General features: G+C 41.0%; 3 protein-coding genes across 3 annotated transcripts; 2 read left to right on the plus strand and 1 right to left on the minus strand.

The window, feature by feature from the left end:
* The first annotated feature begins 22,948 nt into the window (after positions 1 to 22,948).
* On the plus strand, positions 22,949 to 48,783 carry SYTL4 (synaptotagmin like 4). Its single transcript, XM_069463153.1, has 16 exons — positions 22,949 to 23,058; positions 23,312 to 23,527; positions 23,666 to 23,775; positions 24,009 to 24,111; positions 33,115 to 33,216; positions 33,693 to 33,768; positions 34,717 to 34,807; positions 34,920 to 35,023; positions 36,828 to 36,920; positions 38,085 to 38,263; positions 38,902 to 39,004; positions 39,523 to 39,684; positions 43,526 to 43,634; positions 45,496 to 45,595; positions 46,352 to 46,560; positions 48,423 to 48,783. Exons 1-16 carry the CDS (start codon positions 22,949 to 22,951, stop codon positions 48,569 to 48,571), a joined length of 2,016 nt encoding a protein of 671 aa, XP_069319254.1. The 3' UTR covers positions 48,572 to 48,783.
* A 4,201-nt stretch (positions 48,784 to 52,984) lies between these two features.
* Positions 52,985 to 74,103, minus strand: SRPX2 (sushi repeat containing protein X-linked 2). Its single transcript, XM_069463963.1, has 10 exons — positions 74,022 to 74,103; positions 69,593 to 69,673; positions 61,633 to 61,824; positions 59,336 to 59,512; positions 58,918 to 59,044; positions 58,632 to 58,753; positions 57,360 to 57,539; positions 56,890 to 57,023; positions 54,552 to 54,673; positions 52,985 to 53,465 (listed from the first exon to the last, which is right to left on the minus strand). Exons 1-10 carry the CDS (start codon positions 74,101 to 74,103, stop codon positions 53,285 to 53,287), a joined length of 1,398 nt encoding a protein of 465 aa, XP_069320064.1. The 3' UTR covers positions 52,985 to 53,284.
* A 12,055-nt stretch (positions 74,104 to 86,158) lies between these two features.
* On the plus strand, positions 86,159 to 98,404 carry TSPAN6 (tetraspanin 6). The gene is made up of 9 exons (XM_069464237.1): positions 86,159 to 86,245; positions 87,100 to 87,118; positions 87,248 to 87,285; positions 87,594 to 87,668; positions 89,048 to 89,146; positions 89,546 to 89,680; positions 90,040 to 90,123; positions 90,837 to 90,941; positions 98,273 to 98,404. The coding sequence occupies exons 1-9, from the start codon at positions 86,159 to 86,161 to the stop codon at positions 98,402 to 98,404; spliced, it is 774 nt and encodes a 257-aa protein (XP_069320338.1).
* Positions 98,405 to 103,039: the final 4,635 nt, after the last annotated feature.

Below are 103,039 nucleotides of genomic sequence, written 5' to 3' on the forward strand. Positions count from 1 at the left end.
CACATTATCTCCTGGGGGAGGTCAGGAGACTGGGCAAGTAAGCCAGACTGAGGGTCTCTCAAACATCGATCTGTTATTAACTGAGGACTTTAAAAAAAAAAACCCACCTTAAGTTCCTGAGGGTAAGATGTTCCCTTTTCCCAATATTTCCATATAGGGCAATACCGCCAGAATATGAAGAGACAGTATAACAGTAGTGGTTAAGAGCAAGCTTGGACTCTGGAATTAGACTTCCTGGGTCCAATAAACCAGACTGTCACAGACTGTGTGAACTTGGGCAAGTCATTTGGTCGATTTTGTGCCTCACTTTCCTCATTCGTAAAATGGACATAATAATATAGTACCTACCTCATAGTGTGATTATGAGGACTAAGTAACTCCATGTATGTAAAGTACTTAAAAAGGTACCTGGTACATAGTAAGCATTATAGAAGTGTTAGCTACTGTCATCATCATCTTCAGCTTCTCCAGTTGGTGGATCTCTTTTTTTTTTTTTTTTTATAAAGATCTATATAAAGATCTTTTTTTTTTATTAGATGTCCATATAATTTCTTTCTATTTTTTTAGTAGAGACGGGGTCTGGCTCTTGCTCAGGCTGGTCTCGAACTCCTGAGCTCGAACCATCCACCCGCCTCGGCCTCCCAGAGTGCTAGGATTACAGGCGTGAGCCACCGCGCCCGGCCGGTGGATCTCTTAAAAGGAGCTAAAACTGCAAAATGTCTTCTCAGCGCATGCAAACCCCACTTTTGTAGAACCTATTTTGAAAAGGATTGTAGGGAGCCAAAACCTCAGTGTAAACAAACAAACAAACAAACAAACCCAAAAATCAGATTCCTATAAAATTGAGAGCTAGTTATAAAATCTTGTTGTTAGGGAAAAATAAAATGCAACTTTGCTACCGTAAAACTGTTGAGAATGGACTTGGTGAGGCCAGGCCCTGGGGCATGTTATGTGAGGCTTAGACATGTTCCATGGATGGGCCGATGAGGGATCTAGACCTCAGCTGACCGCTGGGAAGCCTCAGTTGCCCTTTGGTTTTGGAGCCTTGATTCTGACTGTACCACTTTGTCCCTACTCTTTGTTTTTCTTCTTTTTGATTCTATTTTTTAAATTTATGATATTTTGTTATATTTTATGTATCTTTGTAAGTCACTCTAAATCCTGTCTGGAACAGTACATAAATAAATATCACTTAAACTGATCATATCAAATTACTAACATTTGCTTAATATTTATGCTTGTCAGCCTACCTCCATGCAGAGTGGTGCAGTGACTTTCCATCTGGGCAAGAATACTGATTAGATTTCTCAGATTTCATAGAAAGATGTCAAAACAGCCATATGCTCATATATTTTCCAAAACATATGGTTAATAATAATTAAAACTAAACAGCTACCAGGAAATATTGGGTGCTTACTCTAGGCCAGGCACTATGCTATGCCTTTTACTTATGATGCATACTTGAATCCTTACAGCCTTAGGCAGGAGCTCTTATTATTAATCGCCATTTTTATAAATGGGGAAACTGAGGACTCAAGGAGGTTAAATAACTTGCCCAAAGTTCACACAGCTAAAAAGTAGTGAAGCTGCAATTTGAACCCAGACAGTCTGGCCCCAGATCCAGTGTTTTTAAGCACTATTTGATGCTATAGTGAACTTAATTAGAAATCTAGCACATCAGAACTCCAAGTCCTAGTAGAAGAGGCTGTTCCTGTGTTATAGAACATTCACAGGTCCTGCAGATTTTCCCTCCATGTTATGTCTTCAATGTGCCTCTTTCCATCTCTACTGCCACTGCCCTCCACTCTTAGCTTAGCTCTTGTCATCTTCTCCCTGGATTTAGACCACAGCCTCCTCAAATCCATATTCTGTAAAATTGCGAGAGTGCTCTAAAAGTCCTTGCCTTACCTAAAACTCTGCAATGGTTCCTCTTGTCAAAAGCTATTAATAATTAGCCATGTTTCTGAACATGGCATCTCAAGATCCCCCTGCCCCGTGTGATGTGATCGCCACCTGCCTCTTCCATATCCTCCCTTACAATTTACCACGCAGCATCACTACACTGCTTGCTCGTACCATGTTGCTTTATGTCTACATGCTTTTGTAAATGCTATGCACTTTGGCCGGAAAGCTCTCTTTCTCCTGCTCATCCAACTGTACACATTAATTTACAATAGTTCATGTGCTGCTACTGGATATCGTCTTTCTAGTTCCCTTTCCCTAGGCTAGATTAGGTGCCCCACTTTGGTATTCTCATAATATCCCACACATATATTTCTTTGTTTACCGTGTCATTTTAGGATTATCTATTTAAGTATCTCCTTCACTAGACTGTGAACTCTTTGTGGGCATGGAGTATGCTTTACTTTTTTATCCTTAGTCAGCACATAGTTGGCCCTCCTAACTGGTTAACATTCTGTAAACAGTACAGAATGCAGAGCTCTAGGCCAAGGAAACAAATAGAATTTTGAAGGCCTGAAACCATACAGACATTCAGAGATAACTACTAGGATAGAAGAGGGAGGTCTCACAGGAGATCTTTGGGGCCAGATAAATTTAAATTATTTAATCTAAGAGCCAAAAGAGATTTGGGGAGATGGGATTAGGGGTCTGAATCCAAAGAGAACTTTGAAACTTCTGAGAAGCTAGACTTAGCAGCTCTGCAATTTGAATCTGCCCAGGCTTTGTCTGAGTAGCCTGGACTAGATACTAAGATAAATTTTAATAAGCATATTTAGGCTGGGCATGGTGGCTCAAGCCTGTAATCCTAAGCACTCTGGGAGGCCGAGGTGGGAGGATTGCTCAAGGTCAGGAGTTCAAGACCAGCCTGAGCAAGAGTGAGACCCCATCTCTACCAAAAATAGAAAGAAATTAGCTGGACAACTAAAAATATATAGAAAATATTAGCCGGGCATGGTGGCACATGCCTGTAGTCCCAGCTACATGGGAGGCTGAGGCAGAAGGATTGTTTGAGCCCAGGAGTTTGAGGTTGCTGTGAGCTAGCCTGATGCCATGGCACTCTAGCCTGGGCAACAGAGCAAGACTCTGTCTCAAAAAAAAAAAAAAAAAAAAAAAAAAAAGCATATTTATTGTTTTTCTAGCAGAGACATCACCCTAAAATTGAAAGGGACAGTTGATATAATAACCAACACAGTATCCCAATGTAAACATCTTATTGACTATAAGCAATGTTGGACACTCACTCAGATGTTAACCAGTAAGATGTTATCCGTTGGTTCTTTTGTACATAGGTGACTGGATCCAGATAAGGGAAGCCTGCATCCCTGGGAGCTTGCTTTTTGACATGGAGTGTTTCTATTTTCTTTATGTTTTGCAGATTCACCACATACCTTGGATTTGGTCTCATTTGTCTGTGCTCTAAAATCAACTCTCTTTTACCTTTAGATTATCAAATAACTAGTACTATCCCCCCCCCACACACACAGTGGGTGCTGGATTTTGGAAGCCTTTAGAGCTATGTTTCACCCATCTGTTTGAAACCCACACACATAATATGTATTAGTTCTGATAATGCTTAAGACTGGTGTGCTTCAGATATTGTGATTGCCTTGGTCACAATTAGTTAATAGAGTTCACTTTGGAACGTGTCTTATGGCAGCACAAATTCTTATTTATTATGGTATATGACTTGCATCAGGACAACTGTATTACAATCATAATGATTTATTCTCTCCTAATTAGCATACAGCATATCTATAGGCAAGCAGAATCACAGCATATGACAACCTGTAGAGCAGTTTCCCTTGACCCACCTTTAAGCAAAGGGGTTCCCAACTGTTTTGATCACTTACCCTTATCACTCAAAATTTTGATCATCCCTAAAATATGTATATTTATTTATAAGCTATATATTTACCATTATAAATATTTACCATTAATATAAAGCATTACAAAAATAGAAATAAAACAGGATAAGAGATGAAATGAACACTTTAAAATTAATATTTATTAATAGTACAGTAACCTTTGCTCTCATTTTAACAAAAGCAGTGACATTAAATGTGCTTTATTTAAACAAAATTGTGGTTTATGATATATCAACTTGAATATCTAATTCTAACTTCTGTTTATTTTTATGATTAATTTTAATGAGGTATCAACCTCACAAAGTGTATAAATTTAAAAATAAGTAAGCAAAGGACATAAACATTTTTCAAAATAGAACATACAAATGGCCAATAAGTATATGAAAAAATGCTCAACATCACTAATCATCAGAGAAACGCAAATTAAAACAACAATGAGATATACTCTCATATGGCTATTATTAAAAATCAAAAAATTACAGATGTTGGTGAGTATACAAAGAAAAGGCAATGCTTATACACTGTAGATGGGAATGTAAAGTAATATAACCTGTATGGAAAACGGTATGGTGATTCCTCAAAGAACTAAAAATAGAACTACCATTCAATCCAGCAATCCCACTACTAGGTATCTACCCAAAGGAAAAGAAATCATTGTATCAAAAAGACACCTGCACTGGAATGTTTATTGCAGCACTATTCACAATAGTGAAGATATAGAATCAACTTAAGTGTCTATCAGTGGATGACTGGATAAAGAAATGTGATTATATATACATATATATATATATATGAAATACTATTCAGCCTTAAAAAATAATGAAACAATCTTTTGCAGCAACATGGATGGAACTGGAGGCCATTATCTTAAGTAAAATAACTCAGAAACAGAAAGCCAAATATTGCATGTTCTCACTTATAAGTGGGAGTTAAATAATGTGTACAGATGGATATAGAGTGTAATAATAGATATTAGAGACTTGGGAGGGAGGGTAGGAGGAGGTGAGCGATGAAAAATTATGTTGTACAATTTGGGTGTTGGTTACTTGAAAATCCCAGACTTCATCACTGTGTGCTATATCCATGTAACAAAACTGCACTTGTACCCACTATATCTATAAAAATAAAAAATTAAAAGAATAAAAATAATTTTAAAGAGAAGTGCATTATTGGATGCAGTTTACTAAATAGTCATACTCATATTATAGTTCCAGGCACCAATTATACAAACGTTTTGTTGCTGTTCTGTCTTCCCTGTTCTGAGCATGCTGTCTTTTTACATTTTTAACAAATTGTTCAAAACTCACTGAAATTCTTCATTTGAAAGATTTAGAAGGTGAAACACATCTTTCAGACAACAAAATTATGTAGTAATGGAAACATTTCAAATCTACTCCGTATTGTTTATTCTCTATTTTAAAAAACCTTGACATAAAATATTTTACTGTTTCAATTAATTTAAAACCTCTTAGTGCCTTATAGGTATTCTGAGATTGGAAAATGTATGATTAAAAGAAGAAAGTTAGTTATAATTTAATCTTAAAATTTTAAAAAACAATTTTATTAAGGTATACTTAACATACAATAAACTATACATATTTAAAGTATATAATTTGATAAATTTTGACATCTGTATATATCCATGAAACATCACCAGAATCGAGATATTGAACATAACTATCACCCGCAAAAGTTTCCTTGTGTCATGTTGTAATCCTTCCTTCTTGTCCCTCCCTCTACTATTCCCCTCCCCTGCCCCCTGGCAACCAGTGATCTATTTTCTGTCACTATAGATAACTGCATTTTCTAGAGTTTTATATAAATGAAATCATACAGTATGTGTTCTTTTTTGCCTGACTTCTTTCAGTCAGTATAATTATTTTGAGATTTATTCATCATGCTGTGTGTGTCAGTAGTTCATTCCTTTCTATTGGTATTCCATCATTTGGATATACTACAATTTGTTTATCCATTTACCTCTTAGTGGACATTTGGGTTGTTTCCAGGTTTTGGCTATTATAGATAATGTTGTTGTTAACATTTACATGCAAATCTCATGGGCATATGCTTTTGCTTTTCTTGGGTAAATACCTAAAGTGGGAAGGCTGGGTCATATGGGAGATGTATGTTTAACTTTTAAAGAAACTTCCAAGCTGTTTTCCAATGTGGTTGTACCAGTTTACATTCCCAGTGTTGTATATGAGAGTTTCAGTTGCTTCAAATCCTGGCCAACACTTGGTACATTTTTAATTTTAGCCATTCCAGTAAGCGTGTAGTGATAGCTCATTGTGGTTTTAGTTTGCATTTCCCTAATGATTAATGATGTTGAGCATCTTTGCATATGCTCATTTGCTAATTGTATATCTTCTTTGGTGATGTATTTGTTCATATCTTTTGTAAATTTAAAAAAATTTTTAAATTATAGACTGTTCTTTTTATATTCTAGATACAAGTCCTTATCACATATACTATTTGCAAATATTTTCTTCCAATATATGGCTAGCCTTTCAATACATGAGTAGATTAATAAAATGTCCTTTTATTTTCTTATAATTGTCTTTCAAAGAACAGAAGTTTTAAATTTTGATGAAGTATACTTTATCAAGTTCTGGATCACATTTTAGGTGTCATAGCCAAAATCTTTGCATTTTTTTTTCGTATGGATATCCAGTTTGTCCAGCACTTGTTGAAAAGACTGCCTTGTACCTTTATTAAAAATCAAGTGATTATAAACACAGAGATTTATTTCTGTACTCTCTGTCCTGTTCTATTAATCTATTTGTCTATCTTCATGCTGTTATCACATTCACTTGATTACTATGGATTTATAATGGTCTTGAAGTCAGGCTGTGTAAGTTCCAAATTTGTTCTACATATGTTTTGAACCTCACAATATATTGTTATTATTTTTCATTTAAACAGTCAATTATATTTTAAAAGATATTTACATAAGAAAAAAGTATTTTACTCACATAGTTACCATTGCACATGTCCTTCATTCCCTTTTGTAGACCTATATTTCTATATAGTATTATTTTCCTTCTGCCTGAGGGACTTCCTTTAACATTTTCTTTTATTGTGCAGGCCTGCTGGTGATTAATTCTTTCAACTTTTGCATGTCTAAGAAAGTCTTTATTTCACCTCTGTTTTTGAATGATATTACACTGGGTGTAGAACTCTAGGTTGATGGGTTTTTTTTTTCCTTTACACTTTCATTGTTTCCAAATATAAATTTGCTTTCATCATTATCTTTGTTCATCTGTATGTAACTTGTCCGTCTTGCTGCCTTGCCACTCAGGCTACTTTTTAAATTTAATTTAATTTAAAAAAATTTTTATTTTAGGGACAGGGTCTCGTTCTTGTCACCCAGGGTGGAGTGCAGTGACATCATCATAGCTCATTGTAGCCTCAAACTCCTGGCTCAAGTAATCCTCCCATCTCAGCCTCCTGAGTAGCTAGGACTATAGGCATGTGCTGCCACATCTCATTAATTTTTCAAAAATTTTTTGTAGAGACAGAGTCTTGCTGTGTTGCCCAGGCTGGTCTTCAATTCCTGGCCTCAAGCAGTCCTCTAGCCTTGACCTCCCAAAGTGCTGGGATTACAGGCATGAGCCACTGCACCCAGCTACTTTTAAGATTTTCTCATTGTTTCTTGCTTTAAGCAATTTGACTATGGTGTACCATATGGTGTAGTTTTGTTTATGTTTCTTGTGCTTGAAATTCATTGAGCTTCTTGGATCTGGGGGTTTATAGTGTTCATCAAATTTCAGCCATTATTTCAATAAATATTTTTTCAGTGCCCCTACTTCCTTTGGTGACTCCAATTACATGTATATACGTCAGCTTGAAGTTGGCCCACAGTTCATTAATTCTGTTCCTTTTTTTCAATTTTTTTTCTGTGTTTTATTTTGGATAGTTTCTATTGCTATGTCTTCAAGTTCACTAATCATATTGACTGTAATGTCTAATTTGCTGTAAATCCTACCCAGTGTATTTTTCATCTCAGACATTATAATTTTTATGTCTAGGCTTGATTTTAGTCTGTTTATATCTTCCCATGTCTCTATTTAACTTTTGAACATATGGAATACTGTTGTAATAACTGTTTTAATGACTTTGTTAATTCTAACATTTGTGTCAGTTCTTGGACATTTTTTGATTGATTTTTGTCCTTATTATGGATCATATTTTCCTGCTTTCTCACATGCCCATTAACTTTTCACTGGGTAATGGATATTGTGGATTTTACCTTGTTGAGTGCTCCATACTTTTGTATTACTGTAAATATTTTTGGGAATCTGTTCTGGAATGCAGTTAAATTACTTGGATACAGATTGATCCTTTCAGACTTTGCTGTTTAGATTTGTTAGGCAGGACCAGAGCAGTGCACAGCCTAGGGCTAATTATTTCCCACTATGGAGGCAAGACTCTTCTGAGTACTCTAGCTAGTGCCCTGTGAATAATGAGGTTTTCCAGTTTAGCTGGTGGACATAGGCATTATTCCTGGCCCTGTGTTAGTGACAGGCACTATTATTTTGAATCCTTTTAGGTGGTTCTTTCCTGGCCTAGAGTAGTTTCCTCATAGGCATATCATGGCCTGATCAGTCCTTTGCTGAATACTTGAGAGAGACCTTCTCCAGGTGTCTAAAGATCTCTTTCTCTTTCAGTGCAGCTCTCTCAGGTACTCTGTCCTATGAACTCCAGCCACCTGGGTTTTTCCAGACTCTCAGCTCTATCTCCTCAACTCAGGGAGTTCACCACACTCTACCTGGGTTCTTCCTCTCTGTACCATGGCCTGGAAACTTTCTTAAGACAGTAACCTGGGAAAATCAAAGCTTGTTGTTTCCCATTTCTCAGAGATCACAGTCCTTCATTGCCTGATATTCAGTGTTTTGAAACCCATTGTTTCATGTATTTTGTTTGTTTGTTATTGTTTCAGGCAGAATGAAAATTCATTCTTTGTTACTTCATCTTGGCTAGAAGTCTACTGACAGTTTATAATCCCCAGTTATCATGACCAATTATAATTTGTAGCCCAATTTCAATTCTCATCTTTCAAAAGTGCAGACACCATCACATTCCTTGTTTGACATAGCCAAATCACTTTTAAATACCTATGTTCAAAAGTATACAGAATCTGGCATGCCAATCTCATATAACTAATCAGTTTCTGTGTAAAACATAGTATCATTTGATAACAAGAGCAGTTTAATTCAGGGCTTCTTGGTTAAACTAGTATCCCTTGAAACACTCTGATTCACTTTTCATGTTCAATGACATGTGAATTTCATCAAAATTGTCTGTTTTCCTTAGCCCGAACAACAAAACACTTTTATCATATCACTTTGGTGGGACATGATAATCTATTAGAATTTATATGCAAAACCATCATATGATTACTTGTAAGTTTAGGAGAACAATTTAAAACCAGTTCAGCCTTTTTGCCCTTGAATATGGGTCAATTTTTAAGAAAATCTTCTGTCATTGGACTGTTGGCCAAGATGGCATACTAGAAGCAGTCTGCACACATGTCTCTCTAGGAGAGGATTGAAAACTGCAAGTAGATGCTCACCTACAGATGTACCCTTGGAGAGAGCATTGTAAATCATCAGAGATCTGATGGGAGATACTCAGATTGAAGGAGACAGGCACAGGGAGATCCACTCATCAAGATCAGAAAGTACCTGGGGGAGACCCTTATATGTGAGGAAGTGATAAAGAAGAGAATTCCAGGGCCCCATGCTCCCTGTGCAGACATTTTGACATGAGCTGTGAGCCTCCCCCCATCACTGGGGGCCTCTGTACTGATCAGGGAACTGCTTGGAGACTGTAAAGTTGCACTGGAGAGCAGGCTCAGCAGGGACCCATTGGCCTGGGTTCCCAGGTTGTCACAGCAGATGCCACTCAGAGCTCTCAGGTCTGGAGCTCCTGGTCTACACAGGGATTGGCTTCTCTGCAGCTACCCCAATATCACCCCTTGCCAGGCCGGGGAGGAAGCAGGGAGAGCAGACACTTTTGTACACCCCTGATTGGGAGTCAGGTGCACCCCCACCAGGGAGCTTGCAGAGAACTCAAGAAGTCCCATGGTAGTAGCCTCAGGAGGAAGTGTGTGAGGGGAGAGAGCCCCAGCCATCTAGCAGTCCAGTCCTCATGGCCCCATGCACTGACTGGTAGAACAAGCCCTGGCCCTGTGTACCGCAGTGCCAAGGCCCACACCCCTGTACAACTAGGTGCTTAGCAGAGGTCCCTGCAGACCTGCATGCCAAATGGTGGGCCATGTTCCTTGGCTTTGTGTGCCAGCTGGCAGGCAATGCCCCACACTGCAGGCTACATGGCAGCCCACACTTGCACAGATCTGCATGCTGTGTGGCAGGCCATGCCCCCTGGTTTTATGTACCAGCTAGCAAGCCATGCCTCATGGCCCCAAGTGCCAACCAGCAGAACAAGCCCCCTGGCCCTGTGTGCCAGCTGGTGGGCCATGCCCCCACAGCACTGCCTGATGCCACACCAGCAGTCCAGCTCTCCACCATGGACCTGATAGGCACAAGCTGCCCGCTGCTCTGTACTGCCATTACACCTAGACCTGGATGGAGTGAACATCCACAGCTCTGACACCTATAGTCACTGTCTAGATAGCCTCACCAAATAGCCACTTCCCCTACTGTGAAGAGACCCAGATAGAGCAATCTCCTGTAATGTCCACCTCAATGGAGTGGGGCTTACTTAGCCCTCTGTCCAAGCTTCCAACAGTGGCCTAGGGACCAACCCACCACTCCACACAAAGGTCCCACAGCACTGGCCCAGGTCCTGTGAACCACCCAGGCGCTGGCCAAGGCCACATGATGTGCTGAGGCACCTGCCAAGGTCCCACGACCCAGCCCAGTGTCAGCTACAGTCCCATGATGTGTCCAAGTGCCCCCAAAGGTTCCACAACCTGCCCAGGTGCCAGCCAAGGTCACAACACCTGGTTCTGTGCAGAGGGACTTGCATAACCCCCTCCCCGAGCCTCCAACACTGTGGCCTAGGGGCCAATCCACTAATCCGAACAAATATCCCACAGCATCAGCTTGGACTGTGACAACCGTAGGGGACTGAGATAATGCAGGAGAACAGCTGTGTTACAGGCTCTTTCCTGCTGGGTTAGTCCTCTGGAGTAGGACACAAAAGCATTACTTAGGGACCTTTCCTCCTTTTCACTAAGTAGGAGAGTTCCCAGAAAAGGAGAACACTGCAAACCTGTCAGTCCTAAGCTGAGAGAAGAGGTTTCAGATGAGAAGAAACGAACAAAAAATTCTGGCAGCATGAAAAAACAAGTCCCAAAAAGATCACACTAGATCCATAGCAATGGACCCCAAACAAAAAGAAATTGTCAAAATGTGAGAAATGGAATTCAGAATATAGACTGACACCTGCAGTCACTGTCTAGGTAGCCTTGCCAAATAGCCACTGCCCCCACTATGGGGAGACCCATGTAGAACAGTCTCTCACAACGTCCGCCTCAGTGGAAAGGGACTCACCCTGCCCCTTGCCCAAGCTTCCAACAGTGGCCTAGAGAACAACCTACCACTCCACACAAAGATCCCCCAGCACTGGCCCAGGTCCTGCAAACCACCCAGGCACTGGCCAAGGCCCCATGATGCACCAAGGCACCTGCCAAAGTCCCACAACAAGATGAATGGAATTAAAGAAAAAGTTGAAAACTAACACAAGGAAGCCAAAAAAATGTTTCAGGACATGAATGAAAAAATGAAAAACCCGCTATAGAGATAGACAACATAAGAAAGAATATAATAGTACTTAAAGAAATGAATCATTTAGGGAATTACAAAATATATCAGAAAGCTTCAACAGGCTAGACCTAGCAGAAGAAAAATATCTCAGAGCTTGAAGACAAGGTTTTCAACATAACCCAATCAGTCAAAAATGCAGAAGAAAAGAAGAATGAGCAATCACTCAGAGAAATATGGGACTATATGAAATGAGCCAATATACAAACTATAGGTATTTCAGAGGGAGAAAAAGAAAAGCAAAAAGCATGGAAAACATATTTGAGGGGATTATTGAGGAAAACTTCCCTGCTATCACCAGAGATTCAGATATCCAAATACAAGATGGATATAGAGCATCAGGAAGATTCATAGCAAATAGGACATCTCTAAGACACATACTCATCAACCTGGCCAAAATCAAAATGAAGGAGAAAATTCTACAAGCTGCAAGATGAAAGCAACAATTAACCTACTAAGGAAAACTTATCAGGCTAAGAGGAGACTTCTCCGTAGAGACCTTACAAGTCAGAAGAAAATGAATTGGAGCTCCATGTTTAATCTTCTTAAACAGAACAACTGTCAGCTAAGAATGCTGTATCCTACAAAACTAAGTTTCATAAATGAGGGAGGTATAAAGACTTTTCCAGATAAGCAAATAATAATAAGGGAATTTGTCACTACTAGATCTGCCCTACAGGAAATGCCCAAAAGTGCATTATACATGCAATAGCACAATAGATACCCAACAGCATGAAAATACCCAAAAGTTGTAGCTCACAGCTCTTATAAAACGATAGTTCATGGAACCAGAGAAGACTCTGTATAACCAAAGCAATCTTAAGCAAAAATAACAAATTGGGAGGCATCAATTTACTAGATTTCAAGCCATACTACAAGGCTATAGTAACTAAAACAGCATGGTACTGGCAGAAGAACAGAGACATAGACCAATGGAACAGAACTAAGAACCCAGATGTAAAACCATCCTCATATAGACATCTAATGTTTTTTTTGTTTTTTTTTTTTTTTTTTTGAGACAGAGTCTCGCTTTGTTGCCCGGGCTAGAGTGAGTGCCGTGGCGTCAGTCTAGCTCACAGCAACCTCAAACTCCTGGGCTTAAGCGATCCTACTGCCTCAGCCTCCCGAGTAGCTGGGACTACAGGCATGCGCCACCATGCCCGGCTAATTTTTTGTATATATATATTTTAGTTGTCCATATAATTTCTTTCTATTTTTAGTAGAGACGGGGTCTCGCTCTTGCTCAGGCTGGTCTCGAACTCCTGACCTCGAGCGATCCATCCGCCTCGGCCTCCCAGAGTGCTAGGATTACAGACGTGAGCCACCGCGCCCGGCCTAGACATCTAATGTTTGATAAAGCAGACAAAAACATACATTGGGGAAAAGAATCCTTAATAAATGGTGCTGGGAAAATTGGATAGCTGCATGTGAAGACTGAAACAGGATCTGTACCTTTCACCTCTCACAAGAATCAACTCACGGTGGATAACAGACTTAAACCTAAGGCATAAAACTATAAGAATTCTAGAAAAAAATGTTGGAAAAACTCTTTTAGACATTGGCCTAGGCAAAGAATTTATGAAGAAGACCCCCCAAGGGATCACAGCAACAACAAAAATAAATAAATAGGACCTGATCAACATAAAAAGCTTCTGCACAGCCAAGGAAACTATCATGAGAGCAAACAGACAACCTACAGAATGGGAGAAAATATTTGCATGCTACACATCTGATAAAGGGCTGATAACTAGAATCTATATAGAACTCAGGAAAATCAGCAAGAAAAAAATCAAACAACCCCATTAAAAAGTGGGCAAAAGACATGAACAGAAACTTTTCAAAAGAAGACAGACTAATGGCCAACAAACATATGAAAAAATGTTCAGCGTTTCTAATCATCAGGGAAATGCAAACCAAAACCACAATGAGATATCACTTAACTCCACAGATAATGGCTTTTATCAAAAAGTCCCCAAACAATAAATGTTGGCGTGGATGTGGAGAGATAGGAACACTCATACACTGCTGGTGGGACTGCAAACTAGTACAACCTCTATAGAATGCAATATGGATATACCTCAAAGAGATACAAGTAGAACTACCATTTGATCCAGCAATCCCATTACTGGGCATCTACCCAAAGGAAAAAAGACATTCTATAAAAAAGACACCTGCACTGGAATGTTCATAGCAGCACAATTCACAATTACAAAGATGTGGAAACAGCCCAAGTGCCCATCAATACGTGAGTGGATTAATAAAATGTGGTGTATGTATACCATGGAGTTCTACTTAGCCACAAAAAACAATGGTGATCTAGCACCTCTTGTATTATCCTGGATAAAGCTGGAACCCATTCTATTAAGTGAAGTATCCCGAGAATGGAAAAACAAGCACCGCATGTACTCACCATCAAATTGGTATTAACTGATCAACACTTATGTGTACATACAGTAGTAACATTCATCAAGTGTCAGGAAGATGGGAGGGGAGAGGGGAGGATGGGTATGTTCATACCTAATGGGTGCAGTGCGCACCGTCTGGGGAATGGACACACTTGAAGCTCTGAGTTGGGTGGGATAAAGGCAATATATGTAATGTAAACATTTGTACCCTCATAATATGCCTAAATAAAAAAAAACAGTAGCACAAGAGAGAAAACAAAACAATAAGGTATCCAACATGATGAATAGAACAGCATCCCACTATTAATACTAAAATTCAATCTGAATGTGCAGAACATTTGACCCCCAAACTACTGAATGGTCTGAATGCCCCACTTAAAAGACATAGACTGGCTGAATGGATGAACAAACACAACCCAATTATTTGCTGTCTCCAAGAAACACATGTAAACCAAAAGGAGTTATACAGACTCAAGGTAAAGCATTGGAAAAAAATATTCCATGCAAGTGGAAACCAAAAGCAAACAGATATAGCCATTCTCATATCAGATAAAATTGACTTTGAATCAACAATAGAAAAAAAAGGCAAAGATGGTCATTGTATAATGGTAAAGGGAGTGATTAAACAAGAAGACATAACAATCATAAATATATATGCACCTAACACAGGAGCTCCCAGTTTCATAAAGCAAATTCTGCTCAATCTAAGCAAAGAAATAAATAGTAGCATCTTAATGGCCAGGGACTTCAACACTTCACTGACGGAACTGGACAGATCATCAAAGAAGAAAATAAGTATCTTTACAAAACAAGCCCAAAAGGGTAGACACAGTTATTATCTTCATTTTACAAATGAGGAAATTGAAGTGCCGAGAGGTTTGCTAACTTACCCCAGGTCACAGAGTTAGTAAATGGTGAAGTTGGAATTCAAATTCAGGCAGTCTGGCTCCAGACGCCAAGCTTTTTTTTTTTTTTTTTTTTTTTTTTTTTTAATTTCAGCATATTATGGGGGTACAAAAGTTTAGGTTACATATATTGCCCTTGCCCCCTACCTGAGTCAGAGCTTCAAGCGTTTCCATCCCCTAGATGGTGCGCATCGCATTTATTATGTATGTATACACCCATCCCCTTCCCCCCCCACATCTGCCCGACACCCGATTAATGTTATTCCTAAATGTGCTCTTAGGTGATGATCAGTGAAACCAATTTGATGGTGAGTACATGTAGTGCTTATTTTTCCATTCTTGGGATACTTCACTTAGTAGAATGGGTTCCAGCTCTATCCAGGAAAATACAAGAGGTGCTATATCACCATTGTTTCTTATAGCTGAGTAGTACTCCATGGTATACATATTCCACATTTTATTAATCCACTCACATATTGATGGGCACTTGGGCAGACTGTAGGCTTTTAACAACAACTCTCATACTGCCTCAGAAAACAGAAACATTTTTCTCTCAGCTCTGTTACTGCTCTTCAGTTTCTATGGATTTAAGTTTAAACATACATAAATAGATTTTTAAATTTCAAAATATTATGGGGCTAAAAATGATTTTGGTTATATGGATCACTATTGTAAATAATAGATTTCTGAGTAAAGACATTTGCTAGACACTTATTGAACTCATACTTTGTGTCAGACACTGTGCCGAGCTCTTGGGGACTATGAGGTCCAGATACAGTACCTACCCTCAAGGAGGTCACATCTGGTAGAAGTTTCCAGTTTGAGTACAAGTACAGTATATTACCATCTTCATATTTATATGTGGCCTGCATGTTTGGGAGAAAGAGGGGTACTAGTGTGCTTAACAAATGTAACATGGCAAAATCTGTTGTATTTGCTGCCCAGTGCAGGGATATTACTTGGTGTTTTCCTGATTCACATCAGTTTTCATTTTGGTAACACCAAGAATCATTTTTTTTAAATTTCAGCTTATTATGGGGGTACAAAAGTTTATGTATATTGCCCATGCCCCTCCACCCTCCCGAGTCAGAGCTTCAAGCGTGTCCATTCCCCAGACAGTGCGCATCGCACTCATTATGTAGGTATACACCCATCCAACAATCAGTTTTAATCTGAGTATTGTTCTTACAAGGAATTATATATTTTTGGTAATCTTTTTTATATTCTAGGCCTTTGCCCAAGGTCATATAGCTAATAAGTAGCACAGCCAGGATTTGAACCCAAGTCTGTCTTATACCACTGTTTTCATTATTCTATGCTTCCTGTCGGTTTGGCCTCGTTTTTCATTTTTAAAACTTATCTTCAGAATTTGGAATAATTTGAGATAGTTCTTTCCTCTCTCTCTTGAAAACCAGCTCTGTTAATTTTAGAGTTAATGTTCATTCATTATTTCTTAAAATGTAGGATTAGGATATAGATTGGATATATCCAATTGGGTATGGAATTCTAATATATATGTTCATTAAATTAAGCTTATTGTGTTCTATTTGCTAATTTTTCATCTGCTGTACTATCTGTAATTGGGAAAGGTATGTTAACGTTCTATTTTGATGGTAGATTTTTTTTTCAGTTTCCCCCTTGCTTTTGTAAGTATTTGCACTAAAACATTATCCTAATGTTTTGGTAATAAATACATATAATTGCTAAGTAAACCACCTTTTGAAAAATATCTTTTTGTGAGCATGGGTCCCACAGGGATGCTATATTTAAGACACTTCATCTGAGTCTTGACACCCCAGGACTAACACGGAACAAATTGTCCATCAAAGCTCAGGTTCTGACACTCATGTTATCTGAGCTGTTGTCTTCTCAGTAGATAATCCTTGCCCTTTTGTCTGTCCACCTGCAACTGAATGTAAATGAAAGGTCTTAACAAGTTGGGCTTTGGTTTCTCTATTAAACCCTAGTATCCATAAATTGAAAGTATCTAAATGGTCACAGCTTTTCTAACTGCACATCTGTCTGTTTTTCTTATTGTAATTGTATGTGTGCCTCAATTATTTTCCGGAGTCTTGGTTTTCAAAATGTGATGTACCATTTACCATAAAAACATATTACTTAATTCATTGCATTAGAAAGCTTTATTTTTATTCCATATTTTCCTTTTTTAATTTCTAGCAAACATTCTATGCCATGGCATGGGGGTAGTGGTGGTAGTGAGGTAGGAGGCAAGTTATTTTTCTCTAAGATGTTAAGGATAGTTTTAGTCAGTCCCATTATGATTTCTTCTTTGACCTATGGGTTATTTAGAAGTATCTTTAACTTTTCAAAAAGTATTGGGATTAAAAATTATTTTAAACTAACTTCTTAATGTTCTTTTTTTTTCTTTTTTTCTTTTTTATTTATTTTTATTTCAGGATATTATGAGGGTACAAACTGATCTAGCACCTCTTATTTAACATTCTTGAAGTCAGAGACTGTGGTCTGTATAAGAATGATTTTTTTTTTAAATTTACTGAGACTTGCATTAAAACCTAGTACATGGTCAGTTTGGGGAGTAAATATTCCATATATGCTGAGAATGTGATTCTCCAATTGGATATAGAATTGTTCATATGTCCATTAAATCAAGCTCATTTTGTTGTTCAACTTGTCTATATATTTACTAGTTTTTATCTGCTTGTGCTGTTAATAATTGGAACAATAATTTAAAGAGGTATATTAATCTCCCATTTTGATGGTAGATTTTTCAATTTCTCTCTCTTGTTCCTTTATATAGTTGGAGATGTTTTATTAGTGCATTCAGGTTTATTATCTCTATAAAGTGATCTTTCATATCCTTTATAATGCATTTATTATCTTGAAGTTTTACTTTTAGATGTTAATATAGCTACCTCAACTTTCTTTTGGTTAGTATTTACCTGGTATGTCTTTTTGCATCTTTTATACTTTCAATCTTTCTTTAATTTATGTTTTAGATGTGTCCCTTACAAATGGCACATAGGTAGATATTTTTCTTTTATCCAGTCTGTTACTCTCTATATTTTAAAGGGTGAGTTTTGCTCTTAAGTGAGTTTTATATTCATTTGAACTTGTTTTTACCATCTTACCTTTTGTTTTCTCTCGTCTCAGTTTTTTCTATGCTTTTGTTCTCAATCTATTTTCGTATCCCCACTACTGATTCTTCAAGATTCCATCTCAAGCAAGCTGTCTGGTGATAGAGTTAGTGTTGGAAACAGCAGCAACCCATGGTGGAAGATGGGGCTGGAGGTGGGATATGGCTTTTCTGAAAGGAGTCAGATTGGCAAGTGATAGGGGAAAGGAGGCTGGGAGCTGATAGAGGCTGTGTCTGATGAATTTACAATTTTTTTTTTTACAAGTATGAGGCAAAGATGTCTGATGGGACTGGAGGGAAGGGAAGTAGGAGTGTGAGATGAATGAAGGCTTAAAATGGCAACTGAAGGGACTAGGTAAGGGGCATGTTTGCTCTCATGATAGTTTCCTTGGCTGTGTAGAAGCTTTTTAATTTGATCAGGTCCCATTTATTTATTTTTGTTGTTGTTGTGATTGGCTTTGGGGGTCTTTTTCATAAATTCTTTGCCTAGGCCAATGTCTACAAGAGTTTTTCCAACATTTTCTTCTAGAATTCTTACAGGTTTGTGAACAAATGCAAGTAACAGGATTTATGGGTGACAATGAGGGTCCAGCTGAGGTTTTAGACCAGAAATTATGTAGTACCTGGGTATGGCAAAGGACAAAGCAGGCTATAGCATTAGTACAGGTTTGGGATTTTCATGGGAAGTTATGGCAGAGGGATGAAGGTACATGGATGTGGAAGGTACTGGTGAGAGTGGTTCAAATGTTGAGCCATCTGGAGTCCAGGGTGGATAGGGAAGGAAGATAGATCACCAGCAGGCAAGTGGACCAAGAGAAAATAGAGGGCTCAAGAGACTGTGGTCTTGATGAGTTGAAGAACAGGTATAGTAGCAGTGAGCTATAGTTGGAAAGTGGGGATTCTTGAATTTAAGATTTCAGAAGAGAGCAGTTATGGTTGGTCAAGTCCACAAATGAAAAATAAAGGGAAGATGTACAGTGTTAGTAATTCCATTTTCTTATGTTTCTATCTTTATTTTCTCAAGGATCTTCTTATTCTCAGGCCTTTGATATTATCTGGTCTTGTTATTATGCTAATATTCCTTTTTCATCGCAATACTCTGCTACCTCTCCACAAGCACCAGTTTGCTAATAAATCTGGCATCGTTTTCATTTCTAGTGTGCCTGTTCTGTCTGTGCTTTTTAGCTGACAGGCAACTGGTAATACCTATTTTCTCCAGGAGCCACTGATTTTTGCCCAGTGTTTCAGCCATAATCACACATGTGGGAATTCATTTCCACAATGCTTTTGATTGCTCTGTTCAATATTTTATAATTGCTTGGGTCATGAGCCTGCCTGGACAGAGCCAGTAGAGCACTAGTTCTAGAATAGGATTGTCTGGGCTTAAATCCCAGCACCTTCACCTACGTGTTATTTATTCTTGGGCAAGTTAGCCTAACCTCACCTAAATCCTCATCTATACAATGGGTATAATAATAGTCACTCACTCTTGGTGTTGTGAGCATCAAATTAGTTAATATATGTAAACTACTTGTTTGGCATATAGCGAATTCTCAATAAATGCAACTGTTGGGGTGACTATGACAGTGATGATGATCAACAATATTGGCAGTATATACAACACTATGTACCATGGCTGGGTACGGTGGCTCACGCCTGTAATCCTAGCACTCTGGGAGGCCGAGGCGGGAGGATCGCTCGAGGTCAGCAGTTCAAGACCAGCCTGAGCAAGAGCAAGACCCCATCTCTACTAAAAATAGAAAGAAATGATTTGGACAGCTAAAAATATATATAGAAAAAAAATTAGCCGGGCATGGTGGCACATGCCTGTAGTCCCAGCTACTCGGGAGGCTGAGGAAGAAGGATTGCTTAAGCCCAGGAGTCTGAGGTTGCTGTGAGCTAGGCTGACGCCACGGCACTCTAGCCAGGGCAAAAGAGTGAGACTCTGTCAAAAAACAAAAACAAAAACAAAAACCACTTGTATCAGATACTGTGTTAGATACTGAGCCAGGTACATAGGAGAATATTGAAAAAGTCCTTGTTTCCTTGTTTTTATGGAGACTATATATTGTCCTTGGGGATAAGAACTAAGAAGACTTCCTTAAGGCTACCAAGGAAGGGGCCTGTGAAAGAGGCTTAGCATATTATAGTTGGATAAGGGACCAGGAAATAGATAAGTTGAGAAAATATTGAGGTTTTAGAAAGCTGTATAGCTTTTCTGTGTTGTTTATGCTTTCTATTATCTTATAGCTAATTAGTAAATAAATAAATAAATAAAGGGGCTTGTATAGTTTCAGGGAAAAGCAGAGAAGGTAAGTGTGATCTTTATTTCCTTCCTCACTCTCTATCTACCCTGGGCTCTTCAACTCCCATGACTACCAAATCTATATTTTGGATACAGTTTTTCTTCCTAAGGTCCAGCCCTGTGTCTTCAACTACTTCCTGGGCCCAATTAACCTGGATATCCAGTATGTAACACAAACTTAATGTGATTAAAATGAAACCTTTTGCCTTCCTTCCAAACCTGTTTTCTTTTCTTATATCTCTTATTGCTGTGAGGGCTATCATTAGCCAGTCAGTTGTTTAACCTAGACATGTGAGCTAGACATCTTTGACTTCACCTCCTTTATCTCTCTACCCAGTCATTTAATTCTGTCCATCCTACTTCTCAAACCTATTCTCTGTTTATTCTTTCTGCCTGTGTGCAGGCCTTTGTCATTTTAGCAGACTCAGCAAGTATTTGTACTCCAAATATGTGTTCCAAATGTGATCGGCCCTTTTACACACATTACTTAATTTTCTTAACAATCTTTGAGGTAGGTCATTTTGTAGATGAGAAACCATAGGGTAACAGAAATAAAATGACTTGTCCAATTATCTAGAGGCACAGTTAGTAAATCTAGGTTGTGTTTTGTCTGGACTATTGTAATAATCACTCTGCCTCCTTCATACTGTTTTCTTTTTTGAGATGTAAAATGAAGGTATGTGTAAAAACACATCAGAACTATATAAAGTAAAAAGTGAAAGTTGCCCCTTCCCAATTCTACTCCCCAAGAGAAACCAATGATGATGATTTTTGTTCTAGACTTTTCTCTGTGCATATACAAATGTTTAGATAAATACTTCATGAAAGAGATCATTCAGTATTATTCCATAACTACTTTTTTTTTACTCATGGACATATTTCATGTCAGTATGTACGAATCTACCATTTTTTATAGCTCTAGAGTATTCTATATGGATGCGTTATTTTGTTTAATGATTCCTCTTTTTTTTTTTTTTTTTTTTGAGACAGAGTCTTGCTCTGTCACCCCAGCTAGAGTACATGGGTGTCATCATAGCTCACTGCAACCTCAAACTCCTGGGCTCAAGTGATCCTCCTTCCTCAGCCTCCTGAGCAGCTGGGACTACAGGCATGCACCACCATGCCCGGCTAATTTTTTCTATATATATTTTTAGCTGTCCATATAATTTCTTTCTATTTTTAGTAGAGATGGGGTCTCGCTCTTGCTCAGGCTGGTCTCGAACTCCTGAGCTCAAACGATCCGCCCACCTCGGCCTCCCAGAGTGGATTACAGGCGTGAGCCACCGTGCCCGGCCAAGAATGCTTTTTTGTTCTTACAAATAATGTTGCAGTAACATTCTTCTGCATATACCCTTGCATGAGCATTTGTGTGAATATTTCTATGAGGTAGATTCTTAGAAGTGTTATTACTTGGTTAAGGAGTATGCCTATTTTAAAATATGTTATGTACTACCAAATTGCCCTTCAATTTGTCCTCTGAATCAATCTTTCATATGATAGCTAGGGTGATTTTTGTAAAATGAATTTGATCATGTGATTTTCCAGCATCAAAAAGCAATACCAAAGATGTTTGATGGATTTTTATTGTCTATACAATGAGTTTTAAAATTATTAATTTTTAAAAGCATTTAAGAGTTAGATAATCTGACCCCAACCTATCTTTCCTACCATTCTCCCCCACCAACAAATAAGTACTCTGTTTAATAGGCAAAATTCACCTCTTCTGTAAAACCTCGTATATATACAGCTCTCTCTCTCTCTCCCTTCTCTATGCAAGATAGAATTAGTTACTTCCTTCTCCAAGTTCCCATAGTACATAATTTATAATCCCTCTGATACATTGTACTGTATTTGTTGGTCTGTTTTCCCTGCTACTGTGAACTTCTTAAGGGCAGGAACTGTATCTTACTCATCTCTGCATCCCCCAGCACTTTGCACAATGCCTGTCAGAGTAATGCTCAACAAATGTTCATGAAATGGGGGAAGATACTCTAGAGGTAGTGCTAGTGAAATAAGAATTTTGGGAGGTAGAGTAGGTGCGAGTTTTGAAGTATAGCAGAAAGCTGACTGAATCCCTGGAACGTGGAAGCTGGTTGGGAATGGGGAAATGGGCTGAAACTGGCAGGAGTCCTCATATGCTTTTCCCCTCCACTACAGAGACCAGCTGCCTGATTATTTGGGTTAATAGACTTGGGATTTGAGAACATTTAAAGTAGTAAAAACTGGATTATTGAGGGCTCACTTGGTGGAGTGGGAGATTGACTCAGCTGTGCTATGCTCTTTCCAGACTAAGATGCTTATGCTAAAAGACCCAACCCTTTCCCAGACTCATCAATAACTTTTTCTTCTTGAAAAATCAAAGCCTCTTCATTTTGAAGGCATGATTCAGACAGGAGTAGGAATGGTAAATAGGTCAGATACTTCTACTTTGTCTCCTTAGCCTGGCTGAAGGGGAGAAGTAGCCTACTGAAAGGCTCTAAGGCTGAGGGCCTAATCTGGAGTAAATCACCTGTGTGAAATTGATTCTCTCTTTTCAGGCAACTCTGGTAGCTCTCCTTGTCTGGTTGCTTTGAAGAAAGAAGAGCAGAAGAAGTAGAATAAGTCATGTCAGAGATACTGGACCTCTCTTTTCTGTCTGAAGTAGAAAGGGATTTGATCCTCAATGTTCTACAGCGAGATGAGGAGCTCCGGAAAGCAGATGAGAAAAGGATTAGGTAAGAGTCCCAGAAAAATCATGGGATTTCAAGCTTTTGACCAATGATATCTGGGCTTTTTCTTATGTCTCCCAACTGACTTTCAGAGAAGCTTGTGTATATGACTTTACTGCTCTTTGTTGGGCCAAGCTGGGCTCTGAGTTTGTTGGTTTCACAGAACCAAATAGTCTTACTGTCTTTACCCCTCAGCCCCTCTCCATTCAACCCATGCAGATCCTGAATCCACTTGTGCTTCTCTTTTGGGTCTTGGCAGGCGCCTAAAGAATGAGTTACTGGAGATAAAAAGGAAAGGGGCCAAGAGGGGCAGCCAACACTATAGTGATCGGACCTGTGCCCGGTGCCAGGAGAGCCTGGGCCGTTTGACTCCCAAGACGAACACTTGTCGGGGTTGCAATCACCTGGTGTGTCGGGACTGCCGCATTCAGGAGAGCAATGGTATCTGGAGGTGCAAGGTGTGCGCCAAGGAAATGTGAGTGTCACCTATGGCTGAGTAGACAGAGGAGATGAGGCCCCAGCTGTTGTGAGAATTTCTTGCCTTAGCTTTTGTTGGTTGTATGGCAAGAGCCATTCTTTATCCATATATCATTTTCTTTTTTTTCCTTCCCAGAGAACTGAAGAAAGCAACTGGGGACTGGTTTTATGACCAGAAAGTCAATCGCTTTCCTTACCGCACAGGCAGTGAGATAATCAGAATGTCCCTGCGCCGCAAACCTGCAGGTACTGGACCTATCTAGAGATAGTTCCCTGCTGACCTTAACCTCAGTGATAGATCCTCTGGTATGGACTGGTGGTGTCTTAACTCAGTGGGCTCAGCCGGTTTGTGAGGAATATAAGAGATTGTATCACCTCCCCTTCTGCAAATGTGGTGTTTCAAGGGGAGATGCTACGAGAATTATTTCCTTTTCCCCTCTCATAATCACCACCCTGCCATGCTTTTGTCTGTCTTGAAGTGAATAAAAGAGAGACAGTGGGACAGTCCGTCCTTTATCAGACACAGATGGGTGATGTCTGGCCAGGAAGAAAGATCATTCAGGAGCAGCAGAAGGAGCACAGGTAAGAAGCAAGTGATCACTTAAAGAAGTACTAAAATGTCCCTTTAATTCTTTTATTATTCTTTTACTTTATTCTGTTTATAAAATAATAGATGTTTATCATAGGAAAAATTGGAAAGTACAGAAAAGAGTAAAGGAGGAAAAAAAATCCTTCCTAATCCTACTGCTCACACGTAAACATTAACATTTTGACATATTTCTTTGTTCTTTATAAGGACAATGTGAAGACAAATAAAAATAACATATACTCATTAAAAATTTAACCATTTATAGGAAGCAAGAAAGAAGAAAGCAACAAATCACCCAAATTCCCATTACCCAAGTTTTCACATTATGTGAAAATCACATTTCTATATATATAACTAGAAGGGTGACTGGATGGATAAACTGGAAAAAATTTGAATATTGTATCATAAATTAAAATCATTCTGTTTAATTTTACTTGAATTTAAGAGAATAAAATACTAAAAGGGGAGAATTGCTAATCTTCAGATAAATGTTTTTTTTAACCATAAAAGATATTAGTCATTAAATTCCTCTAAGCTTAAGAAAACATATTATGGGATACTTCACTTAGTAAAATGGTGATGGGAGGGCGGAGGAGGGGATGGGTATATACATACATAATGAGTGCGATGCGCACAGAATGGAGGATGGACACGCTTGAAGCTCTGGCTCGGGTAGGCAAGGGCAATATATGTAACCTAAACATTTGTACCCCCATAATATGCTGAGATAAAAAAGAAAAAAAATAAAAGAAAAAAGAAAAGAAGAGAAAAGAAAGAAAGCATACTATGAAAGCCATTATACAGTTAGTCATTTAGTGTTTGTTTTTTTTTTTTTTGGTAACAGCCTTATTGAGATATAATTTATGTACCATACAATTCACCCATTTATGGTATACAATGCAATGGTTTTTATTATACTCACAGAGTTGTGCAACCATCACCTCAATTAATTTTAGAACATTTTCACCACCTTAAGAAGAAACCCTTTACCCTTTAGCTATCACCCTGGCCCAACCTCTCCATCCTTCCCCATCCCTAAGCAATCACCAATCTATGTCTCTATATATTTACCTCTCCTGGATAATTCATGTAAATGGAATCATATGTGCTTCTTTATATCTGGCTTCTTTCACTTAACATAATATTTTCAAGGTTCATCCATGTTGTAGTACTTTATTCCTTTTTATGGCCAAATACTTCATTATATGCATATACTACATTTTATATTCATCTGTTGATGGACATTTGGGTTGTTTCCACTTTTTTGGCTGTCAAGAGTAATACTGCTGTGATCATTCATTATGAGTTTTGCGTAGACATATGTTTTCATTTCTGTAAGGTAGATATCTAGGAGTGGATTTAATGGTCACTTTTTTAAGTCTACCTGTTTCAGTATTAAACATTATCAGTGGACTCTGCTATGAAAGAGGAAGAGCTTTCTTACACTTCCTCTAAATTATTTTCCCCTATTCCCACTATTTGTTGAATAATTTGAACAATTTGTTGAATTTGTTGAATTTGAATAATTTGTTGAAATATTTGAAAAAATAATTTGAATAAATTATTTTTACTTTGTCAGAGTTTATAACATTTACATTTTGTTGTACAACCATAAATCATTGGCTTGTTTTACCTGTTCGCTTAGTTTTAGTTTCATATTTAAAAGGATTATATGCTTGCAATCAGGCCTTGTACCATGACTTCTCAATTCTTGAATTCTTTACTTTGATTTATTTCTTGGTTTTCTGGATTTCATCATTGGGAAGTTCCTTCAAGAAGGGCTTGTGGGTGCTATATTTATTGCATTCTTTCATGTTAAGAATATCTGCCAGGTGCCTTTATATTTGAATGGTATCTTGGCTGGATATTATTAATATGTTCTTAGGTCACATTTTCTTTCCCTCAGTGTGTTGTAGACATTGTTCCATTTTCTTCTGCCACTGAATGTAACTGTGAAGAAATCTGAGGACAACTTGACTCTTGTTTTTCTCCCCGTAGGTAACTCTGTGTGTGTGTGTGTGTGTGTGTGTGTGTGACAGAGAGAGAAAGAGAGAGAGAGAGAGAGAGAGAGGGAGATTAGACTTGCCTAAAAATCCCTTTTCTTTTTCTTGAAATTTAGTAACTTAAGGATGTAACTCAATGATGTTCATTCTGTGTCATTTTCCCTGATTGTTTTCAGGGATATTGGATTTTCTTATCCTCCATTTCTGCCCTTTTCTTTTATTGTCTAATGCAATGGAAAAAGAGAAAGAGGAAAGCAATTAACTATGATTAGCCCAACTCATTCCTCCATGCTAATTGTTTGTTTTTCAGCCATTTTCTTTCTCCTCTTCCCTCCCCTCTTCTCCCCTCCCCCTTCCTCCTTCCCTTTCTTACTTTTTGCTATTTCCAATATAATTATTTGAATAAATTATCTTATTTCAGTTTTAATTTGTTCCTTGCTCGCTCTAATCTTTTTTCTCTTAATTCATTATTTTATCATCTTGTGTTTGAACTCTTATGCTTTTTTGAATCTATATTCTTATTAAGTACCCTTATAGTATAAAGCACTCAGAAGAAACCTACTTATTTTCCTAGGATTATAGTCTTCTCCAGACTGGGTTCTTGGTCCATCCTGCAAATTGTTTCCATCTCTCCCCGCTTCATGGTTATTTATATATCTGCCAGATGATTAAATTTCATTTCACTCATGTTTAACATGGGAAGTTTTTTCTATATCTCTGTTTGCTCTGATACAGTATATGTGAACTCTTTTAGACAGGCTTCTCACCTCAACTTGAAACAATTTATTTCCCACATCCAGCTATACTTAAGTTTAAGGACTGAATGTTGCTTTCTATATACGTCTTTTCTTATAACCTAAGGGGAGGGGTGGAAGGCAACTTGGAGTCCTGGGTTTTGGTCTCTTGAAATTCTCTTACATGTCTTGGTCTAGGGCTTAGTTGTCCTGGCCTTAGGTGAATCCTCTAGTTTATACCAGCACCCTGGGAGATGACATTGTCCAGCAGTCTTGTCTGCCTCTTTTGAGGTCCCATAGTGGTACCCGAGTTACAAATTTTGAGGACTTTTGTTTTTCTTGACTTACCCCAGGACTCCCTACTCACTCGCTTAATCTGCACATTGCCACATTGGAAGGGATTAGTTAAGGAGCTTCACTGAGCTAAATCTTCTGTTTTCTTAGCCGTGATTTTTGTTTTTGAGACAGAGTCTCACTCTGTTGCCTGGGCTAGAGTGCCATGGCATCAGCCCAGCTCACAGCAACCTCAAACTCCTGGGCTTAAGCAATCCTTCTGCCTCAGCCTCCCCAGTAGCTGGGACTACAGGCATGTGCCACCATGCCAGGCTAATTTTTTCTGTATATTTTTAGTTGTCCAGCTAATTTCTTTCTACTTTTTTTTAGTAGAGATGGGGTCTCTCTCTTGCTCAGGCTGGTCTTGAACTCCTGACCTCCAGCGATCCCCCCGCCTCAGCCTCCCAGAGTGCTAGGATTACAGGTGTGAGCCACTGTGCCTGGCCAGCCATGATTTTTTTAAACTTTATGACTTGAGGCTTAATTTTTTCCTCATTTGGTTTCTTTTTTTTTTCTTTTTTTTTGAGACAGAGTCTCACTCTCTTGCCTGGGCTAGAGTGCTGTGGCGTCAGCCTAGCTCACAGCAACCTGAAACGCCTGGGCTCAAGCGATCCTCCTGCCTCAGCCTCCCGGGTAGCTGGGACTACAGGCACATGCCACCATGCCTGGCTAATTTTTTCTATTTTTAGTTGTTTGGCTAATTTCTTTCTATTTTTAGTAGAGACAGGGTTTTGCTCTTGCTCAGGTTGGTCTGGAACTCCTGACCTCAAGCAATCCTCCTGCCTCGGCCTCCTAGAGTGCTAGGATTACAGGCGTGAGCCACTGTGCCCGGCCCCTCATTTGGTCTCTGCTACTGAATTTTTGGCTTTGTGCATGCGTGTGTGTGTGTGTGTGTGTGTGTGTGCACTCACTTTCCCCCCTTTCTCTCAACCAAAGGGAAATGACTTTATCACATTTTATATGGTTGTTGAAAAACCATATAGAAATATATAAAGTATGTCCTCCAGTAACTTCACTTCCTCTGCTCTAGACAATTATTGGTAATAGTTCTTAATAGTTTTGGTGTATAGACTACCAAACTGTCTAAATGTACACATATGAGTTGGATTCCTAAATTTTTAATTTCTTTCTAAAAAAGGATCATACTGTATATATGTTAAGTGAAAAAAATAAAAGAAAAATTACTTTAAAAACTCAGTAATACAGACAATCCCATGGGTAATGAGCAAATGGACATTTCACCAAAGATACTATACAGATGTCAAATAAGCACATGAAAAGATGCTCAAAATCATTAGTCATTAAAGAAATGCAAATTAAAATCACAATAAGATACTACCATATGCCTACCATAATGGCTAAAATTAAAAAGACTGACCATATCAATTATTGGTAAGGATGTAGAACAACTGGAATTCTCATACACTGCTGGTGGGAATGTACAGTGGTGCAGCCACTTTGAAAAACAATTTAGCTGTGTCTTAAAAAGTTCAGTGTGTACCTACGTACCTTTTGATTAAGCCATTCCATTCCTAGGTATTTACTTAAGAGAAGTGAAAGCATATGTCCTTACAAACACTTATACATGAATGTTTATAGCAGCTTTATTTGTAATAGACAAAACCTAGAAACAACCCAAATGTCCAATGACAGGTGAGTAGATAAACTGTGGTTGGTTTATACAATGGACTACTCAGCAATGAAAAGGAACGAACTATTGGTATGTGCAACAATATGGCTGAATCTCAAAATAATTATGCTGAATGAAAGAAGCCAAACAAAAAGGAATATATACTGTATGATTCTGTTTTTATAAAATTCTAGAAAACGAAAACTAATTTTTATTGACAGAAAGCAGATCAGCATTTGCCTGGGGACGGGGGTAAGAAGGAAGGAAGGGATTAGAAAGGAACAGGAATAAACTTTTGGAAGTGATATGTATGTTCATTAACTTAATTGTGGTGATGGTTTCACAGGTGTATACATATGTCAGAACTCGTCAGGTTGCACACTTTAACATGTGCAGTTAATATCAATTATAACTCAAGGTGTAGAAGAAAAAAATTGTAGAAAAATATAACATGGACATCTTTCTTTATCAGCACCAAGGGTCTACTTCATTCTTTTTGATATGTGTATGGTATTTCATCATATATATGTACTGTGATTTTATCCACACAGCCTTGGGTGGGTGACTCATCTGTTCCAGGTGATGAGGCCCCCTTTATTCTTTGTGGATAAGGATAAGAATGGCTTTTATTTGCTGAACCTGATTAACACATCTGACATCATTGGTCAAAATGTAATTTCTAAAATCTATTGCTTCTGGCTGTCTGTGACCTCTTGTCTCATTGGACCCAGAAGACTCTTATTCATCCTAAACATGGAAACAGATTAAGTGACCATAAATGATCTTTTCCATAAAATTATGGAGCCTCAGAGATAATTTAATTCAACCCCCTTATTTTTACAGAAAAGAAAGCAGGATAAGTGATTTACCTGAGATCATACAGATAGTTAGAGCCCAGGGCTCCCATCTCTTAGTCTATTTTTTACTGCACAGATGTCAAATAATTGCTTTTTTGCCCTAGGGTTGTTTGTATCAGCTCTGGATCAGTACGTATTAATCTTTAGGAAAAAAATACAAGCAGAAAATACTCTCCATGGACCATCGTTAAAACTGCCTCTCTAGAGGAATGGTTCCACTTGCGGTTCTTTCTTCCTTGGAACAGAGGGGAAACAAATGATTCTAAAGTAAAAAAAAAAAAAAAAGGAAATCAAGCCCCCTGCTGTGTCTTGTACTATAAAGCTAATATGTCTCTCAAGGAATGACTGCCATTTCATCTCTCGCACGTCCTGGGATTTCACCCCTGCTGTCTCCTTTCACAGAACTATCTCAAACATCATGTGGCAACTTGAAAAGTTTATTATTTACCGGCTAAGACATTATAGATTTTTGTTACCTCATTCTTTGTTCACTTACTAGTTTTTTTGTTTGGCAAATATTTAGGAATGCCTACTATGTGCCCGGCTTTGTTTTAGGCCCTGGGGTACACTGGTGAATACAAAAAGGTCCCTTGCTTATGGGACTTAGATTTGGGGGGTGAGAGACACAGAAAATAATCAAGTAAATATATAATAGGTTAGATATTGAGAGTTCTATAGAGAAAATTAAGCAGACCTAAGATATAGGGAATGCCAGGAATACATGTGTGTACATATGTTGTTTTCTTTAGGTTAGCCAGGCTAAGTCTTTATAATAAGGTGACATTTGAGCAAAGACATGAAGCAAATGAAGGAGCAAACCCTGAGGGTACCTGGGGAAAGAGCACTGTAGACAGAGAAAGCAGCAGGTATAAAGGTGAGTTTGTGTTTGGCACTTTTGAGTAATCTGGAACTGAGTGAGCAAGGAGGGATGAGAGGAGATGAGGACAGAGACAGGGTGAGAAGCAGATCATGTAAGACTTTGGTGGCACTTGTAAAGACACTGTCTTTTACTCTGAGTGAGAAGGATGGCTCTGAACAACACACTCTTATTTTTTCTTCTTTTTAAAAATTGAGGTAAAATTCACATAGCATATAATCATCATTTTAACAATTTTAAAGTGTACAATTCTGTGGACATTAGTACTTTCAGAATGTTGTGCAACCATCACCACTGTCTGATTTCAGAACATTTTCATCATCTCTAAAAGACACCCTACCCATTAAGCAGTCACTGTCCATTTCTCCCAGCCCCTGATCTGCTTTCTGTCTCTTTGGATTTGCCTATTCTGGACATTTCATATAAATGCAGTCATACAATATGTGGTCTTTTGTGTCTGGCTTCTTTCACTTAATATCAGACACATGTATTAATATCAGAACTTAAATCCCTTCAGTGGATGAATAATATTCCATTATATGGATATATCACATTTTGTTTATCTAGTCATCCACTGATGGGCATTTGGGTTATTTCCACCTTTTGGCTATTAGGAATAATGGTGCTATGAACATTCATGTAAAAGTTTTTGCATGGACATGTGTTTTTCAATTCTCTTGAATATGTACCTAGGAGTGGAATTGCTGGGTCATAGGGTAATTCTATGTCTGATTTATATTTTAAAGGCTCATTGTGGCCATTGTGTTGTGTATAGATTGTACGGGGACAAGGAAAGAAGCAGGGAGATTTGTTAGGAGGCTACTGCAATCATCCAGGAGCTAGATGATGGTGGTTGGGACCAGAGTAATGACAGCAGAGGGAGTGAGAGTGGATCAGATTTTAAATATACATTGAAGTTAGAGCCAAGAGGATTTGCCGACAGATTTGATTTGTATTGTGAGGGCAAAGAGAAGAGTCAAGGATGATTTTTAAGATTTTTGACCTGAGAAACGAAAGGGAAGGGAGTTGCCATTTGATGAGATTGAGCGAAGAGCAGGTTCAGGGGAGGATTAGGGCTTTGGTTTTGGGCTTGCTGTATTTGACACATCCAAGTGGAGACATCGAGTAGGCCATTGGAAAGACAAGTTTGAGTAAGAAGTAAATTTGAGCTATTACTTTATAGAGAATATTTAAAGCCATGAGACTAGATGAGATCATTTAGGGATAATTCTAGAAAGGAAAGAGAAGCAGCCCAAGGAAGAAGCCCAGAGACAATCCAGAGATTAGAAGTCTGGGAGAGGAGGAGGGACCAGCAAAGGAGACAGAGAAGGAGCAGCTTGTGAGGTTGGAGGAGGAAACCAAGAGAGTATGGTGTCCCAGGAGTCAAGGGACATTACTCGAAATACTTGAGGAAGAATGAGTTTTTTCCTTTTCCTGCTACTCTCACTAATTCTTTGAGGTAAGGGGCCCAGGAACAGTGTCCTTCCCTTAAGAGATGAAGACTGCCATTTTGAATGCCCAGGTTTATCCTTCATTAAGTTGATTAAGCTGAAAAGAATTCTGGTTTTTCCAAATACTGTCTTCCAGACATACTGCTTATTTATGGATATACCTAAGCCCCATTGAGGACATTTATGCAAGAATTCAGTCACCAAATATTTGAATGCCTACTCTATTCTAGTTTCCCTTTTAGGTATTGGGAACACAGCAGTGAACAAGCTATGTGGTCACTGATCTCATGGAATTTAGTCTAATAGAGGCAAAAGACATTAAATCATTTGTTTAAATTATTGAACAAATTAAGTAATTTTTTAAAAGACATAAACAAATAGTTACATATGTGATGACTGCTACCAAGAAATCAGGATGCTTTGAGAGGACATGGGAAGGTTTCTAATCCAGACTTGGGGTCGGGGCGTGGTCAGAGAGATCTAGAGGAATTGATATAAAGAGAGACCTGAAGAAACAGTGGATTTAGCCAGGTGAAGAAAAATGGCTATTGTGAAGAGAACATTCCAGGCAGAGGAAAGAGAGAAGAGGGAGAGCTTTGGGATATTCAGGGAACCAAAAGAAGTTCATCTTTCTGAAATGTAAAGTGTGAGGAGGTGTGGAGCGTGAAGGATGAGTCTGGAGAAGTGAGCAGGGGCCAAAGCATAAGGATTTTCTTGTTGAGGAGTTTGAACTCAATCCCAACAGCAATGGGGAATCACTGAAGAGTTTTAAAAGTGTACTCAGCTGGGCACAGTGGTACTCAGCTGGGTACAGTGGTACACACCTGTAGTCTCAGTTACTCAGAAGGCTAAGGTGGGAGGATCACTTGAGTCCAGGAGTTCCAAGCTGTAGCACACTATGATTGCACCTATGAATAACCACTGCACTCCAGCCTGAGCAACATAGCAAGACCCATCTCTAAAAATAAATAAATAAATACTTTTTTTTTTAACTGTATTCTATTTTAGAAAGCTCACTCAGGCTACCCTTGTGAATTGGTAGGAAGGAGGCCTGACTAGAGGCAGGAGAGCCCACTTCCTTTAAATTGTTGGTTCTTGGTTTTTATCCTAGCGTGCCATTTGAAGTGCCGAAGCTGAAAAGTGGAAAGAGTGCACTGGAAGCTGAGAGTGAGAGTCTGGATAGTTTCACAGCTGACTCTGACAGCACCTCCAGGTGAGGTTCCTTGCATTTCCCTCACCTCCTCTCAACCCAAGTTCCTGTTTTGTTTTCTAGCATCAGGATGCAGGGCTTCTATGTCTTCAGTGTTCCTGATTTCTGTCCTCAGAAAATCAAATGAAGTATTTTCTCTGACCTCACCAGAAGTCATTCCGTAGCACTTCTACTGATTTGGCTCTGAGCGCAGAGCATGTTAATTTCCCCAGGCTGCTGCAGCGTGGAGGATTCTTCCTAGTCCAGCAGCAACTGTTGCTGCTGTCTCTTAGGAATGGGGGTGTGAGTGTTTGTGTTTGTGCAAAGTGGTCTATCTGATCTTCTGCATTCCTTCAAGGTAAATCAGACATGAAGTGTATCTTCTAGATTTGGTTACTACGATGATTCTAAGCCAGTGGCTCTCCTATAGAGCTTTGGTCCCTGGGTAGAAGGGAAAGGGGAGGAGGTGACATAGTTATAACTTTTGAATCTACCTCCAGGAGAGACTCTCTGGATAAGTCTGGCCTCTTTCCAGAATGGAAGAAGATGTCTGCCCCCAAATCTCAAGTAGAAAAGGTAAGCTTCAGGTTATTGGTCAGTGTGCCTGCATGCCTGTGTGTCTTCCCTCCCTTCCCTTCTTTTTCTCCCTTTCCTCCCTTCTGCTCTCCCTCCTCTCCTCCTTCTCTCTCTCCCTTCTTTTCTTTTCTTTTTTCCCTCCTTCCTAGGCAAAATTTATTTTTTTTTGATTTTTATTTACTTATTTATTTTTTATTTCAGAATATTATGGGGGTACAAATGTTTAGGTTACATATATAGCCTTTGCACCACCCAAGTCAGAGCTACATGTGTGTCCATCCCCCAGACAGTATGTACCACACCGATTAGGTGTGAATATACCCATCTCCTCCTCCCCACTCCCACCTGTCCAATACCTCATGAATGTTACTTCCATATGTGCACATAAGTGTCGATCAATTAGTACCAATTTGATGGTGAGTATACGTGTGGCTTAGTTTTTCCATTCTTGTGATACTTCACTTAGGGGAATGGGCTTCAGCTCCATCCAGGATAATGCAAGAGGTGCTATGTCACCATTGTTTTTTGTGGCTGAGTAGAACTCCATGTTATACATATAGCACGTTTTATTAATCCACTCATGTATTGATGGGTACTTGGATTGTTTCTACATCTTTGCAATTGTGAATTGTGCTGCTATAAGCATTTAAGTGCAGATGTCTTTTTTATATAATGTCTTTTTTTCCTTAGAGTAGATGTCTAGGAAGAATTTAAATCAGGAATTCAACTAAACAAATTTGAGTTCAGATTCACTTGAGAACATTTTCTAAGGTTTTGGTTGAAATATGTGAGAAAATAGATTTTATACTTCTTCTAGGCATTTAATCTTTCCTTTAAGTTTGTCATAGTTTGGCGAAAATCTGAGCCTTATTCTGCTTAAGGCCATCCTCACTCCTTCCACCTACCCATCTGTCCTTTTCCCATTTCCTTACCCTTATTCCTTCCTAGGAAACTCAGCCTGGGGGTCAAAATGTGGTATCTGTCGATGAGGGTGAAATGATATTCAAGAAGAACACCAGAAAAATCCTCAGGCCTTCAGGTAGCTGGTTTCCCTTCATGGCCTTTTGGGACTGAAGTTCTGAGTACACTTGATGGGCTCTTGGTATGAAGAATAGGTCTCTTTTGATTTGAGTTTTTGGTCTTCCACTCAGAATACACTAAATCTGTGATAGATCTTCGCCCAGAAGACGTGGGGCATGAAAGTGGCTCCTTGGGAGACAGAAGCAAATCTGTCCCAGGCCTCAGTGTAGATATGGTAAGTACCCTTGTATTTGACTTGGTCATTACATAAAATTTCATTTATCTAGAGTTGGCTTTAGTACCTGATACTCTCAATCAACCTGTTTAATTTTTTAGGAAAAGGCAGCATGAATCTTGATTCCCCCAAATTTCTAAAGTAAATCTGCTTCCTGATTAGCTTAAAGGAAAGGACTGTCTTTGCTGTCTCTTTTATTTTCTAATACATTGCTGGATATATGGTTGGGGTCTCAAATAAATACTTCTGTTGATTAAAATATAAGGAGACTGCTGGGTTAGGGCAGTCAAATGGGAAAGAGTTGTATTAAGTCATTAAATATGAAATGTCCGATTTCAAATCAAAAGTGCAGTTTATTATATCACAAACAGGTAGCAGCACAATTAATCAAAGTATGCACTTGAACTGTCGACACAGTTTTGGCATCTTAAGGGTAGCTTGTTTATGCCAACAGCAAAGAAGCCTGGCGAGTAAGTAGTGATGAAATCACGAAAAGCATTTTCCACAGCTTGTTGAGAATTGAATGTTTTTCCTTGCAAGAAGCCTGGAAGAAGCGGTAGTCAGTTGGTACAAGGTCTGGTGAAACTCTCTGCTGACAGAGAGTTTCCAAGTCCAGCTTCTATAGTTTGAGCAGCCTTGTTTGTGCAACATATGATTGAGCGTTGCCTTGCAAGAGGATTGGCCTGTCTCTGTTGACCATTCTCAGCTTCTTAATTGCAAGCATCCTCATCATTTTGTCCAACTGGTTGCAGTAGACATCCGCTGTAATCGACTGACCAGCTTTCATGAAGCTGTAGTGTATAATACCAGTGCTGGACCACCAGACAGACACCATTAGCTTTTTTAGATGAATATTTGCTTTTGGACTGCGTTTACGCACTTCATCTTTATCCAACCATTGTGCCAAATGCTTGCAATCATCAAAAAGAATCCATTTTTCATCACAAATAACAATACGGTGTAGAAATGGTTTGCCTTTATGTCGTGACAGTAAAGAAAGGCAACCTTTGAGACGGTATCGCTTCTGACACTCATTTAATTTATGTGATCACACATCTATCCAGCTTCTTTACCTGCCCAGTTTGTTTCAAATGGTCCAATATTGTTGGAATAGTGACACCAAAACTTGCTGCTAATTCATGCATCGGTCAAGATGGATTCGCTCCCAGTACAGCTTTCAGGTCATCCACCTTGGTCTCAGGTCACCCACATAGCTTATTTTCAAGATTAAAATAATCAGAACAGAACTTCTCAAATCATTGACGTACTGCGCATTCATTAGCCACATCCTTCCCAAACGCTTCATTGATATTTCAAGCTGTCTGAGCTGCATTGCTTCCACAATGGAACTCATATTTGAAAATAACAGGAATTTTTTGCTTATTCATGGTTTCACAAAAATTGCTCTAAAAAAATTTGAAAGATAATCACAAGCCAAAACGTGCATTTGAAAGACTGAGGATGTACCTTCACAATAAACATAAAACAAGAAATGTCAGAGATATCAACTGTCAAACTTAGTACATAAGGAAATCGGACATTTCATACTTAATAACCTAATAGCTCCTATGAAAAACGTTAAATATTCTTATTCTTTTGAGATATGAGGAGGATGGCTGGAATAGAGCTGGGAAGCCTGAAATGGGGAGACATATGAAAATAAGGATGCGTGCGTACATATACACGACACCTCAGAGCTTTGCAACGATTATGGTTTCCACTAAAGGAAAGATATTAGTCTTTGAAGATTTTCTTATTTTTATTAACTCTGAATCTGTATTTATTGCTCTAGGAAGAGGAAGAGGAGGAGGAGGAAGAAGAAGAAGACATTGACCACCTGGTGAAGTTGCATCGCCAGAAGCTAGCTAGAAGCAGCATGCAAAGTGGCTCCTCCATGGTAAGTTCTATTACTTCTGAGATTATACGCACATTGGGATACCAGAAAGGAAAGCAGTGCCTCTCTAAAGCAGATTCAGGACTTGACCTGAGGAAATCATCCTAGTTATTCTTTCCAGGTAAGTGAGATGCGTTTGTTTGTTTTTATCCTCAATTTAGGCTGTAGGTGCTTAGTGGCCATTTATGTGACTTCCTGAGCCTCTGCCCTGGAGATTATTACATTAGGTAATTAGGGCTAGGGACATTCTTCATCACGGCTTTGTGAACAATAACCATAATTCCTTCCCTTAGGAGGTATCCAGGCCATGAAGTGAGCAAGACCAGATTTTTTTCCATCATAGCCTACTCCAAATTCTCACATTAAAGTAAAATGAGGTCATGAGAGGGGCTCTGGCAGGATTAATTGGCATCAGGGTATGGTTAAGGATCAATGATACTAGTCAGAATCATAAAGTTAAAGGGACATTTAAGAACCAGGGTCTACATCTGTCCTAAGTATGACGATTGATATTTAGGGGAAACATGGTCAGGAACAAGGGTGACTAGGGTTTGTTCACACTTATGCACAGGAAGACAATGTTGGCTTGCACAGCTGATTACTCCCAGGGAGGAAGGTGCCTTTTCACTTCTGGTGCTATTTCCGCCCTACTCACCCACTTCCAATTCTGACCCAATCTCTTTTCACTATAGGTCTTGATAGAGATAAGGTGGGTAAAAGAAATCCACAGACAATTAAGGCACCTTGTTTTAATTAGTAACTAATCCCTTCTAGCCAGTGTTTTAGCACATATAACAAATATGAAAAATGGATTTACCTGTACCTTACCTGTCCACTCCTTGCCCACCTCCTGGGGCAGGTGAAAATTAACACTAAAATGTATAAAAAGAGGGGAAGAAGAGAAGCTAAGAGCCTAGGTGAGTCACGTGCTGATTTATTGACCTGAACAATTGTTAGTATGCTGGTAGCTCTGTCTTATCCTCTGGATCAAGGACTGTTTCTGTCTTATCCTCTGGATCAAGGACTGTTGGCTGTATTGGTTTGTTGCAGGTGCTTCTGAAACTTTTGTTTTGCTCAGTGATTGTGGCTTTATCGTGAGGAAAGATGTGAGCAATGTGAGTGGGGGAGTGTGCCTTCCCCAGATGTTTGTGGGTGTTTTATCTCCAGAGTACGATCGGCAGCATGATGAGCATCTATAGTGAAGCTGGTGATTTTGGGAACATCTTTGTGACTGGCAAGATTGCCTTTTCCCTGAAGTATGAGCAGCAAGCACAGACTCTGGTCATCCACGTGAAGGAGTGCCACCAGCTGGCCTATGCTGACGAAGCCAAGAAGCGCTCTAACCCGTGAGTACTTCTGGAACCCAACTGATGCTCTGAGACCAGAGAGCAGACCCTGGCATCTGCCTACGCACTCTTTTCTTTTCTTTTCTTTTTTTTTTTTTTTTTGGAGACAGAGTCTTGCTCTGTTGCCCAGGCTAGAGTGCTGTGGCATCAGCCTAGCTCACAGCAGCCTCAAACTCCTGGGCTCAAGTGATCCTTCTGCCTCAGCCTCCCGAGTAGCTGGGACTACAGGCATGTGCTACCATACCCAGCTAATTTTTTCTATATATTTTTAGTTGTCCAGCTAGTTTCTTTCTATTTTTAGTAAAGATGGGGTCTTGGTCTTGAACTCCTGAGCTCAAATGATCTGCCCACCTCGGCCTCCCAGAGTGCTAAGGATTACAGGCGTGAGCCACCGTGCCCAGCCAGTCTAGGCACTCTTGATCAGAACTCATCACCTTCTGGGAGGCAGGGGGAGGGAGACGTGATGTAGGAAAGGGACCAGGATTGTGAAAAAGCAAGAATGGCATGTGTTTGAAAGGGCTTGATGGGACATTTTTGACATTGCATTTCTCCATGGCATGTTTACATGGGGAGCAGGGAAGTGGTGAATAGGCTTGAGAAAGGACAGCAAACTACTCAGTACTCTCTTTGGTTTCTAGATATGTGAAGACTTATCTTCTGCCTGACAAATCCCGCCAAGGAAAAAGAAAAACCAGCATCAAGCGAGACACCATCAATCCACTGTATGATGAGATCCTCAGGGTAAGTATTTAGACCCCAAGGGTAAGAGAACTTGTTCTATCTTGTTCCCTAAACTGTAGCTATTCCTTTGCAACATGGCCATGTGATATGGGTTTCAGTGGCCCACGTCTGTGTCTGAGGACTCACTCTGGCCATCTGTTCACATCCTGACCTCCCAGAGAAGAAGACAAAGATGATATGGCTTTCCTGGATTGTTGTGAAGTTGGAGATTCACGTGGCCACAAATCTCATTTTAAAAATCCGTTTGAGATAAGAAGTCTCCTTGGCAGTTCTGTTTGGGGTTCCAGTGTTCTCTCACCTACTCAAGGAAAAATTAATTAATTTTCTAGGCCCTCCTATGGAATATGGTAGGTTTTTGTAAAATGGGGTAAGTTGAGGAAACTCAAAATGCTTAGGGACTAAAGTAACTTGATATTCAGAAGGATGGACTTTGGTTATGGTTGCTCAGGTTTCAGAATAATCTTTTCTGCGGAATTACCACTAACTAATCATTTTGGGCTTCTACCTTCCCTTCACAGTATGAGATCCCAGAGTCTCTCCTGGCCCAGAGGACCTTGCAGTTCTCAGTTTGGCATCATGGTCGTTTTGGCAGAAACACTTTCCTTGGAGAGGCAGAGGTCCAGATGGATTCCTGGAAGCTCGATAAGAAACTGGATCATTGCCTCCCTTTACATGGAAAGGTAGTCTGCTTTAACAACTCCTTCCACAGCTTGGCTGGAAGGTAGAATTGTCTGCAGCAGCCTCTGCTGGTCTCTGCTGGTAGTGTCTTTGAATATAGTGTTCTGTAGAGTTCTAGTGCACCCTGGTGGGGTTTCTGAGTTTGACAGCAATTTCAGCAATTTAAACATGTATGTCAAGTGTGAGTTCTGTGTAAACCAGGCAAAGTATGAAGCCATGGTTTTGCTTCAAAAAGTTTCGCGTATGTGTGCCAAGCTTTGCCTCCTAACCTTCCAGAATCTGGGTGTATCCTGACATTCTAACTTTCACCTCTTCTCCGAGCTAACCTTCTGTGTGTATCCTAATCTGCCCTCCTTTTCCAAGCTAACCTTCTCACTAAAGAAGTGGGTACTAAAGCAATTCATGGAGCTCCAATTGCTGTACTTTTGTGTACACAAGCCAGGGAAGATTTCACTTTGGAGATGGCACCTCAGGCAAGAGTGTAGCAATGTGGCAAAATATGCCTGGGATCTGAGTGCAGACCTGGGTTAGAATCCTAGTTCTGTCACTTGCCAGCTAGGTGAGTCACCTAACTTCTGTGAGCCTTAGTTTCTTCATCTATAAAATGGAGATAACAATAATTTTTCTCTTTTTCAGGGTTGTATACAAAGTACCAGTCAGTGGCTGGCACATATGGACATTCAGTAGATTGTTGTCATTATGGTTAAGATGAAATTTTGCTAAAACAGAAGACTTAGCAACTTCTTGATTATCAAAACTATACAATGACATGGCAAAGTTCTTGTTAAATTTTTTACAGTAGCATTTTAAATGTTTAAAACAATACATGGTATATAGAATATCTATGGGAAGATAGACAAGAAACTAGTAATGGTGGCTGCCTCTAGGAAGAGAAACTGAGGGGGAAGGGAGATTGAGTATTCTCTATATGCCCTTTTTTAACATTTGAACTTTTTACCATGTTAAGAAAAGCATAAGAGGATTTATATGCACATGGTTCAAAATTAAAACAACATAAAGTGTATAAAAAGAAAAGTAGATTCCGTTCCTTAAAATAACCACTGTTAACAACACTTGGATGTCCTTCTGGAAATTTTGTATTAAGCAGCACAGATATACATCTATGGATTTATATATTTTTCCCTTTTTATACAAATGGGCTAACATGAACCTCATTGTTTGTACATATCTTGATTTTTTTCATTTAATAATTTATCGTGGACACACTTTTATGTTATCACAGATCTATCTCTTATTAATTGCTGCACACTATTCCTTCATGTGCCTGTATTATAATTTATTTACCATTCCTTCACTAATTGCCATTTAAATTGTTTACTTTTCTTCCTCCTAAAACTGTCCTGCATTGTATTTTGGCTTTCTCTTGTGAATGTAGCTGTCAGAGAAATTCCTGGTGGTGGAATTGCTGAGTCAAAAGAAATATACATCCAATGTTTTGATATCTATTACTCTCCAAAAAAAAAAAATAGTGACAGCATTAAATTTGTCTCTTTAAATATTAATAAAATCAGGAATTCATTTGATAGACACAGTAGGGCAACTGTAGTTAATAATATATATTTCGAAATAATTAGAAGAGAAGATTGGAAATGTTCCCCATACAAAGATAGGATAAATGTTCAGGTGATGGTTACCCTAAATACTCTGACTTGATCATTACACATTCTCTGCATGTATCAAAATATCACATATACCCCCATAGACATGTACAAATATTACACATCAATAAAAACAAAGAGGAAAGCAATTATTGCCAAAGCATAACATGTTATTAGAAACTTAGAATTTCTTAACCATTTGGCACTCAAGTCATTCTCTCAGGGCCTACAGTTGATATAATTATATGAGAAATGTCACTGTAAACCATCATGAACTACTGCTAATTAAACGGTTTTACACAAAGAGAAGAAACTGCATTCAAATGGAAGTATTTGACCTTTGCATATATTTTGAGCCAAAATGAAAATGTGCTCCCCAAACAATTATGCCAGTTTCTAGCTAATGCTAAATTCTAATTTTTAAGAGTCCACTGAAGTTCACAGTCTAGAAATTAATAAATTTTACAGGTATTTTATAAACAATAAGAAAAAAATATATAAACAACAAGAAAGACCATTCCTATATATGTATTTTAACTTAGAACCTTCTATACCCATTGTTTCTGACTTGTTCTTTTTGCCCTAGCAATGCATTTGCTCTCATTCAGTTTTCTCTTGCCTGCATCCACCTCCTAATTCTTTTGTCTCTCTGCCATATACTAAACTCTGTGTGTTCTGGATATGTGGCACATTGATCCAAACCTATGGGGATCATGCTTTCCTAGCATCGATATGGTCAGTAATGAGGACCTAGGTTGGAGGAACCCCAGTGAACACAGGCAGGTGAAAGGGTATCTCTAGTCTGCACCAGCTCATGCTCTGGATACCAAAGCATAAAGAACACAGTCACACAGAGAGAGCCAATAGAGTGAAGCAATTCTGCCACCCAAAGCCGATGATAGGCCACTTGCTGTTCATCCCAGACATTCGTTCGTTCACTCTTACGTTCATTCAGTAGATACTTGTGGAGTACCTACTATGTGCCAGGTACTTTGCTAAGTATTGGGCATACTAGGATGGACAAAAATAGGCTTGATTCCTATCTTCCTGGCACTTAGATTCTAGTGGTACAGGCAGACATTAGTTAAAAATAACCAAAGTAAATGTAAAATTAAAAATTGTAGCATATTCAAATCCGTATAACAGAGCTCCACTCCACCTAGCCCTCAAATCTTTGCAAGCCCTCTTTTAAAAAATACTTTTTATTTTAAAAAAAACCATACAAATGATATTTTCCATTCTCATAAAAAAGATACTATAGATATTAATATAGAATAAAAGGGGAAAGCCCTCTTTCCTTTCCCCATCCTGCTCCCTGCTCCCTTCCCTAGAGGAAACAAGTGTTAAGTTTGTCTGTATCCTGGATTTTCCTACGTAGTATAGTATAGTGGTTAAAAGCATGGACTCTGGAATGAGTCTGTCTGAATTTGAATCCTGGCTGTGTCAATTACTGTGTGACCTTGGGCAAATTACTTAACCTCTCTGTTCTTCTGTTCCATAACCTGTAAAATGAGGATAATAGTACCTATCTCATAGGTACTATTTTGAGGATTAAACAAAATGATATACTTAAAGTACTTATAATAGTGCCTGGCACATAGTAAGTGCTATATACGTGATAATGATAATAATTGTTATTTGCATACATATATACTCACGTGTACAAATATGAATATGTTTTAATATAAGTGGGACTTTTTTTCTGCATCTTGCTTTGTTGACTTAACAATATATCTTGGATATCTGTCCATGTCAGCATGTACAGATTCACTGCATTCTGTTTAATGACTGCATGCCATGTGTCATATGAGGGCATTAAAATTACTCATTTAACCCTTCATATATTGATTGACATTTAGGTTGTTTCCACTTTGTGGCTATTACTAACAATGCTGGTAGCACGATTCTTCATCATGGTGTCAGTCCTTTGTGAGTTTGTGTGGCAACCTTGCTGGAAGAGCTTTTAGAGTATTTGGGATCTGGTAACTGTGCCCCAAAGTGGCATAATAATGGGTATTGCAGAAGACTATTTGTTGGTTCTTCTGTATTTCCTTCTGAAGGAACTGCCTTGGAAACCTGTGGCTACCGTGGCCTAGGGACCCTGGATTGTATTCATAAGGAGAAGGATCCTGTTCTTGGGGCTAATTTTAGAACCTCCTCAGAGAAATGTCCCAACATTTCCTGAGAAGCCCAGCTTGACCTGTTGGGTTTCCCTGTGTTTCAGATCAGTGCTGAGTCCCCGACTGGCTTGCCATCACACAAAGGCGAGTTGGTGGTTTCATTGAAATACATCCCAGCCTCCAAACTCCCTGTTGGAGGTGACCGGAAAAAGAGTGAGTTTTCTTTGGGGCCCTGGATTTAGCTCTTAGTCTTCTGCACAACATACGTGTAAGGCTGGTGCTAGCTACTGACTAGTACTGTTGGAGAGACCAGATTGGAATGCTTCCTGAATTTTCCAGGGAATATTCCTTTACTAAGGAAGCCTTTTCTGCATTTTTCAACCAGAAGGAATGCCTAAGGATTGGCATTCCTTTTTTTTTTTTTTTTTAAGCTATTAAATTGACTTGGTCTTGGTCCAGCTGTGGCAAGCTACTAACAGGGCAGAAGAGAACAGAAACTTTGGGGCTGAAATAGAGAGTTGGAAAGGGTGGTAAAGTATAAGAGACAGGAAGATGAAGGCTGAGGAAGAGTAATTCAACATGCCAAGCACTGTATTAGTGACTGTGGATATATAAATGAGTAAGACATGATATTTGCTCTCCCTTGAGGAACTTAAGTTTTTGTAAAAAAGACAGTCACGTGTTAAAAGGACACACATAGGAGTGGTGAATTCTGTCTGGTTACATTTGGAAGAGGTAAGAGCTTTGAAGAGGCGGTAACATTGAAACTGGACCTTAAGACTTTACTAGGAAGAAAAGAAGGAGGATGGGGAGAGAAGAGTGTTTCCAGAAGAGGGGACAGCATGAGCAAAGGTTTTAAAATGGCATAGTAAATGTGGGGTTGTATGTGAGCATGGGAGAGTGAACCGCTTATGTGAGTGGGGCTGGAGTTATAGTGTGCTATATGTGGGAGCGGGGCTGGAATTGGAGATGAGGCTGGAACCTGACTGAAAATGGCCTTGAACACAACAGTAAGGAGTTTAACTTGACCCATTAGCAATGGGAAGCCAAAGTTCTTTTAAAAATATACCTTCGGCCGGGTCTAATCTAGAAGATTTGGGGAATCAATGAGCTCCCCAAGGAGGGTATGTAAAATGACTAGAGAAGAGAGGCAAGGATGAAACTACAGGGAACAATATTTTAAAGAACGATGAGAGAAAGAAATGCCAGTGAAGTAGAGGGTTATCAGGAGAGAGACATGTTAAGAGGGAGCTTCAAGAAGAAGGGCCAGGGGTTGTCAGCGGTGTTGAAACATTACGGGGGTGGTGGGGGGGGAGGGTGGTCAGAATGGATGAGGACTGAGAAGACACAGCTAATTAGCATTAGATTACATTTTCAGTGGATTAGTGGAAGTGGAAACCAGATTTTACTAAAAACTAGGCTGAGTGAATTAGGCAAAGAAGTAGAAGTGGTGAGTATGGACTTTTTTTTTCAGAGTAATTGATGGTCAAAGAAAAGAGAGCCGTGGAGAATAGTTTGAAGAAGAGATAAAGTTTAGGGGAGGTTTTCTTTTAAAAGGATTTTTTTGAAAAAAGAGTTGAGATTAGCATTAGACTGAGGAGAAGGGATGAGTGGAGAAAGAGACATAGAAGATGGGAGATGGGGGGTTGAAATTGATGATGCCTGCTGAGTCCTGTGAATTGGGGATGGAATCAAGAACTCAAGTGGAGGAGTTCCCTCTTTTTTAATCATTCAACAAATATCAGGCAACTTTATGTCTTTAAGTCTCAATTTTCTCATTTACAAAATGAGGACAATAATAATATATATCTCGTAGAGTTGTTTTGAGAATTAAATGCTTAACGTAGTCCCTGGCACATAGCCAGTTTTCAATAAGCGTTTATTGCTCTTGTGGTTGTTACTGAGTGCGTGTTGCTTACTGTTGGGCACTGTGCTAGGGACTGAGGATACAAGTCGGGCATTGTTACGGAGTTTGCTGCCTTCAGGAGCAAGGAAAGGAGATGCTTTGTAGAGAAAACTCAAGGTAAATCTGCAGCTGTAGGGGCTCACTTGCTGTGGCTGACATTCCTTACAGGTAAAGGTGGGGAAGGGGGAGAGCTCCAGGTGTGGATCAAAGAAGCCAAGAACCTGACGGCTGCCAAATCAGGAGGGACTTCAGACAGCTTTGTCAAGGGGTGAGTCCCTGAACCAGCACCAAACTAACTAGTTTCAGGACAAGAGAGCTAAGAGAAGAACCCAGTTTAACCTTTCTCTGTGGATATTACCCTGTGTGTCCTACCAACCCCAGCAATCAACTTTATTCCTGAAATTAGGTAATGGCGAAACCTCCACCACCACCTCTGCACTGGTCTGAGCTCAGTTTGGATTGGGCTGTAATGTTGATATCCAAAGAGGAGGGGGGGTACACAGATAGATTCTGACCTTTCTCTGACTGCTGCTATTAAGTAATCCTGGGTAAAAATCTGTGTCTGCTGATTGTCTAGATTTGGGAACTCAGGGTTTTGTTCCCTACAATTTTTAAGCAAGGCTAGCTTTCCCTAAATTATGGATTACCCACTAACTTTTCTAACAAATCATGATTGGCTAAGCCTATAGATATTACTATATTGCTATTGGTTTTATTTAAAGAGAACCTTGCCTAGTAGAAATGGAATGAAATATTTAAAACCCATTTTTGGTGGAGCACAGACAACAGTCTCACTAATAATATTATATTCATTTTCTCTCCAGGTTAAAGGAATTAAATCAGGTGAATGATCTAGTGGAGATAGTAGGAGCTCTGCTTCAGCAGATTCAAAGGAGGGGTGTGTGCACTAGGATTTGGGTGTTGACTCACCTCCCTGGGCTAGTCCTGTGGCGGGGGCAGGGGGAATTTAGACAGACACTGCCAGCTTTGAGTAGGCTGTTGATTACTCCCCGCCCTCTGCCAGATACCTCCTTCCCATGAGGAACAAGGCCAGTAAGCGTAAAACTCCTGTGATGAAGAAGACCCTGAATCCCCACTACAACCATACATTTGTCTACAATGGTGTGAGGCTGGAAGATCTACAGCACATGTGCCTGGAACTGACTGTGTGGGACCGGGAGCCCCTGGCCAGCAATGACTTCCTGGGAGGGGTCAGGCTGGGTGTTGGCACTGGTGAGAGCCTCTCCCCCACCCTCACTTGTCTGAAAGACCTCTTGTCTATTCCATTCTCGATACCAACCCCCCACCTGTGCACACAAAGCTCCTCTGTGGTGAGAGTTGTCTTCTTTCCTTTCAGTTAACATTCAACAAATATTTATTGAGTTCCTACTATGTGCCAGGCCTAGGGGAAGGCTGAGCTCATGCACTGTTGTGTGTACAGATAATATAACCATCATCTTCCCACTAAGAAAACCTACAAACCTACCTATATATCCGTACCTATACTTTTTATCTTCCATCTGTGCTAACAAAAGCCAAGCCCTGTCCAAGTGTTCTGTACCACCTACCTCCCCTTCTCAGGGACCTCACTTCTGTAATCTCCATCTCTCAGGTTCATTCTCCCTACCTACTGGAGGGGAATACAGATACGCTCTGGTATTTCCAATCTTATTAAATAAAAATAAATCTTCTCTTGGCCACATGTCCCCCATCTAATTTCTTAAAAAGAACTGTCTCCACTTCCTCACCTTGCCTTTAGTTTTCAATCCACTGTGATCTGGCTTCTGTCCCACTACTCCGCTGAGTAATTGCTCCTGCCAAAGTGTTGTTCTCATCTCATTGGAATTTTTAGCACTATTTAACATGGTGGGTCACTCCTCTTTTCTTGGGACACTGAGGTCCTATGGATGCTACATTCAGATTCCCTTTTAACTCACTGCTCACCCCTTCTCAGTTTTCTTTGTGGGTTCCTCGTTCTATACCCAAACCCTAAATGTTGATGTTTCTCAGGGCTGCATGTTACATCCTCTTTTTTGCTCTCCCCACAGTCTCTGCATTCTTATGGCCTTAATACGACTTGCATATTAACAACCCCCACAAAGCATTTAACACAAAGCATCTGAGTGATGTTTTATACATGTAAGCCAATTCATGTCAGTCTCCTGTTAAAACCCTTCAGTGGCTTCTTATTGTACTAAGAAAACAATCCAAAGTTCTTACCATGCCTACAGGCCCCTATATGAGCTGAGCCTTCTGTTCCTTTCTGATCCATCTCATGTCACTCTTCTACTTGCTCACTATGCTCCAACCACGATGACTTTCTGCTGTCCAAATATACCAAGCTCATTTCCACTTCAGAACCTTTGCAATTATTATTCCCTGTGTCTGGAAAGTCTGGCTCCTTCCCATCCTTCAGATCTTGACTCAAATGTCTCCTCAGCGAGTCCCTCAGACCACCTGCACAGTATGTCCTGATCCAGGCACTACAAATCACCCTATTTATTTACTTCATAACATTGATCTCACTCTCCGAATACACATATTGGTTTGCTTCTGTATTTTCTGTCTTCTCTATTTAAATGTAAGTTTACTACTGTATCTCCAGACCCTAGAAGAATACCTGGCACACAGTAGGCACTCAATAAATGTTGAGTAAATGAATGAATGTGCAGGATAATAGGAATGAGGCCGCATACATTCCTAACTTTGGGCCTGGGGTCTGCAGCTAGAGAAAAAGGTGTTCAGTTTTTGTAAAAAAATTTTCAGTCCAGTTGCAATGACAAAAGGGTAATAGCTCTGGCATGAGGTGTCAGACACTAAGAGCTCTGTAAAAGACTCAGGATAAGAAGTCTCTAGTGACTGTGTGCCATTTGGAGTCCCATTTCATCAACCTGAAGTCTCTTGATAGGGTCTCAGGAGCACAGAAATATCTGTTCAGGATGAACCGGGAGCACTTCCTAGACTGCGGTCCCCATCAGCTACTCTTCATAGCACACTGTCGTTTATGGGGCGGCTGTCCTTGCTGTATAACCCGTCTTCCCTGGTGGGCTGAGGAGTGGGGCCCCTGTTCAGCCTCCTCTGGTGTTTCTCCTCAGGGATCAGTAATGGGGAAGTGGTGGACTGGATGGACTCGACTGGGGAAGAAGTGAGCCTGTGGCAGAAGATGCGACAGTACCCAGGGTCTTGGGCGGAAGGGACTCTGCAGCTCCGTTCCTCGATGGCCAAGCAGAAGCTGGGTTTATGAGTCCCTGTCCTCCTCTGCAGGTCCAGCCCTGGCCAGGGCAAGTCAGAGGAAGTGAAGAAACCAAGAGCAAAGATTTATAATTTAAAGTGTGTGTGTCATGTATGTGTGTGTACAAATGTGTATTTCTGCAAATCTCATTACGCTAGCTAGAGTGATGCAGACTTGTTCTCCCTCTTATAAAGCAGGCTCAAGAATAAGGGTCTCTTCAAAATGTTTTTATTTGTGCATAATCTAGTATATTTTCAGAGTACATTCTTTCTTATGCCTTTAAGAGGTTTGATTAACTTTAAAAAAGTCTTTCAAAACAACTTTTTCTCTTCTGTTTTGCTCTCCTTGTTCCTACTTCCCTAGGCAGCCCTGGCTACCTTTGGCATTAGCCTGTGTTTCAAGCTGTGCTTGATCTAAGCCAAGGCTCTGGGAAGCAGGATTGGGTCACTAAAGACAGAGGGATATGGGAGAGAGGTGAGTGGTTCCTGTCTTTCCTCTCCAATGTATGCTTTTAACTCATTTTCTACCTTGATAAATTTCTGGAACTTGGCTTTTTAACTTTTCTTGTTTTTGAGTAGTTTCTACCTTGTTTGGGTCTAATGCTTTTCTTGGAAATGCTAAGAAAAATTCCCCAGCTTTTTCCAGTTCTAGACACCTTTACTAGACTTTTGGGGACTCTTATAATGGAGCCACTTTCGAAAAGCACTTTAATTAGATAATGGCCTTCTGACTAAGTCATGAACATGCCCAGCGAGAGCTTTTAGCTGTTCCCCGAGGACTTGAGTGACTGAGGGTAAATGGTCTCACAGCCCACGCTGAATTCTCTGTATTTTAAACTGATACAGCAGATGTTGGAGAGAGTGCCTCATTTCTCTAATGAAAGATGAGACATCTTCACTCTCATGTAGCACATCTTTCTTACTGTTTGTGTCTCGGGCATGTTACCACACAGTATATGGTCTATATACCACTGTGTCAGCCAGAAGAGCCAAGTCTTGTCTAAACTGGCCCAGTGTTTCTCCAGGCTGGGGATTGTTAGGGTTCCAAGAGAACGCAGACAGAGAATCTCCCAGTTATCCTGACTTCCCACCTGACATGGTTTCAATTCCTATTTTTGGTATTTGTTTCCTAAACATGACCTCCATGTGTGGGTGTGGTGTTTTGAGGCTTTTCAAAGAAGGGTCCTGTGAGCTAAGTTTCATTTTCTTGTACTCACTGATCCAAATTGACCTTTTTGTTCTTATAAGTGTATCTATACAGTGTTGTGTGTGGAAAGAGTCTATACCAGAGAAGAAATCCCTTTCCATAGAGTCAGCTACTAACTGATTTCCTGTAAGGCCACTGAATTGAGGGCAGCTATGGTGGTTTCTATTGTATATGAGAGCTTGATTGGAGGAATGTTTTTAAAGATTAATTTGGGGTGGATCGATACTATAATGGAAGGTATAACTTGGGATCCTGGGCTGTAACTTGCTCTTTTGTTTCCCACCCCCTGACATGTATGTGTGCTTCAATAAAGCTTTCTCACTTGTCAAATGTTTGCATTTGTTAGTTCTATAGATGCTTTTGTCTCTAATGTCCTAACTTACTGCTGCTTTTCCCATGGCGTGAAGGGTGAGAACCAAAGTGATAAATGCTCTTCCTTAACCATCTTGTGCTGATTTGAAGAAAATATGCCTTTCCCCACATTGCTGCCTGAAACCTTTGCTGACCTCTGATCCTTTGTCCTTTGTGTTTGGTATCTAAGGAGAGAACCAAGAACCCATCTTAAAAGTGGTGCCACTTCTCTCTCTCAAGTACTAAGGGAACTCCTCCTTTAGCTTTATAGACCCTCCCATGCTGGAGGAAGGAGAGAGATGTTCACACCTGAAGTGACGGAAGACATTCCCTGCCATAAGCACTTCTTTCTAGAACCTTCAGTTTCTCTGGGAGGTCGGGATTTTTCCCTTCACTCCTACTACCATTATTTAGTTTTGAGAGAGGGATAACAGAGATTTCAAATAACCCATCTCAGAAATAAGACTGTGGGTTTCCAGGTAGAGCCCGAGTGATTCTTGACCTCTTGTGCAAAAGGGCATTAATCTATATTGAATGCCCTTTGATATATATTGAATGTACAAGGCTTTATATATTATTTCCTTAATTTCTCCAACCACCTTATGAAGTAGGAAATCTTCCCTTTTTACAGATGAGAAAGCTCAAGCCCACCGTCATGTGACAGGGTTGGAATGTGAACCGAAGTCTGACTCTACTGCACCATGCCGCCTCCTGTGGGAATGATGTGTGTGTTATGGGCGCAGAGTCAAAGGAAGGGGTGACTCATCTCTTAGTTGAGTCCTAAAGAAATAAGTTTAATTTACAAAGTAGGACAATCAGAATGCTTTGGATGTTACCTAGCCAGCTTACTGACTGTATAGCTTTTGTGTAAGAGAGAGAGACAGGGTAGGATGGAGGAGAGGGAGGGGTGGGGGGGAAGACAGTGGGGGAATGTGGCAGGGGGTAAAAGTTGGGGCAGAGAGGGGCAGAGAGAAAGAAAGAGAGATATATGCAGGGTTGGAGTCTGGCTAGTCCCTTTGGGTCTGGCTGTGGGCCTGATTCTGCTGCTGTCTCTTTCCCCTACTTTAGGAGTTGGGATTTCTTGAATTATCATCTACAAAGGACTACAAAGGAGGTTACAGTAAAACCTTACTTAAAGAAAGCAAGACTGACTTGCCTTGACTATTCAAAATGAAACAAAAGATCCTTAGTTATTTTAAGCTCGAGGAGCATTTTTATATGCAAGAGTCAGGCCCAGGTGGGAACTCTGTTCAGGGGATAGTGGGCTTCCTGTGTTTGGGCCTTGGACCTGCTAGCATGTCCTGGCTTGCCACTTGGAGTGTCAGTGATAAAGACAGGGAAGGGCATTCATCTTGCCCGGCATGGAATCTTTGCCTTTTTCAACCACAGACCTGGTCTGTCCAGAGATTTCCCACCTGAACTTATTGTATTTTGCCTTCTGCCCATAACTTGCCTCCTGCCTTTCATGGCTCCTGTATTTCCCTGGAGGGGAGAGGGATAAGAGACCTTTTTGCTCCAAGTTTGATCATTTCCTCCATGTCCCATTCTATCCAGCAACTGTCTAACTTTTTATTTTGCATTTTAAAAATGAGAATTCCACTAAAACCCCAGTGGAAACAGTTTCTGTCTGACTCACTGCTATCCTCATATGCTCTGGGCTCATGATTTATGTCCCATCACTGTGCTTTAAAGAGTGAATTTTCTTGGGTTGAGAGCCTTTCATTTCCCTCTTTCCTCCTGGGCCCACTCTGAGTCTTGTGTCTGAGTAGGATTATAAAACATGGAATCTTTCTCCTAGCTTAGAGCTTTCAGCTGTCTTTAAATGGAAAACAGAAAAAGAAGTAGGGGCAGGATGGCATAATGTCTAAAAACATTGCCTCTGGAACCAGGCTACTGGTGTTTAAATTCTGACTGCACTAATTAGCTGCCCGATCTTAGGCAAATTGCCTAGCTTCGCTGAGCTTCAATCCCTTTACCTGTAAAATGGGGCTGGTACCTACCTTATAGGGTTCTTGGGAAGACTTCAGAGTCAATCAATAGGGCATTTCAAATGGCACCTGGCACATAGTGCGTGCTCGAGCCTCCCCACCCAGCCTGTTGCTTTCTCCCCTCTAGTTTTCCACTGATCACCCCCTGGGTAAAGCTGAAGGAAGAAAGCTGCTGAGTCCTCGCTATGACTTGGTTCTGTGAGTACACATAAGAAGGCAAGGGGGAGATCACTTTTCTTTTAAACCATGGCACACCATTGAGTGGGACTGAAGTCAGAGCAGGCATCTGTGTGTGGCTCCATTTCATGATAGCCAGACCTCAAATTTACTTTCAGGCCTGGTTCTTAAGGCTTGACTTTGTGCTGCTGTAGCTCTTGCCCCATGACCTGTGGTGGTGGTGGTTTTGAAGTCTCCTAGATAACAGCCTGGAGTCTCCTCTGAGGAAGGGACAGCATTGTTGGCCTTTTGCTACGGGAACTGGAGGCCTCAGGAAGAAGGGGTCCTTGCCCATGAGCCAGCCGTCGGGCCAGGAGAGAGTGCTCTGCTCTGACTGGCTTTGTCTTCCCAGGCTCCCTCCCACTGCAGGGCTTGCCTAACTCTTAAGTGAAGCAATGGTTCAGATAACATTTGAAGCCCAATTGCCCAAGAAGGGGAAATGACAAGCAGGTTCAATAATGTTTTGTAGCCCTCTCACCCTCCCACCCCATAGTCTAGTTAACCTGTAAGGAAAATCCAGCTACACTTGCTTAAAGTGTCCCCGTTGTTGTGATGGTGCTGCCCTCTGCTGTCTTCTCGGGGTAGAGGAACCAGTTAAAACAGCCGGTTAGTGAATGAATTTAGGATTTACTTATCTGAAAGACTTTGGAGAGCTGGGCAAAGGCCCAGGTTAGGAAAGGAAGGGCTTCTACCCCCAACCCACTGCCCAGGGCCTGTCCTCAGTCCCCACCTAGCTTCTTATGCTCTTGCAGTGCTACCTGAAGCAGAGACTTGCTTAGCAAAACTATTACACAGCCCTAAAAAGGTGCCTGGAAACATCTCTGGATTGGCAAACCTCACCCACCTCAGAGTCCTGTCCCTCAAACTGTGGGAAACCATTTCCTCCTTTTATTAATATTATGCTCCAACTTCAGCTAACTAGAGGAGCTTTTTTCTTGACCTCAACCAATGCCCTGGCTCAAGTTCACTCGCATACGTCCCTTTGCTCCCGGCGCTGGGTCAACTCCTGGTCGCTCAGCAGGTAGTCATCAATGAATGTGAAGATTTCCTCGGGGGTGACAGGTTGCATGTAGCGTTCTCGGTCAATACCCTGCTTGTCAACCAACACCATGTTGAAGTAGGAGCGAGTGAGGCGCTGAAATTGCCTAGAGAGAGCAGCCCAGAGAGGTGTGAGACTTTGTCTGGGCATCTGCCCCACCGGGCTCTACTACCCTCTGACCTTTCCCGGCTCCACTGATGGACTAATTCCTTTCCCACCCTATCCCTGGTCCCCATCCCCTCCACTACCTATCTCAAGTCTCTTTGCTTTTCTGTGCTCACACCCTAGTCTTGGTGCCCCTGTGTGTCTAGGTCTGGTAAGCTGTCCTCACCCCAGCTGGGGCAGCTTTGTTATTACCAGGCTGTGTTTCCATTGTAGGCCCCTTTAGACAGGGCAGTCACGTATTGCTATGTAGGCTGAATAACTCCAGGGGCCGCCCGACACAGACACTATGCTCTGTGTGCACATCATACACGGCAGCCCTGAGGTTGATAAATAGCACTGGGTTAACTCTTCTATCTGTAGCTGCAAGTCTGCAGTCTCCTTCCTCTGAGCGTTTCCTAGTCTCTCCTCTAACTGGGACTGAATCTTTCTGTTCCCACTGAGACTGAGACCTAGAGGCATGTATTCTTTCTAGAACAGCGAGCAGTGATGGCTTTATTAGCCCTGAGTATACCTGGAGACATCGGAAGGGTGATAATGGATAGACAATGAGAAAAGTCAACTCTTAGCACCTGTCTGTCCCCTATAGCCTTCTCTTCCCCCAGGATCTGATAGATATGATTCAGATTTCAGTGCCTAAAGATGCCTTTTTGCTTCTTTGGAGACCTAAGGTAAAGAGGTGAGGCCAGAAGGCAACAGGATCAGAGGATCCTCTGAGTCAAGTTTGGGTCTAACTGTCTCAGCCTTGGCCATGCTTCAGAGTCACCTAAGCGCCTTTATAAAAGCACATTCCTGAGGTGGTTTAGGGTGGGGACTGGTAATCTGTATTTTAAGCCCCCATTTGATTCTGATGTCCTGCCAGAGTCAAGAATCACTCTCTGATCTTACCTAATGTATCCATAGAGCTCAAACATAAGAAGCGCCCCAAGAGAGTAGTGTCTACTGGTTCTCCTACAACACCCTCCCACCCCTGCCAGTGGCCTGCCTAGGGTTTCTGCCCAACCCTGCCCTGCAGCTTCCCAGCCTGGACCTGAGTTCCTCAATGATGTCGGCTGACAGCTGTTGCTCCCGGATGCGCCCCACCTCCTGAGGTGGCTGCCCCACCAGCTCAATGATGGTCACGTGCCGCAGATCCAGTCCACAGGTGGATTGCTGGAAGGGGGAGAGAATATTTTATGGATCAGGCCTCTGCACTCAAACCTAAGGATACTTGGCTGATTCCTCCTGGGATCACATGAGGCAGTGTGGGGAAAAGGGGGCTTCTCCCCCAGTGACCACACAATCACACTGTTGGGTCTACAACAACCTTTTCCCTCTGTCACTCCTGAAGTACTTGCCCCAACAGTGTTTCCTTTATTCTACTGAAGTGTGTGAAACCAGTTACATGATATAGGGTAGAAAAGAGATACATGATGACTAAATTGCAGGAACATGATCATTGCTTAGCTTTGCATATGTTTTAAACTGCATAGAGTCTCACTCTGTTGCCCAGACTAGAGTGAGTGCCGTGGTGTCAGCCTAGCTCACAGCAACCTCAAACTCCTGGGCTCAAGGCATCCTCCTGTCTCAGCCTCCCGAGTAGCTGGGACTACAGGCATGCACCACCACGCCCGGCTAATTTTTTCTATATGTATTTTTAGCTGTCCATATAATTTCTTTCTATTTTTAGTAGAGATGGGGTCTCACTCTTGCTAAGGCTGGTCTCGAACTCCTGAGCTCAAACGATCCGCCCACCTCGGCCTCCCAGAGTGCTAGGATTACAGGCGTGAGCCACCGCGCCCGGCCTAAACTGCATAGGTTCTTAATGGATAGCTAATGTGATAGGATAATAATGGCTATTGTTTATTGACTACTCATACCTAATGCTTTGTAGAAATACTCTAATGTAGTCTTCACAACACCCCTAAAAGCTAGGTGTGTCATTCTTATTCTGTAGAGGAGAAAGTAACTTGCCCAAATTTGGATGACAATAAGATGTTGAGCTGAGATTCAAACTGAGGGCTGATGCCCTTTGCCCACGTGTGTGCTCTTTATCACTAGGCTATATCACCATGGTCTTCTCTTGGTCTCTAGGATTTCTCCAAAATAGTGCCCAGTGCTTTTTTCATTACCCTTCATTGCCTTCCTCGCACTGGGCAGCACACCCTGTAACCCGACCGTGGCTGTCTATCCTGCCTTGTTCTGCAGGATCACCTATTAGCCAGTTACCAGGGCAAGGTTTAAAGAGGCACTGAATACTCCCTGGCACCCCACCTCGCTTCATCTTTGGGCTCCCCCTCTAGTCTGCACCCCTCAGAGTCACTGTCCTCACTGGCATGTTCCTGTTCTTGTTCTTGCTTCCTGTTCAAACTGAGCTGTTGCCTTTGTCTGCCTTTTTTAGATCCCTGGAGGAATGTGGTCCTTTTTTGGTCTAGACCCCGCAGAGTTCATGCTTTTGGTAAAACTGCTTCCATCAAGGGCCTCTCAGTATTGACTTGACAACTTCTAAGATTCAACCTTTAGAAACCCCCTAAGTAACTTTTTCTCTTACATGAGGATCCAGCCCCTTGCAGCTCCCTAGAGCTGCTTCTCTTAGTCTTGTCAGCACACCCTGAATTCTGTTCAGCAACCCAGCCTGTTCTTTTTATAAGCCCCCCATGGTCATATCTATTCTGTCCTATTTACCTCTCCCTCCCCTACCAGTGCTTTGGCTTGGTAGCTCCTAGTATGTTAAAAATCGTCATGCAACTCTCTGATTTTACTTTGAGATATCACAACACTTTTCCTTCTCTTCTGCTACTGGTAGTGGTTAAGAGCACAGATCCTGGAGCCAGACTTCCTGGGTTCAATACCAGTTCTGCCACTTACTAGCTAGTGACCTGGGGCAAATTACTTAAGCTCTCTATGCCTCAATTTCCTCACCTATTCAATGGGGATAATGATAGTACCCACCTCATAAGGGTTGTTGTGAGAATTGGATATGTGTAAAGCCCATAGATCAGTACCTAGTACCTACATAGCACTTACCGCATAAATGTTTGTTAGTGCTATTATTCCTTGAAAACATAAACATGGTTAATTCCCAATTTTTACATTTGATCATAACTGTCTTGCAAGTCTCTACAGAATGCTTTGCCATACTCCTTTCCCATGTTTTACCTACTCTCTTGCAAGTCACATCCACCATTCCAGTGGCTTCACTGCCTTTTCAATAAAGACAAAGCAGTTTTTAAAATATGCTAAATATGTCTATGGTAAAATTGATCAAATGCTATCCACAAAAAGTTTGAGAAAGTAGGGTTTGTGCTGCAGAGAGCAACTCTTTGCTTTGGAAAAGGTACGGGGGTAATGTAAAAGAGCTAAACCCTCACTGGGGGGGTGGGGCTCACCTGTAGCATAGAGATCTGCATTTTATAATATCGGTTGGAGGGATCAGGAGCTGAGATGATGAGGAGCCGCCGTTTCTCATAGAACTGATCCAGAAGGCCAGCAGCCGAGTTGACATTGACATTAATCTTCATAGCTAGGGCAGAAGCAGATGGCCAGAGTATGGCCTTCTCCTTCATCCCAGCTTGGATAACTTAACATTTTGAGGAGTTCCAGTCTTTCAGGTTAACTCTTTCTTGTACTTTCTCCCTTCCCTTGGGGGAAATCCTGAAAGAACACTTGGACATTTTAAACTCTTCTTTTTGGAGTAGGAGTATTCTATGGGAGAATGTTGATCCTTAAAATAGACACATCTCCAGAACCCCTCATTCTCACATCATATAATATATTGGACCCTGTGCCCTGGGGAGGAGATCCTCCAGAGTACCCCTGATCAACATGTCCACTCTCCCAATTCCCTGGTTTCACTCACGAGCACAGATAGGTGGTGATCCTGACCACTGGCGGCTGGATTGGCAGACCCGGGAGGGGGTCCCGTGGCGCTCATAACCTCCATCACAGTGGTATTCACAGATAGCACCATAGTTGTCCCCGGCTGAGGTGCAGGTGAGGTAGCCATGCTGCGGTGGTTTCAGAGTTGGGCAGCGTCTCACTGTCAGGGAGGAGCTAAAGTTAGGGGTTATGGTATCTCTCATAGGAAAGAAAGGCTAAGAGGGTGCCCACGCTGGGCTCTACAGACCAGGAGACTTAGGATGATCAGAACAAATGGCTTTTCTGTATTTACAATGGCTGGGAATGGAGCTGGAATTTTTCTTAAGGAATTAAATCTGAAATGCAGACAAAAGTTTGTAAAGTCTGGAAACACAGATGAATATACATTTTGTCATCAAAAGACTACCAATCTGTAAAAGAAAAAATTGTCATCTATGTTTCCAGACTTTATGGACACCCTGTGTGAAGATGACCACCTTTCAGAATTACTTTTAATAGCAGAAATAAGTCATAGGAGTCTTAAGTGCCCATTAGTGGGAGAAGGGTTAAGCAAATTATGATATATTCTTAGAGTAGAATATTACAGTTATTAAAAATATTTTTGAAGAATTTTTAAATAACATGGGAAAATTACTTTGTTTCAATGAAAAGTGAAAAAGGATGATCTATGATTAGCTATACAGTATGATCTCAACTATATATTTTTTAAAAAGTATGCATAGAAAAAAAACTGGAAGGAAAATACCAAAAGGTTAGTAAGAATTGCCTCTGGATGATGGAATAATAGATTTTTCTCCTTTTTATATTTCTTTATCAAATGTTCAACAATAAGCATGAATTATTTTTATAATGATAAAAGCAAAACAATACAATACAAAGCAAAGAGGAAGAATCAGGCAGCCAACACCACCAATTTCAACCGAGGCAAATGACTGAGAATGAAGGATGATTAGATTTGAACATTTTGAAGTCCAAGAAAAGAGAAAGATACAGAGTATCTCTGTGAATTTTATCTAGACTTAGGAGAATGGGACTGTCATTTTGGTGAGTCAAGGTTTCAGAAACATGCATGCACGTGTAGTGTAGGCTTCCCGAATGAGCCTGTTTGGTGAACTTATTTTTTTCCCTCTCCCAGTATAAATGAGATGTGTCTGTTTCAGGCATAGAGAGGAGAGGGTTGTGGTGGGCTTTTAGAAGGTCAGGGTAGAGCAGGAATAACTAACAATGCAGAAATTGAAGAATTCTTTCTGACCTTGTACTTTCACGATGAACTTGCAGCTGGCCCGGTTGTATGCTCGGTCATAGGCAGTGTAACGAATCACATGCTCTCCCTCGGGAAATTGAGAGCCAGGCTCAGGTCCCCGAAGTGTCACCCTGCATGAAACAGGGTGAAAGAGCCATTGAGGAAAGAGACCCTTAGAATTGAGGCCTGAGGCACATCACCACTATAGCATCAGCCTGTGCAGTTTCAGTGTGAGCAGGCTGGGGGCTGGGAGAAGCTGCTGGGAGGCATAAGGGGCATCGTTACCCAAGCTTACCTGGTGATGGTACCATCAGCAGAATCTTTCACCAAGGGCGGGTCCCAGTATACTCGAGCAGTCAGTTTCTCTGGCTCTGCCATCTTCTCACGTGAGTGAGGACAACGGATCTTGGGGGGATCTATGTCTGCCAAAGTAAATAATCAAGTGTTCACTTGTGGGCCCCTGCCTTCCTGGGAGGGAACCCGTCAAAATAATACCATACACCACTGGGTAGGTAAAAAGTTCAAGGTGCTCAAGGAAACTGGGGAAGGAAGCCCAACTCCAGGGGAAATGATCATTTTGTTAAGCATATGCTTAGGGGGCCACCCCCATATTGAACAAGAATGCCGGCCATGGTGAGAATTCCACATCTTTTGTGGCTATAATGCTAGGGTGGCTCTTTGCAGCAGGACAACTGGGAGCAACCAGCATTTACCTACACATACAGGCTCGCCTCCACTCCATTGCCCATCTTCCATGCAGATTCGACTGCGGTCACCTTCCAGGTGGTAGCCACTGGAACAGCTGTAGTCACAGCGAGAGTCAAGAAGCACCCCATTTGTGCAGGTGTAAGTGCCACTAGTGATTAATGGCAGTGCGTGGCATCTCATCTCTAAGAGAGAACCAAGTAGGAAGCTCAGTGGCCTGTGGGCCTATCTGGAAGTGATATGTGAGCATCTAGCACAGAGAGAACCAGTTCAGAGGCAGCAGAAAATATAGACATTCTACCCGAACTGCCCTTATATTTTTGTGCCTAACTGCCTTTTCCCCTAATTGTCTTTGCATTTTCATATTATAAAATGCAGCAGCACTCTTGTGAGGGGGCCTCAAAGAAGGAAATTATTTAAATACTTACTTGTCCAAGCCCATGGACTTCAGGATCAGACCTGAGTTTGCATCCCAGCTCTACCTCTTAGGAGCCCTGTAACTTGGAGAAGTTGCCTCATCTCTCTGAGTCTTGGTGTTTTCATCAACAAAATGTGGATACCTCATAGGATTGTTATGCAGATTAATAGAGACAATACATATAAACCTCTGGGTTCATTTAGGGCCCCAGCAACTATTCATTTTCATCTCTTGTTCCTTAAATGCTTGATGCCCTTGAGCGTGTTCAAAGCTCCTTTTTGAGTATAATTTTGGCACTCCCACAGGCACTGCTCAGCTAAGGCTCACTTACATGCCAAAGGGGGCTGGCCCTCTGTCCCAGCTAGAATACAAATCAGACCAGTGCCTGAAGGGCCAGGCGTGGTGGTATTTGATAAAAGAGGACTCTGTGCTTTAGACACCACACGTGCCAGAAGCAGAGCCTGCCACTGTGAATTAATTGTGAGTCTGTGCTTGCCAAAGTCTTGTTTGAGATACCTGACACTTGAGAGAAGTTGGCCATATATTCCTTTAGGTTGTTTAAGTTCAAATCCCTCATAAATTCAATTGTTGAGGTTTTGAATAAAGATTTATACAAGCTATGTTCATTTTGCTTCTTGGCCAAACCAGACTTGAAGATTATTGCCTTTTCTGTTTTCCAGTATCCCTTACCTAAAGACCTATGTAAAAATGACCTCCTTGAAATTAGGGCCAAGAAAAAAGGTTTGTCTGTTCAAATGAATTTGTTTGCTTAGTATCATGTGACAGTGAAAATGATAGATCCAAAGTGTTTGCCCTTTTGTTTTTTATAAGGAAGGTCGGAGCTAGATTCCATGCTTCAGTGCAGTAATCAGCTCATTCTAGTCACCTGGAAATACGTATGTCTCTATTCTTTTAACTAGTTTTAATGTTCATTTGTAATTTATAGCCTTATATTTTTCAATTTTGACAGGCCAATTCAAATTCATTTAGGAAATGATGGGGTCTAAGTCCCGAAACAACTTAATTCCAGTCACCTGGAAGGGTGTGGTGACTGCCTTCTTTCTGGCTATCAACCTTCTTTTCTCCTCCTGGTCACAGCATCTTCTCTGACCAGCCCCATTTCTCTCTTAATGCTCAGCACTTCTGGGTCAAGTTACATGACATTCATGTGCACACATTTGTGTTTCTATGCCATTAGTCTATAAGCAGCCTGTGGGTACTTGAGGAATTGAGTAAGCTCCCAAAGTGACCAATAGAGGGCCCTGCACACATGTCATACAAATGGTATTGAGCCGTGGACACACGGATAGATAAAACTCCGCTGTTAAAAGGGGATAGGCTGTGGAGCTTGAATAAGAGATAGGGATTTGGAAGCTGAAGGGGACATGATTCGGAATGTAAGTGTATTAGCATCCTCACATTCTAGCTTTAGGATTCTTCTGACTTCCAGAAGAAAATGAAGAACAGCAGATGTCTCATAACTTGACTGCCAAGGCCTTATAAGGCTGTAGGCCAGGAAGTATCACAGTTGACCACAAGTGGGAAAGAGTCTGAGACCACACATCCTCAGGAGCTCCAGAAGTAGGCCCAGGTCCACAGCAGGCCTCAGGCCCAAGCCTTAGCCCGCTGTGTGCACTCCTGGGTTCCCTGAGTGAGAAGGGTTGGTTGATACTTAAATACCCATGCTGCTTGGGCAGTAAGCACAGGAGAGAAAATGAACTAGAATCTTAGGATGGGGAAAGGCCCTGTTGGGGGCCTGTGGAAAATTCTCAATTTGCAGTTGAGAGAAGGGCATAGTGAAACCTCCAGGCATAGACCCTCAGTGGCTGGCTGGCTGGCTGGCTTCTCCGGAAGACACACATCAGCATACACATACACACAACTTACGCCTGCAGTAGGCAGTTCCAGACCAACGGCGGCTTGGCAGGCATTGCACCGACCTTCGTCCAATCAGTCGAAAGCCCCGGTCACAAGAGAGCTCACAACGTGTTCCTAGGCTGCTGTGATAATTGCCTCCCCTTGGTGAGTAGCATGTGGCTTCTCCATCCTGGATATTTAATGTATAACACCATCGGGGAACTGTAGCAATAGAAGAAAAGTAAGCTAGAAGTACAGTAATCAAGACAGTGTGGTGTTGGCAAAAGAATAGGCCATAGATCAATGGAACAGAATAGAGAGCCCAGAAGTAGATCCACACAAGTATGTCAAAATGATTTTTGACAAAGGTGCAAAAACAATTCAATGGAAGAAAGATCACCTTCAGACAAACGGTGCTGGAGCAATTGTACTTCCATATGCAAAAGAAAAAAAAAACTCTCTACTTAAGCCTCACACCTTATGCAAAAATTAACTCAAGATAGATAATGGCCTTAAAAAAATAGAAGAAAATCTATGGGATCCAGGGCTAGGCAAAGAGTTCTTTGACATGACACCAAAAGCACAATTCATAAAAGAAAAATTAATAAATTGGACCTACCTTGTCAAAACTAAAAACTTCTGCTCTGTGAAAGGCACTATTAAGAGATAAAAGACAAGCCACAAACTGGGAGAAAATATTTGCAAACAATATATCTGACAAGAGGCTAGTATAGAAAGAACTCTGACAACTCAACAATGAAAAAGCAAACAATCCAGTTAGAACATGGGCAAAAGATATGAACAGACATGTCACCAAAGAGGATATACTGATGGCAAATGAACACATAAAAAGATGTTCAGCACCATTATTTATTAGGGATATTCCAATTAAAACCACAATGAGATACCATTTGTGTACCCATCAGAATGTCTAAACTTAACAAAAAAAATTGGCAATACCAAGTGCTGGTGAAGATGGAGAGAAACTGGAACTCTCATACATTGCTGGTGGATATGCAAAAATACAGCCGCTTTAGAAAATACTTTGGTGGCTTCTTATAAAGGTAACACCGTACTTTCTTATAAAGAAAGGTACACTTACCATGTGACTCTGCAATCCCACTTTAAGGTATTTACTCAAATGAAATGAAAACCTGTATCCACACAAAATCCTGCACACAAATGTTTAAAGTAGCTCTATTCATAATTGCCAAAAGCTGGAAACAACTCAAATGTCTCTCTGTGGGTGAATGGTTAAACTAAATGTGGTTTATCCATACGAAAAAATGAAGTGCTGGTACATGCTACAATATGGATGAATCTCAAATGCATTTTGTGGAGTGAAAGGAGCCAGACTCTAAAGGTTACATATTGTAGAATTCCATTTATATGACAAAAATATAGGCACAAATACAGTGATGGAGTACAGATCAGTGGTTGCCAGAGATCAGGGTGAAGGGAGGGGATCACCTCAAAGGGGCAGTGTTGGGCAAATTTTTGAGGTGATGGAACTGTTTTGTACTGTGGTGGTCATTACCTGATTCAATGCATTTGTCAAAACTCATAGAACTGTACACCAAAAGAGGGAATTTTACTGTATGTAAATTTAAAATAAGTTTTTAAAAAATAACATGACAATGTGAGCTAGAGAAAGGAAGGGAATGTGACATCAAAGAAGTCTGCTTAGGAAAGAGAGCCCGATCCCAGTTCAGTACTGAGCACAAAAGCTTATAGGGTTGTTAAATCATAAAGGCATCAGAAAGATGCCTCGTTGGGTATACAAAACAAATGACTCTGTAGTGGGTTCAGAGTTTAAAGGGACACAGATAAACAAGCAGAGGGCCACCTGCTCAAGGATTCATACAGAACATGGTGCGGATCTGTTAGCCTAGGGTTGGGAAGGCTAAAGCCCCATGTGAGCGGATTCAGCTTCCAAATCCTAAGGGACAAAAAAGAGTAGTTCCTTTGGCTTTGAAAAAAAAAAAAAGTAGACGAGAAGCCAAAGGAACAAAGAAAGGCTAGAGCCTCTGCTTGAGCGCAGCTGGAGAATGAAGACAGATGACAGTGAGAAAACTATTCAACCAACACCACGCGTGGGGCTTCCAGCATTAGTTTCGAGCTTACGGCAGTGACACACGGCTGCCATCTGGAGACACCATCTCCAAATTACAGAAAGTCTCTTAAGCACTATTGTTGCAGAGCTGTTGATTATAAAGCCACAACACATACCACAAAGACCTTATTTGGGAGCCTGGGACTCCAACAATCACTCCCATTCTATTTTTCTTCCATATTCTGTCAAGGAAAACACACATCAGATTGGAACGGGAAGAACAAGCAAGAATGGTAAAGGGAAATATAAAGCCCAGGATAAACGCTGAGACAGTAGGAGAGGCCCCAGCTATTGTAAATAAGTTTAAACTTGCTGACCTAGAGGAACACTGGCATAAAGACAAAGTGTTGAAAGACTGGAGAAGGGCAAAAGCACAATTTCAATTTTCAAATAAGGAAGAAGGTAGCCTCTAGGAACTATAAGCTGGTGACAGTGACAGCACTGATAGCATAGTGTTCTAGAATATGTAAATGTAAGGTTTATGGCAGTTAGAGGAGTAGTGATATCTAGGAGCCTTTGGAAACAAGTAATTCCAGACTGACCTCATTTCCTTCTGGGTAGGGTCACCAGACTGGTAGGGCAGGAGAAGTGATGGGTACACTTTGCGGAAGTAAGTGAGGCATGTGATAATGCTTTTCATGCCACTGATGTGGATGAGATGAAGAAATTTAGGAGAGGTGACAAGACGGTTAAAAAGATTCATAACTGGCTGAGCAACTGTACCTAAAGAATGTCAGTGGGAACCTGAAATTCAGAATGTAGTTAAATACTGCATGGCGAAAATGTGTAAGTCTTTACTGAATATCCACTGTGTGCTAGGCCTCATGCTACATATCTTCATTTTCACATACATCATCTCATATAGCTCTCCCAACAGTGCTGTCAGACAGGTAGGTGTTTATTCTTCTTTTGCCGATAAGGAAGTAACTTGCCCAGGGTCCCTCAGCAAGTAAGGGGCAAAGCTTGGATTTGAACCCAAGCTTCGTCTGCTCTAAAACCCATATCCTTTCTAACCACAATATCTGCCACTGCAGCATGATAGGCTGCTATTTTGAAGTAAACAATGACCTTGTTGAATAGGTAATCTATCCACGTGGCTCAATATTTGAAAAGTATAAAAAGTTACATAGTAAAATATCTCCCTCCCACCTCCTTAATCCCCTTCCAATGAACCACTATTAAAAGTTTCTTTATGCATATAAAGCAAAGGTTGGTATAGCTTCTTATTTTTCCCCTCCCTTTCAACACATATAATTGCATTATTATGCCCACTGTTCCACAACTTAATGACGTATTTAGAGATCTTTTTATATCACTGCATAGCAAGCATGCAATTTATCTAAATGAAACAACATTTATAAAATACATAGCACAGTGTCTGGCACATAATAGGTGTATGTCCAGGGTCAAAGAGCTGGAAGGTGGAGGAATTGGGATTTGAACTCAGGTTCATGGCCTCTGCCTCTGTAGCTATTCATCTATCTCTTTTTAGGGTGTATTAAGAAAAGAAAAAGTGCTGACAACAGGATTGAAAGGGCCTTCTTTGTGATTATCTTCAGATAACCCAGGCAGCGTGACTGGCTTGCCCAGGGCTGAGGCAAGCTGTGAGGAAACCAGCAGCCCAGCGAACTGCGGGGAACTTCAGAAAAGGGTTTCTGACTCCAAGCTAGGAGTCAGGGTAAGGGCATGACAGAAAGTGTGAGATGAAAGAAAGTGATAGCAAACGACATGGCAGTTTGCTCTAAAATAACGGTCTGATTTTTACCAGCTAATTCTTTTCTTAAACAATGAGTTACATTTTTTGATGAAAGAGATAGACTGAGCGTGGCTTTGGAGTCAAAGACCTAGGTTTAGATTTCTGCTGTGCCGAGCATCTCCAAGCTCTGTGACTCTCCAAATACAACTTCCCTGAGCTTAGTTTCCTGAGCTGTAAAATGAGGGATAATAAACCAGTTCCATAGGGCTGTTGTAAGAATCAAATTAAATTGAGTGTGTAAAATATCTAACCCTATGAATGATATTCCCTAAGTCAGTGTCTGGATTTGAACCATTGTCTCAACCCTCTTCAAGCAACAAGTGGCTGTGGCTTCCAGCGTTAGTTATGAGCATGTGACCTGTGACACACATCACTGACATCTGGAGACACCATCTCCAAATTATGGAAATTTCTTAAGCACTGCATTTGCAGAGCTGTTGATTATGAGGTTACAAAGACCTAATATGAGAGGCTGATACCTCAGGTTGTTATTTTCCTGGCCACTCCCCCCTTCATCATTGATAACCTCACTCAATTTGTTTTATGCCCTGAGACACTAGATCCCAAGGACAAAATCTGCTATGCAGCTTATATTTTTCTAAAGGGCTTTATGCTTATTAACTAATGAGGAAGGTTAATATTAATCTAGGGCTGCCAGACCCCTTGAATGTACCTTCTGCATCTGTTGCTCTTTTTTTTTTTTTTTTTGAGACAGAGTCTCACTCTGTTGCCTGGGCTAGAGTGCCGTGGCATCAGCCTAGCTCACAGCAACCTCAAACTCCTGGGCTTAAAGCGATCCTTCTGCCTCAGCCTCCCGAGTAGCTGGGACTACACGCATGTGCCACCATGCCCGGCTAATTTTTTTCTCTATATATTTTTAGCTGTCCAGATAATTTCTTTCTATTTTTTTTTGGTAGAGGCAGGGTCTTGCTCTTGCTCAGGCTGGTCTCGAACTCCTGAGCTCAAACGATCCACCGGCCTCGGCTTCCCAGAGCGCGAGGATTACAGACGTGAGCCACCGCGCCTGGCCATCTGTTGCTTTTTATTATGCACCTCTCCCATTTATAGTTTCCCACGATCTGGCTTCTGCTCCCAGAATGCCAATGGTCAGCATCTACTTTTTATTATACATGGCTCCGTGGAAGGGACACACATGCTCCTTCTGTTAAACAGATAACTATTTTGTTGAGAGTAATAAAAAGTAAACCAAAGAGGCAGTACATAATGAAGGCCAAATGATAGGTCTAGACAATAAACATTTAATTGAGAAGAGGTACATAGTAGGTACTCAATAAATATTCAGTGAGAGAATGGAGCGGTAAGGGAAAGCTCAGTGTGGGCTAAGGCAGTCTGGGAACAGAGTAGCCAGGCTGAAGCATAGATTTCAGGTGGGGAGAATGGGTAAGAAGTTGTCAGGCTGGGAAGGTAGACTGAGGCCAGATTCTGGTTAAAAATGGTTATAGTGGGCCATTAGGTTTGGGGGAAGGAGAAACATGAGTCAGAGAATCCAGTTAGAGGCAACTGCCATTATGTATGTGCAAGGCAAATGTTTTAATCTCATGGATTAATAAAGAAATGACAGGTCTCCGTGACCAACTGTGAGAAGTGATGAGGAAAAAGGGGCTACTAAAGGTGATAGGGGCTATTAGAGGTGATATTGAGGTATTGTGAAGTCTAAGTAACTAAGAGAATGATGGTACCATTATCAGAAGTAGGGAGGTCAGCTGGTAGAACCTTTTTCAGGCAAGATGAAAGAATTTGGTTTTCGACATCTCCAAATGGAAGTGCCCAGCAGCAGTTGGAGATGGAGTCTAGGAGCTCAGGAGACGGGTCAGGGTTGCTCAAAGTTCAGATCCCAGCCTCATTCTCTCTATTGGCACCACTGGAGAGCCCATCTCCTTTCTGAGCTTCAGCTGTGGCCAGAATAGTGCAATGTTATGGAGCCCAAGGAAGGGAGAAGAAGAAAGAGATGTGCTCACTGCTGCTGGAGGGACTAAGGAGTCTGAAGCTCCTGAATCACAAGAAAGGGCCATGTGATTTGGTCATTGGGAGAGAATTGTGATCTTCAAGAGATGTCATGTCAGCTTGGAGATTTGTGGGTGGGTAATTGGGACACAGACTGTAGGGAGTTTAGGAGTTAGTGGGTGTTGAGAGAGAGAGGCAGGGAGTGTGGACCATCTGGCAGTGAGAAGAAAACAGGTAAAAGTTAGCTAGAAAGGAGCACAGAGGAGCCCAAAGCTCTGATATTTCTCTATTGAAACTGTTTTTCTCAAAGGTTACCATTTACCTCCTTCTTGCCGAATAAAATGTTTGCTCTACTCTTGATCTCTTTGCAATATTTGACACAGTTGATCTCTTACTACTCCGTTTCCTTAAAACTCTCTTCTCCTGTGGCTTCTATGACAGACACTATCCTGATCTCCTACATGACTGACCACCAACTCTCTCTTTTTGCCTTGCTGGCTCCTCTTCTCCTACTCGTATCTATAGATGTCTTCTAAGCCTCCAGCCTTGGCCCTCTGCTCTCTCAAACAGCCCATGCATCTAAGCTGACTTACATAGCTCCATCTTGCCACTTCCAACAGTCTATAGGGCATCTTTACCAAACCAGTTTTCTTTTTTAACCTTGTCTTTCTGAGAGGGGTCTTACAATTCTCCCAGGTATTCAGACTGGATGCTTTCAGGCATCAGTTGCTTTCTTAGCCTTTTGGTACATCAAATCTGTATCAAGTCTTGTCATCTCTTTCTTTGAAACATCTCTGGGGTTCATCCTTACTCTCAATTTTTTTTTTTTTTTTTTGCCACTACCCCCAATCATCTCTAGGCAACATTACTTTAACTGGTTTCTGGAGAGTCTTCAGGCTCTAACCCTCCCAAATCCCTACTTTTTGTACAGAATAACTAGGTTAATGTTCTGAAATTACAATTTACTGTGTCACCTCCCTGTGCAAAAATATATGATGGTTCCTTATAGCTCCTAGCACAACAGCTGAACTCTTCTGCATGGCTTGCAGAGCATAGAAACAGAGAATCAGAAACAGAAGGGCTACTAGATATGACCTGGCCTAACTTTCTTTATAATGCAAGAATTGCTATTCAGCATTCTTCACAGATAGTCCACCTGCCTCTCCTTAGAAGAGTCCCTAGATCATGGAGCCTTCCCTAATTTGGTCTCACTCTTTATATTCAATTTTCTTTTCTTTTTTTTTTTCCTTTTCCTTGCTCCATTGCCCAGGCTGGAGTGGAGTGGCATGATCATAGCTCACTGCAGCCTCAAACTCCCGGGCTTAAGGGATTCTCCTGCTTTAGCCTCCTGAGTAGCTGGGACTATAGGCATGCACTACCATGCCTGGCTAATTTTTAAATTTTTTGTAGAGACAGGGTCTTGCTACTTTGCCGAGGCTGGTCTTGAACTCCTGGCCTCACATGATCCTCCTGTCTTGGCCTCCCAAAGTGCTGGGATTACAGGCATGAGCCACCACACCCAGTCTCAATTTTGCTTTTCTACTACCTCCACAGTCCATCTCCTCTAGTCAGGCTGGTTTCTTCTTAGCCCCCTTCTCTACCAGGTTTGTTCTTATCTCCTTTTTAACCATCTGCTTTGCTGAATGCCTTTCCCTCCCTTTTCTAGTACTCAAAATCCTACCCATAGTTCTAGACTGCCTAGTCTAAACATCATCTCTCATGACCCCATTCCTGACCTCTTCATCTTAACTTTTGTTGCATTTACTGCTACCATGTAGCTTCACACTTACTTGCCCTACACGTGCTAATTTTATCCTCCTCTCACCCCCAACAGAATGTAAGCTCCTTGAGGGGGAAAAATCCATATCTTAGACTTTGTATCACCCACAGGATTGCCTTACACAGAATTAGTCATAGGGTAGGTTCTCAGTCAATACTTAATGATTAATAATAAATAGATAGGCAACCTTAGGGCTAGTTAGGTGAGGTCACACAGCAAGTCAGTAACCAAATTCATGATTAGAAATCACAGCCCCTGTTTCCCTGTGCTGCAGTTTTGGCACATATGAGCCAAGCCTGATGAGAATGCTTCAGGATGGGTGTAGGTCTTAGGCCAGAAAAGAGCCTTCCTGAGCCTGAGAAGCAGGAAGAATTACCTCGGTAGTCCAGGGCAGGGGCCCGTGGGACCTCTTCTGCATATACTTCATTGTAGCTTTCATCTGGATAGTAGCCCGAACCTATTATAGAATGAAGAAGACAATGTCAAGATGGTGTTTTGATTTCTCACTCAAGTCCTTCCCGACCTTCCTCCCCTCCCACCACCCATCCAACTTTGTTCCTGAGGACATGGTGCTCCATGCATGGGTCAGGAGCCATGTGGATATTTTGTGGGTGGAATATTGCCTTGTGAGGCAGCAGAACTACTGTGGGCAAAACCTCAGCACCTCAGGTGCATACAGGGCAAGGTCATGGTCAGGGGCTCACTGGTAGCACTAGAAAACTCCATTCAAAACAAGAAATATAATCAAACTTCTTGACCATTCATCAATCCTGTCAGCCTGGCCTATGTATAACCCATTTCCTTGATGCAACACGTGAGTCTTGGTGAGTCACTGATGACCAAGCTCTCAGGATGGACTGTGGTTCCAGTTAGGAGGAGGAAACAGACCCTGAGTAAGTATCTTCTCCCTAGTCATAGGCCTGCTCACAGTCCTCAGAGGGAAACAGTAACTCAGGCTCCCACTAGCCCACAGGGCATGAGCCTTTTTGCCACCTGATTGCCTTTGCTGGAGGTGCCATGCCAAGGCAGAGAGGGATGGCTCAGAAGGCAAGAAGAAATGAGAACAGTTTCATGAGCACTTTGCCCTGGTTTGGAGAAAAGAGAAGGCAGAGTCCTTTGGATAAATTTCCTGTTTCTCTAATCAGCAGGGGCTTTAGTAAGGAGCTGCTGAGCTTAAAGAACATTCCTAATCTACTTCTGTCCAGTTAAGTGGCACAGTCCCTGGTGGAGGCAGGTCTGCGGCTGTCTGGGAGACTAAACAGTATGTTCCACCAGACGGCAGGAAATCGGTCATGAATACGAACTAATTGGAAAACAACTTGGTCCTTTCCGGAGAGAAGTTTCCGGAAGCCCTGCTTTTAGCCTCCCTGAGCCCTAATGCACGCACAAGAATAGGGCAGCCAGTCGTGCCGGAGTCAGAAGACAATTCCCCATTTCCAGGAGAGGATGTGCTTCCAGGACCGGGCTGGGTTTTAGTGCTGGAGCCCTTTGGCCTGTGTAAAAACACTCAGACCACAAACTTGCATGCCTCCTCGCTGGGAAGAGGCACAGAGCCCCCTGCACTGAAGGGTGGAGCAGAGCGCTAGATGATGAAGCTCCTCCGCTAGCCAGGAGCCCAGACTAGGGGTGGGGGGTGAGGTGTTGGGAAACCAGTCCAACTTGGTGAACAAGGGAATGAATCAAATTGAAAGTTTGCCCTATGAAATCATGTCCTTGTTGGTTTGCCCTCATTCCGGAGGAAAGAGTTCATTTTTTCTCTTTCCTTTCCTTTCCTTTTTTTTTTTTCCTGTTTTCCCCTTTCAGTTCTCTTCTGGCTTCCCTTTATTTTCCCTTAGGCCTCATATCCCCTTTTCCCACATGGAAGGTTTCTCTGTGGGGGCCATGGAATTCTTGTCAGCTGTTTCAGTTTAGTATTAGTCTCTAAGCCTTCCAGCTCCTGTAAACAGGCGGCCAGATGTGTATGATTCCCTAAAATATTAGGTCTCCCCACTCTTGTTCTAGAGCTGGCTGTAGAAATGCTCAGCAGGGAGCAAACATCTGTTTACCAGAAGAGAAAATGGGAGTGTCAGAGGCCTATGGCTGGATAATAGTAACAACATGACAACAACAATGACCGTTAACATCACTGAGCTCCAACTCTGGGTTAAGCACATTACATATGTTAGCTCATTATGTCACCACAACATCTCAGTAGGATAGACACCACTAATACTCTCCAATGTACAGACGAAGCAGCAAGTTCAGAGGAATCAAGGGAGTTGCCCAAGATCTCGCAGCTAGTAAGTGGCACAGTGGGTCTGTCTGACCTCTAGTTATCAGACTCAGACACTCCACTAAAGATGGTGGTTAGGGAGAGTTTTGACAATGTCCAGCAGGGATAAAAAGCCCAAATCTTTCTTGCAACCCAGCTTTTTTACTCTGTGTGTGTGGGATTGAAGGCCACCAACTATTTTACATCATTCCAGAATTACAGGGCATGTGAGAAAACTGAGGGGAAGACTCAATCAGATAATTACAGTGTCCATTAGGGTGTGGAGGTAGCTGGGCCAGTGCCAAGTTTGCTTTGTGCTGGGAATGGGCCCAGGCTTCCTTACCACTTTAAACTTTTCCATTTCCTCACTTTGCCTGTCTTTGAGTATTTTTGGAAATGTTGGGATACTGAGATGGGGTATAAGAATGAAACTAGAGGGACACACTCCCTACATTAGTCTATCTGCTTGTCTCTCTTCAGCCTGGGGGGAAGGGCTCGGGCAGCATTCCTCAGTTCCTTTAGATCAATCAGTGGCTGGGTACTGTGTGGTCTGCTACTGGGTTCCTCTAACATCCACAGCACAGTCTGGCCCTCACAAAGGCACTGCCCTTCACAAAGGTATGGTTGGAAAAGTAATTTACAGTTGAAGACTACTTTAAGATCCACATTAATGCTTGGCTTATGATGACAGAAACAGTCTGACTTTCTGAGCTGCACAGATATGCCAACACACACTTTTAACTCTTTGCTTTATTTATATTCTTAACCCTTCCCAACCCCTGGACCCTTTTTCTGATTAGCCCTGAATCCACATTTGGCCGCTCTCCTTGTACCATGCCCACTTGAGGACAAGGCTATAGAAGTGAACAAAACAGTCCTGGATGCATAGAGAGTTCTCAATAAATATTTGTTGAATGAATGAACAAATGCACAGAGGCAAGCCCAGAAGCTGAGCTAGCAATGTAGGAGAGAATCATTGGAACTCCAAATGCCTCTCATGTATCCTCCTAGGAATAGAAGACGGTAGAATGAGTGGGTTTGTAGGGCTGTCAGAGGCCTCACCAGGCTGGGCTCCTCAGAAGGACTGACCTTGTGATTTGTGCGGAAGTGGGGAGTGCCACCTTTGCAAACATCCCTTTGAGAACCCCAAATGAATATAAGTTTTTAAAAACTGCCTTTGCATGCCATGAGGTTTCATACAGGTGTTCAAAATTGGGCTTTGAGCCATCTAATCTCCCCTCCCTCAGTCCTGTGGTCTTTGGCTGGATTTTGGTCTTCCGTACTTGAACTAAAGCTAGGGGGAGGGTGAGTGGGGGCGGGTGGGCAGCTGCATATTTATCTCCTGGAGACTTGGGGCTCATTTAACCCCAAACAGTGTGTGCTCTGCCAAGGGCTTGACTTGAATTTTTTCATCTCAATGTCAGCCCTTGTGTTTCACCCCCTACAAAGCCAGGTTAAGCCAAAGAGGGGAAGAAGTTTGCATATTTGTTTGAAAGCTTGATGCAGCTGTTCCAGATAAACAGAGCTACTGCCAAAGGCCTCCACCAGGAGCTAAGGGCATGTGGAAAATTTTAGCCGCAATGACTGTGGCTGTGATGGGAGCAGTTTGTTATTTACTCATCTCTGGATATTTTCCTAACCCCATTGGTTGGGCCTGTCTCCTTCCCCCACTCCCCCCAGCCCCTGTGAGGGCAGACACTGCAGGCCACAGAATATTCTTAGCACTTGGAATGCCAGCTGGGCCCCATCAAAAGCCTCTGTATGCCACCTTATTATCCTTCCCTCATGCCTCCCCCCTCCCCCTTTCCCTCTCCTCACTGAGTCTGTTCTCTTTAGCTCCCTATGTCTCCAGGGGTGAAGGGTGAAATGTTCAGGAATCCAGAAATCTCCATCCCTTCTGAAGTAAGGAACAAACCAGAAGAGACTGGGGAATTCCTGATTAAGAAAATGTAATCTGTATTACCATTAACAGCTTTGGCAGAAAGGAGCTATAAACATCTCATTTTATAAAATAAGGTCAGGGAGGGAGTGGGAGACAAAGAAAGAGAGAGAGAGAGAGAGAGAGAAGGAGAGAGAGAGAATGGAAGGAGATCTGATGAATTCTTGTTTCCCTTGAATAGACTGCCTGTCTCCCTTATTTTTTCCAAATGAGATATGTGGTCTAAGTCCTATTTTTGTGGTCTTGACAAGGGTATTGACTCATAAATAAATTAATATTAATAAGGACTAGACTCATAAAGAAATTCATATTAGAAAATGGTTTTCAGGAAGCTAAGTGGAGAAGCAGGAAAGACAATGGCTTCAAAGACCATGTTGTCCAACCTTCTCATTTTTGTTCTTGCATACCCTATTTTCAAACAGCTCTTGCTAGGGTGCCTCAAAAGCTTCCCTTGGTAGTCTGTTTCAATGTTTAACCATCTTTATTGTCCTTTAATAGTTCTTCTCTGTATGTAAAATAGAGGTCTCTCATTGTAGTCTAATTCTTTTCTCCTTCAAGTCTTAGTCTAGGCCCTGCCCTCCCTGGAAATAATGGACAACAGCTCTTAGAACTTACCTGCGTACCATGTTGGTGTCACTGCTGGAGTTAGGAAGAGCAGCAGAGAGAGAGCTCCTCTTTGAGTTAGTTGACTGGCCATCCTTGAAAGGGAGAGTTAGGGAGACAAGAATAGAGGTATGTGACCTGAAGTACCAGGGCAACGGAAAATGACTTTCAGCAGTCAGCCATCAATGAATTTCCCAAAGTGAAGGGAAGCAGAAATACAGGATCTGTGAGAAAGAAGAGAGATTTTATAATTAAAATACTATTAAATTAAAAAAATAAAATTAATGAATGTCTGTTATATCATCCCCCTCATAAGGATTTTCCACTTTATAGAATGATAAGACTCTATTTGTTATTTATGGTCCCTTTTCCTCCTAGGACAAGGAGGACATAAAACATTCAATCTTCAACTAATTTTGGTGGGATCAGATGCAAATGCTCCATGGTCCAAGTTACAGAGAGGAACACTGAGGTACTGAGACTAGGAAAAGGCCAACATAAAGTCACACAGAACCAGAAGGTAATCTGGTGATCTAAAGGCTGCCACTTAATGGTTTCGTCCATTCAACTAGCATTTCCTAACCACTAATCTGGGAAAATGTGAACATATATGGTCTAAGAGCTTGAACTCTGGAGTTACACAGAGCTGTATGTAAATCCAATTTTGTCACCTGTTGTCTGTGGGGCCTTGGACAAATTCCTTAACTTCTCTGAGCCTAAGTTTCCTCATCTATAAAATGGGAATAATAATAGTATCTACCTTATAGAATAGATTATTGCCTGGCACATAGGGAAGCAATCAATACATATGTTAGACAATATTAGTACTAACTTTGTATTGGACAGGACTGGGTGTTTCCTTTCCTAGTCTCCCAGGCAGTAACTATATTCTGGCTCTCTTCTTAGCTTTGGGTTTTGAGGCTTAGTGGTTTGGTAGTGGCTTCTGGCTTTCAAATCCAGCCTAACCTTCTAGTTTCACCCTGCTGAGCCCGCAGGAAGTCAGCGAGGTTGGGGAGGACCTACTGAGGTACATGAGGAGAAGGTGAGCAGGCTCCAGGTGCCCTCTCACTTCCTGCCCTGTCCTCACTCTAATGGGATGAGAGTTTTGTGGTTCCCAGTGGGCAAATACTTCATAAATGACAGGATTAAAACTTACTGCCCGTTGGTATAAACTGGCCACTGGACCTTTTAGGAAGCACCCATTTACCCACATGCTTTCAGTGAAGTGCCACGCTCAGGGGAGCAGTCAGTCCCAGAAATGCAGAAACAAAAAGATGGCAGATTCTGGCCAGAGTCCCTCAGTGACATGCAAAGTCCAAGAAATGCAAAAATTCATTTTCCAATTCATTGCTACTTGGCTTCAGATTTTGTCTAGAGAGTGGCAAGGAAGCAGGATGGAGAAAAAGTGACAGGAAATGAAGGAGGCAAGGAAAGTAGAAAGATGTGGGAAGGAAGCTAGAAAGAAAAGCAAGTCTGACAGAGCTGAAGGAAAGAAATGGATAAAAGCAGGAGGAGGCAACCAAAGGAGAAAGAGGAGATTAAAGAGAAATCCAGGAAAATGAACAGCTAGATAACTGATTACTGACCCCTCTCCCACATCCAGCCTCCATCGTGTTCGTTTGTTCTGGAGCAGGGACTTTCCTTCTTCAGACCCGACAGTCTGAGTCTGTGACCTCTTACCTGCCAGCTCCTCCCCAATCTCAGACTGAAAACGTGACTCGCTAGAGTCAACCATCCCTCTGCTGTGGGCTGAGAAGGTAGCGGGAACATGTGTTTGCAGCCAGGTCACAGCACAAATGAAATGCAGCATATAATCCAGTTTCATGAAAGAGCTTCTCCCCCTCTAACCTCAGTCGTATTTCCCAAGTCCTGGGTCTTTTTATCCCCTCCAGGGTTGTGAATTGGGGTAATATAGTGTGGAGGGGTTAATTGCAAATCTTACCTGTTTTGTGGTCTTTTGTGCTCTCTTTCTCTCTCCTCCTCTTTCTCCTTCCTCTCCGCTCCTCTCATCAGTTGGAAAAAACTTCTACTTTAACATTCCTAGAACGAGTGGCTCCTGGTCTGTCCGGGCCTCCGGGATTCTGTTAACACTGCCCAGATGTTAGGACGTCCGCATCAGCCAAAAGTTTCCTTAAAGCTATATTATCCCCACAGCTATAGTTGTTCCTCCCTCAGAGAAGGGTTTTAGAGAGACGGGGGAGAAGCAACATAGGGATAAGAGAAACTCAGTCCGTCTGCTGCAGAACAGGGGGAAGTGTGAATGGCACTGGCTCCAAGCCCGTGAGTATAGTGATGACTAACAGAGGCTGGCTAAAGGGCCTCCAGAGATGTGTTGTACTGAAGAACGCTTTGTATGACTCAGCATGACATCAGGATTGAATGAAAAGGAATTTCAGAAACTCCAAGGAGAGGGGAAGAGTGTAGCTAACTTTGACATTCCCTGGAGATTTCTCCTATAATTCCTTAGAGTCTTCAACTCCGAGTTGCCTTGCCATCTACATGGTACAGGGTCAGACATACTTTGAACCCCCCACTCTGGTGATCTAACTTCTCTGGACTTCAGTTTCTGATAAGATTATGTTGTTTACAAAAAATACCATGTGTTTCTTGCCTGAAGAATCAAGACTGATGGTCCATATTAAGAATGGAGGGAAAGCATACCTAGGGAAGATTTAGTGGGAGGCTGTTTAAGTGAATCTAGATGATACATGCATGGCAAGATTATAGCCATTGCTAAACTGTTACCCAGTGGTCTCTGATAGAGGGCTGACGTTTCTCTTCACTAAGCACGTTTCTTTCGTTTTAGTATTTGATAATGAGACTATTCTACCATAGTATAGATCCGCTCCTTACAGTCTCCCTCCCCTCACAGCTGACATTTCCATCTGTTGAAAAATCAGTGGTTGTAGAAGAAAAATGTTAAAGTTGATGTAGAAAGGGTTTTTTCCCCTGTGTATGCAAGCAAATAGTCCTTTCTCAGTCATCAGGGGGAGAAATGCACTTGCAATAATGCAAAATTCAGAAGCATACCTGAGTCTACTTCATTTCCAATCTACCCACCACAAATACATATCGAGTATCTACCGTGTGTTTAACAGTGTGATAGCAATATAAAGAAGCTGAAGATATGATTTCAATCTCCTTCATTCAATAAATTTATCAAGCATCTATCATGTCAGGAATGATGGATATAGTGGTAAACAAGACAGACAAAATCCCTGGCATCCTAACCCGTAATTAATACAACAAACATTTGTTGAGCATCTATTAATATTATGTACCACACATTGTTCTAGGAAGAAACATCAGCGGAAAAAAACAGACAAAAATCCATACCCTCATGGAATAGAGGAGACACAAAAATGTTCTTAATTACACTTGTATGTTTAAGGAATCTTTATTGGTCATCCACTAAAAGCTAAGCACTAGGGATACAGTGATGAGCAAGAAATGTGTGATCTTTGATCTTATGGAGCTTATTTGCCAGCTCCCACAGAATGTGCGTTTAGTATAGGAGAGAAGGGGGCCACAATCAATTAGAAAATAGTATATCACCATACAGTAAAAAAGCACCAAAAGCTATAGTACAGACTTAGAGGACTCTAGGAGGAGGTCAGAGGAGCAGGGCACCTGGTAGGAGGTTGGCCTTGGTCTATTCTCAGGCAAAGCAAATGACATAAACAAGAGCTCACTGTTAGGTCAGAGGGGGATGGGCAGTCTGGTAAGAGGGTTCAGGGAGTGAAAGGAAACAAAGTTGAATAAATAGGGTAGGGCCAGAAGATCAAATATAGGAGTTTATTCTAAACTCCTGTGTTAGGAAATAGTGAATATATTAAGTGTGAGTGTGTGTGTGTGTGTGTGTGTGTGTGTGAGAGAGTGAGAGAGAGAGAGAACACAAAGTAATTCTACCAGGGATGTTTTCTTTCTTAAAAACCCCTTCACTGGCTCCCTCTTGGCATAGAGTATAGTCCAAGCTCCTTAGCATGGCATAGCATGCCCTTCACAGGGCAAACCCCAACTATTGCCTCAGTCTAGTTTTGAACATTCACCCCATGACCCCCCATTCCATATACACTCAGCCACTTGCTCTTCCTTTCACACCTTGGTGCCTTTGCACAGACATAGTTATTCTACACTGCAGTCCCTTCCCTCCTTTCCTGGTCTGTTGAAACCGTATCCATCCTTGCTGCGGAGAAGCTTCCCGCAGCCCATCCCAGGCAGAGGTGGTTAATTTGCCTTCCTTTCCTCTCACAACACTTTGTACATGACTCAATTACAGGACTTCTCACACTCAATTGTCATTGTTCTTCACTTATCTCTGACTCCTATTAGACTGTGAGTGCTTAGAGGGCAAGAAACTTGTCTTAGTCTTCTTCATATCCCCAATACTCAACACAGAGCCTAGCATACGTCAGGGTGAGGATGCTGCATAAGGCCTCAGTCCCACTTAGAGCTGAAGAAGTGAGACAGGCGGGTGGCAGAGAGAGGTTAAAGAAGAAAGCGAAGGGGAGAATATGGAAATCACAGGGAGATGAAGCTAAGGGGATATGTGAGAGGAGAGGGACAGCATTCCTGTGAAGCACTGGGATGAATAATATTTAAAGCTCACCAAAAACAGATGGGATTAATTAAAAAGCAACATTTCTGCAGCATGTACTATGTATAGAAAACACTATGTTTAGACACTGTGGAGACAGAAAGTTAAATAAAACACCTCTCTGTAGGGTTTGGTTGGGAAGATAAGAAAAAGGCAAAGAGACTGACAAAATCCATACATACTAATTTTCTTTTTATTTTATTATTTTTGAGACAGAGTCTCACTCTGTCACCCTGGCTAGAGTGCCATGGTGTCAGCCTAGCTCACAGCAACCTCAAACTCCTGGGCTCAAGTGATCCTCCTGCCTCAGCCTCCCGAGTAGCTGGGACTACAGATGTGCACCACCATGCCCGGCTAATTTTTTCTATTTTTAGTAGAGATGGGGTCTCACTCTTGCTCAGGCTGGTCTCAAACTCCTGAGCTCAAGCGATCCTCCCTCCCGCCTCGGCCTCCCAGAGTGCTAGGATTATAGGTGTGAGCCACCACGCCTGGCCCTAAATTTCTTAAAGTTATTAAAGTTCAGTACCATTTTCAACTTTAAGACTTTTAATAAAAAGCCTCTCAGCAGTCAGTAAGGTATTGTTTTAAGAAATATTAGATATGGAAACTGACTTACCTAGGTGAGATCTCAGCAAAGTTCAAGAAGGCTAGATTATTAATAGAAATAACTTTCTTAGAAAATGGACATGTAATTATGAATTTTAATACTATTAAAAATGGTTTCTCATTTCTTTGTGTCCTAAACTGTATATTATGAGCTTTTGTTAAGAAGATAAGATCAGGGATGGAAAGAGAGGAAAGCATTCATGTAGAATCTGAAAGGAGTGGGATGGGAAAAAAATGAATGAAAAATAGACACAGAAGAGAATTTCAGAGAAGGATAATGGGAATACACAAGAGATAATAAGAATAAAAAGACATTCCTATTCCAGAAACTAATTTTTAAAAATGTAGATATGAATTAACTGTTTTTTTTTGTTGTTGTTTTTTTTTTTTTGAGACAGAGTCTCACTCTGTTGCCCGGGCTAGAGTGAGTGCCGTGGCTTCAGCCTAGCTCACAGCAACCTCAAACTCCTGGGCTCAAGCGATCCTCCTGCCTCAGCCTCCCGAGTAGCTGGGACTACAGGCATGCACCACCATGCCCGGCTAATTTTTTGTATATATATATTTTAGTTGTCCATATAATTTCTTTCTATTTTTAGTAGAGACGGGGTCTCACTCTTGCTCAGGCTGGTCTCGAACTCCTGACCTCGAGCGATCCACCCGCCTCGGCCTCCCAGAGTGCTAGGATTACAGGCGTGAGCCACCGCGCCCGGCCTGAATTAACTGTTTAAATGAACTGTTTAAATGATGAGGTGTCTGATGGCTATAATATAAAATGAGATTTTAAGAAAATAAGTAGGAGGTGCTTTTAAATTCCATGATAGGCACTTAGCTGAAGGTAATTGAAGGGATGCTAGAAAAGGGATTAGAAAATGAAAATGGTAAGGTTATTATGTGAATGAAAGATAAGATGTATCCTGAGTGAAATGGTTGATGTCTTTTTACTGGTTCCTAAGACAGAGAGTAGGAATATCCCAAGACATTATCCAGCAGCTCAATTTAATTTTTCTGTTTTATGACAATGTGATACTGGGATGGCTTAGACATTTAGCTTTTTATTTAATTTCAGTAATCAATCCTTGAGTAACTACTAGGTGGTTACCCCCAGAGACCAGCTATGACCTCAATGAGCAATCAGCTCAACAGGGATTGGCCGAGCACCAAATGAGCTCATCAATTGAGCATTATGTCCTAGGGTATTGAGGAGAGTATAAAAGGGGGCACAGGGGCCCTGCCACACTGGCTCTACAGTAGTTTCTTTACATCTAGACAGTAGGATGTAACATAGGTAAGTAGAAATGCAAAGCTGGGACTGCAGTAATTGACTGAGGGACTGAGTTAATGTGAGCGTGTGGTCAGACTATGAGTACTGATGTTAGACAAAGAGGTGGAATGGGGGATGGCGGATGTTCTCACTGAGCTGCGGTTGAGCAGGACATTGAGCAGGAGCAGAAATTTTTTTTTTTTTGAGACAGAGTCTCACTCTATTGCCCAGGCTAGAGTGCCGTGGCGTCAGCCTAGCTCACAGCAACCTCAAACTCCTGGGCTCAAGCGATCCTCCTGCCTCAGCCTCCCGAGTAGCTGGGACTACAGGCACGCACCACCATGCCCGGCTAATTTTTTGTATATATATATTTTAGTTGTCCATATAATTTCTTTCTATTTTTAGTAGAGACAGGGTCTCGCTCTTGCTCAGGCTGGTCTCGAACTCCTGACCTCGAGCGATCCACCCGCCTCGGCCTCCCAGAGTGCTAGGATTACAGGCGTGAGCCACCGCGCCCGGCCAGGAGCAGAAATTTTGAGTGAAGTTAGAGAGTGGGCAGGGAGTAGGCCACCTTGCTTACTGGCCCGGTGTAGAGCAGAAAATTCACACTGAAAAAGTAGTAGGAAAACAGTTGAGATTGTATAGGGGAGAGGGGATTGGTGAGGCTGGGGTGGGTTGGAGGTGGCGGGGTGGCACAGGGAGGTCTGACTTAACAGTGAGCTCTTGTTTGTGTCATTTCCCTTGCCTGATGTCTGCCAATGAAAAACATTTACACCTAATTTTGTAAGGTTACAGGAAGTTAATAGGGAAGGGACACAAATTCCTACTAAATGTTGAATGTAAAACAAGCAGCAACAATACTTAGGGAAAGTATTTTCCTTTTTTGCCTACATTTTTGGCATTGAATGTGTTCTTGTGCTCGGAAAGAGGGAGGAATTAAGAGGTTGAACCAGAGACAGTATTGAACTCTTTATCTCACCACTCTGGGATAAGCAGGGTTACTTCCTATGTGATTGGGCTATTGGACCAAAGGCAAAAGTAAAACTCAAGGAAAAAAAAAAACAAGTTTAAGGCAGAATTGGGGCAATCATCGAGGTCTTTGTGCTTCAGGAGTTCTGAGGAGCCCTTGTTTGTGGCTAAATGTCTGTACAACAGCAGTCTCTCCTCGGGTTATTCCGAGCTGTGACAGCTGTTTGTACAACAGCAGCCATGTCTCATCACAAAGTGGACCCCATTTCTGATGAAGGAAACAGAAGTTGGCTGGGCTAAGACCTAGGCAGGTTACTTAGCCTCTTTCAACCTGTTTCTTCATCTGTAAAATCAGGGCAGTAATAGCGTCCACCTCATAATAGGGTTTTTGTGATGTATGCATGAGGTAACATGTATCAAGCTCTTAGCAACAGCAGTTAGTACATAGTCAATGCTCACTATTACAGTTATTATTAAAACTTTATGGAATAAAATTATTTAATGTCCTAAGGAAACACTTCTTAAATTGCCTTAGATGGGATTAGATGCCCCTTTCATCTGGGTTTGTACCCAGACCCAGGTCTAGGTTTGAACTAAATTGAACTTGTGGGTTTGGTGGCATGGCAGGGGGTCGAGGGGGGGAAGTGGGTGTAGCAGGGTTGGAGGCAGTGCTACAAGGTGCTGTGGCCATAGGAATATGAATTTCCATGTCAGCCTTTGGTTTAATTTGGCATTGACTGTTGTTCAAACAAGGCGGCGTTGTGAGTGGCAGAGGAAGGGAGCAGAGGAAAGTCAACACATTCTTGGAAATAAGATGTGGCTTTTGCTTTGCTATTTTATTTTTTCTTTAGCCACAGAAATATTTCTTTGCTCCTGGGCTCACAATGAAAATCCCTTCCAGGACACAGCACAAATCTAAGCTTCAGAGGAAACTTCTATTTAAAATGAGAAGTTAGCAAGCCTTCCTTTGATACTTGTTGTTTTTACTACAAGAATCCCTCAGTTAGGGTCATTTAGCCTAGGGAGAAAGCTTTGCATATACTTAGAGTCCCCTGACTTCACCTCACCTCCTGTAGCTATGGCATATGTGGCACTTTAAAAGTTGAATATCTGCTATTTCCTGATGACTTTGCCTCAAAGTGTTTATAGGTGCATATAGTGTATATAGATATGTCATTTACCCATTCTCTCTATATATTTGTGTGTTAGATTTTTCTAATTTTAGGATAAAATTTTAGTATAAAGCCTGGCAGTACAATAATTAATTCTCCAATAGTTGCGCTCTTGTACCTCAGATGTCTGGCGAGAGTTATAGGAACTGGTCCTAGGTCAATATTCAAAGCACAGGGAAGCTCTGTGTGACCAAGTCAATGGAACTTTCCTGCTTTCTGGTTCTGTGGTATATGTTTAAAGCAAGGTTTCAAGCAGAAAAGTTTGAGCATTCATCTCTCCACAAATGCAGGGCTTTTTGCAATAGCGATACAGTAAATGGTCACTTGTGCTATTAAGCTTATGTCAATGATGATGGGATGGGTTGGATAGGGAACTGATGTAGCCTTCCAACCCCATTCTTCTAGAGATAACACATATTCAATCTCTGCCCTCAAAGAGCTTACATTTTAGTTGAGAAATTAGACCTTCATACACATTCTTTGCTGTAACAACATAGACCAATATATTTGCAATACGTGACATTGAAACATGGACCTACATACATAATTTAATAGGAAAAAATACTACACATCATTTCCACACTTTAATTCCATTTATAGTTTACTAGAGATGTCCAATTATAAATTTCCCTTAAAAGTTAACTTGCTTTTGGTTGAAAAAATAGTTATCAACCAAATGGATAAAGGAGCATACAAATCTATAGTGTTGGTGTTAGGTTTCAACTCAGATTTCCTAGAGATAACTATTTTTTCCCATATAAGGATATATTTTTAGGGAGGGAGCAGGAAAGCCTAGAGAAAGTTTCACTAAGTGTGTATTTTCCACTAAACTGAAAATCAAGTCTTGATACCCAACAGTGGTCTCTTTCTTTTCTCCTGGATTACATCTCTCCTGCATTTCTAGAAGGATGAATGCTGAGGATTGAATTAATGTCCCTGAATAAAAAGGGAGATCAGGATGCCTATACCTGCGGGGAGTTAGCTATGCTCCCAGCAAAAGTTCGGGTCCTTCAGACAGGGGTCGTCACAAAGGATGAAAAAATAGTAGGAAACAGAAATAAAAATAATACACAGAGCCAAAGATATAGTTTATAGATTTATGAAGATAGACATTGGACGGTTCCCTGAAGGTTACATCTCTTTCTGCCGAAATGCAACCCAGACTGAAGTTTTACACAGGTACTTATAATGCACAAAGTTTCGGTTGCCAGGGGTAACCAGGTTTACATAATAATAGGTAGTTTGGTTTAGGGTCAAAGTCTTCTAAAAGGCTACTACAGATCCTTCAGCTAACTCTGTCTAGGTGAACAATGAGTTATAAAATCTTCTTAGGGCAAAATTCTATGATAAGGCTATTACTTTAGCAAAAACAGAGACATCGGGGCTCTGGTAATTGTGTATTAGAACAGAGATTTCTGAAGTCAAGTGTGAGGTGTCTCTTATGCTAATTACTTTAATCGCCGGGTTCCGTCTGGGCCCGGCTGGGGCAGCATATCTTATGGATCAGCTCTCATCTCCGGTGGCCTTTGTTACTCAGCTGCGGCATGCCGTGGCTCCATGCAAAACATCCTTTGTCTTTCAAAGCAGGTGATGGCCACAGGCCTGGACTGACCATTGAGACGCCCTCCTGAGGCGAGGCAGCTTTTGAAATGCGAACTAACATATTTACATTTTCCTTTAGGGCAAAGCCTTGCAAGACCCCTGAGATCATTTCTGTCTCTAAAAATATATGGGGCATTTCTATAAATCAATATTTCTTAGGCTCAACATATACCACTTTGTTAATTCATTTGTATTTAATTCATTTTGTAAATGTGTTTTAAAACTGACTAGATGAAAAAGGCACCCTGAGGTTCCCATAAGACGTAAATGACCTATTTAAATTGAGGGCAATTTGAATGGCTCATTTGGTCACTCTTGAAGCCTAAAAGATGCCAGAAAGCAGGAAACAGTGGGAATCTGTAATGTCTAAGTTCATTTTCCCTCTTTAATGAGAGGCATAGAATTAACCCATTATATTTATGGCTCAATAAGTGTGTGCATTTATTCTTAGGTACCAGGCAAAGCGCTTCCACATACAGCTCTTAAGAAACACAGATTTATTCCCATTTTACAGATGTATCAAAGAACTTTAAATACCTTCTAAGGCTCTGTGATTTGCAAAATCCAAGTTTTTTAGAACTTTGAACTATTTGGAGATGAAACCAAAAACAAAAAGAGCCTCAGCTTTTGTCTTACCACTAGCTGATTTTTTTTTTTTTATTCCACTGTACCACTAAATTTGACTAATGGCTGCCTCTGGACTGGATATAGGGGACAGCAAACTTTGGTGATTTATTCCCATTTTGTAAGCAGTTTAACTCCTTATGAACAAAACATAGTCTCAAGTTCCAGGAAGATCTAAACAACTAGGAGAATTTCTTTGGCAGGGAGCCGACATGGGTGGCTTGTATAATAGACCAGGCAGCCTGGATTAGAAAGCACAGTAATCTCTAGTTTCGGCTTTGCTATTAGCTGTGTGACCTTAGGTTTTAACCACTCTGTGATCAGCTCGTTCTTGATAGGAAAAACTAGGGGGGCTGGGATTTACAGTGCCTTTTGGTTTTAACATTTAAGAGGAGGTCACATTTACCTGGCATTTTCCGTAGGGCCCCCTCTTTCTAATAGTTTGCAGCTAATAGATTACTGAATTTACATTTCACTATTATTTACAATTAAAACACTTTCCCTCAACCTTCCAATTTTTGGGGGGATAACAGAGGAGAAGGATAATGGAGTTTTGCAAACTACTGTAGGGAAATTTAAAAAATATTATTATTTTTAATACCTAGCTTTGGAATTCTTTAAACAAGTGGTGATTGGTTCCCTCAATTCATTAGTTCTTGTCCCCACTCTCCACCCCATAAAACAATGTTCACAAATTGAAAAGCACAAAAGAAGTGAAAAAAAAATCAGCCTAATTCCACCAGAGGTAAATTTCGATTTTCCTTTCAGTTTTTGTCTAAGCACATGTGGCTGAATGTATTGCTTTGCAATCTGCTTAGTTTCTTTTTGGAAATATATTTCTTGTAGGTATTTTCCCATGTATTTTCTTAGGTCACTTTTAACCTCTTTTCATTCTTTTCCTTCCCTCTAGGGCACCAGGGGCCGGGGAGGCCAAACCTCAGAGCGCTGCTGGCTCTGCTGGTGATAGAAACAATATGACAAAGTTATAAGGGCGGGGGAGGGGTGGGGGGCGGGAAGGATTCTTTGGGAGAGGAAAAAAAATGAAGAAAGCTCCACTTGAAGACCTATGAAATTTCCGACACTAGAACCTTTGTATATAGTTTTCAGTAACCTTCGGCAGGGGGCGCTCGGAAATTGTCACCACTTTCCGGACAGCCCCTCGGACCTTACCATCTATAAAAGGGAACAGAGTTTCCGGCTGTTCTCAGTTGCAGACGCTCGTAAGTTTTCGGCAGTTTCCGGGGAGACTCGGGCACTCCGCGACTCGCTCGCTCTCTTCCGATCACCCGGTGCGGTGGTGCAGGGTCTCAGGCTAGTCATGGCTTTCCTGTCTCGGAGACTGCAGACTAGACCAGTCATTACTTGTTTCAAGAACGTCCTCCTGATCTACACTTTCATCTTGTGGGTGAGAGACGGAGGCACCGGGGTGCGGCAGGGGAACCCGGGCTTAGGTGGGGGGTGTGACCCTGAGCGCAGGGAGCTCAGGTCGGGGGTGGAGTGGCGTTTGGACGGCCATCGCTTTTGGGACCCCAGCGCTGGCGAAGAGTGGCTGGGGCCCGAGCTCCAAGCTCGGGCATCTCGCTGGCGCTGGGGTCGGGTGCGGGACAGAGGCAGCCGAGAGGCTGAGCAGGAACCCAGACTTGCCAAGCATGTGAGTTCGATGCGGGAGGCGAGGAAGGGAGTTAAGTCCCCAGAGCACGCGCAGGGTGTCCCTGCACCGTTGGAGAGGCTAGGCTTGTCCAGCCCCTTTGAGGGCTCACTTGCATAACAGTGTCTTTCTTTTTACTGATTCTTGAGAGGGGAGTGTTTCGCAGGTAAGTATGGTATGGCTCCACTCCCGCCAATCTGTCCTTTGGGTTTGCTTTTGTGTACCCATTCCTTTGTAACCTGTGCTCATCCCTAAAATGGAGAGGGGGACGAGGGGAAGTTTCTGGAACTCATAGAAACACTTTTCCCCCTCTCCAAGTAGGTTTTCTTTCTAAGGCGGGAGTAAAACAGTTATGAAAGTTTTGATCCCTAGGGCATATATGCCATGGGCTTGTGTTTACATGCACACAAAGATGAATTTTAAGAATTTTGCTAAGATGCCTTGTCCACAGCCTATCCTTGTGTGCAGATCTCCTACTCCCCTCTTCCCTCCCCTCTTGTCTGCCATATCCCTGCATATCACACCTATTGTGTCTTAAATACCTCGTGGTTTGATTTGAAGATGCTTCTGTAGACAGTGCATAACTTTTTATTTTCTGATTTCCCACATAGATCACTGGTGTTGTCCTCCTTGCCGTTGGCATTTGGGGCAAGGTGAGCCTGGAGAATTATTTTTTCCTTTTAAATGAGGTCACCAATGTCCCTTCTGTGCTCATTGGCACGGGCACTGTCATTTTTCTTTTGGGCACCTTTGGTTGTTTTGCTACCTGCCGAGCTTCTGCATGGATGCTAAAACTGGTGAGTCCTTGTTTTCCTTCGTATGAATTCTTGATTTTAGAAAAGTCTTATATGTTGTACACTTTGTTTCTTGGAACTGACCATGGCCCTTTACAATTCTTCCTGTTCCTTTTGAAAACTTACCAAGTAAGAGTTCAGCTGCCAATTCACACTTTCAAAATAGACGTTTTATTATTGTTTCCCCTACCCTTTTCAATGAAAACATGCTGAACTGATTGAGCAGAAGACAATTATTTTTTCTTTGACTCCCTTTGCAGCTGTGATAGAGCTTATTTATGCTGACTTGGACTTTCTTTTTTATTCCACAGTATGCAATGTTTCTGACTCTCATTTTTTTGGTCCAACTGGTCTCTGCAATTTTAGGATTTGTTTTCATAAATGAGGTAAGCCTGAATTAGGGAAGCTTAATATTATTAAAATTTATCCTTTAAGAGATAAAAAGGGATTAATTTAAGTAACAGAGTTAGACCTCTGTATTTAAACCTGTAACTGACAATATGGCTTTCTTGTAAAAATTCTGGCCTATTTTTAATGTAAAAGAAATTTTAGAAAATTATAAAGTATCCTGTTAAAGTGGAGATAGTATAATTTGTAACTTTACTGATAGGAAAATGTTGAAAGCACAGAATTGATACTTCTTCACTTTTGCCATGTATTTTGAAAAGATTGGATATACTTAATACAAATCATCAAAAGTTTAATGTTGAATTAGAAATCAGGTAAACCTAGGGTTGTTAGGAAATCATTCAGTGAATACTAAACGCTCATCAATTAAAGTGTTTTACAAAGTGGTAGTGTGGTCTTCCACAGTAAGGTTTTGTAACTTAAAAATTCCGTAGGCATCAAATTTGTACTCATTTTAAAGTAGAGGAAGATGGGAGGGTACAGAATACACCAGTACCGTGCTGCCACTTGGATAAATACATGTTCCCACAGCACTTTGAACTTGTAGTGGTTATCTTGTAATGTTTTACTTAGTAGTCCCCTCAGCTAAACTATATCTCTTAGAGAATAGGATTGGACCATGGAAGTTCATTATGTCAATGGAAAAGAAACCAAACTCTATAAAACAATTTTAAAGAGATTTATTCTGAGCCAAATTTGAGGATCATGACCCGGAGCCACGCCCAAGAGGCCTTGAGCAAGTGGACTCCCTGTGGCTGGGTTACAGTTTGGTTTTATACATTTCAGGGAGACAGGGGTTACAGGTAAAGTCAGAAATCAATACGTGGGACTCATACATTGGTTTGTCCTGAAAAGGTGAGCCATCTCAGAAGTGGGGGGGCTTACAGGTTATAGGTGGGCTTAAAGATTATTTGGCCTGTAATTGGTTAAAGACATGAAGCTTTGTCTAAAGGCTTGGAATGTTTTAACATAGTTGCTGTTTATCAGAGATAAGCCACCGGACATAGATTTATTCTGTAAATTGAGGGCCTGTAGGTTTGTCTTGCATACCCTTAGGCTTGTTAATGGATTACAAAGGATGTCCCCAAGAAGGGGAGGGGCATGATGAGGCATGTCTGATCTCCCTCCTCCTGGCAGGCAATTTAGTTTTAGCATATTCCTTTGGCCACGAGGGAATCCATTCAGTCAGCCGGTGTGGGGGTGAGCCTTAAAATTTTATTTTAGTTCACAATTACCAAACATGTTACTGCTGTCAGAGATAGGACCATTGGTTAATGTGAGAACTTCTTATTTGACCTAGAAACGGAAAGAACTTTCTAGAATATTTGTTTACTGACATTGTGTTTCTTTGATGTAGACTAAAGACAACTTTAAGAATAATTATGAGAATGCTTTGAAGCAATATAACTCTACGGGAGATTATAGAAGCAATGCAGTAGACAAGATCCAAAGTACGGTAAGTGGTTATAGGTGGTAGCTTCTCAAGAGAGGAACACATTCCTTATTGCCTCAGAGAAAAGAATAGAGCCTGGCTACTAGATGTTGTCCACTTGTATGGGAAAGAACTGTGACATGTTTTATTTTCCTCACATGTGCACCTGTTCTTTTCCTTCCCCACTTACACCATAGAACTGTAAATACCAACTATAGCAGGAAAGGAAGGCCAGTTCAAAACTGTCATAGTTGGTGCTAATAAAGAACCCAGTACTAATCTCTTGAATCAATTCAGGAGAGAGATCATGGAGTATAATAAATGTTGTTTTGAGCACAAATTGCAATAGAAGATGATTTTAGGGTAAATGCTTGAGTACAAAGTTGTAATATGAAGTATAAATGCTTTTGTTGGATTTTTCAGTTGCACTGTTGTGGTATCACTGATTATAGAGATTGGATAGATACTGATTATTACTCAGAAAATGGATTTCCCGAGAGTTGCTGTAAACTTCAAGATTGTTCTCCACAGAGAGATGCAGATAAAGTAAACGATGAAGTAAGGAGTCTTTTAAAACTTTTTATTTGACAATATTTGAGGACTTAACCAAATACAGAGTTGACTCAATTTTTAATTTTTATTCACAGTAGTACACATAAGCGGAAGTAGGCTGGGCAGGTAAGACTTGTTCACAGAGCTAGCAAGTAACACTTTTAAATGCATAATTCAAAAGGAGGAAATAGTTGAGAATAACAATTCTGTTGAGAATATATGGAAGAGAACAGATTTCAGTAAAATGACAATCAAAGGCTATGGTCCATATGTCTTTCTGCAGAGGTATATGATCAAAGTATACATACTTTGTATTAGAGATTGCTTGCACTCTACTTAATCTTTTTTTTTTTTCCCTGTTTTAGGGTTGTATTGAAAAGGTGATGGCCATTATAGAGTCAAAAGTAGGAATTGTTGCAGGGATTTCCTTTGTAATTGCTTTCTGCCAGGTAAGTTGTTGTAGTTCCTTAGAAAATGTTTCATCCCTCTTGTAGGAATAAGCCAGACGATTTTCACTTTTAAGGCTTAAAGTGTTTGCTTCAGGGGCTTGGACAGTGAGGACATTTTTCGAGAAGTCACATTTTCACAGAACTAGTCTTAATATATTTTTAAAGTAGCAAGTATAGCTATATATAAATCTGCACTAATACAAGGCCATTCTTGAAAGGTTCTAATTATTAAATAAAATGAAAGCCTCAGTTGCTGGAACCCCAGTTGAAGTACTCAGTAGCCATGAGGCTGGTGGCTACTGTACTGGACAGAACAGGGATTCTAGAGCATTTCCGTCACTGTAGCACTGCTGTAGATATTTCCCAGAAAATCTCTGCCCTCATAGATGGAGATTTTACTTGATAAGATGCTTATTGAAAGCCAGGTCCTTGTTTTTTCTGGTAACTGAGAGTAAGAGAAAACTTACGACTTCTTAATTTTCCTTGGGTGAGAGTTTCCTGAACTGTCACTGGATTTTCATTTGGTGATAGTTGTGAAATTCTGGGTCACATATTCTCTGAATGTGACATAGGTGCTGCAGAGTATTAAATAACTGTCTAGAAAAACACAAGGAAGGAAATTATTAGTAAATTACAAGTGAAAGGAGAATATATTCTGAGGTCTTAGAGCTCTTTTGTGTGTGTATTTAATTTTGTTCATCTTTTATTTCCAGCTGTTTGGAATCTATGAAGCCTACTGCCTCTCTCTCGCCGTAACAAATAACCCGTATGACAGTGTAACCAGCGTATCTGCAGGTTTACTCCTCTCCAATTTTAAGGTACATTCATTTTGGTCCTCAGCTCTGTTAGTGTTGATATTTACACCAGCCTGTGCATGTGATACATGAACTGAGTTTGCCAAGAAGTTCTTGTCTAGTAGTGTATTTAAATCTTGCACCATATACACAAGAGACATACATAAGGCATGGCCAGAAAGCAGTGACTTAGCTACAGCTTATCTGTGCATGCTCTCTCCATTTACAGAACAGAAGAGTCCCTTTGGGTTTACATTTTTATATATATGTCAGCCTAAAGATCATAAATGATCCCTTTTCTAACATATTTTGACCTAGAGTGAGGAGAAATAAAGAATCCCAATAATGACCTTATTCATGAAGTTTCCTGGCAAGTACTCTCTGCTCTTGATCAATATTGACATTTTCCCTAGTCCTTTACCTAGTTTTCATTTACCACAATCTTAGTCATTGAGAGTGTTGCTTTCTGGTAAAAAGATGTTTTTTGGTGAACTATTATGAGAGTTATAAACTCATCTGGCCTAACCAGAATTTGGGGAAAAGTGTTTCAATAGCTTCAGCGTTTGAATGGTAAAATACTGTCAGAACTGTTGGCTGAATTGATCCGTAGGGCCCCTTTCACATTTTAATTGAGCCACTGACTAGGAACACGGTGGGAAGGTCTTCATTAGCGGGAATAGATTTGCATGTCTGCAAGTGAATACAGATGTTGAAATTTGGGTAACAAGTAAATTAACTTTTTTTTCCTTTAATTTTAGGGTACTTAGGATCCCCCCCTGTGAACTACAAGATTGCCTGGCTGGAAGACTGACACACTACTTAGCAATAGGCTGAAAAACTACACCAATAGCCTGATTCAATTGAGATACTTGTTCACTATGTTCTAAGTCCACCTTCTGTCTCATTCAACTTAGATAGTTGAGTCCCCGTATCACTCTGAAACACTGGAAGACCTAGTAAATTGTAAACGAAATAACACTGTGTTCCTCTTGACTTTTATTTTTCTTAGTGTGGGGCCTTGGGAAGGCACTGTGAATTTGCTATTTTGATGTAGTGCTATAAGGTGGAAAATTGACCCCTCTGAATTTGCTATTGATGTAGTGTGATAGAAAATTGACCTCCCTGAACTGGCCCCTTTCCAGCCAAGGTTATCTGGTTTGAGTATATAATTTTCACCAAGAAGTTAAAATGTTTCATTACTCTCTGTTCTGCTGACAGGCAGAGAGTCACATTGTGTAATTTAATTCCAGTAAGTCATTGGTTGGCATCCATCATCAGAGTTGTTGGATAATGGTTAACAGTCTAAGGCCTTGTGTCTAAGGCACCCAAGATGTTCTGTGATACATCAGCTTTCAGCACACACTTTACATTTCTTTTCCTCCAAATTAAGGGATTTATTATGATGATTATATTTTCCCTATTATTTGAAAGGTTCTAGTTATTACTTTCATGGTGTCGGAATTATTGTATTTTCCTTAGGAATTTAATGGAACTTGTCTTCATTAGCTTTAGCTGGTATTTCCTTATCAGGTTGATGTGACTTAATTGTCAATATTATGGTCAACTTTAATAGTCTTAGTTTTGGTTTGTGTTTTTGATTAATAAATATAAATCTTTTATACAATAAATATTGTTTTCCTCCAAAAGAACTGTGTCTAAATTAACTTTTAGAAAATCTGCTGGAATGATTATTTTCCACTGAGAAAGCTAAGCCCCACATTTCTCCTTGGAGTACAGTTTTCAGATATAAAATGTAAGTCTAAGGTCTTAACTCTGTGTCATTAAAAAAGACTAATGTCCCTGTTTAAAAAACTATTCCCTGTGAAAAGATTACATTCCATGTTATGAAATAGCATATGCTTAGCATTCTCTTAGAGATCAGACTTTTTTGATTGTATAATTTACATTAAAAAGTTGTATAGGGAGGGATGTAGCCTATGTCTTCAGGATAATAAGGAAATGAATAATTGTTAAAATTTAGAGTTGAAGTGGGGGAATTATTTTTTTGGTTTTGAGTCTATATATCAGTTAGCAGAACCTATCTCATCTCTGATTGCCACACAGTCCTTGAATTGAAGAGGCAGTCAGTTATAGGTATAAGTAAAGTAGATAAAAAACTAGTTAATTAAGAATAATGAATTTTGCATACATGTTTTAAAATGCTTGGAGTTACTGCAGAAAAAGGATATTCTCCACTATAACATTTGACAGGGGTGACTTGACATAAGAAGACAAAGTGGTAAGAAAATAAAGTTGAAAACTACTGACTCTCCAATGCAGTAAATCAGATCTTTGGCTATTGCATTAGTGAAGGTAAAGAAGCAAATATTTAAAAGATTATCAGAGCGATTTTCAGACAGGCATTTTTCACCATAATGTCCTTTAAGAAGTTTTTAAGGTTTTCTTTAAGTAGGAGATTTTTTATTAAAAAAAAAAAGTTTCCCCTTCATTATTAAAATGAAAAAAAAAAAAAAACACCATACATCACTCTTCAGGTAGGTTGGTTGTTTTAATTTTTACAATGGGTTTAGTTTGGATAGCCAGTTATAAAATCCCTTATAGCTGATGTGTGCATGCACATACTGGATTGTAAGCCTTAAATCTCAAAGTAAGGAGGAATCTGGTTTCACCTGATTATAACTGGTGCAAAGAAAAGTTCATGTGTCTTTAATAGTTTGCTAATTAGAAAAGCTGGTTACAGAGAGGGATCACTAGACCCAGAGAGATCCAGTTTTCAGCTGGCATGGTAGATCTGTCTGCGCCTTTCTATGGCAACACCCCTAATGACAGAGGAAGTGAATTTCCTTGGTGGTGCAGGCCTGGGTTCTGGGCTTTGAAGTTTCATAAAAACTTCATAAAAATCTGGAGAATTTTTTGCATTTTTCTCCACAATATATTCATGTTTAAATTTAAAATAATTCTCCTTTACTTTTGATGTGCCAAATGTATCCCGTGGGTTGCCTTATTTCCAGGCACCAGGTTGCTCACTGCAAGGCAGCGAGCTCTGAACTCCATTTTGAGCAGTAGAGATCTCTAGGTGTATTTTCATGGTCTATTCCATGTGGGTTGTTGAGTTTATGTTCTAGGCATCAAACTTTAGTGGAAATAAATACCTAATACAAGCTATAAATGCCATTTCTGGTTTTCCTGTGAGCTCACAAAGATTCTTGGAGACTTGATGTTTTTAACCTCCTGTCAGAATCCAAGTTGGTACTTTGTCAGTGATGTGGCCAAACAAATCTGTTAAATTATGAGATGCAAAGCAATGTATGCATTTTCTTGTGAAACTGAGGAAACTTTGATTCCTTTGGACTATTCTGTGTGGGCTTTTGTTTGTGTTTGTAGAAAAAAAATCTAAACCAAGATGTAAATGCCATTTCTGTTTTTCCTCACAGCATACATAAGATACTTTGAGATTTGATACAAGTTTGCTGCTTTTCTTCCTTGACACTTTGTGATGTGGCAAACAAAACCTTCCTAATTAAAAAAGAAAAACAAAGGCTAATATATCAGAAAAGAATATATAAACTGAAACAGCTACAGGGAAATGAGACTTTCATTTTTAAGTCATTAGTTTTAAACTTTGCCCAGCTTGCTTGTGAGAGAGAAGCCATTATGATGTAATTATGGCTTTTCTATTAGGTACCCCTACCCCATGGAGCTTAGTAGAGTCAGGCACTTGTAAGAGCACAGTAAATGCTAATGAATAAATGAATGAATGAGTGAGTCTAATTATAATGGCTCTTTAATGTTCTGTGTGAAATAAGATGTTGATCTAAATATCTCATTCCATATAAGGCACCATTTATGTAATAGAAACCACCTGCCCACTCAGAAACCACTTAACCTCAGAAACCACTGCTAACTTCCTCCAGGTCAAATCACTTTTTGCTGCTTCTCTTTCTTGAATTCTTTGCTGCATTTGATACCACTGAAAACTTTTTCTTGCTTTAACCTTGGGATAGACTGATTTTCGTCCTTTTTATTACTCTTTCTAGTTTACTTTGCTCTTTGAGTTTCCTTCTACTTTTCAAATGTGGCTGCACTGAAGGGCTTGTATTTGGCTTTCTGCTCTTAGATTATGCTGACCTTGCCTCGAGGAATTAAACGTAGATGATTATCAGGCCAAACCTCTTACTCTCAAGTTGTGTACTTTAGTTGTGTGTTGGTCATAGCAGCTTCTTTGTATTCCTCTCCCCTTCCAACACCTAAAAGCTTAGAATTTTGAACACTTAAAAATTGAAAAACATTCCTCCTACAACATCTAGTGCATGGACAATAAGCACTCTTCCATGTTGACTGAGCTGGCTCCTTCACCAGGGATGACATGGTCTATGAGAATTGGGGAAAATAGGTCAGCTGCTCTAAGAGTTCATTATCATTGGCTCTGCTACATGTATTTATCAGGTGAACATGAGTTCTTTGGGATTGTCATACTTGATCTGGTGGTATTCTCATTACCACATCCTCAAAGTTTTTATTTAAAAAAATACACAAGTGGTGAATTGGAAAGGTTCTTGTCTCTCCCAACAGAAGTTTCTCACCACCTTTTCTGGTAAACACAAGCCCAGTAGCAACATCTCCGAAGCAAATCAAACTGACATGGCACTTGCTTGGATATAAACAATCAATTCACAAATGGGTGTATACAGCATATAGTAGGTGATACAGTTACTCAGAATCACCACTGGAAAGGTGGAGTAGCTACATTATGTACACCATTAGGGCAACACTCCTAGGGTACAGGGTAAGAGATTCTGAGAGTTAAAGGATAGCATGCACACATTTTCACTCTGTCCAGGAAGGCCATGTACTTCCTTAGCAGGAAAATGGCATTTAAGAGAAGGTAGGCCATTTGGACAGACTTTTTTTTTTTTTTCATTTTTCCTATTCAGTTTCTTTTCCTCCGGAGGGGAAGTAAGAGAACTAATGTTTATTGAGCATTTAATAATTGTTTCAATTGACTACCCTCTGTGGGGAGGTAGTGCTATTCCCATTTTCCAGGATAACAACAACAAAGCTGAGTAATTGATTAGGTTAAATAACTTATCCAAGGTCACACAGCTAGTAAGTGGCAGATCTGGGATTTTTTTTTTCAGAATATTATGGGGGTACAGACGCTTTGGTTGCATAAATTGCCTTTGCACTGCCAGAGTCATCCCCTAGACAGTGTGCACCACATCCATTAGGTGTGAATATACCCATCCCCTCCTCCCCCTCCCACCTGCCTGACACTCAATGAGTGTTACTTTCATATGTGCACATAAGTGTTGATCAATTAGTACCAATTTAGTGGTGAGTACGTGTGGTGCTTGTTTTTCCATTCTTGTGATACTTAGAAGAAAGGGCTCCAGCTCCATCCAGGATAATACAAGAGGTAGTTCACCATTTTTTTATGGCTGAGTAGTACTCCATGTTATACATATACCACATTTTATTAATCCACTCGTGTATTGATGGGCACTTGAATTGTTTCCACATATGTGCAATTGTGAATTGTGTTCCTATAAACATTTGAGTGGAAGTGTCTTTTTAGTAGAATGTGAGATCTGGGATTTGAACTGAAATCTGACTCTGAAGCCCATGCTTCTTTCATTGGATTTTGCTACATCTTAATAGTAGCAAAGGATTATGTAACACTAGTTCATAGCCAGAGAACAGAAGGAGGGAAAAAAATTATCTTCTCCAAATATCTTTTAATCAGTCTTTATTGAATATGAAATCTTTAAAAAGGAAACCTTCATGAAAAAATATCCTATTTTCTCACAATATGTCCTTATAGGGTGTTAGTATACAATAAGAACATATTAAAAACAAACAAACCTGTCGTTACCGCTCACTCCCACATCACTGAAACAAGGAAATGATTATAAAGAGTTAATCAGGCCGGGCGGGGTGGCTCATGCCTGTAATCCTAGCACTCTGGGAGGCTGAGGTGGGCAGATCGTTTGAGCTCGGAGTTCGAGACCAGCCTGAGCAAGAGTGAGGCCCCCATCTCTACTAAAAAAAATAGAAAGAAATTAGCTGTCCAACTAAAAATATATAGAAAAAAAAATTAGCCGGGCATGGTGGCACATGCCTGTAGTCCCAGCTACTCAGGAGGCTGAGGCAGTAGGATCACTTCAGCCCAGGAGTTTCAGGTTGCTGTGAGCTAGGCTGATGCCACGGCACTCTAGCCCAGGCAACAGAGGAAGACCCTGTCTCAAAAAAAGAAAAAAAAAGAGTTAATCACAGTCTAAGCATTAACTCCTCTCATTTTCTTTCTTTCTTTCTTTTTTTTTTTACAAAGAACATTAACAAAAATTATTTACCAATCTTTAAAATTATCTTGTAAAGTACTAAGTAGGGGTAAGGTGATCATATTCCCAATTTACAAACTAATATTGCTAATTCAGCTTGAGAGCAGCTCCATGACTCCAAGATCACACATTATGCTAAGTGTCAAAGTCAGGAAGAAACATCAGTCTTTAGTTTCTCAGTCCTGTGCTCTCTATCCCCTTGCCTTAGTTCTGGAAAAACTTTAGTTCTTACTAGTCAAGTTATTCTAGCATATACCCTTCTAGGAACCTGTCTGGGAAAGTTTTCTTGTACACAACTTCTCAAGCAGATTCTCTGCAGCAGAGATGAATTATTTCCTTTAAGAAGACATTATTCCATTGGCTTGTATGACTGCTGAGTGGAGCAACACTCACAGGCAGGTCAGAATCATGAGCTGGTACTTGTGAGGTGACATTTTCTCTTTGGCAAATTACAGCATTTCTCAAAACACCTGTTCCTGAGTAGCCTCTTCTATAGTCAATCTGTTGGGTCTGGTGGTTTGAAAAGACCCTTGGCTTTTATGCCACTTGTATTTTTTTGGGAGGGGGGCAGATGGATTTACAGCCGAATTTTACCCGACCTGCAAAGAAGAGCTGGTACGCACACTGCCCAAATGATTCCATAACATCAAGAATGAGGGAATCCTCCCCAACTCATTCTATGAAGCCAGTATCACCTTGATACCAAAACCAGGAAGGGACACAGCAAAAAAGGAAAACTACAGACCAATATCACTTATGAATATAGATGAAAAAAATCCTCATTTTCTTTTAAGCATCTTGTCACACAGTCGAATGCTTCCTAAAGTTTTTAAAGTAATATTTCCTATATTAGTAAAGATACTCCACAATACTTAGTTGCTTTCATAGCATGCTCCATTGTGAATATATTTAAATATTATGTGGACAAAATCCACAAAAACGACGAAAAAATAAATCTATGCTGCACAGAAACTCACATATGCTGGAGGCAGAGTCACTCACCCTGTAAGCACAATTCCAAGCTCATGATTTCATTAAATGGGTTTATTTGCATAGGTACACATGCATGCAGATCATCTATCCCCCTACAGGATAGCAGCACTTTCTGAGGCAGCCAGCCCCCCCCTGGTGTGCCCCAGGGGATCCAGGGAGTTTGGAGCTGCACATCACAGCTCAGTGCAGTCTTGAACCCAGCCCAATCACAGTCTCACCCAAGCAGAGCAAGCAACACAGGCCCTTCTTTCATGGTCTTCCTTAGCCCCCTACCCGACCCTTCTTGGCATTAGCCCCATCTTAGGGTTCTGACACTGGCAGCACAAAACGTAGCAGGAAGAATGCCATGGTCATTATTTGAGAGCTTGGTCTGAAAACCTACCCCAAAGAATTCGGAAAATGTAAAAAAATTCAGGGAAAATTTAAAATGTATAATCTAACGAATCAAAGATAACCAATGTTTTGATTTAAAAATAAATGTTTCTTATCTACAAAATGAACACAGGAATTATTATAAAATGTATAAAAAAATTCAGAGTTTGAAGAGGTATAAAGCGATAAGTGAGTCTCCCTCTCCTGCCCACCCTCATTCCCACTCCCCAGAGAAACTTGATTAAAGTTCCTTGTGATTTCTTCCACACATTGCCATATACAAGTGTATCTGTAGTCTTTTTTTCCTCCCACAAATTGGAAGCCATGGTCAAGATCACAGATTATAGGGCCACACTGACTGGGTCTCATCTCTACCAATTCGTGGCTGTGTGCTCTTTGGCAAGTTACCTAACCTATCTGTGCTTCCGTTTCCTCATTTATAAAAGGGAGATAAATACTATTACCTACTTCATAGGGCTGTTATGAAAATTAAATGAGTAATCCTGCTCAAATCTTCCTGCTACCTTCTAGCCCTTCCCCCTCCCCCTCTCCCTATGCTCCACACCAACTTGAAACCTCAGATCCTGACCCTTGCAATCTCAGCCCTCCCCCATACGGGTCTCCCCAACCAAAACTCCCTCAGCCTAACCCTCAACCCACTCCCTGCCATCTTCCCAGCCCTCCTCCTACTACTCACTCTTATTCTGATCAAGTCCTGAGAGCCGCAGACACAAGTGGTTTGTACCTGCTCAGGGAAGTGGCTGGGGTGGAAGACATCATGGGGATGCATGTCCCTTTTATTTAACTCATTTTTATGATCTGACCTGGCATGACCTTTACACTATTCTTTCCTCTACTCTATCCCCTGAGGAGAAGGAGAAGGTTTGGCTTAATGCCCAGGCATATGTTGATGAAATCCATAGTCGCTGTCCCTAGAACAGACCCATTATGGGATTATCAAGTAGGAACTCCTGAGGGGACTTTACTCCTCAACATGCATTTTATCTCCTAGTCCGAGTCTGACATCAGGCGCAAGCTCCAAAAATTAGACGGAGGTCCTCAAACCACCACCACCCCCTCGCAAAAAATCTCCTAAACCTGGCCTTCAAGATCTTTAATAACCAATATGGGGAGAGGCTAAGGAAAAAGAGAGTGGGACTGATAGCCCCTAAAACAGAAAAAAGCTTTTCACATTGTGGCTGCCCTGTAAAGGAGTTTTTCTAGAGAGTCACTCAAAAGGCCCCAGGCAAGTAGAGGACAAAGCTACACCCTTCTATGGGAACTGAGCCCTGCCTCCACTACAACTCGGGGTCCCTACAGTAAAATGTCCCAGGAAATGGGCCCTGCCAGGACTGTGCCCCTCTGACAAAAGAAGGGCACTGAAAAAGCAAGTGCCCTTCACGGATACCAGGCTCCAATAGTATGCTGTGGTACATATGGCTCCTTATAGTGCTCTGCCTCCTCTACGTCTTGTGTCACTCTGTGAATGCTGCCACAGCCCAGCTTGCACACCAGGCTCGTCAGTCCTTTGCCCATGCTGAGAGCCCTAATAATAATAACCTTACTTTCCATCCCCCCATTGTGGGCGCTCTATGACATCTCTATCTGCCGGCGGTCCAAGAAACCTCTCTACCTTCTCAAAACTATGAGCTCTTCTCACCGTGTGTGATCTTAAACTCTTAACTAAGGCCCCTAGTGGCTGTACTTTCAACTCTCATTTTCAAACCCTACATTTTCCACTATCCAGTAACATTCAGGCCCTAACAATTTCTCTCCAGTAAAACCCCATCCTGAGTCTATTCTAACTTCAAGACCGTCCATTTTCAACCTCCTCCCTTTTAATAAATAAATTCCATAAAAAGATCTCTACACCCCCTCCTCAGTTCAAAGAAGCTACAGAAGAAAGATCTCTGCCCATTTTCCCAACTTCTGAGTTCATTTTACATAAAAATTTAATTTTAACAACAGAAAGGGGGAATGTTAGGGCAGCCTTGAATCTCCCAATTTTCTAATAACAGCTAAAAATCAATTCTGAGCTCTCCCTACTGTTTTCCATCTCTCTCTCAGTTAGCAGGCAACCTGCTGGGACTCTGTTTTCACAAACAACCTAAAACAGCCCAGGAAAAACAAAATGTAAATCTTTCTCTTTACATTTCCGCAGCTCACAGGTTTTAGAATTTGTTTTGCAGTCTCAAGGTGTTCCTGAGAAACTCCCAGACAGACTGCAGGGGGGTAAACTCCAGGCCTTTGTTTCCTGCCCCAAACCGTATCTCAGGGACAAAGATCACATATCCTGCGATAGGCCTGACTGCATTTCAAAGACGACCAAATCTCCAGGAACAGGAAAAAGCAGTCAGAAAGACAACCACAACGCCTGCTTTCCAATCTTTCTAATTTATAATCTTTACCTTTTTCCTATACCTGACCCTTCCTTTTCTTATATGTATATAATAAAAAGGGTGGAATGTTAGGTTTGTTCCAGGTGGGAACTCGAAAAGTGTGTATGGGACAGAATGCGGTTAATGGAAAACGGAGGTTTGTGAAACAATAGCCGCAGGAGTCCGGAGAGTCCCCTGAGGCTGTAACCCTAACAGGCAGCTGCAGCCAGCATTCCTATCCCCCCTGATAAGGACGGAACTACCCCCCTACCTTATCTCTACAGGATGAGACTGACCCAGGGGTCCCAGAAATTGCTTGTTTAAAAAAAAATTATTGCAGCTGCTGTTCTGGCCAGGTACTCACTGCTCCCTGAGAAACCCTCTATAAAACCCAAGGCTTTCCCCTCCCCAACCCGTCTGCACCCAGATGCGCAAAATAAACAGCATTTTGCTACACATGAGGCTTTGTGTGTGTCTCTCTCAGCTCTGGACCTAACAGTTGCAACTAGAAAGAAGTACACATGCTTTGGGCTTATGAATTGTTTGTAGAGGGCATGAGAATATTATTGTGTTCAGGCTGCTTTAAAAGTATTTTATGAGGGGGCCGTAGAGAAGAAAATAGTGATGTTTAAACTGAGGTTTTAAAAGACAGAGAAGATTGACTCAAACTGTACAAAAACAATTCATGTAACCAAAACGTTTGTACCTCTGTAATATTCTGAAAAACAAAAACAAAAACAAAAAAGACAGGGAAGAAATTAAAGGTCTGCACCTGAAGACCTGAGATACCTAAATGCCAGGTGAAAGTTGAGAGAGAGAGAGATCTATTATGACAACTGTAAAGAGAATACTTCTCTCATCCAGGGTGATGTCTTCAATTATGTTTGCTGTCTTTGGGACAATAACATGGTTTCCAAAAGCCATGCCATGTTTGCTTAATACACAGCTTGTTCTTTTACATTGTGATCTGAGAGACCAATATAGACACCCTTTATCAACTAAGATGGCCCTAAGGTTAATAACAAAACAAAAGTTACCTACAGGTCACGGGTTCAGGGCTCAGCTATCATGGCAACTTCCTAAATTTCCTATGGCTACAAGAAAAATCATACTCTTGCTAAACTTCCTAATAATAGGAGCTCTCAGGCAAATGATCAGACTCCTCCTAACTCTGATGTACAACCCAGACCACAACTCTGACAGGACAGAGGACCAGCCTTAGAAACAGTGTTTCCTGTTAAGTGACTGCAGACCTTAAGCCAGTTTCAGCCAGTTTCTAGAAACTGCACACAAACTGATTTTGTGCCCTATAGTTCACCTTTTGATATAGAGATCCAAATTCCACCTCATTTTAATGCTAAAACCCTGCCCCAAAGTGAACATGGGAGTATATTACATATATGTTTACCCCTTGTGGATGCACTTGACTCCTCTTGTGAATATGTATAGCGTTTCCCTAAAACCTGCTGCGTATGTATGACTCTATTATATAATCTGGACCCTGTGGGGCATTACAACCCAACCTGCCATTTTTTTTTTCTTCAAAGAGAGAGGGAGTACCTTTGGTACACACCAGAAACTGTCTTTTCCTGGTTTGCAAACTGATATTGCCAACAAAGCCTTCCCTTTCTACTATTTAGCCATCCTGGTAGTGTTTTGGTTGACACTACAAGGAAAATCCTCTGTACATGGCCATTCTTGGACTATGGATATTATGCTATTCAAATCAAACCAGTATGTAAAGAAGTTGAGTGGGGAGCATGCAGGGATTGGGGGAACAGCGTAGGGGATAAGCAGAGGTCTTACTATCGTGAGGTAAGATTGAAGAGGGAAAGCTTCCCCTTTGCCCTCTGAAGGGTCACAGAAAATGAACTGACAAAAGGCAGATTGATAGGAGAAAATGGTATACAAAGTTTATTTAACATGCATAGGGGAGTAAGAGTCACAGGAATATGATTACTCCATAATCTAATGAGGTCCAGATGCTTACATGCCCTTCCTCATAGGGGAGGGGGCGGTGGGGAATGTAGGCAATTCTTTAGAGAGACAGTAAATGAGTAAATCATTATTAGGGAGAATG

Source organism: Eulemur rufifrons, chromosome 30, assembly GCF_041146395.1.
Source record: "Eulemur rufifrons isolate Redbay chromosome 30, OSU_ERuf_1, whole genome shotgun sequence".
Lineage (NCBI taxonomy): Eukaryota > Metazoa > Chordata > Mammalia > Primates > Lemuridae > Eulemur > Eulemur rufifrons.

What these genes read in the sequence shown, in the direction of transcription:
- SYTL4 (XM_069463153.1), top strand. Translation starts at nt 22,949, where the DNA reads ATGTCAGAGATACTGGACCTCTCTTTTCTGTCTGAAGTAGAAAGGGAT. An exon ending in GCCAAGAAGCGCTCTAACCC is followed by an intron (nt 38,264 to 38,901) that starts GTGAGTACTTCT and finishes TTTGGTTTCTAG; the next exon opens with ATATGTGAAGACTTATCTTC. An exon ending in CAGGCTGGGTGTTGGCACTG is followed by an intron (nt 46,561 to 48,422) that starts GTGAGAGCCTCT and finishes GTTTCTCCTCAG; the next exon opens with GGATCAGTAATGGGGAAGTG.
- SRPX2 (XM_069463963.1), bottom strand. Translation starts at nt 74,103, where the DNA reads ATGGCCAGTCAACTAACTCAAAGAGGAGCTCTCTCTCTGCTGCTCTTC. An exon ending in GTTCATCGTGAAAGTACAAG is followed by an intron (nt 57,540 to 58,631) that starts GTCAGAAAGAAT and finishes CCTCCCTGACAG; the next exon opens with TGAGACGCTGCCCAACTCTG. An exon ending in GACATCATTGAGGAACTCAG is followed by an intron (nt 53,466 to 54,551) that starts GTCCAGGCTGGG and finishes TGCTCTCTCTAG; the next exon opens with GCAATTTCAGCGCCTCACTC.
- TSPAN6 (XM_069464237.1), top strand. Translation starts at nt 86,159, where the DNA reads ATGGCTTTCCTGTCTCGGAGACTGCAGACTAGACCAGTCATTACTTGT. An exon ending in GATTTGTTTTCATAAATGAG is followed by an intron (nt 87,669 to 89,047) that starts GTAAGCCTGAAT and finishes TCTTTGATGTAG; the next exon opens with ACTAAAGACAACTTTAAGAA. An exon ending in TAGACAAGATCCAAAGTACG is followed by an intron (nt 89,147 to 89,545) that starts GTAAGTGGTTAT and finishes TGGATTTTTCAG; the next exon opens with TTGCACTGTTGTGGTATCAC.